The sequence below is a fragment of the Ornithorhynchus anatinus genome, chromosome 1, assembly GCF_004115215.2.
Source record: "Ornithorhynchus anatinus isolate Pmale09 chromosome 1, mOrnAna1.pri.v4, whole genome shotgun sequence".
Taxonomy (NCBI): domain Eukaryota; kingdom Metazoa; phylum Chordata; class Mammalia; order Monotremata; family Ornithorhynchidae; genus Ornithorhynchus; species Ornithorhynchus anatinus.
The window spans coordinates 72,576,340-72,715,645 of NC_041728.1; the positions used below are offsets into that span (position 1 = coordinate 72,576,340).

The 139,306-nt window shown below is 40.6% G+C and overlaps 1 protein-coding gene and 1 non-coding gene across 2 annotated transcripts; both read left to right on the forward strand.

The window, feature by feature from the left end:
• The first annotated feature begins 15,759 nt into the window (after nt 1-15,759).
• Nucleotides 15,760-118,381, forward strand: HCRTR2 (hypocretin receptor 2). The gene is made up of 8 exons (XM_029056465.2): nt 15,760-16,001; nt 89,830-90,008; nt 93,090-93,333; nt 97,794-97,909; nt 101,975-102,195; nt 110,743-110,864; nt 114,400-114,625; nt 117,553-118,381. The coding sequence occupies exons 1-8, from the start codon at nt 15,779-15,781 to the stop codon at nt 117,605-117,607; spliced, it is 1,386 nt and encodes a 461-aa protein (XP_028912298.1). The 5' UTR covers nt 15,760-15,778; the 3' UTR covers nt 117,608-118,381.
• Nucleotides 38,776-38,913, forward strand: LOC114815890. Its single transcript, XR_003763688.1, has one exon. It is a non-coding gene; the product is annotated as a small nucleolar RNA SNORA7 (small nucleolar RNA).
• Nucleotides 118,382-139,306: the final 20,925 nt, after the last annotated feature.

Consider the following 139,306-nt stretch of genomic DNA (forward strand, 5'->3'; position numbering starts at 1 on the left):
CCTATTAGGAGATGAAGTTGCTGATGTTCATATTGCAGTCATGTGATGAAGTTGCTGATGTTCATATTGCAGTCAATAAATTGTACATTCCAAGTGTTTAGTACAGTGCTCTGCACATAGTAAGTGCTCAAATACTATTGAATGAATGTGGTAATGGAGAGACAGTACCCATACTGTACCTATGAAAACAGTTAGGCACCACCTCTAACATTTGGGAAGAATATTGAGTGGACCAATAGCATTTATAGAACAACCTACTAGGTGATTGTGAGAGCACAATAGAACTAGCAGACCTGATTCCTCAAGGTACCTTCAATCTAATGGAAGACAGGTACTAAAATACAGTAAAGATTGGAAGCGGGGGAAAAAAAAGAATATAAAAATATGAATGTAAGTGCTATGGGTTGTTGTGAATGCTTAAGAGGCCCAAAAGTGTGAATGTGGGAGTTAGGTACTAAAATGCAAGGAGATTAGGTATAATATATTATGTTAAGTTTTTACTATGTGTCAGGCACTGTTCTAAGCACTGGAGCAGATACAAGATTGGATTCAGTCTCTGTCCCACACAGGGCTCAACACTCTTAATCCTGATTTTACAATTGAGGAAACTGAAGCCCAGAGACATTTAGTGACTTGTCCAATTTTTTTGAAAAAAATTTTTTTTTCTCTTTTTGGTAAAAAAAAATTTTTTTCATTTTTTGGAAGGTCATACAGCAGATAAGTAGCAAAGTCAACATTAGAACTTATGACCTTCTGACTTCCAGGCTTGTGCTCTATCCACTAGGCTAAGCTGATAATTAGGGAAAGGTCTCCTGGAGGATTTTGGACTTCATAAGGGCTTTAAAATCTAGACTGTAAGCTCACTATAGGCACAGACTGTCTAGCAACTCCGACATATTATATTCTCTCAAGACTTATTGCAGTGCTCTGCATATAGTAAGAGCTCAATAAACACCACTACTTAACAGATTGATTGGGGAGAGAGTACACAACCTAAGTGCAAATTGCCTATGGTATATTTGGTTGGATATTAGCCATCCTAGATGCCACTATCCAATCATCTTCCACTCAGTTTGAAGGGGTTGATTTATTACATCCTCCTGAACTCCTTCTTCAGGTTCCTGCATACAGGATCTGATTAACCTGGAGATCTTCCGATCTTCTTACATTCTGAAACCATAGAGGGACACAGAGTCTGAAAGAGAGATTGTTTCTGAAAAAAATCCCACTGTCATTTTCTGCAAGGCTTACAACGGTGTGTCCTGGCTCCCTTATGCAAGGCTCCTTTCTGCAAGGATGTGCCCACCATTGCTTCTCTTTCCTCCTCCAAGAGCATCACAATACTGTGTTCCAGCTTCTTGGAGTAGGGGAACCACAAAAGCTCTGTCCCGTTTCTTTGGGAAAGGTAAGATCCCCCCCCCCCCCCCCCCCCCGGGACATTCTCCTCCACAACTCTTGGCCACCAACCCACTGGTGACTGAGAAGAAGCAGAGGTGGGCTTCAAGAGGGGTGGTATTGGTGGAAGGGGACATTCATTCATTCATTCAATTGTATTTATTGAGTGCTTACCGTGCTTAGAGCACTATACTAAGTGCTTGGAAAGTACAATTAGGCAACAGAGAAAATCCCTACCCAATAATGGGCTCACAGTCTAGACAGAGAGGCAGCTGAGGGAGGGGGCACACCAGAATATCCCACCTCCCTCTTCCTGACCTCTGCCCATCTGTCACTAGACTGGCAACCAAAGCAGTTTAAACCACTTGGGAAATGGATGAGGAGTCAAGAAACTGTGGCAGTTTATCTACTTATCTTGAAGGATTTTACCACATAAATGGATGATAGTTCAAAATGACAGTCAGAGTTCATGGAACCAGCAGGAAAGATAGAATGAGACAATGAGTAAGCTAGCATGAGAGGAATGAAGAGAGTGAGCTGGGGTGCAATGGGAGAAGAAAGTGGATAAGTAATAATAGTAGTAATTATGGTATTTGTTAAGCACTTACCATGTGCCAGGAACTATACTAAGCACTGGGAATATTTGATTCAGAGGAGGATGGGCAACCACTGGAGGTTTTTGAGGAGTGGGGAGATGTGAACTGAATGCTTTGTTAGAAAAATTATCTGGGCAGCAGAGTGAACTAAGGACCTGAGTGGGAAGAGGTAGGGAAGTAATGATGAGACTGATCCAGTAGTCAAGGTGGGATATAAGAGCTTGGATCAGCATAGTAGCAGTTTGAATGGAGAGGAAAGGGTGAATCATAGTGAAATTGTGAAGTTAGTATTGACAGGACTTGGTGACAGACTATGTGGGTTGAATGAGGGGGCTGATTTGAGAACAATGCCAAGATTATTTCTAGCACTTAGTACAGTGTTCTGCACATAGTAAGCACTCAATAAATACAATTGAAAGAATTATGCATGCGTTGTGTGATAAGGATAGTGGTATTGTCTACAGTGGTAGGAAAGACAGGGAGTATGGTGTCTGGGTGGAAAGATGAGTTCTGTTTTAAACATTTTAAATTTGGGATGTCAGTAAGACATCCAAATAGAGATGCCTTGAAGGCAGGAGGAAATGCAAGACTGCAGAGGAGAGAGATCCAGGACTGGAGAGGTAGATTTGGAAATCATCTATGTAGATATCATAGTTGAAGCCATGGAATTGAATGAGATCTCCAAAGAAGAGAGTGAATGCGGATGGAGACCCAGAACTGAATTTTGAGGGACTCCCACTGTTAGGGGCTGGAAGGTAGAAGAAGAGACTGTAAAAGACATGGGAAGGATGGCCAGAGAGATAGGAGGCAAATCAGGAGAAGGCAGTATCAGTGAAGTCCAGATTAGATAATCTTTCCAAGACAAAGGGTGGTCGACAGTGTCAAAGCCAGCTGAGAAGTTGAGGATGATTAGGATGGAGTTGAGCTATTGGATTTATCAAGAGGTTTACTGGTGACCTTTGAGAGGGCAGTTTCCATCGAGTGAAGTGGGCAGAAGCCAGATCATAAGGTGTCAAGTAGAGAATTGGAGATGAGAAAGTGGAGGCAGTACAGGACATATAGTTATTTTTTGCAGTAGGGGAAATAGTTTTAACAAGCCATCCACACTCTCTCACTTGCCCCCTGTGAACAAGAGCCCATATTGCAAAATGACTGAGAGTAATGATGTATTTTCTGGGGTAGATACAAGTTATCAGGTTGTCCCACATAGGGCTCGCAATCTTAATCCCCATTTTACAGATGAGGTAACTGAGGCAAAGAGAAGTTAAGTGACTTGCCAAAGTCACACAGCTGACAGTGGCAGAGCCAGGATTAGAACCCGTGTTTAGAACTCTTATGTGAAATGACACCGTTGACAGTGAAGTTCACCAATGTATCGCTTGTCTGCTCTCTGATACTGGGCAAGCCACTTTACTTCTCTGTGCCTCAGTTGCCTCATTTGTAAAATGGGGACTAAGACTGTGAGTCCCATGCAGGACACGGACTGTGTCCAGCCTGATTTCCTTGTATTCACCACAGTGCTTAGTACAGTGCCTGGCACATTGTAAGCACTTAACAAATACCACAGTTATTACTATTATATGAGTGTGGTTTAAGAGCATAGGACAGTCAATATTAGACCATCGAAAAAATACACTTGTGTTGTTTTTCCAGAAGTGGTAGTAGATAGCATGGAGTCATCCACACTCTCTCATCTAGTTCCTTCATGAATAATTGCATTTAAATAACTGTTATTGATTGCAAGATGATTTTTCAAGAGAGTGCAATATGAGTCTGGGAACAACAAATCAGTGGTATTTACTGAGCACTTACCGTGTGCAGAGCCTGTACTATGCTGTGAAAGTATTTGCCCTAGCTGTCTTGGTAGAGAGCACAGAGTGTTGCCTGATTTGGAATATTCAGGATTCAGTATTGGTTGCACATGCCTCTTGAGAGTGTTGTCTAGTGGGGACTTTCCCCTACATTGTGGAGTCTGAGAGAGTTAGGATGATTATGACCCCCACCCTGGAGGCTGAGATGATCTCAGCCCCATAAATGTTCCCCCAGTCAGAGGAATACTGGGCCAGATCATCCTGTATTCACTTGTAGACTCAATATTTCCCCAAAACTCTGTACCTTCAGCTGCCTGGAGTTTCATTAGTCTGGATCCTGCGTAACCCAGAGATGTACCCCAAAGGGATATGTATCTTGGTTCTTAAAGGCCATCAGATGGCTAGGGTTGGATGGACAGAAAGGACACTGCCATCAACCTCAATGTCAGCTGAGCCTCAGTCCATATATAAATGGTGCCAGGAACCGCTGGGAACATGAGGAGAGAAATGCAGAGCATAGGGACAGCACTTAGGGAGATTGAGTTTTGATAGAAGCTTATCCTAGGGAAGGATAAAACAGATCTACTTATAGCCATATTGAAACTTTCTCGGAAAGTGAAATTAGCCCTTGAAGGTCCTGAGAGGTTATGGAGAGGAGTTTGCCAATGTGGAACATTTTTATAAAGATTTGGGTGACATAACTATTGTGCTCTTAACCTGAAGGTCAAGAATAATTTAAGAAAGTCAGTTAGAAAGTTACTGTGTCTCAGTGAGCCAAACCAAAGAAGAACTCAAGAAAGCTATCCTGAAACATGGCTCTCACTAACTTTCTTTAAAACAGAGGTCAGGGCACAGAAGTGCCTGAGAGTCAAGTGATTAGAAAAGGTGTTGCAGTGATAGTCCATCCATGAAGCCTGCTAATGTCCATGGCAAATCCTCCCAACCAGGGATGTCGGGGGCTATACTACTTCAGGGGGTGGGAATTGAGGGGAGAGGTGAAGAAGCTACAGCAGGAAGAGGTGGGGGGTTGGATCTGGAGAACTGGACTTTTGGACAGCCATCAATCAATGGTATAACTGAACAATTATATATCTGTGCAAAGCACTGTACTGACTGCTTCAGAGAGTACAATAGAGGAGCTTGTAAATCTAGTCAGAGAGGCATTAAAATAAATTACAGGTAGGGGAAGCAACAGAGGATAAAGATAGATACATTCTATGGAGATAAGGTGAGAATTAAAGTTCCTGGGGGTCAGAACTGAAGTGCATAAGTGATGCAGAAGTGAGGGAGAATAGGGTGGGGAAATGAGAGGTTACTCAGGAAAAGCTTCCTGGAGGAGCTTTTTCATATGGTTTTGAAGAAGGGGAGAGTGATGGTCTATTGGATATGAAGGGGAAGAAGTTCCAGCAAGTAGAGAGGGCATGAACAAGGAGTTGATGATGGGAGAGATGAGGTTGAGGCACAATAGGGAGGTTGGTGTTAGATGAGCAAAATGTGCAGGCTGGGTCCCAGCTGGAGAAAAGCAAAAATAGGTAGGAGGGAGAGAGCTGACTGTAAAGGTTATAGTGAGGACTTTCTGTTTGATGGGACACCTTTTGGAGGAATGGAGAGATATATGCATTTTTTTTTTAAAGAAGATGACTTATACAGCAGAATAAAGTATGGCTTGGGAGGGGAGAGGCTGGAGGAGAGGGAAGAAACTGAGGTTAGAAATCATGATGTCATGGACAGGAATGAGTACACTTCCAGACTTGTTTTTTGTCCTCATTCAAGTAAACAGGTAAAATAATGGTGCTCTATTTCAATGCTTATAGTTATAATAATGGTGGCATTTGTTAAGCGCTTACTATGTGTGAAGCACTGTTCTAAGCACTGGGTGTTGGGGGGAGGGGTGGCAATACAAGGTGATCAGGTTGTCCTACGTGGGGCTCAAAGTCCTAATCCCCATTTTACAGATGAGGTAACTGAGGAACAGAAAAGTTAAGTGATTTGCCCAAAGTCACACAGCTGACAAGTGGCGGAGCCAGGATTAGAACCCATGACCTCTGATTCCCAAGCCCGGGTTCTTTCCACTGAAGTATGCTGCTTCTCATATATAGTTATGCCTTTTAGTATCCAAAATAGATTCCCAAGCATCCATTACCAATCCACTCTTCCTGCAATGAAACAAATCAACAATTCTCATTTGGAGAGGGGGTGGTGTTACTTTCCTTCTTTCCACCAGTGCCTTTTGTGCACCATCCCATCTCCCCTCCCTCTTTTTCCCTTCCTTTGAAGTATTTATAATCCACCTCTGCCACCCACTCCAATTACTAGTCATGGTCATCTACCCCACCAGATCCTCTTTCAACTTTCTGAACCCTTTTGATCCTTTTCTCACATGCCTTCTCTTTTTTCCATCCCTACATTGATCCTTCAGGAATTTCATGTCCTGGAAGTCATTCCCATTGATCCTTCTGCTGCCCACTTGCTATCACTCCTCAACTCCACTGACCACTAGATCCACCCCACCTTACCCACTCACCAACTTTACACACATGCTATTTCACCCCCTCTTGTCTCTGCACAATCTCTACCTTTACAGACTCTGAAATCCCTCTATATGGCTGCAGCCTCCTCATCTTCCTTCTCTCCCTCTAAATCAGTTCTGTTTCCTCACAGACACCTCCAGTTTCTGACTTGCTCCAATTTTCTCAAGTCATCATGCCCCATTTAGTCTCCATACCAAACCACCTTCCCATGACACACAAATTGATGCCTTCAAAGCCACCCGCTATATTGAACTCTACTCACTCCCATCTTTATCTCTTCATCAATCTTGTACTACTAGCTCACAGCCCTGGATCAGTTCTACCGTACACTTCCTTTTTCTGTGCAGAAGATAATAATTATAATATTTATGGTATTTGTTAAGCATTTACTATGTGCCAAGCACTGGGATAGATACAAGATAATCAGGCTGTCCCACGAGGGGCCCACACTCTTAATCCCTGTTTTACAGAGGACATAACTGAGGCACAGAGAAGTTAAGTGGCTTTCCCAAGGTCACAGAGCAGACAAGGGGAGGAGCTGAGATTAGAACCCACATCCTCTGATTCCCAAACCCTTGCTCCTTCATTAAGCCACCCCACTCAAAGTGCTGCTGGCAGAATTCCAGATATCAGGCCAACCTTGTTCATCTATTTTCCATCTTCACCTGCTTTAACTCTGCCCTCTCCAGCAACATTATTTCTCCATCCCACATTAAGGGCTTAGTAAGCACTAAATAAATGCCATTGTTTGATCCTTATTGACTCTTTGTGCAGTGTCCTTGACAGTTGTTTCAGACATTTAACTCCCTCCTCAAACCCTTTCTCCCTCCCATCCACTAACTCTTGCTCCTAATGACCTTGTTAAGTACTTTACTGATACCCCCTTACACCCTCCCCAGACTGTTTCCCCGACCACCCATAAGACTGTAAACTCACTGTGCACAGGGAATGTGTCTGTTTATTGTTGTATTGTACTGTCCCAAGTGCTTAATAGAGTGCTTTGCACACAGTAAGCACTAGATAAATATGATTCAATGAATGCATAAATGAAAATCGAAACTACTGGGAAGCAGCATGACTTAGTGGATAGAGCATGGGCCTGGGAGTCAGAAGGACCTGGGCTCTAATCCTGGCTCCGCCACATGTCTGCTGTCACCTTGGGTAAGTCACTTAACTTCTCTGGGACTCAGTTACTACATCTGTAAAATGGGGATTGACTGTGAGCTCCATGTAGGACAGGGACTGAGCCCTACCTGATGAGGTTGTATCTACTCCAACACTTGGTAAAGTGCCTGGAACACAGTAAGCACTTAAACAATACCATTTTAAAATAAAGTGCTGAGGGTAGCCCCTGATTCATTCATTCAATCGTAGTTACTGAGAACTTACTGTGCAGAGCACTTTGACTAGGAAGCCCCCTGCCTCTGATCCCACTATTCCTTGGCCATCCAATATTTGAGTGGAATGACAACTTCAGACATTTTCTGCTGAGCCCTAGTGAAGATAACTAATTATTATTATTATTAGTATTATATCAATCAATGGTATTTATCAAATGTTTACTGCATGCAGAGCACTGCACTAAATGCTCAGGAGAGTACAATACAACAGAGTTGGTAGACATATTTCTTGTCCACAATGAGCTTAAGGACTAGAGGGGGAGACAGACATTAATAGAAATAAATAGTATTAAGTGTTTTCTATGTGCCAAGCACTGAAATAGATACAAGATATGAGGTCAGACACAGTCCCTGTCCCATATGGAGCTTATAGTCCAAGTAGAGGCTAGAACAGGTATAGTATTCCCATATTTGAGATGAGGAAACTAAGGCTCAGAGAAGTCAGTTGCCCAAGGTCACATAGCAGAGTAGTGGCAGAGATGTGATTAGAACTCAAGTCCTGTTCCTCCCAGGACCATGCTCTTTCCACTATGCCACATTGCTGGACATTTGTGTGATCAGTAATACAGTTGATAACTTATTCTGATTATCCTACATATATGATAATGCCTGTCTTTTCCCCAATAGAAAGTAAGCTCTTTATGTCTTATTAAACTCTCACATAATAAATGCAACACACTTAGTGGTATCAACAAATACCATTACTACTTCTATTTATCTATGTATATTAATGTTTGTCTCCCCTTTTAGATTGTGAGCTCGTTGTGGGCAAGGAATGTGTCTAATTATTATGTCGTACTCTCCCAAGGGCTTAGTTCAATGCTTTGCACACAGTAAGTGCTCAGTAAATATATTAAATGAATGAAGCTCTTTCAGTGGAAAGAGCATGGGCTTGGGAGTCAGATGTCATGGGTTCTAATCCCAGATCTGCCACTTGTCAGCTGTGTGACTTTGGGCAAGTCACTTAACTTCTCTATGCCTCAGTTACCTCATCTGTAAAATGGGGACTAAGACTGTGAGCCGCATGTGGGACAAACTGATTACCTTGTAACCCCTCCCAGCGCTTAGAACTGTGCTTGGCACATAGTAAGCATTTAACAAATGCCAATGAGCTGGCAAGTGAGATAACAGAAACCCATCAATACTAGCCTCTAAGGAAGAGGATATGCGGTAGTTAGTTATGACATTTTTCCAAGAGTTGATAGATCACCAAAGCCACACTCTAAGAGTAGAGTGTGATTTCTGTTTGGGAAAATAATGAGGACCATACATAGAATAAATGGGTATCTGGAGTGGAGCTAGGTCTGATCCTCCAGTTTGGGGCCCAAATGAGAAGTAAATCAGTGACTAGAGTGAGCCCAATATTAGATCCTAGCATTATTGTCAGAACTGTTCATATGGTAGGAAGCGTAAGAATCAGATTGGAATGAGATCACAACCTCACTCTCAGGTAGCCGAAAGCTCTGTGCTCCTGAAAAAAGGTGTCATTTGTGAAAATCTTTTAGTTCTTTCAGACTACCAGGACACCACTTTGTGCATGACAATAACATTTTTGAATGAAGCACTGATATCCAGAAAGAATTAAGGTACTCCCCCAAAGCCCAACATATAATAGGAGGTGGTTTTTATTCATAGAACAGTGATCCCCTGTCTTTAAATAATGTATTTTCTTTCAAGGAACAGACACTGTATTATAGCCAAACATCAATTCTCCAAATATTCTTGTAGGGCAAGTAGGGGGCAGATCTTACCCTTTTATATTGCAGTTAGATTAGAACAAAAGCAGATTCTACATTTTTCCCCTGATTCCATATTATTCAGTGTGTCTTTTTAAATACTAAAACAAGTACATGTAAGCAGAAATCTTCTGAAACTTGTATACCTGTTGGTTGTGCAAACACTTCCTTATATGTTTTCATCAACTGTCATGTGCTGAAAAACCCCCATAGAAATATAGTTTTGTTTTTTTAAAAAAATAATTTGAAATCCTTATAGTTCTCTGTGTCTATGGGAGTCTCTATTTTGGAAAACGTTTACTTTAGATGATTTTTTTTTTTCCTAAGCATTTTAATATCAATTAAATATAGCCATACAATATCACTATGAAATTGTCCCAAAATGATTTGGCTTAATTATCCTGTCTAAATGGCAATTTTCAGGATTGAGTTTACACATAATTCAATATAATCATAATTGTGGCATTTGATAAATACTTTTTAATGGCATTTATTAAGTGCTTACTATGTGCCAGGCACTGTTCTAAGAGCTGGGGGGTCTTGTCTTGTCATATGCTGTTTAGTCGTTTCCAAACCGTAGCAACACCACAGACACAGTTCTTTCAGAACACCCCGCTCTCCATTTGCAATTGTTCCAATAGTATATCCATAGAATTTTCTTGGTAAAAATACAGAAGTGGTTGACTATTACCACATTCCATGCAGTAAACCAGAGTCTCCACCCTCAACTCTTCTCCCATGCCACTGCTGCTCAGCATGGATGAGTTTTGATTTACAGCAGATTGCCTTCCACTAGTTAGCCACTGCTCAAGCTAGGGAAGGAATGGATATGCCTCTGCCTGACTTTCCCTTCTGTAGCCGAGACTGGTAGAGTACTGGAAACTCTCCAGATGCGACCCTGAGAGAGTAAGTACTGGGGTAGCTACAAAGTAATCAGGTTGGATACAACCTATGTCCCACATGGGGACTACAGCTTTAATCCCCATTTTACAGATGAGGTAACTGAAGCACACTCCCCTCAGGGTCACACCTAGAGAGTTTCCAGCACTCTACCAGTTTTGACTACAGGAGGGAGAATCGATCAGAGGCTTTTCCATTCCTAGCTTGGGCAGTGGCTAGTGAATGGAAGGCAATCTGCTTCAGGTCAAAATTCACCTGTGCTGGGCCGCAACAGCATGGGAGAGAGTCAAGGGCAGACTCTCAAGTTTACTGCGCAGGAGGCAATGGTAAACCACTTCCACATTTTTACCAAGAAAACTCTAAGAATACACTCCCAGAAAAATTGACGATGGAAGTGGGGAGTTCTGGAAGACATGTCCATGGCATCGCTATGGGTCGGAAATGACTCAACAGCCTAAGGCAAGACAAACTGAAGCACAGAGTAGTGACGTGGCTTGCCTAGGTCACACAGTAGAGAGGTGGTGGAGCCGGGATTAAAATCCAGGTCCTTCTGACTCCCAGGCCCATGCTCTATCCACTAGGTCATGCTCCTTCACCACTTCCATAAACATTCCCTATTTTCCAAGCACTATATTAAGCCCTGACGTTGATATAAGGCTGTTACTAAAAATGCATCTTTAGGTTTAGTAGTCAGTCACTCAATACATCCATAACCTATTCCACTAAAATCTTCTCACCTCTTGTAGAAGGCAAGTCACTGGGAAAAAAGTCAGTAAGCAGCAGAGATTAAAAATGAACTTTCAGGTTATCTCACCTATAATTTTCTAAAGTGGAAAAAATAGGAAGAGTATTTTATAATGTTAATTTTATGATAATTTGACTTTATTCAGAAACTAAACTGTGTATTATGGAGTAATGTGTTTATATCTGAGAAAAATCTAACAGCATTTACTGGCAAAACAGATTAAAATCATTAATTTTGGAGAACAAGGGTATAATTTATGAGAAATAGATATCACATTGATATGGACTCCAACTCTAATTCAGTTCTTCAGCCCCTGCCTCTAGGCAGAAGAACAATGAAATATATGGATTTTTTTTTAAATGGAAACAAAGTAGAGTTGATCCTTCCTGTAGTTGGTCAGGTTCAAATGAGCCAGATGTGGGGGAACTGCAATGGATTTCAAACCTATATTTTTATCCATCTGTCATCCCAGCCACATGAAGATCCTATGTAGATGTGATTGGTTTAGTATCATTTGCCAACAACATTAATTCAAAAAAATCACCTTCTCTCCCCTGAAATGTCTCACTTAATTACATCTAAATATGTCAGTTTTATAAAATGTATTTTTATTAGATTTCAAAATATACTATTCGGGATCTCAACTAATAGAATATCAACTATTCCAGTGACCCCTTGGATCTCTAGATTTTAAGCTCACTGTGGGCAGGAATGTATCTGTTTGTTGTTGTATTGTACTCCTCCAATCACTTAATAGAGTGCTCTGCATACAGTAAGCACTCATTAAATTAGATTGAATGAGTGAATTAATATAATGCTATAATTTCCTACTGGAGTCAAGACCTGAACTGCTATCACCAGATACGCAGGTAAATACTCTAAACCTTATTATAGTTCCAGACATCAGAGCCTTTATTGTCTTGAAGCATAACTTTCTGCCCTTTATCTGGTATGCATTTCCATTTCAAGTTAGTGTGACTCAGATAGGTGGAGAAATAGGCCAGCTAAAATCAAATTACATTCAAGAAGATTCCAAGAGTCAAGTTTTATCTGTTTTGAAGTTGTTATTCTACCTCTCTTTGGTGAACATAGATGCTAGTTGGATCTATACAAATTGTATTTTTTTAAGATACCCAGTTTTGTATTTAAATTGTTAATTTTCAGATTAGCAAACTTTAGCTCAGTATAATTTATGGCCACTTACTGACACCTTTTAAAAGTGTTTTTAATTTTCTAAAGTGATGGTTGATCACAGGTGGATCTTTGTTAGGAACTTCAACTGTTTGATCTGAAAAATGAGCAATCTACTTGAATTCAGTCTTTCAATAATTGTAAGCCGATGGAATGAGCTTCAAGAAAGAGGACTAAACATTTAGGGAAATAACTAGATATGAGCTAGTATAGGCTTTCCCAGTAATAGATGTAAGCACTTCATACTGTGGAGGTCTGTCATGTAAGGATGGTTTCTTGTTGAACTTCTTTGGTCAGTTTAATTTAGGGATGAAAAGAATGCCATCCTGAAGCTTGAGTGAAATGGCAAATATGATAAACAGCAAATGGACTCTCTTCATCTATATGTATGCATTCACAAAGCCTCGACCCTAATCTACCTCATGCCATCCCCAAGGGAAAGACAGAAGCAGCCACAGAATTAAGCTTCCAAAAACTTAAAACCTAGTTTTGGCTGTCACTGTGTCTGCTATTGGTGCTGCTGGATTCTGAGCAGTAAGGAGCTTAAAATTCTGCTCCTGCATCCACAGTATTGTGTCTACTTGTCCTAGACTCATGTTAGCATTTTATTGTTTCATCCTTCCTTATGTGTTTATCAGTTCCTTCTTCCCACATGTGATTTTAGATGATGAGTCACTTGAGGTGTAGGAACTATTTAATTCTTCCCCATGCATTTTTTCCCTAGTGTTAAGCATAGTGCTCTGCATAGAGTAAATGCTTAATAAGTAGAATTACCACTACTACTTCTGCCAAGTTGTCCTCTCCCTGCCTTTTAATAACAGCTAGGAATATGTGTCTTGTCCAAGATATATTTTCATAAAAGGAAAAGATATATTTTAATCAAAACAATAGAGAGTTGCCTATATAATTGAAGACATGATCAATGTTGACTGGTGGAAAAACATGTGTAATAAAGATAAATCTAGGATTATTACAATGAGAAAACAATCCCAGTTAGACCTTGAAAGATTTATTGACTTCTCATTTGTTCTTTATAATAATTTAATGAAATGTGATTTTTTTAGGCATAAAATACCAAAGGGGTCTGTTGCAATTACATTCAAGGTGAAATGCCATGAAATGGAACCTAACAGCCTTATTCCTTTGAGAAATGACAACACTCTCCCTTCATGTACGGATTATCATTGACAACAAGGGACTTCTAAAAATGAATGATTGTAGTGTTGCAGAGAAGTTGCGATGCCTCTTTTTTTGTTTTGTTTTTACAAATAGAGTATGAAAAAATCAGGGGAAGAAAGGCACTGCTGTCAACAAGAAAGGTTAGCAAATTTAAGATGGAAAGTATATTCCTTTTTCTTCACATTGCAGCAATGGCCATGCAATGTTGCTTAATGAATAAGGAAAGATCACAAGAGTAGACTGATAAATCAGAAAAATACTTGACCTGGGAGAGAGAGAGATATCAAACATTTAAAATTCTTCCCCAGTCACAACAGAATGGCAGTCACATTAGTCCAGACATAAACATTTCATTGAAGAGGTAAATCAACTTACTCTCTGAATTCTCCACCTAGAACTCTTTCTTATCCCGCTCAATCACCCTCAGCTCGTTCATCAATTAGCATGTTACAGTATTACAGACAATCTCTTAAGAATGGCACGGTACATTGTGGATGCATTTATGACCTCTAATGTCCTTCAAAGATTAAATTTTATGTGATATATGTTAGAGAATGCCTGCTGTAGTCAACCGTATTCCCCAACCTTAAAGTTGTCCTCCTTCCTTCCCCTCCTGCCCCAGCGAGCTGGGAGAAGAAAAAAAAAGCTACAGCAGCTAGCCAAGTGCTAAGTTAAGAAACCACAGTGTTTTTGAAAGAAAACTGTTCTTAGGTGGCCAGGTTTGAAGGACAGGACAAGGAAAGAGAAAACGATTGCAGCTCGAATGTGCAAGCTACAGCAACTACACCACAGTATACAAAGGGATGTCTACAAAGTAAAGCCCTCTTTACATTGTATATCACATTAAGAATCCTAGCAAACGCGTTAGACTTTAAACACGACTGGGACGGTGCTGGCCATACTATCCTCTCCCCCAAAGTATTTCCGTGCAAGTATTGCAGGTGTCCACGCTCGCTTCTGCAGGGACTGAAGAGGTGGAGGGGGAAGCGGTTTTTTGGAGAGGAGGAAGGAGGCAAAGGGGTTTTGCAGGAAGGGGGGGACGAGGAGGCTGAGATCCCAATGCTGGTGACGTCCCCCGCCGCCCTCCCCTCCCTCCTGTCTCACTCCCTCTCTTCTCCTCGTTCAGTGCCAGCTCTCTGGGCTCCCGTCAGGGACTGTGCTGCGCGCTGCGCTCTGCGGACCGAGTGCTGGAATGAGACGTCGCTGAGCCTGGGCGCTGCCCTCTGCTCTCCTCCAGCTCGGCGGCGCTCCGGGCCACTGCGGCCTCCGAGAGACCCTCACCCTCTCCACTCCTCCCTCTCTCGCCTTGGGCCCCTAAAAGCTCAGGAGAGCGGCGGGATAAGTTCCCCGGGACAAGTCTCTCTCTGGTGGCATTGGCTCCACAACTTTTGGCGTCATTTTCCTTCCCTTTCTCCCCCCTTTCCAGTGTCTCCCCTTCCATCCTCTCCTTTCCTCCCTAAATGCCCCCTTCCACTCTCTCCTCCTCTGCCTGAATCACCTCTTGCCAGTCCAGTCTTCCTACCTCCCCCCAAGTTTCTCCCCACTTTCCATTGTCTCCCCTCCCATCCTCTCCTTACCTCCCTGAATGCCCCCTTCTTCTCCTCCCTCCTCCTCTGCCTGAATCACCTCTTGCCAGTCCAGTCTCCCCTCCCGCCACCCCCGCCCAAGTTTCCCCCCCCTTTCCAGTGTCTCTCCTCCCATCCCCTCCTACTTCCCCAAATGCCCCCTTTTACTCTCTCCTTTGCCTGAATCACCTCTTGCCAGTCTCCCCTCCCGCCCCCCCCCTCAAGTATCCCCCCTTCCAGTGAGTGTCTCCCCTCCCATCTTCTCCTTACCTCCCTGAATACCCCCTTCCACTCCCTCCTCCTCTGCCTGAATCACCTCTTGCCAGTCCAGTCTCCCCTCCCGCCCACCAGAAGTTCCTCCTTCCCTTTCCAGTGTCTCCCCTCCTATCTTCTCCTGCCTCCCCGAATGCCCTCTTTTTCTCTCTCCTCCTCTGCCTGAATCACCTCTTGCCAGTCCAGTCTCCCCCCGCCCCCACCAAGTTTTCCCCCCTTCCAGTGTCTCCCCTCCCATCCTCTCCCTACCTCCCTGCACGCCCCCTTCTTCTCCTCCCTCCTCTGCCTGAATCAGCCTCTTGCCTGTGTCCCCCCTCCCTCTCCCTGAATCTCTCCCTCCCCACCCACCTAGCCACCCACCCACTCACCCACCCACCCAGCCACCCACCGCAGGTGCCCATGGCTCAGGCGGCACGGAGCTTGCAGTACTGAGAGGACCCGGATCCTGAGCCCGTGATGTCCAGCGCCAAACTCGAGGATTCCCCCCCTTGTAGGAACTGGTCATCGGGTCCGGAGCTGAATGAGACACAGGAGGCTTTCTTGAACCCTTCGGACTACGACGATGAGGAATTCCTGCGGTACCTGTGGAGGGAGTATTTGCACCCCAAGGAGTATGAATGGGTCCTGATTGCTGGCTACATCATCGTGTTCCTGGTCGCCCTCGTGGGCAACGTCCTGGGTGAGTAGGACCTGCTCCTGGGTGAGTAGGACCTGCCCCTGACTCCGGGCCAGGGGCAACAGGGCTGCACCCACACCCCTGGCTAGCCCAAGTCCGGCCCGGGATGGGGGAAATGGGCTTGGAGGGAGGATGGCAGCCTAAGGAGAAAAGTTTTCGATTTGTTGCCAACCCCAGAAGGATGCTCTCTGGGGGACGGGGGTCTTTTTCTGGTCCGGGGGTCTTTTTCTGGGTCCGGGACTGGGGAGTAGGGGAAACCCCCATCACAGTCCGCCTCCCACTCCACAAACCATTCAACCCAGCCCTGTAGTGTGAGGATGAGTGGGGTGAATGGCGAGTGCAATGGGAGGTTGGGGGGGGGGCGATATGCCCCGGGGCTAGGAGTATCTCCGGGCAAGGGGGACGGGGCCCAGGGAAGCTGCGGCTCGGAGGGTTTTCTACCAGGGGCAAAAGCTTTGGGGGCTCGCAAAGCTGCCCTCCACCCGCTGGACCCGGCCCCGCCTGCCCAGAGGAGCCTCCGACCAGCTGCAGCTGCAGCAAGCGAGCTGGGGCCAAGGAGGCAGGCCACCGGGCGACCAGGAGACCAGGGAGCTCCAGGGACTTGCACCCACGGGGTGACCCTGGAAAGGCAAGGGCTGTGCAGGAAGCGAGGGGGTGGAGGGAGAGCCCCGGGCGGGGCAGTTGGCCAAAAGTGACCACAAAACCATTATCAGAGAGTATTTCCTGATCTCTGGATTAGGCAGTGTGTGGAATATTAAGGGAGAGAGAGAGAGACAGCCCCCGCACTCTGAAGGATAAACAAAGATTGCTCTCTTGCGCTCCCCTCTCTCTCTTCCCCCTCCCATCTTTTTTTTTCTTTTGTTATTTCTCAATGGGGGTGGGTGGAGATGCTTTGCATTGGTGGAAACCCGTCCTGCTCCTTCCTCTCAGGGAGAGAGCAGCAGAGGAGATGACACAAGCAGGGATGTAATTTAGGCGGGGAAAGAAGCTTTGATGGAAGTGAAGCGCGAGACGGATCGAGTGAAATTATTGTCTCATGTTTGGAAATGGGAGAGCGGAAAAGATGAGCGTGGGGAGAGGGACGGGGAAAAATGAACCGTTGAACTATTCTTGATTTGGAAATGAGGAGGGGGGGGGGGGATGATGTGATGACTATTGGAAGGTTTCAAAATCCAGATCCAAGTTTAACCCTGCCCCCAGGTGGGCAGGTTGGGTGTTGAGGCGCTCACACGTGCTCTGGAAACAACACAGTAAAATTGACTGATTGCAAGGGACTGACAATTATTTAATGTTTGTCTTTTGGTAAGGCAGATAAAGATTCTTCTCCCCCGTTCCCCCGTTCCTCTTCTTCCCTTGGCACAGTCTATGCTCCTTGTAGACTACCTCCAGGCTAAATATTTTCCTCTTGTGAAATGATGCTGTGTAATGAATAACTCCTCAGAGAACATCTTTTGGTTCTACACCCACTCTTTTAGAGAACTCATTTGCTCTCATGGCTCCAACTACCATCTCTGTGCAGATGATTCCCAAATCTATGACTCCAGCTCTGATCTCTTCCCTTTTCTGTAGTCTTACATGTCCTCCTACCTTCATGTTATCTTTACCTGAATGCCCCACCGACCCCTCAAACTAAACATGTCCAAAACAGGACTTCTTATCTTCCCAATAAAACCCTGTCTCCACTGTAGACAGCACCACTCTTCTTCCTATTTCACAAGCATATAACCTTGGCATTGTCTTAGACTAATTTCTCTCTCATACAACCCCTGTATCAATATTTCTCCAAATCCTGTTGGCTTTACCTTCACAAAATTGCTAAAATCCACCCTTTCCTCCCCATCAAAACTGCTACTACATTGATCCAAGCAGACTTCACCCCTTTAATGCCAACCTACTCACTGTACCTCTCTCATCTATTTCACTGCAGACCTTCTCACCCACATCCTACCTTTGGCCTGAAATACCCTTTCTCTTCATCTCCGAAAGACTCTCCCCACCTTCAAAGGTGGGGAGTACTGAATACTCATCTCCTTCAAGAAGCCTTCCTTGACTAAGCCCTCATTTCTCTCTGCGTCACCCTGACTTGCTTCCTTTATTCACCCCTCTTTTAGTCCCAAAGCACTTATGCACAAATCCATAATTTATTAAGTTATATTATTGTCTGTCTCCCCCCTCTAGATTGTTAGCTCACTGTGGGCAGAGATTGTGTGTACTAACTCTATTATTTGTACTCTCCCAAGTGCTCCATGCAGTGCTCTACACAAAGTAAGTGCACAATAAGTTTGATTGATTAATCCTATCTTGCCTTGACTACTGCATCAACTTCCCTGCCTCCCTCTCTCTCCCCACTCCAGTCTATACTTCACTCTGCTGCTCAGATCATTTTCTACAAAAGCATTCAGTTCCACATAACTACTTCTCAAGAACCTCCTATGGTTGCTGATCTACCTCCAATACAAAAAGAAACTTCCTACAGTGGACTTTAAAGCCATCGATTCATTCATTCAATAGTATTTATTGAGCCCTTACTATGTGCAGAGCACTGTACTAAGTGCTTGGAATGTACAATTTGGCAACAGATAGAGACAGTCCCTGCCCAGTGACAGGCTCACAGTCTAAACGGGGGAGACAGACAGCAAAGCAAAACAGAACAAAAAAAAACAAGACTCAATCAGCTTGCCCCTTCCTTACTTACCTCTCATTTCCTACTACGGCCCAACCTGCACACTTTGCTCCTCTAGTACCAGTTTACTCACTGTGCCGTGATCTCATCTATCACACTACAGACCCCTTTCCCTCTGGCCTATGCACCCTCTCTCCCTTCTTCTTATATGGCAGACCACCACTCTCCCCATCTTCAAAGCCTTATTATGGTGGCCTCTTTTCCCCAGCTCCCTCTCTCTTCTGTCAGGCTATATGCTATGATCTGAACCCCTTGGGTATTTGGTATTCACCCACCCTCAGATCCACAGCACTAATGTACTTATCTATGAGTAATTGAGTAATGAGTAATGAGTAAATGATTTATTTATATTAATGTCTGGCTCCCCCTTTGTACTCTCTCAAGTGCTTAGTACAATGTTCTGCACACAGTAAGCGCTTAATGAATACTGTTGAGTTGATGGATTGTGGGGGCTAAATTCTCCCCAATATTTATCCAAATGCTCATAGTCCTGATCAGCGATGGGAGGGCAGGGGGAAACTTCATCTGTACTTACTGCCTATAAAGACTCATGCTGAAGTCGGGAGAGACTTGAGACTCTTACCTACACTTCGGCCCTCAAGCCCAGTGGTTGTGGGGATGTTGGTGACTGTGGGCATCCTGATTCCCAAACCAATATGGAGTAAGAGTGAGGAAAGCTGGATATCTGACAGGTGACCCCTTTGAGGCATAGGGCACAGACATCAGAGACTCCAAATAATTTCAAGGAAGTTGGTTCCCACTAGTCACTCGTACTTTTAGAACATGGTTGGGCCCGTTTCCCCACCCAAACATACCACCGAGTTCCAAAATAAAATGCAAAAAGCACCAGGAAGTGGAAAAATTAGACTGAGTTTTGTTGAGGAGAGACAGCCCCAGAAAAGAAAAGCTATTACAGGAATTTGAACCCTTTATTCACCCCACCCTTGGCCCCATACTACTTATGAACATATCTGTAATTTAATGACTGTCTCCCCATCTAGACCTTAAGCTCCTTGTGGGTAGGAATGATTCTACCAACTCTACTATATTGCACCTGCCCAAGGGCTTTGTACAATGATTTTCACATAGTAAGTGCTCAATAAGTACAATTCATCTATCTGAATTCATCCATTGCCTACTTTTAGCATTGCCTCTACTTTAGGGGAAATGTTGGGTTGGAAGGGAGGGTGTTAATGTATCCACTGATAATTCAGCCCACTAGGAAATATTTTCCACAGTTCATGAAAATGAACCTTTGTTGGGTACAGGTGAAAACAAACACATGTTGACAATACCACTCCCCCAATTCCTTTTCTCTCTGTCTCTGCTGTCCTTGTCAGGATTCCCTTTGATTTTTCTCCCTGATTTACTGCTCCCATACAATCCCTTTCCCTTTATTGTCCCATACCATACATATTTAATGAGACTGAATCTGCTCAATGGGACACCTTTCTGATTCTGGCTGTGAAGATGGACATGCTGTTCAGGAAGGTCAGGTTTTAGTTTCCAGAAGGAGGATCTTCCTAACTAACTCACAGTGAGTTGTAAAAGAGTGCTCTTCAGGCACCGTCCATTGCACAGTGCTGAAATGTCATTCCAATCTGAGATTTCAGAGAAGACCACATTAGAGTAAACCTTTTCCTCCTGAGGCAGCTACCTATCCTCCTCAAGGTTGGGGGAGCACAGAATCTCTTTATGGATAAACTGAAACCCATTTTTTTTTGCCTCAGTCTCTGAAAGTTGACAGGTTTAGTCTTGACATTTAAACAAATGAGCAGTGTCATTACTCACAGGCTAACTTCCTGCTCTTTGATGTCACTGTCAAATTTGCAAAATGGATTAGAGAGAATTGCTTTTTTTCCCCCTCTGGTATAAGTGATTTTATGCAGAGAATGGCAGGATGAGAAAGCATATCACTCATGTATTATACAGAGACATTAGCTCTGAAGGTGAAATACCCTGGTATAGGCAAAAGATTTAATCATCCTCCTTTTGGGCTCCATTGAATAATTTTGTTTCAAGGGATCCCTTTACTTGGCAAAACACAGCATTGTGGAACTCCTAAATATTCCTTCTGTAGAATCATAGAGGAGCAATGTGGTTAGAACACATGTCCAGGTCTCAGGAAAACATCTGACTTGCTATAAACTCTGTCCACTTAGATAGTCACTCTCTTTGAGCAAGTTTCACTGTCTCCATCTACAACCAGCTTTCCTTCTTTTCCATACCCTACAGAGGTGTTGTGACTGAGAAGGGAGCAGGAACATTTGTTTTGGCTACTCTATGCCACCCCTGGAATTAGAAATGAAGAGTGAGAAGCTGGATATGGAAGGGGCAGGAGAAAGGGAAAGGGAGGGGGTGGAGGGGAAGGCAAAATTGTGTTCAAGTCTGCTCTTTGAAGGGCTTTGTGAGTTACTCTGACAACACTCAACAATTAAATACAGTTAAAACTGTGGTGTTTAAGTGCTTATTATGTGAAAAAACACTGTAATAATTGATACTGACCTAATTCCTGTCCCAAATGGGACTCCAAATTTACAGGAGAGGCAGAACTATCATTTATCACATATCATTCAACTATCATTTTACAGGTGAGGAAACCGAGGCACAGAGCAGTGAAATGACTTGCCCAAAGTCACACAAAGTATGTGGCAGATCTGGGATTAGCACCTAGCTTTCCTAACTCCCAGGCCCATGCTCTTTCCACTAGACCACACTGTTTCTCAATAATTTGATCTCTGAATTGGAGTATGTAAGAGTAAATGTGAATATCTGCTCAGTGACCTAAGAAGGTGAACTCACTTGCCCCTTTCTAGAAGCAGTAGGGGGCAGAAGACCCGATGCTTTGGCCCACAATCCTAACCCTAGAGGGATCATCCAGGATATCACCAATTCTCTGGAAGTGATACCTTGTGTTCTAGACTTCCAGAAATAAGCAAATGAGGGTAAGAGCTGATTGGCTTATTGAGACGGTGAGCCCCACATGGGACAGAGACTGTGTCCAACCCAATTTGCTTGTATCCACCTCAGTGTTTAGTATAGTGCCTGCCACACAGTAAGCACTCTACCAATACCACGATTATTATTATTATTATTATTTTAGAGAATCCTCTGAAGCAAAATGGGTGCTACCACAGTCTTTTTTGGTAATCCATCTGACTCACTGGAAAACAAATGCCTGATGAATGAAGCAGGCTTATTATGTTCCTAAATGTTCTGTCTTTTAGATACAATTTAGGACTGAGGAAGCCCACACAAATGTGCCCAGTACCTTTTTGTATCATTTATTTCACAATTTTAGTTCCTAGATTCATGGTGCCCTATCCCCAACAAGTAAGAGCAATCATTTTATAAGAAATTCCTTCCGATTTCAGTGGCAAAGCTATTCTTAACTTAAACTGCCCAGGATTTAGTTTAGGGTTGTGCAGCCTTTGGGACTCTTGGAGTTATTCCAGAATGGCAATGTGTTAACTACGTATGATTTTAGAGGAGAAAAAAACCTCTTTTGATTCTCTGCTTTTGCCCATCAGTGCAAATAAGTTTTCTTTGCTTTGCTGTTGCATGAACCAGGTCCTCTGAAATTGTGGTATTTGTTAAGCTCTTATTATGTGCCAGGCACTGAACTAAACACTAGGGTGGATAGAAGCAAATCAGGTTGGACACAGTCCCTGTTCCAAAATGGGTCACAGTCTTAATCCCCATTTTACAGATGAGGTAACTGAGGCACAGAGAAGTTAAATGACTTCCCCAAAGTCACCTAGCAGACAAGTGGCAGAACCAGCATTAGAACCCAGGTCCTCCAACTCCCAGGCCCATGCTCTTTCCATAGGCCAGTAGAACATTTCTCATTTGGGCACCCCAGCAATGAGTACCACTCCCTGGAGAAGTACAGAATAGGAAGCACCCTAAAATAACTCACTTCATCCTAAGCACCTTAATTCCCATTCCCTCTAGGGAGGATCTGACACATGTCCACAGGTCCAGGTACTGAGAATATGCTGTCTACAAGTCTCCCTTTTAATTACTATGACCATTTACATATTCCCTCCCCCAACCATCTCACTCGCTCAAATCCTCTCTGACCTTCTATGGGCTGGGCTGCGAATTCATTCCCTCAGCTGATCATTATTTGCCCCTAACAGAGTCTGTTCCTCCTGGTGGGGCATATTGAGTCCTACCATCCTGGGTTTGCTGCCACCACACAACTGGGATCTAGGGTTTGAGTGCTGGTTGCAGGTGAGGCACCACCGAGTCTGATGTCCACTCACTCCAGACAGCAGAGGGTTAGAGTCCAGGTCTCTGCTTCTGGGGAGCTGAAGGGGAAGGAGGTACCTGGAGAGGGTTGGGCCTAACTCCACTCTATACTTGACTCTCAGTTGCACAAGGTGGGGAAAAAGGCTGTGAATGGGAGCTGGAACCAGGGCTCTGGTCGAGGAGGCATGGTAGAGGATGTTAGTCCTGTGGCAGAAGCACCCCAAACTTTCTGTGTGGTGTGTGCAGCTGGTGTCACTCCTATCTGTGTCCCAGACCTTGCAGAAAGCACCTCCCCTTCTCCTTTCCCACTCCTCTCACCCAAGCCCCTTACCACATACTAGGAAATTGGGAAACCTCCTACTCCTTCTCCTCCCCCTGATCTCACAGACACATTCGTGGCTAGAATCCTGGGCTCTGTCTGGCAGTGAGACCAGCACAGCTCAGGCTATGGCTGCCACCACCATTAACATCAACCAGAGTGTCACCCTGGCAATCAATCATATTTATTGAATGCTTACTGTGTACAGAGGTCTGTAGTAAGTGCTTGGAAGAGTTCAATGGTCAATTTTGCACAATATTGAGACAGTACAATATGACAGAGGTGGTAGACTCATTCCCTGCCCACAATGAGCTTACAGACTAGAGGGCAAACTCTGCCTGGGTAACAAGTATGAGCGGTGACTTACTAGGAGCAAGATGGAAGAATTGGCAGCTGTTCCTACCCACTGCCTTACCTTTCTCACCCCTTCTTTGGACACTGTCCCATGTGTACCTGCACAAGGAGGTATCCTTGAGTGGTGGATTTGTGACAGGAAGTGGGTAGGTCCATAGATATGTATCCTTCAACACCTTAGGTAATTGCTGCATGGAGAGTATAAGAGTGTTCCTTATAAATAGCAAAATGATTGGAATATTATTAATAACTTGCTCTGAACACTGTCATCTTTCTTTCAAACCTTTACTCTTCAATGGCAGAGGAGATTGTATAACTCAGTAGATGGGTTGACTGGAATCAAAACTGGAAGAAACCTTAAATATCCCCTTTGCACTCCTTGAACCCTGGTGGCAGTAATTCTAAACTCTGAGACTAGAAAGTGCAGGGAAACACATTTGGTAGCCTTTTCAGAAGATTGATAGAGTATTTTCCATCATTCATTTCTCTTATCCTAAATCTCTCATTATAATTAAAGCCCCTTTTCTTTTCTTTTAGATGGCCACTCACCTGTTGTACCCTTAAGTCTTTATATTAAATCATCAGGTACTTGAGAAATGGTTTAATTCTCAGCATTTTATGAATTAATTAATCTCAACTCTTTTACGATTTCTTCTTATGGTCTGTTTTACAACCATTAATTATATTAAATAATGTTTGTAATAATTGTGTTGCCCTCTCTGGATTCTTTCCATATAATTTTCAATATGAAACTCCCAAGTAGACCTTGATCTCCAAAAAAAGACTTGAGAGACTCATATTCAGAATATTTTTGGACTACCCATGCCAATGGCATGGAGCAGTGACTCAAATAATGCAAAATAGGGAGCAGTTCCAAATAATTTCTAGTATACTTTGGGATACATTTTGGATTGATGTTTGAATGTAATTCCATCCCCTCCTCTTCCCGCCCCCACCCCAGATAACAGAAATTAATCTCTCTAAAGATTTACAGGTGAATTTCACAATTACAAATCAACCAGATCCCTTTTCTAACCATTTCCCCTGTGTTCAGTTGTGTCCATTTTCCTGACAGAGGACAGGAGCAGTGTTTGCCTAGATCCTGGAAGTAATGGGACTCTGACCTCAGAGGAGGAATGAGAATGCAAAATCCCCAATCATTCAGGAGCTAAGCTGGGGTCCGATATCTGGATTTGGGGATACTTTTAGAATGGTTTACATCTCATAGATGGTATTAGGTCCTGCCTACCTATTTCATTCATTCATTCAATCATATTTATTGAGTGCTTACTTTGTATAGAGCACTATATTAAGTGCTTGGAAAGTACAATACAGCAAGAAAGAGAGACAATCTCTGCCCACAAGGAATGATTTCTGCCCATTTTGTTTTTGACTCTGGTCTCTTCTCCCATTCTTTACTTCTCGTCCTTAATTTTCCATTCTTTCTATTAATTTTCCCAGGGGTCTTCTTCCAGGGGTTGTTTGTCTTTCTAAAATAGACATTTCTTTCTCTAGACTATAGTTTGGACCAGCAGGGGGAGACATCAGATGGTTAGGTCTTATCCTTTGGGAGGGATCCATCAACCATTTTCCAATATATGTGGCCCCAGTACGGCTTTCCTTTTGAAAGGAGGATGGGTTTAGACTACATCTTTTCTCCCAATGGCAATCTCTATCCTTCCTGTGGTTCCCTTCCTACCTCTCCTCTCAGTGATTCTTTTGTTCACATTCTTTTCATTTTCCTTTTCCTGTTGTCCAATTCTTCTCAATACTTTCTCAGTAACTGTCCCTTTAGGTCTATCTCTTCAGTTTCTCACCCTGAGAAGTGGTTTGGCCTATTGGAAAGATCCTAGGCATGGGAATTAGGAGACCTAGATTCTAATCCTAGCTCTGCTACTTATCTGCTGTGTGACCCTGGACATGTCACTTAACTTCTCAGTGCTTCAGTTTCCTACCTGTAAAAACATGATTCACTATCTGTCCACCTTTGTACTTAGAATGTGAACTCCGTGTGGGACAGGGACTATGTCTCACCTGATTAACTTGTATTGATGCAAGTGCTTAGAATGTACAATTCGGCAATGATAGAGACAATCCCTGTTCATTGACGGGCTTACAGTCTAATTGGGGGAGACAGACAGACAAAAACAATAGCAGTAAACATAATCAAGGGGATGTACATCTCATTAACAAAGTAAATAGGGTAATCAAAATATATACAAATGAGCCATTGAGCACAGTGCTGAGGGGAGGGGAAGAGAGGGCGGAGGAGCAGAGGGAAAGGGGGGGAAAGAGGGCTTAGCTGAGGGGAGGTGAAGGGGGGCCAGAGAGGGAGCAGAGGGAAAAGGGGAAGTTCAGTCTGGGAAGGCCTCTTGGAGGAGGTGAGCTCTCAGTAGGACTTTGAAGAGGGGAAGAGAATTAGTTTGGCGGAGGTGAGGAGGGAGGGCATTCCAGGACAGCGGGAGGATGTGGCCCAGGGGTCGACGACGGGATAGGCGAGAATGGGGGACAGTGAGGAGGTGGGCGGCAGAGGAGCGGAGCCTATGGGTTGGGCAGTAGAAAGAGAGAAGGGAGGAGAGGTAGGAGGGGGCAAGATGATGGAGAGCCTTGAAGACTAGAGTGAGAAGTTGTTTTTTTGTGCGGAGGTTGATAGGCAACCACTGGAGGTTTTTAAGAAGGTGAGTGACATGCCCAGAGCATTTCTGCAGGAAGATGAGCTGGGCAGCAGATTGAAGAATAGACTGGAGTGGGGAGAGACAGGAGGAAGGGAGATCAGAGAGAAGGCTGACACAATAATCCAGCCAGGATATTATGAGAGCCTATACCAGTAAGATAGCCATTTGGGTGGAGAGGAAAGAGCAGATCTTGGCAATATTATAAAGGTGAGACCGGCAGGTCTTGGTGATGGATTGGATGTGTGGGGTGAATGAGAGCTGAGTCAAGGATGACACCAAGGTTATGGGCTTGAGAGCCAGGAAGGATGGTCGTACCATCCACAGTGATAGGGAAGTCAAGAAGAGGACAGGGGTTGGGAGGGAAGATAAGGAGCTCAGTTTTGGACATGTTGAGTTTTAGGTGGCAGACAGACATCCAGGTAGAGACGTCCTGGAGGCAGGAGGAGTTACGAGCCTGAAGGGAGGGAGAGAGGACAGGGGCAAAGATGTAGATTTGTGTGTCATCTGCATAGAGATGATAGTTGAAGCCGTGAGAGCGAATGAGTTCACCAAGGGAGTGAGTGTAGATGGAGAACAGAAGAGGGCCAAGAACTGACCCTTGAGGAACTCCTACAGTTAGAGGATGGGAGGGGGCGGAGGAGTCCACCAAGGAGACCGAGAATGAACGGCCAGAAAGATAAGAGGAGAACCAGGAGAGGACGGAGTCCATGAAGCCAAGGTGAGATAAGGTGTGGAGGAGAAGGGGATGGTCGACAGTGTCAAAGGCAGCTCAGAGGTCAAGGAGGATTAGAATAGAGTAGGAGCCATTGGATTTGGCAAGAAGGAGGTCATGGGTGACCTTTGAGAGAGTAGTCTTGGTAGAGTGGAGGGGACGGGAGCCAGATTGGAGGGGGTCCAGGAGAAAATTGGACTTAAGGAATTCCATCACTTAGTCTTGGCATAGAGTAATTAGTGTTTAACAAATACCATTATTAGTATTATTGTTAGTAGTAGTAATCTAATTGTGATTTTTGGGTGTAAAGGAAACTATAGAACCAGCATTTTGCGTGCCACGTCTTTCCCTAATTCCGGGTGCTTGCCTCAGTGTTGCCTTGATTTCTGTTTGAAGTGGGGTTCATTGAGCCTTAGGCAGAGATCTGAAGGACGGTATCAAGTGACTATTAGAATTGAGCCATGATGATTTTTCTTGACTACTTGAGGGAAAGCCGTCGAGACTTAATCCCCAGAGCAAGCTGTTTATAGAAGAAACCAGAACAGTCATGGGGCAAAAGAGGCAGAGCAGAATTGAGATTTGCTTTTCTTTTATGGTATTTGTCAAGTGCTTACTATGTTCCAGACACAGAACTAAGTACTGGGGTCCACTCTAATCCCATTGGACAGAGTTCCTCTCCCACCTCAGACTCACAATCTTAAACCTCATTTTACAGAGGAGGTAACTGAGGCTCAGAGAAGTTAAGTGACTTGCCCAAGGTCACACAGCAGACAAGTGATGGAGCCGGAATTAGAACCCAGGTCCTTCTGACTCCCAGGCCTGTGCTCTAGTCACTAGACAGTGCTGCTTTTTCTTGCCAACAGAGTAAACCTTGCCTGCAGCAGAAATCAGACTTTAAAGGAAAATCCCTGCTGGGCACTGATAAGAAGTATGGGGATAAAGTTCTTAATATAGTGCTTGTCTATCCCATTGGCAACTCATTGCCCATAAGCCCCCTGGGGTCTGAAACCCCCTGCACCCCCTTCATATCCAACAGCCTGTCACTCTTCTTACCTTCAAATCCTCTTAAAATCACACCTCCTGCAAGAGGCTTTCCCTGGCTAAGCCCTAATTTTCCCTATTTGTCCTCCCCTCTGTCAACTATGCACCTTCACTGTATACCCTTTAATCACTGTGATGCTCACCTTCAGCCATTCAATAGTATTTATTTATTGAGCGCTTACTATGTGCAGAGCACTGTACTAAGCGCTTGGGATGGACAAGTCGGCAACAGATAGAGACAGTCCCTGCCGTTTGACGGGCTTACAGTCTAATCGGGGGAGACGGACAGACAAGAAAAATGGCACTAAACAGCGTCAAGGGGAAGAATATCTCGTAAAAACAATGGCAAAGAAATAGAATCAAGGCGATGTACAATTCATTAACAAAAAAAATAGGGTAACGAAAATATATACAGTTGAGCGGACGAGTACAGTGCTGTGGGGATGGGAAGGGAGAGGTGGAGGAGCAGAGGGAAAAGGGGAAAATGAGGCTTTAGCTGCGGAGAGGTAAAGGGGGGATGGCAGAGGGAGTAGAGGGGGAAGAGGAGCTCAGTCTGGGAACGCCTCTAGGAGGAGGTGATTTTTAAGTAAGGTTTTGAAGAGGGAAAGAGAATCAGTTTGGCGGAGGTGAGGAGGGAGGGCGTTCCAGGACCGCGGGAGGACGTGACCCAGGGGTCGACGGCGGGATAGGCGAGACCGAGGGACGGCGAGGAGGTGGGCGGCAGAGGAGCGGAGCGTGCGGGGTGGGCGGTAGAAAGAGAGAAGGGAGGAGAGGTAGGAAGGGGCAAGGTGATGGAGAGCCTTGAAGCCTAGAGTGAGGAGTTTTTGTTTGGAGCGGAGGTCGATAGGCAACCACTGGAGTTGTTTAAGAAGGGGAGTGACATGCCCAGATCGTTTCTGCAGGAAGATGAGCCGGGCAGCGGAGTGAAGAATAGACCGGAGCGGGGCGAGAGAGGAGGAAGGGAGGTCAGAGAGAAGGCTGACACAGTAGTCTAGCCGGGATATAACGAGAGCCCGTAATAGTAAGGTAGCCGTTTGGGTGGAGAGGAAAGGGCGGATCTTGGCGATATTGTAGAGGTGAAACCGGCAGGTCTTGGTAACGGATAGGATGTGTGGGGTGAACGAGAGGGACGAGTCAAGGATGACACCGAGATTGCGGGCCTGCAGGACAGGAAGGATGGTCGTGCCATCCACGGTGATGGAGAAGTCTGGGAGCGGACCGGGCTTGGGAGGGAAGATGAGGAGCTCAGTCTTGCTCATGTTGAGTGGCGGGCCGACATCCAGGTGGAGACGTCCCGGAGGCAGGAGGAGATGCGAGCCCGAAGGGAGGGGGAGAGGACAGGGGCGGAGATGTAGATCTGCGTGTCATCTGCGTAGAGATGGTAGTCAAGGCCGTGAGAGCGGATGAGTTTACCGAGGGAGTGAGTGTAAGTGTAAGTGTAAGGAGTAAGTGTAAGAGTAAGTGTAAGTGTAAGGGAGTGTAAGGGAGTGAGTGTAAGTGAGTGAGTGAGTTCAGCCCCACAGTACTCACGTAATTATCCCTGTTGTTTATCGTTTTCCCTATCCCTAATCTATTTTAATGTCCATTTCTCCCTGTTGACTATAAACTCCATGTGAGCCATTACTGCATCCAAAGACTCTATTATACTGTACTTTCCCAAACACTTAGTTCAGTACTCTGCACATAGTAAGCACTTAGTGAAAACCATCGACTCTAGAGCATTTTAATACAAACCTGAAGAGTCAGAGTTTTATTTAAGTGAACTGTAGAAGACTTATTTTGGCTGCTTTTAGACTCCAATGAGGCGCTTTCCTCAGGAAAGAACAGTTGGGGCCCTGCTGCTGTATATCAGCAAATTTGAGCTAAAAATCTGGCCATTTTATGTTCCATATTATCCAAGACAGATATGAGATTAAAGACTACCACTGAGATTCAGTTGATAATTCAGCTGAGAAGTAGCATGGCCTAGTGGAAAGAGCAAGGGCCTGGGAGTCAGACATCTGGCCTGGGCCTGGCCTGGGAATCAGTTTTACATCTGGCTCCTCCACTTATTCTCTGTGACCTCGGGCAAATCACCTGACTTCTCATTGCCTCAGTTATCTCATCTGTAAAATGGAAAATAAGGTTTTGAACGCCATGGACTTGGTCCAACCTGATTACCTTGCATTTACCTGAGTACTTAGTACAGTGCCTGGAACATAGAAAGCTCTTAACAAGTACCAACAGCTAAACCCTCTTCTCCCTCCTTTCCCTCTGCTCCTCGGTTTCCCTCTGCTCCTCGGTTGCCCTCTGCCCCTCCCCCCTCCCGTCCCATCCCCTCAGCACTGTACTTGTCCACTCAACTGTATATATCTTCATTACCCTATTCATTAATGAGATGTACATCATCCTGATTCTATTTATTTGCTATTGTTTTAATGAGATGTTCTTCCCCTTGATTCTATTTATTGCCATTGATCTTGTCTGTCTCCCCCAATTAGACTGTAAGCCCATCAAAGGGCAGGGACTGTCTCTATATGTTACCGATTTGTACATTCCAAGCACTTAGTACAGTGCTCTGCACATAGTAAGCGTTGAATAAATACTATTGAATGAATGAAAGTACCATGAAAATAGAATAAAAATAAATGACCACGGCTGAAATGGATTCTCAAGCTAGACAAGATCAAAATCAGGATTTAATAAGTAACACACATTAGAAAACAGCACAATCAAAAATACTGAAATCAAGGATTTCCATTTAATCTTTAGAATGATCAGTTCAGGTTTGTCAGTACCGAGATGAAATATAATTGCCGGACAGCATGTGCTAGACTGTGAGGCTGCTTGAGAGCTTTGCTTAGGGAAAAGTCCGAGAAATAGGGTTTAGTCTGATGATGAACAAATTCATCCACAGTAATTTCCTTTTTCCCCCTCTCAGGATTGCAATGGCAGAGTTTCCAGTACTCTACTAGTTTTGGCTATGGGAGGGAGAGTCAAGCAGAGGCATAATCATTCCATTCCTAGCTTGGGCAGTGGCTAGCAAATGGAAATCAATCTACTACAAGTCAAAACTCACCTGTGCTGGGCAGCAGTGGCATGGGAGAGAGTTAAGGCTGGACACTCAAGTTTACTGTGCAGAAGGAGGTAATGGTAAACCTCTTCCATATTTTACCAAGAAAAGTCTAAGGATACACGACCAGAATGATTGCAGGTAGAAATGGGGCATTCTGGGAGAGGTGTCCATGACATTTCTATGGGTCTGAGATGATTTGACAGCACAAGACAGGACAAACTTCCTTTTTTACCCTAGGCATAGCTTAGGTAAAGAATAATAAATGTACTGTAACAAAAATTTCTTCTACTTGGATCCATCCTTTCATTCAATCAATCACATATTTTGAGTGCCTACTGCATGCAGAGCACTGTATTAAGACCTGGGGAGATTACAATATAACAATAGACACATTCCCTGCCCACAGTGAGCTTACAATCTAGAGGGGGAAACAGACATTAATATGAATAAATAAATTACAGATATGGACATAAGTGCTATGGGGCTGGGAGCAGATGGGCAGGAATGATAATAATAGTAATGGTATTTGTTAAGCGCTTAATATGTGCCAAGCACTGTTCTAAACACTGGTGTAGATACAAGGTAATTAGGTTGTCCTACATGGGGCTTACAGTCTTTATCTCCATTTTACAGATGAGGTAACTGAGGCACAGAGAAGTTAAGTGACTTGCCCAAAGTCACACAGCTGACAAGTGGCAGAGCTGGGATTAGAACCCATGACCTCTGACTCCTAAGCCTGTGCTCTCACACCACACGACCCAGAGAAAAGTGCCACCTATCCAAATTCCCTTCATGCTGCCATCAGAAAAACATGGCCTCCATCTCTCACACTATTGACTAGCTTCCTGATGAAGAGTTTGTCTTTCTGTCAGGTCCATAACCTTGCTACCTACTATCTTACACACCTTTTTTCTCCCATCATTTCCATTCACAATCCAATTAGTAATAACTAAAATACTCATTTTTACTTAATCATCCTTTGCGGTCCTCAAGACCTTTCTTACTGCATTTATATGTAGCTTCTCATCTGCTTACCTTTATCTGTGTACTTTGATTTTTCAACCATAAATGAACCATTCTACAATTGTTTCTACTGATAATCATGTTGTTTTTTTCTGGCCATTTCTCCAAACATTCAAGGTTATTTTGCATTTTATTGCCATCTTCAAAGAATTATAAGGAGCTGCCCAATTTAGAATCATATGAAAATTTAGAGATCCTATTTTTTTGTTATAATAAAAACAATAATTATGGTATTAGTTAAGTGCCTACTATGTGCCAAGCATTGTTCTAAGCACTCAGCCAATCCTTAAAAGTCATCTTGAATAATAATAATAGTTATAATAGTATTTGTTAGGTGCTAACTATATGCCAGCCACTGTACTAAGTGTTGGGGTGGTTACAAACAAATTGAGTTGGACACAGTCCCTGTCCCATAAGGGGCTCACAGTCTCAATCCCCATTTTTCAGATGAGGGAACTGAGGCACAGAGAAGTGAAGTGACTTGGCCAAGGTCACACAGCAGACAAGTGGCAGAGCCGGGATTAGAACACATGCTTTTCTGACTCCCAGGCCCATGCTCTATCCACTATGCCATGCTTTTTCCCAGGGCACCTTGAAGGGCACCTTGCCTGAAGTACCCAGGCTTGTAACATCATCAAAAACGTATAGTGACCAAAATCCGCAAGTTGAAACTGTAATGGTTCTGTTCCCATGATATTAGCATTTACCATAATGGAATTGAAAATTTAGGCCTTTCTAAAGGGAAAAAAAAGTAATAAGCACTAAATGCTAGCAGGTGCAAAAATTGCACGTCACATATTAGCAGGGAAATTGTACTGTTATTTAAAAGTCATTTAAAAACAGAATTAGTGTTAATGAAATCAGTCTGTCTTATGAGTTGAATATCTTAATTTTAGGGTTAGCTAAGAAACTAATTCTTGGCTTTATTATCAGAATCCAATAACTTTTGAAATTAAAAACATTGAGTTTTTCCATTTTATCTCCCAGAGTTGTTGTTTTTTAAATCTGAATTCTGTAACTAATGGGAACATTTGGTTATTTTGATGACAATTTAAACTTTCACGCAGAGTTAGCTCTGTTCAGTTACATTACCTATAATGCCCAGAGAAAATCTCAGAGGACTCATTTTCCATAAGGGTCCTCGGAAAAATGCAATCACACTGGCTAAACATGTTTAAAAGTTTTCAAAGGTCACATTACAGACAAAAACAAATATTATCAAGACAGAACTAAATTGGGGGAACTAAATTCCTCTTTAAAGCTATTTCAGTATTGCATTGAAAGCCCTCTCTTCCTGGAACAGAAGCGCAGACACACGATGGAAATTTAATCCCTTGAATTCCTAGTTTGGAGGGGTTTTAATGACAATTCCTTGAGACATTTCTCTCCCTGAATGCAAATGTTGAACATTCTACATTACCCTTTTGTACTCCTTGTTTCAGAAAAAATATTACTACTGTACTCTAAAGGCACTACCTTCAACCCTGAGGCTCCATTTTTACTCGTTAAAACTATTTTTCTTTCGGTCAATAGTTAACACTTAATTATCTCAGTGACAAATTATAGCATTGCTTCCACCCTTCTCATGTGTTCTCTGTCTTTTGGACTCTGCCTGCATTATTGCATTACCAGTTTGGTGCATTTCCAGTTTTCCACATTTTTATTAAAATCATTGGGAGTTTAAAGACCACAGTGTAGCATAGAGACAATTATACTATATAATATCTTTTTCCCAAATTTTCTATGTACTTTCCTTCCCCTTCAATGCCTTTTGAAATCCATGTATAGTACATTTGCGATGCCACCATGTTAGAACCAAGATTTTTATCACTGCATTGTTAGAAATGGGATCAGAGGGGCACCAACTTTAATAATTTATTGCTTCAACTCAGAATGGATTCAATGAATCATCCACTTCTGTAGGGACCCAATTTTCTTATAAATAACTTCTTGAAGACAATCTGTCTTTTAAGTATCTAAAATGATTTCTGCCAATCTGTAGAGAGAAGAAAATGGTTTCTGAAAACAATTATGTCATTGTCCCAGTCATTTGGGGATGACTTGTCTGCTATCTCATCAGTCAATCAGTAATATTTATTGAGCTCTCACTCTGTGCCAAACACTGTAATAAGTGCTTGTGAGAGCACAATACAGTTAGTAGACATCCCTGCCTTTGAGGGATTTACAATCTTTCAGGGAAAATTTTCTTTTTCATGCAGTAGGTAAGATGAATCATTAAGTGGTATATATTGAGAGTTTACTGGGTGCACAGCTCTGTACTAAGCACTTGGGAGATTGAGATTGAGAGTATAATATGCCAGAGTTGGTGAACATACTCCCTCCCCACAAGGAGCTTACAGTCTAGAGGGGGAGACAGATATTAATAAACTAAACTACAGATATATAAGTGTTGTGGGCTTAAGGTGGGGTTGACTACCAAGTGCTTAAAGGAGACAGGTCCAAGTGCATAAATGATAAAGAAGGGAGAAAGAGTAGGGGAAGTGAGGGAAGGCCTTTTCTCCCTCCTACTTAGATTGTGAGCACCAAGTGGAATAAGGACTATGTCAGACCTGATTAGCTTTTACCTATTTATCCTAGAGCTTAGAACAGTGCTATGTACATGGCAAGTAATTAATAAATATGATGATGATAATGTGATTTTAATAAGGCTCTGAAGTGGGGAGAATGGTCTGTCATATATGGAGGTGGAAGGGGGAGTACCAAGTCAGAGAGAGGATATGAACAAGGAAGAGTTTTGGTGGTGGTATAGATAAACTCAAGGTACAGGAAGTGCCATTAGAAGAGCAGAGTATTCAGACTGGGTTGTAGTATTAGACTGTGAGCCCATTGTGGGCAGGGGTTGTCTCTATTTGTTGCTGAATTGTACTTCCAAGCACTTAGTACAGTGCTCTGCACCCAGTAGTGCTCAATAAATACTACTGAATGAATGAATGAAAATAAGTCGGAGTAAAACAAAGAGAAACAGAGCTGATTGAGAGCTTTGAAGCCAATGGTAAGGAGTATGTTAGATAAAGAGGTTATTAGGCAACCACTGGAGGTTCTCAAGGAGTGGGGAGAAGTGGACTGAACTTTTTTTTTTTAAGACATGTGATCCAGGCAGCCAAGTTAGGTTTGGACTGGAGTAGGGAGAAATAGGAGACAGAGAGGTCAACATGGAGGCATATGCAGATGTCAAGGGAGTGTATGATACTAACTACACATGGATCAGCATAGTAGCAGTTTTTGATTGAGAAGAAAGGACAGATTTTTACAGTGTGAAGGTAAAACAAAAAATTTGGTGGGATTGAATATGTGGGTGGCATGAGCGAGATAAGTCAAGGATAAAGCCAAGGTTACAGGCTTATGAGATGATAGGAAAGTGGACAGAGAAGAGAAAGAAAACAGAAAAGTAACTGCCCTAGTGGAATGAGCATAGGCCTGGGAGTCAGAAGGTCATGGGTTTTATTCCTAGCTCCACCACTTGTCTGCTGTGTGACCTTGTCTGCTGTGTGAAGACTGAGCTCCTCTTCCCCCTCTACTCCCTCTGCCATCCCCCCTTTACCTCTCCGCAGCTAAAGCCTCATTTTCCCCTTTTCCCTCTGCTCCTCCACCTCTCCCTTCCCATCCCCACAGCACTGTACTCGTCCGCTCAACTGTATATATTTTCGTTACCCTATTTATTTTGTTAATGAATTGTACATCGCCTTGATTCTATTTAGTTGCCATTGTTTTTAAGAGATGCTCTTCCCCTTGACGCTGTTTAGTGCCATTGTTCTTGTCTGTCCGTCTCCCCCGATTAGACTGTAAGCCCGTCAAACGACAGGGACTGTCTCTATCTGTTGCCGACTTGTTCATCCCAAGTGCTTAGTACAGTGCTCTGCACATAGTAAGCGCTCAATAAATACTATTGAATGAATGAATGAATGAACCTTGGCAAAGTCACTTCACTTCTCTGGGCCTCAGTTACCTCATCTATAAAATGGGGATTGAGACTGTGAGATCCATGTGGGATAGGGACTATGTCCAACTCAATTTGCTTGTAATCTATTTATTGCCATTGTTCTTGTCTGTCTGTCTCCCCCGATTAGACTGTTGGGCAGGGACTGTCTCTATCTGTTACCGATTTGTACATTCCAAGCACTTAGTACAGTGCTCTGCACATAGTAAGCACTCAATAAATACTATTGAATGAATGAATGAACACTTTAGTACAGTGGCTGGCATTTAGTAAGCATCTAACAAATACCATCATCATCATCATCATTATTATTGTTATTTAAGGTGCCCTATAGGGATTGGCTGATAACATAAAAAAATGAATAACCCCTAAATTTTCATATGATTCTAAATTGGGCAACTCCTTATAATTCTTATAATTCAGGAACTGTGTCCAACCCGATTTACTTGTATTCATTCATCAATCATATTTATTGAGTGCTTACTATATGGAAAGCACTGTACTAACAGCTTGGAAAGTACAATACAGCAGTAGAGAGACAATCTCTGACGACAACGAGCTCACAGTCTTGAAGTGGGGAGACAGATATCAAAAGAAGTAAACAGGCATCAATATAAATAGAATTATAGATGTATACATATATACATGAGTGTTGTGGGGACGGGGGAAGTGGAAAGGAGGTGAGTCGAGGTGATGCAGAAGGGGCTGAGGAAAAGGGGGCTTAGTCTGGGAAGGCCTCTTGAAGGAGGTGCACATTCAGTAGGGTTTTGAATAATAATAATGATAATAATAATGTTGGTATTTGTTAAGCGCTTACTATGTGCCGAGCACTGATCTAAGCACTGGGGTAGATACAGGGTAATCAGGTTGCCCCACGTGAGGCTCACAGTCTTAATCCCCATTTTACAGAGGGAACTGAGGCACTGAGAATTTAAGTGACTTGCCCATAGCCATACAGCTGACGGATGGCGGAGCCGGAATTAGAACCCACGTCCTCTGACTCCAAAGCCTGTGTCTTTCCACTGAGCCACGCTGCTTCTCTGAGGTGGAAGAGTGATTGTTTGGCCATTTTGAGGAGTGAGGACGTTCCAGGCCAGAGGTCTAGAGGTCTAGGTCCAGTCTTTCAGTGAGTTTCAAGCATCCCACTTGGCCTTGCCCTTGAAGTTCAGCCTGCAAGGGTGCTCTGTGCTTATGTCTCCAACGGTGACTTGCTTGAAGTGAATGTAGATAAATATCAATTCTTGGCTGAGTTTTCAGCTCTTTCACCTCTTTAGCAACTTGGTCAAAGGCAGCCTGAGACATCCTGGCAATATGATGGTACGGGACCAGAACTGGAACCAGGATGGAGCTGTAATGGGCGAAAAAGGTCAGGAAAGTGAACGCCAAGGCCGGACCCATGGGACCTCCCCCTTGCTCTGCCGCCAGGACATGTGCTTAGTACAATCCCGGGCCCATAGTAAACACTTAACAAATGCCATTATCATTATTATTATTACTAGTTAAATTTTCTTTGCCTCAGCTACCTCATCTGTAAAATGGGGATTCAGAGGGTGACCCCCATGTTGGACAAGGATTGCGTCCAACCTGATTATCTTGTTTGTACCCCAGTACTTAGTACATTGTACCCCAGTACTTAGTACAGTGCCTGACACAAAGTAAAGGCCTAACAAATACCATTTTAAAAAAGTAGGGAGGATAATGGTGTTGTTTACAGTGATGGGAATGTCAGTGGGAGGACATGGTTTGGGTGAGAAGATGTGGAATTCTATTTTGAACATATTTACTTTGAGGTGACATGTAAACTTTAAATGAAAAATTTTACTAAAAACACACTGTTTCATGTAGGAGCTCAAGAATGATTACCAAAGATAATGGGCTTTATTCTGAATTTAAAAGGATCTAGATATTTAAAGATCCAAAACTTTTCATTCACAAAAATTCAACTGCATTCAAATCACTGTGTCCTGGTTTCACAATAGTAGTAAACTTAGTCAAATGTCCCAGTGGTGTCCTAGTTAAAATAAATGTGTTAAAAAAAAATTACCTATGATAGCAAACATCTACAACCTTTCAACAATTTCACAGCCTTGACTCACCCTTGTTAATCCAGTACAATTGTTTACTTAGCATCCAATAATCTATTAATATTATAGTCGAGGATTATTTTGAAGCTTCTACTCGAGTTCTAGGTATTTGAGATCTGGGCAGCTAGTTAAACATGGCTGTTGATATCACCAAAGTGGATGGATGTTTATCCTTACCAGAGGATAAACCTAATGTTAGAAACATCACCTGCAAAAACAAAAAAAGTGAATTAGAGAAGCAGCATGGCCTAGTGAAAAGAGAATAGACCTTGGACTCAGAGGATTAGATTCAAATTCTGGCTCTGCTACTTTTTTGTTACATGACCTTGAGTAAGTCATTTCTTTGTGCCTCAGTTCTTTAACTGCAAATGCTATTCAATACTTGTTCTCCTTCCTACTTAGGCTGTGAGCCCCATGGATCTACCCTAGCATTTAGTACAGTGCTTGACACATAATAATCACTGAATAAATAATAATATATTATGGTACTTGTTAAGTGCTTACTTTGTGCTAAGTGCTGTTTTAAGCACTGGGGTAGATACAATTTAATCAGGTTGAACATGGTCCCTGTCCCACATGGGGCTCACTCTTATTCCTGGTATCACAGGTAACTGAGGCACCCCCCTCTGAGTCACACCTGGAGAGTTTCCAGTACTCTACCAGTCTCAAATACAGGAGGAAGAGTCAAGCAGAGAGATATCCATTCCATTCCTAGTTTGGGCAGTGGCTAGTGAGTGGAAGGCAATCTGTCACAAGTCAAAATTCCTCTGTGCTGGGCAATAGCAGCAGACATGGGAGAGAGTCGAGGGTGGAGAGTCAAGTTTACTGTTTGAAAGGAGGCAATGGTAAACAACTTCTATATTTTTATCAAGAAAACTCTATGGTACACTATCAGAACGATTGCAGCTGGAGGTGGGGTATTCTGGGAGAGGTGTTTTCATAGTATCTACAGCATAAGACAAGACAAATGAGGCACAGAGGTGTGAAGTGACCTAACGGAGGTCACCTAGCAGACAAATGGCAGAGCTGGGATTAGAACACAGGTCCTTCTAACTTCCAGGTTTGTGCTTTATCCCCAAGCCATGCTGCTTCTCTACCAGCTACCATGGTGGCTTGGACAGCTATACATTTTCTTCCTTGCTTGTGTTTGAACTTCCCCAGAGCTCAAGCAGAAAAATGTCTATGAACAAAGGAAACAACTAAGATCATTATCTGGGTAAGGCAAGGTAGTTAGGGAAAAATTAGGTGGTGGGGGTAGGGGTCTGAATTGCTTCAGAATTACCTGACAAATTGATACAATTACCTATTTCAATTGGGTTGACCAATTGAATTGGTTTAATATAATGGCCAATGTCAGAGAGAAGCATGGCATCATGAAAGCTGGGTGGTTGAAGCTCTCTCCCTTATTCTCAGCTGCAACCTGATTCCACTCACTTCACTCTATAGAACTGGTCTTCTCTATGGTCACCAATGAACTCCTTCTTGCCAAATCAAATAGCTTCTATGCTATCCTAATCCTTCTTGACCTCTCAGCTGTCTTTGACAATGTGGACCACCCCTTCTCTTGCTCTCTCTTTTTTTTTATTGTATTTCTCAAGTGCTTACTAGGTAGATTCAAGCTACTCAGGTTGGAAACAAACCATGTTCCACACGAGGTTCACAGTCTTAATCCCCATTTTATATATGAGATAACTGAGTAGAAACAGATTAATTGATTTGGCCAAGATCACCTAGCAGAAAAGTGGAAGGGCCAGGATTAGTACCCTGGAAACATTATCTAACCTTGGCTTCACTGACACTGTCCTATCTCTCTGGCCACTCCTTCTCAGTTGTGTTTACAGGCTCCTCCCACTGGGGGATCCCTCAAGGTTCAATTCTAGCTCCCCTTCCAATCCCTATCTACACTCACTTAGAGAATGTATTTGCTTCAACTACAATCTCTATGTGGATTTTTCCCAAATCAACTCTCCAGTCCTGACCTCTATCCTTCTCTGCTGTCTGGCATTTCCTTCCTACCCCTCAGGGAATTGCTACTTTGATGCCTTACTAACTCCTGAAACTTAGCGTGTTCAAAACAGAACTCCCACACAAAACCTGTTCTCCCCTAGATTTTCTCATTACTGGAGATATCATCATCCTCTCTGTTTTTCCAGCATGTAACCTTAGCATTATACTCAAACTCATTTCTCTCATTCAACCAGCACCTTCAGACAGTCAGTCACCAAACGCTGTGTGTTTTACCTTCATAACCTCTAGAATCTGCCCCATCCTTTCCACCCAAACAACTACCAAGATGATCCAAACATTTATCTTTCCCCTTGGCCCTTGATTTCTGCATTAGTTTCTTTGTTGTTCTCCCTGTCTCCTGTCTCTCCTTTCTCGAGATCATACTTCACTCTGCCACCTAAATCATTTTACTAAAAAAAAATTTGGTCTATTACTCCCCACTCCTCAAAAACCTCAAATACATGTCCACACACATCCACAACAAATAAACAATTTGATTCAAGGGAGTCAATTAACTTTCCCCTTCTACCTTACCTAGTTGATAATAATAATAATGATTATGGTATTTAAGTGCTTACTATATGCCAAGCACTATTCTAAAGTGTTGGGGTAGATACAAGGTAATCAGGTTAGCCCACGTGGGACTCACAGTCTTAATCCCAGTTTTACAGATGAGGTAACTGAGGCACAAAGATGTTAAGTGGCTTGCCCAAGGTCACACCGCAGACAAGTGGTGGAGCTGGGATTAGAAACAATTTCCTTTGACTCCTATACCCATGCTCTTTCCACTAAGCCACGCTGCTTCTCTAGCTGAACTCCTACTACAACCTAACCTGTATACCTCACTCCTCTAATGCCAACTTTTCTCACAGGTGCTTAGTTCAGTACTCTGCACACAATAAGAGCTCAATAAATACAACTCATTAAATGAATAACTTGCTAACTTTCTGCACCTCTAGCTCCTCTGTCTCCCAACCACTTGCAGGCATCCCCACTTCTGGCCTGTAACTCCCTTCTCTTTCATATCTCTTAGATCACAGCTCTCCCAACCTTCACAACACCAACATTGATCTATCAATGGTATTTACTGAGCACATACTTTATGTAAACCACAGTAGTAAGTCCTTGTGAGAGTATATTGCAAAAGAGGTGGTATAGAGCTAACAGACCTGAGGGGAAGACAGAAATTAAAATGAATTACATGTGAATAAGTATATAATTTCTGTGGGACTAGAGGAGAGTAAGTATAAAAGTACTTGAGAAGAACAGACCCAAGTGCATAGACAGCCAGAAGGGATGGCTTAGACAGAGAAGCAAGAGCTTAGACAATGAAGTTCTCACATCTTCAAGAGGCCTAACCCCTCAACAGCCTTGTTCATCTTCCCTTCTGCTTTACCTAAGTAATTGGATTTGTATACCTTAAACACTTGATATTCATTCTTCCCCCAGTGCCACTGCACTGTTGTACATATTCTTATCATATCCCATTTCCCCTATCCATAATTTTTTAAATTTCTGTCTCCCGCTCTAGATTATAGACACCTTGTGGTGAGGGAATGTGTCTACCAATTCTATTCTATTGTACTCTGCCAAGCACTTGGTACAGTGTTCTGCACATAAAATAAGTTAATAAGTTCTATTAATTGATTCATAGGAAAGTGTTAAATTCTCACTCCTAATCCAGTGAGAGGCCATTGTGATTGAAGGCCTTCACTGTCGACTGAGGATTCATCTTGTCCAGCCCTCTCTGCCACCTTACTTAAATACCATATAACCTTTATCAAAGTGACCGATGTACCATATAATATATGATATAATATAACCCACTTGAAACTCCAACATTGAAATCCTAGCTAGTCTATGTACAAAGTAATAATGCTCCAGCAGTTTCACTGGGCTGCAGAGATAATGTTTCTCCTGGTAACTCATGCAGCTGCAGAGGGTAGTGACTGAAAGCTGACTAGACAGAGGCAGGAAGAGCTGTGGTCTGGCAGTTCTGAAGGAACAAGGGTGTGAGGAAAGGGTCAGAGGCAGGGAGGGACACAAATGAGGCACAATGAAAAGTTTGGTTTAGGAGGAACCAAGATTATGATGTGGGAGAAGAGTGGCTGAGTAGGAGAGATGGAATGTGCTGTTGGAGTACTTTAAAGCCTTGATGTGGAGTGGAATGGTAACCATGAAATGCTCTTGAGGATGGGAGAATGACAAAGATGGAGAATGATAAGAGTAGAATGACATTTTACAAATGGTCTCTCTGAAGCAGAGTGAATTATGAACTGGAGAGGAGAGAAGCTGGAGGCAGTGAGATGAATGAGGAGAAGGATACATAATCTAGTCAGGATATGATGACCTCCCTCGAACAGGGTGGTAGCTATTTGGAAGAAAAGAAGAGGGAAGATGCAGGAAATGAGACGGCAGAAAAGTCCACAGGATTTAGCAATAGACCGAATGTAAGCGTAGAAAGAGAACAAGGAGCTAAGGATAATAACAAGGATTCAGGCTTCCAGACAGGGAGGATGATAGTGTTAACTCTGATAGAAATGCTAGGTTGGGGCCTGGGTTTGGGAGACAAGTTGAAGAGTTCAGTTTAGACATATTGATCTTATAAACCCAGTGAGACATGAGTGGAGATGGCCAATATCCCCTCTCATCACCAAATATACCCATCCTATCTAATGTGGTATGTGGAACAGCAAAAGACAACTTTTGGCTTACAAATCAAAGAAAGACTTATACATAATATAGTATTATGCCTGCTGTGAATGCTCAATAAAAGCTCAATGACTCACTGACATCATCTTTATGAGGTTATGCACTTTAAATCTATGTTCTATTATAATTAACACAGCAAGGTGTTAGGTAAATATCAGATTCTCTAGAGCTTGATTCAAGTGATTTCCCCAGTGAACAGTTCAACATGCTACTAGTCTTATGGAATAGCAAAGAGTGTTAGGGAGACAAAGACCTGCAAGGGATGCTAGTGAAGTCAGACCCATTAGGGTGAGTCTCTGTCTAGTCATTTGCTTCTTCCCCTTCCCCTCCCCCATCCATGATTTCTTTGGGCCATTCTCCCTGGACACCTCTAATACTTCCTCTGCTACCGTTCCTGAAGTTCCACTGCTCCCTGCCTACTCTAGGTTGACACAACCTTTGAGTAATTTCTAATTTGTAGTTTCATCCTTCAGCCCTATTTCTAGTCATTTTGTTCTTTGCACAAACAGTCACAAGAAGTTTGGGCAGTTAAATGTTGCAGCGTCAGTGTGTTTTTCATCTGAGGATCTCAAAGTATTAGAAAAGAGCGGCCTGGCCATTGTATTTAAAGCAGCAGCTGACTTTTTTCTGAAAGTAACCTTACTCCCTGCTGGGGGCAGGAGAATAATCTTCAAACTTGCTTGCCTCCTCCTTGCCAAGCTCTACATCCAGAATAGAAGAACGTTGGGGAGAAACTGAGGAAGTGATTTTTGAAAAACATCTTCAAAATATAGGACATTTCAGATTCTAAGAAACTGAATTTTGCTTTGGAAGAGCTTATTAATTTTCCCTATTTTAATTAGATTATATTTAAAAAATCTTTGACCTTGGGCACTGAAATGGCCTTTCTCTTTTAAACTCCTTTCATTGTTTGTCCCTCAGACCATTTTCCAAGCTTGTTTAATGTCATCCAGAATGAATGATGAAAAATCAGTTGTTTCATGTAAAGAACTAGAGAATTGCTGTGAAAATTGAAGCAGTATTTCACAATGGGGGAGCATTATGAGAGGATTGTTCAGTGACAGAGACAGTGGAGTTAATAAATTAGATTTAAGGTCATTGGCAATTTAGCATTATCACAGAATCAGGGTTAAGACCACCTGAAACTGTAAATATGTCCGAATAGGTTATAGAAAGGAACATCACAAAGGGAAAATATTGGCACTGGAGTTTATTTTAGGATTTGAATATCCTTGAAGACAAGGGTTTAGGTCAAAAGCTCATTTCATTGATGCATTTTTCACTGAAACCAATCCAAGCCTCTGCATTGAAGCAGTGGGAAATCACAGAATCATTGCAAAAGAGGACCCCTAGAGATCATGAAGTCCATTTCACTGCCTGAAGGCAGTTTGTCATGTCTCATTCTAAGTAGGTGAGGACTTACTCTGTTGTTTAATGTGTTTATAGATGGCCTATATTTTGCTACAGAAGAATATGTGCTATCTCAATATCTTGCAAGACTTACAAGCACTGAGCCACTGCAAATCTACTCCAAAGTGGAAACAATTTTGAAAAAGCTTAATTCAGCTTTGAAAGTCACAAGATTCTTACCCATCTCCCTCACTTTCTTATGTTCCTTCTTCAAATGCATTTCCTGAGGCTAGCTCTTAACTATAGCAAGGGTGATTGCCCTCTCTAATTACATTTAGCAATTGAGTTGCTGGATTTTTTTTTACTTTCCACTTTTACAGTCTAACTATGATTTTGGATTTGTGTTGGCAGTGAGTTAGAGAGTCATTCTATTAAGTGTTTGGGGTTGTGCACCGCTTGACTCCAGTCCTCATGCTTAGTTTGCATTTCAGATCGTGATCATTTCCCTACCGGTGCTGGCAGACTAGAGTTCAGTCATGATTTTAATATGTAACCAAATTAGGGAAGGTAACTGGATAGTAGCCAAAAGAGAACCAAGACTGGCAGACAAAAAGACGAAGACTCACACAGGGCAGACAAAGGACTGGTTTTGATTTGGATCCTTAAGTAAGGAAAATGGGACCTTAGGCTAGATAGTGACCTGGCTAGTGCCTGAGGGAACCATGCATGGCAGAACTTTTGGGGATCCAGGACTAGCCAATCTGCCAGAGGCCTGGTGCCCTGGAAGGCTTTAGTTCCTGGATTAAGGTTCTGCATTCCTATTTTCACTAAATCACCACCAGTACTGCTCCACCCCAGGACCCCCAAGGTGGAGCTTATTGGCCCTAGGCAAACTTAATACCCTGGTTTCAAGGCTGAAGTATTGTGTTGAATATGAACTTTGTCAACTTACCTTATTTTACCTTGATATGTTTAATCCTGCACACAGTAAATGCTCAGTAAGTATCACTGATTGATTTATCATCACTGCCCCTATTGCATCATCATCATCATTATTTATCACTGCCCCTATTGCAAACCTCCAAGTCCTATGTTTAGATTTTCAGATCCCTGATAGCCAGGAATACAATCTTGATTATCCTTTACTTTAATATTCCCCAGTGCTTAGTACAGTGCTTTGTACACAGTAAGCATTAAATGACTAGCAAATACCGTGGAATGAAGGAAAAAATGAAAATTAGTCTGGCATCCCTAACCAGGCCTGACCTCTGGTCAGATATATTTTTAAATTTTAATTTTCTCTAATATTTCCTCAAGCTAGTATCCTTATTCACGCTTTAGTATGTCATTTCCTTATTTTCAAAAGAAATAAATGGTAAGCTTCTCAGGGGAAGAGACTGTCTTCTGTTTTTGGCATGCTCTAGTAAACTTAGTACAGTACTCTACATAGTAGGTGTCCAATAAATACTAATGATACGGATTCCTAATTGATCCTACTGATTTGACAAGTATAGTCATTCCCAGAGTTATAGAAATGCCTTAATTCTCTTTTCAGCAGCAAATCACTTAACCTGTGGTTTATCCCTGGCCTTTGCTTTTCTTTTTCATCTCCGCTGATGCTCTCCTCCATACACCTCACTGTTCAATAGACCTGTATACTGCAGGTTCAGCAAGGGAAGGGGGCACATGTAAACTCAAATCCCTCCATTTTGCTATATGTGAGTAAAAGGGGAGGAGAGTGAGATAATTGGCTACAGGCAGTTATTGGATTGTGCATTCATGTAATTGATCCAAATCAATCAGTTGTATTTATTGAGTGCTTACATGCAAAGCACTCTACTAAGCATTGGGAGAGTAAAATACAACAGAATTAGCAGACATGTTCCCTGACCATCCCGAGCTTACAGTCTAGATTGAGATACAGACATTAATGTGAATAAATAATTTATAACATATCATTTATAAATATGTACATAATTACTATGGGATTTGGGGTCGGATGAATATCAAGTGGCCAAAGTTCATAGATTGAAGTGCATACAATACCCTGGCCAGGAGTAAAACTCGTTTTTATTGAAGAAAGGTAGATAGCATTTTTGGAAGTCTCTATGTCACATAAAATAAGAGAACTTTCAATTTTAGGCTCAATACCTTCATTAATAACTACAAGACCAAAATTGTTATCCTCAGAAGACCTAATGTTTACAAGTTCATCTATTTTTAAATTTTAATAGGAGGAAATAGTGGAATTGTTTTTCTGTGTTGCTTAGCTACAAAATATGTGATTTCCTTTTACAAAAGGACAAAGATTAAGTTTTATGCAAGAAAGTAAAGAAATTGTAGTGATTTTTTTAATATCATGGTACATATTTTTGAGAACATTTTTGGCCACTAAATGGAATTTTAAAAAGGATTCTCAGCAAATCATTGAAATTGCTTACAAGTGTGTAAAATGGAAAGAATGAACACTAAAATTCAAAGCTAAATTCATCATAAACATCTTGATTATCATCATTATCATTTCAATTGTATATAGGATAATGCTAACTGCAGTATTTGTTAAGTGCTTGTCAAGCATTGTTACAAGCACTGAGATAAATACAAGATAACCAGAATGGATGCAGTCTCTGTCCCACATGGGACTCACAATCTAATTGAGAGGGAGAACAGACATTGATACCCTGTTTTATAGATGATCTAACTAGTACTAGTACTAGTAATTGTATCTAGAGCAGGCAGGTTGTAAAAATAGAAGTAAAAAAATAATTTGAGCCAATCAAAGAGTTAATGCCCTTGTTTTCAGTCTAAGAAACAGAAAGTTGGGAACTGATGACTTTTGTTTCATTTTAGCCCAGTTGGCATGGAGAATGCTCAATTAAACTTGTCAAAATGAAAGAAAGATCCATAGAATAATTTATGTGCACCTTGAGGGCAGGCATCGTGTTTACCACCTATATTGTACTATAACAATAAAAAAAAACAATAACTGTGGTACTTAGGTACATACTATGTTTCAAACACTGTACTAAGTGCTGCAGTAGATACAAAATAATCAGGTTCCACATGGGGCTCACAGTCTAAGTAGGAGAGAGAACAATTATTAAATCCCCATTTTGCTGATGAGAAAGCATCAGCTTGTTGCTGATGCAGTTGTTGCAGATGCTGATGCAGCTGCAACAGCTGTTGCAGTTGGAGAAGCAGCGTGGCTCAGTGGAAAGAGCATGGGCTTTGGAGTCAGGGCTCATGAGTTCAAATCCCAGCTCTGCCACTTGTCGGCTGTGTGACTGTGGGCAAGTCACTTAACTTCTCTGGGCCTCAGTTCCCTCATCTGTAAAATGGGGATCAAGACTGTGAGCCCCACGTGGGACAACCTGATTCCCCTATGTCTACCCCAGCGCTTAGAACAGTGCTCGGCACATAGTAAGCGCTTAACAAATACCAACATTATTATTATTATTGATGAGGGAACTAAGGCAAAGAGAAGTTAAGTGACTTGCCCAAAGTCACCCAGCAGGTATGGCAGATCTGGGATTAGAACCTGGGTCCTCTGACTCCTAGGTCCATGTTCTTTCCACCAGGTCACACTGCTTTTATATTGTCTATTTTAGCTCCTGGTAATCACATTCCAGATAATGAAATGTATTACTATTTTTCTTGGATGACAACTGCAGTTGAAGTTCGTTCCGCTTTTTTTAATTAGCAGAAAAACTCCAGGAGCTGAAATAAATATCATTTTTCAAGAATTTTCTTTATCGTGCATTGAAAGGGAAACACCAATCTCTCAACGGGTAGTATTTATAGTATTTTTGTTGTATGCAGAGTGCTATAGTGAGAAGACATAATCCTTACCTTTAAGAAATTTAGAGTTCAACAACAAGTAACAGAATCTCAACAAGACCCATGTGAAAGGGATAATCACATGCAGTTTCATAAAGAGAGTAAGAAGAATACATGAAGAGAAAACCTAATGAGAAGAAACTAGGAAAAAGGGAATGAAGGTAGTGTGGAAATCATCAAACCCCTAACAATCATTGAAATAATTAGATGTGAGGGAACAACGAAATTAGGGATAGATGTGAAAGGAAGGAAACCAAAAATTAGGTGAGGGCTGGATTGGCTTATTTTGAGGTATATTAAAAGATAGGGTAAGGAGAATGCTGACCACTATTCTCTACTACAACTGAGTTGTATATAAGTACTTGAGCAGCAGAGGAAATGGGATAGAACATAGAGTGTAGTTCTGGAATCCCATGATTAAGTGATCTGCAAATGATTGAACATTGAACTTGTTTCTATATTTTCAAAGATTTTCCACAGAAGCAGATTTTAGCTAACATCTAAGAGATGTTCGGGCCAGAGAGTCAGAAGGCCTGGATTCTAAGCCCAGTTCTTCCACTTGTCCACTAGGTGACCTTGGCCAAATCACTTAACTTCTCTGTGCCTCAGTTTCCTCAACTGCAAAATGAGGGTTCAACAGCTGGTCTCCCTCCTACTAAGACTATGAACTCCATGTCTTAGTAGGCATTAATTACCTTGTATCTACTCCAGTTCTTAGTTCAGTGCTTGGCACATAGTAGGCACTTAACAAATATAATCATTAATATCATTTTCAACAATGATTAAAAAAATACAATTATTATCTTTGAAAACACTCAGTCTCATGGGCATTAATTGGAACTCTAGCACTGTTGAGGTGGGCTAGTTGGACAGTTGAAGACTCTTTTCTAATTACTTATGTTCTACCCCTTACCCATGAAAGAGCTATAGCTAAACTTCATATCAAACCCATTCCTTCACACATTTTCAAAACATTTGCCCCTTCCTCCTTCCCTTCCTGACTGCTATCTTCAACGATTCCTTCATTATTTCATTCATATTTATTGAGTGCTTACAGTGTGCAGAGCACTGTACTAAGCACTTGGAAAGTACAATTCAGCAACAGAGAGACAATCCCTTCCCAGAACATGCTCACAGTCTAGAAGGGGGGAGACAGACATAAAAACAAGTAGAGGCCCTACTCCCTCCCTGCGCTCTACCCCCTTCCCCTCCCCACAGCATTTTGCATACTTGTATGTATTATTTATTTTATTAATGATGTGTATATAGCTATGATTTTATTTATCTTGATGGTATTGATGCCTGACTACTTGTTTTATTTTGTTGTCTTTATCCCCCTTTTAGACGGTGAGCCCGTTGTTGGGCAGGTATTGTCTCTGTTGCCAAATTGTACAGTCCAAGTGCTTAGTACAATGCTTTGCACACAGTAAGCGCTCAATAAATATGATTGAATGAATTATTGAATAGCATCAATATAAATGAATAGAATTATAGACACATACATACCTATCAAGACAGAGGCATTAATATAAATAGAATTATAGACATGTACATATATACAACAAATGCTGTGGGGTGGGGAAGGGAGTAGAGCAAAGAGAATGAGTCGGTGGAATGGAGAAGGTGGGCTGAAGAACGTGGCGGGGGGGGCTTTGTCTGGGAAGGCCTCCTGGAGGAGGTGAGCCTTCAATAGGGCTTTGAAGGGGGTGGGGGGCGGGGGAGTTCACTCTCCATTGGCTTCTATCCCACTGTTTTCAAACATGCTCATGTATTACATTTTCTAAGAAAACCATGACCTCACAGCTCTCTCCAGTTATCTCCTCAAATTCATCCTACCGTTCTTCTCCAAATTTCTTGGGTGAGCTGTCTGCATACATAGCCTCCAATTTGTCTCCTCTAATTCTTTCCTTGACCTACCCAATATGTTTTCTACCATGAGAAGCAGCATGGTGTAGTGGATAGAGCACGGGCCTGGAAGTCAGAAGAACCTGGGATAGAGCATGGGCCTGGGTCAGAAGAACCTGGGTTCTAATCCTGATTCCATCACATGTCTGCTAGGGGACCTTGGGCAAGTCACTTAACTTCTCTGGGCTTCAGTTACCTCATGTTAAATGGCGATTAAAAGCGTGAGCCCCATGCGGGTCAGGGACTGTGTCTGACCTAATTAGCTTTTATCTACCCAAAAACTTAGAATAGTGTTTGGTTTATAGTAAGTCCTTAACAAGTGCCATTATTATTATTATTGTTAATAATAATAATAATAATAATAATAATAGTTATTATTGTCCCCTTCATTCCATGGAATCTGACCTTTCAAAGATCACCAATGATCTCCTTCTTGGCAAATCCAACATCCTCTACTCCATTTTACTCCTCCTTGACTTTTCAGCTGCCTTTGACACAGTGGAACACCCTTTTCTCCTGAAAACATTATCCAACCTTGGCTTCACCATAAATATCCTTTCCTGGTTCTCCTCCTATCTTTCTGGCCATTCATTTTTGTTGTTGTTTGTTAGCAGCATGGCTCAGTGGAAACAGCAATGGCTTGGGAGTCAGAGGTCATGGGTTTGAATCCTGACTCTGCCACTTGTCAGCTGTTTGACTGTGGGCAAGTCACTTAACTTCTCTGTACCTCAGTTCCCTCATCTATAAAATGGGGATTAAGAGTGTGAGCCTCATGTGGGACAACCTGATTACCCTGTATCTATCCCAGTGCTTAGAACAGTGTTTGGGACATAGTAAGCACTTAACAAATACCAACTTTATTATTATTACCAACATTATTATTGTTTATGGTATTTGTTAAACACATTATTTCTCAAACACTTTTCTAAGCACTGAGGTAGATTAAGCGTTTGGGTTTCAGACTGTAAGCCTAATGAGGGACATGGACTGTGTCCAACCTGATTAGCAGTATCCAATCCAGTGCTGAGTACAGTACCTGGCACAGGTACAGGGTAAGCACTTAACAAATTCCATTAAACAAAGGTAGATATGATATAATCAGGTTGGGTACAGTCCCTGTCTCATATAGGTTCACAGTCTAAATTGTATGGAGGAGGATTTAATCTCCATTTTACAGATGAGGTAACTGAGGCACAGAGAAGTTAAGTGATTTGCTCAAGGTCACATGGTAGACAAATTGTTGAGCCGGGATTAGAACCCAGGACTTCTGACTCCCAGGTAGTGTGGCTTCACCACATGTCTGCTATGTGACCTTGGGCTAGTCACTTCACTTCTCTGAGATACAGTTACCTCATCTGTAAAATGGGGATTAAGGGTGTGAGCCCTATGTGGGACAGGGACTGTGTCCAACCTGTTACCTTATGTCAGCCCCAGTGCTTAGAACAATGCTTGGCACACTTTAAGCACTTAACAAGTACCGTACTCCATATTTCACTCCGCTGCCAGATCATTTGTCTATAAATTGTTCAGTCCATGCTTTTTTCCACTCCTCAAGTATCTCCAGTGCTTTCCCAGCCATATCCACATCAAATAGAAACTCCTTACCATTAACTTTAAAGCACTCAATTACTTTCTCCGTCCTATCTTACCTCACTGATTAATTACTACAATCCAGGATACTCACTTTGATCTTCTAATGCCAATTTACTCACTTTACTTTGATCTCATCTATCTCACAATCGATCCCTTGCACATGCCTGGCCTAGAAGTCTCTCCATCACTCTACCTTCAAAATCTTATTAAAATCACATGTGCTCCAGGAACCCTTCCTAGATGAAGCCCTCATTTCCCTTTCCTCTTCTCCCTTCTGTATTGCCTTTGCACTTGGATCTGTAGAAGCAGCGTGGCTCAGTGGAAAGGGCATGGGCTTTGGAGTCAGAGGTCATGGGTTCGAATCCCAGCTCTGCCACTTGTCAGCTGTGTGACTGTGAGCAAGTCACTTAATTTCTCTGTGCCTCAGTTACCTCACCTGTAAAATGGGGATTAAGACTGTGAGCCCCACGTGGGACAACCTGATTCCCTTGTGTCTACTCCAGCACTTAGAACAGTGCTCTGCACATAGTAAGCGCTTAACAAATACCAGCATTATTATTATTATCTGTAGCTTTTAAGCAAGTTACATTTATTCCATATAACTATGTACATATTCATAATCTCATATCTGTCTCCCTCTCTAGACTGAAACCTCCTTGTGGGCAGGGAACATGTACCTGTTCTGTGATATAGTACTCTCCCAAGTGCTCAGTTCAGTACTCTGCCTTCAGCAAGTACCTGTAAATATGATTGACTGATTTTTCCCGATCAGGGAAATAATGCTTGAAGCCTAAATAAGAACTCACAGCCATTTATTTTTAGGGACATAAGCTCCTTGTGGCCTGGGAATGAATCTACCAACTCAGTGCATTACATTGTCCCAAGTATGCAGTGCAGTGTTGTGCATGCAGTTGGCCCTCAATAAATATGACTGATTGAAGGATAAGTTGTACACAAACAGCCCTGCTGTTGGTTCAGCCAATAAACTGAACACTGCTCTAGGAATCGGGCGACCTGGGTTCTGGCCCCAGTTGTGTCAGTAGCTTATTAAAGTGGATGAAGAAAGGAACAGGCAATTTTCAAGTTGCTGCACCCCTGCCTACTTGCTCTTCGCATTCCATGCCTCAGTAGGTACATGACTGAGTGGAATGAGTCACTAGCACTATAATCAATTCCTCTGTCCAAATTCTTGGTCCTTAAGTCTCTTGCCTGAAGGTCATCTATCATTTCAAGACCAGCACTAGGAAATCAGTGATAGGATGTAGATGGGCAAGGAAAAACAAGGAGAAGATGCCTGATTTGCCAGGTCTTTGGCGATCGGCTACCAATCCTGTATACAACCAGGCCTACTAGCCGTGGTCCTGCTCTCTAGTCTTCACAAACTCAAATTAGAATTATCCAGCCAAATTGTACTAAGTTATGACCACAAAAAAATACCCATGATAAATCCTCCTTCATTAGAATGAAAACAATGTCATAAAGGATTTGACCATGGAAATAGTTTAATTCCTTTTTTTTCTCACTAGCTTACATTTTGCCAGTTTTAGACCAGTCATACTTTACCAATATCAACACTGACAAAGGGAAGGGAGAATAGATCAATTAAGTGGATGTCATGCTAACTGGGAAGTTGGACATGAAATGACCCTTACAGGAAGCAGGGGAAAGGACTACATGATCTTTCAAGTTCCCTCCCAACCTTTTGATCCTAAGATTATCAAGAAGCTAGAAGAAAAGGGGTCTCTCAAATGATAGGAGCTGAGACCAGGATGGTAGTAGTGTCGACTAAAGAGTGGAAGGAAGCAGGGAGAAGAAGAGGAGCAGAAGTCTTGGAACAGAAAATGGTAGCATTTCTTCCTCAGTCATTTTTCTCAAGCCTTACTGCTACTTCCAAAACTTCCCGTGATTGGCTCTTTCTGACCTCTCTGCTGCTTGACATTGATAAATTAGAAAGTCCTGACATGCACAGAAGTTTCTGATGATATTATAACATTAATATAATGGATCATACAAATCACAAGTTTGTTGTATTTAAAACTACTGAAGTTACATTATATAAATGCTGGTGTTTTTAATATAAAATGTGATTATTAGGGATGCATTTGTGTACATTTGTCACTTTCAAAGGAAAACTTGTTTGAATGTCTCTATGATGCCTGGGCATATTGTAGAAAATGAAGGACAAACAAAATGTACAAATTGTCCTTCTTTTTTGCTAAGATTCTTTGATTTGTTTTGCTAAGGATAAAAAGGACACTATCAAAAATGATTCTTCATAGGAACACATGACATAATGATGCCTTTTTGGAACTTACATAGAATCAAGAAAGCTAATGAAGTCTATTTTGTCTTAGAAAGTGAATTTAGCATCCCACACATCAGGTGAATTCTACACAATCACAATTATTATGGATTGACATGGCAGGAAGCCATTTGGTCTAGCTTTTTGCCTCTAGACAGATGAATTTCTAAACAACCCAAGATCAATGGTTATCTTTTTTTTAATAGTCATCTTCAGAGACAGTGAGTCCAAAACTTCTTCATCAGCTTTTTCTAATGGCTAACTACTGTTACTGGCTAGAAGTTCTCTTTCCTAGTAATTTATATCTATTTCCTCTTTTTCAGTCTTCTGTAATCACTCAGAATAGGGTCAAAATTCTGCTCATAAACATGCTTTGAATAAGTCTAATCTCCTTTTCACTTCTTTCTCTTGTGTTAAACAACCACATTTCCTTTCATCTTCCTCATGGGTCCTCTTTTGCATGCCTTTTGTTATGCTTTTCTAGTCCATTTCCAGTTTCTCCATATGTTTTGTTTTTAAGTGTAAGAACTTTGCCCTTCTATTATGTTGTTTAGATATTTGGAATTCAGTAGTATTTCCTGGCACAGCTTTCCATCAAATGAAAGTAAAGATGCTTTTCTTCATTCACCACATTAGCCTTTTCACATTTTTTGCCTTTTCTCACTGGTAAAGAAGTCATTAACCCAGAAGCCACCCTTAGCAATTATGTATTTATACTCTCCCTCGGGAGTTATGTATATATGCATTTCCAGTCGCCTATTCAATTATTCTGATTTTTCACCTTGATATTCCCACTGGTACTTATTTTATCCATATTCATCCTTCTGCTCCTACTATTTTTAAATAGCTTTTGCCTATCTCACCCATTAGATTGTAAACATCTTGAGGATACAGAGTATGTGTTTGGTTTCTGTTGCACTCTTACAAAATTTCAGCACAGAAATCTATACATGGTAGTGGCCCGATCAACATAATTACTTGATTGATTAAGGGATCTGAGCACTGCTGCGTCTCCGATAAATGTTTTCCTAATCAGTCAATCCATCAGTTACATTTATCGAGTGCTTTATTTATGAAGAGCACTGTACTAAGCACTTGAGAGAGTACAATGTAGTAAATAGACACAGTCTCTACCCTCAGGAATTTACTATCTAGTGGAAATTAGTTCTCCCAATCTTATAGAACAAGTAAGTAGACATGATATCCTTATTATCTTTTTCTGTTGAGTTTGTACATTATTGTTGGCAAATAATTCTTCATGCTTTCTATAATGTCTAAACTCTTGTACTGTGAGTCTTGTGTAAATGAGAAGCATTATGGCATAGTGGATAAAGCCAGGGCCTGGGAGTCAGAAGGTCATGGTTCTAATTCCAACTTTACCACTTGCCTGCTCTTTGACCTTGCGCAAGTCACTTTGTGTCTCTGTGCCTTAGTTACCTCATCTTTACAGATTTTCAGATCCTCATTTTAAAGTGAGGATTGAGACTGGGAGCCTCATGTGGGACAGGGATTGTAACCAACACGATTTGCTTGTATCCATCCTGGGGCTTAGTACAATAACGTGAAATGATTTTGATGTAAATCCTAAATAGCTCCCAGAGTCACTTTAGAAGTTTCCACACCCATTGATAGCTTCTTCTGAGGTCTAAAGTCCTCCAATTCTTCCTTTTCTGCATTAGGAAGGATTTGAAAGATCCTGTCTAGTGAACCCCGATCAGTTCTATCACCCCCTATCTTCACCCCAGGCATTTGGAGACTAACTTATCACCACCATCTTGGAGTTAGCTACAGGAAGCCCACAGAGGGGTCCCCCCCGCAAAGTCTTGCCTCTAAATGGCTAAGGACCTTAGAGAAGCAGCATGGCTCAGTGGAAAGAGCCCGGGCTTTGGATTCAGAGGTCATGGGTTCGAATTCCGACTGTGCCCCTTGTCAGTTGTGTGACTGTGGGCACGTCACTTCACTTCTCTGTGCCTCAGTTTCCTCATCTGTAAAATGGGGATGAAGACTGTGAGCCTCACGTGGGACAACCTGGTTACCCTGTATCTTCGTGCTCTACACGAAGTAAGCACTTAACAAATACCAACATTTTTTAAAATTTTTCCCCAACTATCCATCACACTACCTCAATTCTTCTCTCTGATTAGCTCAGTTCCAAGTTAACACCGTATAAAGCATTAGCATCTGCTTAGTTGGACTTCCCTCAGGAGGAGGGGCACTTAGTTCATTGATTCGGAGCTATGTATGAAACACTGTTCTAAATCTTGGGTAAGTAAAGTTAATTAGGTTGGACACAGACCCTGTTCCACATGAGGCTCACTGAATTAGTAGGAGGAAGAACAGGTATTTAATCACCATTTTACAGTTGAGGAAACTGAGGCACAGCAAAGTTAAGTGAATTTCCCAAGTTCAGACAGAAAGCAATCAACAAATCTGGGATTAGAACCCAGGTCCTCTGACTCCCAGGCCCTAGCTTTTTCCACTAGGCCTTGCTGCTTCCATAAATTAATGCAGTAGAATTTCCATAATGCAGTACAGTGAAATTAATTTAAAACATCCTGAAGACATAACAACAAATTCAAGAATTTGCAATGAATGTCACTTATATCATCTAAAATTATCTAAAATTAGTATCTTAAAATAATCTATTCCTTAGTCCATTAATTTCCACTGAAAACAATGGTCAATTTAAACCTAAGGTTCTTCAAGAACCAAACTACCATCTTAGAGCAGAAATACTGTACCTATAAATAGATCACACTGCTACTGATTTTACATTTTGTCTAACTGGTACTTATTTCTTTACACTCCATTTTTTGTTTATTTATGAAAACAAGTCCAAAACAGTTGGTAATTTTTAAGGGATTTTAAAGACTGAATTGGCAATTTATCTGAGAGGTCCCTTTCCTACAGAGTAGCATAGCTCTTGAGAGCAGAGGGAAAATAGTTTGTGGGTCAATTAGATCAAAGGGAATTGGTGTAAGGTTAATAGCCAACAACTTTGTTTGTGTAGTTTGAGGCAATTTCTAAGTGGAACAACAACTGGCAGTAATTGCAAATATAAACAGGATGAGGGAACTTGAAATGGGAAAAGAACTCTTAGTTGTAATCCAACCTGGGAATTTCCTTGATCTCAGCAGAGTGACAAAGTTAATATTTCATTTATGTTTATTTGATGAAATTGAGCATATGAACAGAGAATAAAGTGGAGAAAAGATTCAGACGTATCACAGAGAAAACAGCTCTGGAGGATATGCCAGAATAATAAGAACTAAACAGCAGAAGAACACTGGAAATGAGTGGAGTAGGGGAGAGTATTAGTGACTACCCAGGGTGTATTATGCTGGAGTGAAAAGTGACACAGTTTGGAATGGCAGCAAACCAAAGGGAGCCTAATCAGCTTGATTAATGCCTAGCAATGCATAAATACTGGAAAGCTTCAAGAACAAGACTCTTGACATTGACAGAAGATTTCCCAAATTTCTTAAGAAATTTGCAATGCAATTTATCCACAGGATTGCACCTTTATCTTCAGAAACAGTTCTCATTAGAACCATCTCTTAAACCAAAGAGCACATGCTGGGAAAGTAAAAGGTGGCCCTACATTGCTTGTAGAAAATGTGACTTAAAAAGAGTGGGAATTAGATGCCAAGTCAATGCAAGCCTCAATTCCATGCAAGTTTTTCAGGAAGAAGGGGTAATGTTTCGATATTGTTTTTGTTTTAGTGTCTAGCACAGTCCTGTGGATGGGGGGAGTTAGATGTTTAGCACATGGTTACTTGGTTGGGGTGATGGTTATATGAGGAGTGAACACGAGATTTAGGAACAGAACTCGTGGAACAGTGGAATAATTTTTCCATCAGTAGTGACCCCAGGTCCCATTTAGTCAGTCTGTTCAGTAATAAAAATAATGATGGAGTTGTTAAGCGTTTACTATGTCATTCAATTCAATAGTATTATTGAGCGCTTACTATGTGCAGAGCACTGTACTATGTGCCAAGCTCTGCTCTAAATGCTGGGCTGGATACATAGTAATCAAGGTTGTCCCATGTGGGGCTCACAGTTTTATATCCCCATTTTTACAGATTAAGTAACTGAGGCACAGAGAAATGAAGTGACTTGCCCAAGTCACCACAGCAGACACTAGTAGAGCCAGAATTAGAATAACTAGAACCCACAACCTACTGCACCTCCCAAGCCTGTGCTCCATTCCACTAAGCCAGGCTGCTAGTTTCCCCATGGCCATAGCTAAACACCAGTTGGAATTTATAGCAGAGCAGTATACATAATAATAGGAGGTCTGAACCAATTATCTGCTACTGTAGGTTTTATTCCAACCCCTTCTAGTTGTGGGAGGGATATCACAGGCAATAATAATAATAATTGGGAATTAAGTGCTTACCATGTACCAGGTACATGTACTAAGAGTCCCAGAGGATGGATAGATCAACAAAGGCTAGTCGACCAAAACATAAATCTGGAATTGTTGGCCTGGAAAGTCTGAGTCCATCAGGAAGACTGGTTTGGGATTAGGCAGGGATAATTGTTCACCAATGTTGGGGCATTCTGAACAGCTGATGGTGTTGGTAAGGACAGCCTTATATCTTTTCCCAGTCTAAGGATTGACCTCCTTTGCCTTCCCCGGCTCCCAGCCACACACTTTGGATTATATATCACAATGGCTTTCTTGTGCTTTTCTGCAGTGCAATTCATCACCCCTGTAAATATATGCCCAAGGTAAGTCTATTGAGTATTATCATGTCTTAAGAAACCTTCCAAATGAGCAGTGTTTTCTTCAAGTATTAAGGACAATATTATGCACTGTTACTAGCAAGCTGACCATTTATCACAGATCTTCAGCTCTCCTTCAGACCACTAATAAACTTTGGTTTAACATTTAGAATTCTTCTCCAATCTCCAAAATGCCAATTCGCTGGACAGTGGTAACCCACCACATCCACAAATCATAAACCAAGAAGCAAAGTATTTTGGGGATTCCTATTAGATCAGTTTTTAAATTTTTCAGATTTGAATTTCTTTCTAGATGCTGATTCACCATCCTTGAATGTTTGACCTTTGAAATCAAGCCAGTGTCATGATTTTGTTGGCTAACTGTTTTTCTTCTGAATTATCCACAACGTGATGGGGGTGTAGGATTTTAGAACTGAAAGGTTCTGAAAGCACGGAATGCACTGTGCTAAGACACTGGGGCAGCATTCACCCTACCTAAGAATACCTAATTTGTTTAGGAAGAGAAGAGGAATTCTGGTAATTTATCCCTGAAATCCTCATTTAAATGTGTGACTCATCAAGCCCCCTCACTGATGACTCTAGTGAATTCTATGCCTCTATACACATATGCCATTTGAAGACTCCAGACAGAGTTGTTTAGGGCTTTTATCTACACCATCTATTGATTTGATTGTGAGTCATACAGCTAAAATCCCACTTAATACTTTAAGCTGGTGGCGATGATTGTTCCTGTTGTATGTTGTGGGGTCTTTCAGACTTCCAGATTACAGCTGTAATGAAATGCGATCACAATGAATTTCAGGAAATACAGTAAAAGCAAATATGTGCTATGAAGAACATTATATGCATCATTAAATGAGGATGTTAAATATAGATTTTTTTTTAAAAAAGCTAGAATCCAGACTGGCCATTTCAGTCGTTCTCAAACTTTTATGTATTAAATTAGAATGATCTGAATGACCTTCCTCAACAATGACTGCAGAGTCTAGTTAAACAAAATGCAGGAGTGGAATTCCAAAGTAATTCAAATTCCAAGTTGGTCATTAATTCTGTCAGTGTCTGTGTCATCAATTGTAAAATGAGGTTGATAATCCTTAGATTAGAAAGGTTTTCTTGTCTCCCCCTTTTGGATTGAAAGCATCCCAAGGACAGGGTTAGGATCTTCTACTTCTGTGCTCACCAAAGTGAGAGACATTTCACAACTAGTGATCCAAAAACATGATGTATTGACCAGACTCTCCTCTGCCTCCCATTCTGGCATCAGTTACCTTGGGCCTGTTTGGTAATTATCAGGAAAAAGGAGCAGGGTCTGGCAATAAGGTTTTGAGGAGGAAGGACCGAAAAGCCTAAAATTCATGTTGGTCATGGCAATAAAGTTATGAGTCTTTAGGGTTCTGTGGTTGAACTCCTCAGGGAAGACTAGGCCTGTCACAGCGTCAAGACTTCCAGTGGTAAATTTAAATTAGGAGTCAAGTTTGTCCTGTACTAAATCACAGTTAAAATGGAAATTTCTACTGGAAAGTTCAATTCAGAAAAATACTACTTGTGGGAAAAAATAGTCATTGGATGAAATTAAGGCATAGACTCTGCTTTTTTATTAGATTATAAGTTTTTAATTGCTCATATGCCTTTTTCAGAGTCTATATATTTTGCACGTTAGTTTTCCTACTTAGATTGTTGGTAGAGGACAACACATTGATGGCAGTAGGGACATAAAACAGTACTAATAACATATTGATTATAGGTGAAGAGGGTTTGTAACTGCAAGATTTTTGGGGTTGCCTTTAGGCTCCCAAATGTTAGGTTGGATACTCTCAGCTCTTATAGACCTAGTATGTACTGGCTGGGTTTATCGAGCAGCTGGCTTCTAAAGAGTGAAGTCCCAGTTCTTGAGGTCTTTAAAGCTGATAAATCTTCAAAGCCAAATTAGTCTATATTGCATAGGCATAGACTCAGTCATTGCCCAAGGGCTTGCTTAATGGGTGTCCAGATGATTGGAATTGTGCTTCATGTGAGAGACGACCCTTTATCAAATGTATCAAGCAAATTTTACGTATGTATATCTTAAACAGTTATATTGTGATGTAGTACTATCTTGTTTAAGAAAGATCTCATGTTCTTGCCTTTATTATTTCTCATTTGCAACATCCCACTTAAATATTTCTTCAGCCAATTTTCCTTATCATTTGCCCTTGTAGCTGTCATTTAGCTAAGCTCTATGGTGTTCTTCTACTCCATTTTGATGAATCACATATACTCAGTTTTTGTCTTCTCACTAAGTTAACAGCATCTTTCCAGTATGGATGGATTAAATATGGTATTGCAATTTCATTAGTGTTTTCAGCAGGAATTTCTAACACCCTGATTCAAGATATATTAAGTTCCTCTTATGCTGCTACGATTAGACTTACTGTTTGTCTTTGCCAAAATCATTTTTCATTTTTTCTTCATCAACACCTTTATATTAAAATGTTATTCCTTCCCCTCCCTGTATTATCTTGATTTTCTAACTTGATACTGATTTTGTCATTTACTCATATTTCTACCTATCTGGGTTCATTTGTGCTGTTTGTAGCATTTGACTTCTGTAACATTTGCAACACCTCCCAATTTAGCATCAACTGTAGATTTAATTTTCTGCTTATTCCCTCTTTTGGATCATAAATAAAGATGAAGAACTCCTCAATGACAGCTCATTTGATGTAAATATCAAATAAGAGGTTCTCCTGATGAACATTGTTAACCCATTTTTAAAATATTTCCCTTTTTAAATCTATTAAAATGGGAAATTGCTCTTTATCAATCATCAATTAATGCTATTTATTGAGCACTTGATGGGTACAGAGCACTCCATTAAATACTTGGGGAAAGTGCAATAGAGCTGGTAGAAACAATTGCTGTCCACAGGGAGCTTACCATCTAACGAGGGAGACAGATATTAAAATAAATGACAGGTAGGGGATATAGTTGAGTTAAAGATATTTACTTAAGTGCTGTGGGGCTGAGTAAGTATCAACGTGCTTAATCCAGGCAGTAGTAGCAAGCTACTAGTAACATTCAGCAGCATAATAATAGAGGAAGAGCCATTTGCTTTAGAAATGGTGGTCTTATAAACTCATTATCTATCTCTCAGATGCACAGTTGTCTTTTCGATTTGAAAAAGATACTAATGATAATGAAACTCATGTGTCTGTGGGGGGTGGGGGGTTTGAAAAGGCCAAAATGGGACCCATTGTTCCTGCCACATCAAGTCCATAAAATACTATCTGTTATTGTGTTGTTATGTTTAATGTTTGCAATGCGTGGTGCTGTTTACTCTTTTGCATCCTTTTCTCTTGTTCCTTAATCCCTTAGCTAGCAATCATTACAAAGACAGTTTGGTATGCTTATTGTTCAGATGTGGGATGCTCTGTGCCTATTTAGTTATGAGGAGTCCCAATTTTAAAGTCACCCCAACAAGACTTCTTGACATCACTTTAATTTTGAAACTATTTAGGCAAATACACTTGAGTATTTTAAAGCAAAAGAATATCAAGATCTCTTATAACTCACCTTTCCGCAACCCCTAACTTCCATCATACCTTCTTTCTTCCTATATTCAGCTGGATGAAAAGGCTCTCTGGTTTCATTGTGTTGGTGATTCAGTAAAATGGACTATTACTGTTTTTTCTGATTATGCAATGTTGGAATTTTACCATTATGGAGATCAGGATATTATGTAGTCCAGTCTCTGACCTTTAAAAGAAATCTGAATGGGTGATTGTAAAACTCCAAAATATCATTTAGAGAGGTAAGACGTGTAATGCTTCAGAATTCATAAACATGCATAGCTACAAATTGCTGGAACATGATTAGGCAGGTATTTTTTTAATTAGGTCTCTCACTCCATATATTTTGGGAGAGAAAGGGCTGACTGGTAATTCACATGTTAGAAATTTTAAAAAGAGGTCAATTGAGGGGAGGGCTAGGCCTTGGAATACATGGGGAATGATACCTAGGGATATATTAAGGATGAAGAATTCAAGATAACATAATAACACCTCCTCCAAAAGGCCTTCCTCAACTAAGCTGCCATTTCCCCTACTTCCTCCCCTTCCTGTTTCATCCTTGCACTTGGAATCAATTTTTCCCTCTAGACTGTAAGGTCCTTGTAGTCAAGGAACATGTCAAAAAACTCGGTTGTATTGTAGTCTCCCAAGGACTTACTTAGTAGAGTGATCTTCACAAAATAAGCTCTCAGTAAATATGACTGATTGATGAACTGATAGATTGGTATTTGTTAAACACCAACTCTGTTCCAAGGGCTGGGATAGATACAATATAAGCAGACTGGACACAGGCCCTGGTCTATGAGGGGCTCACAGTCTTAAAATCAGTGTGAACAGGTTTTAATCCCTACTTTACAAATGAGAAAACTGAAGCACAGAGGAGGAGACAAGTGATGGAATGAGGATTGGAACGGGGTCTTCAGATCAATCAATCATGTTTACTAAGCACTTACTATGTGCAGAGCATTCATTCATTCAATTCAATAGTATTTATTGAGCACTTACTATGTGCAGAGCACTGTACTAAGCGCTTGGAATGAACAAGTCAGCAACAGATAGAGATAGTCCCTGCCGTTTGATGGGCTTACAGTCTAATCGGGGGAGACGAACAGACAAGAACAATGGCAATAAATAGAGTCAAGGGGAAGAACATCTCGTAAAAACAATGGCAACTAAATAGAATCAAGAATAGAATACAGAGCACTGTATTAAGCACTTGCAAGAGTATAATGCAACAAGATTAATGGACATATTCCCTGCCCATAAGACACTTACAGTCTAGAAATGAGTTTACGGTCTAGAGAAGTCTAGAGGTGTCTCCTCTCAGGCCTGAATTCTTCCTCCTAGATTATGCTAATTCTCATAACTAATGACTCGAAAAAAGGACTAACCCTGCAGATATCTTTCCAGAATAAGGGATAGTCTGGGTGACTATAGAGATGATTAGTACGTTAGGATCTGGGATTAAGGAGATAGAGATGCTGATATTGATGAAAGAGGGTATTAGTCTCAGAAGATATTGAACTGGCAAGAGGAACAGCTGCAGAGAGATGAATTTTAGCAATTCAGTAAGGAAGGCCTGTAAACCAGGGAGTAATGTGAATGATGATATGAACAGGATTAAATAAGTCAAGCAGGGTGAGAGCAGAGACAATTCTGTTAGTCTTGGTCTTAGGGATGCTATTAGCAGTGTACCTGTAAAAACCTGGAGAAAAAGTGAAAGGCAGGAAAGCATGCATTTTCTCACAGAACTCAGAGAGTCGAAGTTGGAGAAATCGTTTTGAAAATCTCACTGAAATGTTTCAGTTTACAAGGCTTTCTGTTTTAAGCTGTCATTTGACCACAAGTCTGTAGGAAACCATGGGAGGCAATGCAGTCCAGCAGATCTGGTCATCTCAGATAGTAGTTCCCCCTGTAATGTCCTCCAGAATCTAACAATCCTCTCACTGTCAAATGTATTTCTGATGCTTAATCCAGTTCCCTCCACTGACATTTCAATTGGCTTTTTTCTTGCTTGCAGCAATGGCTAACCATCAAACAGTCAATAGTTCTTCGTGTATTTGAAGACCATTGAGACCTTTTAGCCCTCTCTTTTCCCAGCTTAATAATTCAACTTCCCTTACTCAAATATCCAACTTCCAATTCTCATCCTTTTTGGTTGTGCTTCTCTCACCCATCCTTGTGCTCCCCACATCTCTCATATTGTGCAGCACTGGATTCAGTGATCTGAGCCTTTACATCTGAGGCTTCTTCAATGCAGTATGGACAACTTGAGAGTCCACTAAGAGCTCTAGATCTTTTTCTGTCATTCTCAAAGAGGGAATTTTTTTTATCCAAGTACAGAACAATAATAAGTATATTACTATCATTATTATTATTATCCTCAAAATGGAAAGTTTTTCTTATCCAAGTATTTTCCCCTTTACCACCTTGACTTAACTGCGATTCCCCATACCCTGTCTTGTCACTCATCAGCAATGGCAAGACTGAATAGAGGTGAGTATGGCAGCAGTAGTAATGGTGGAGTGCAGGATGATGGCACATTCAGTACATACTTCCAGTTGCCTAGTGGCAGTCAACACCAATTATAAGAGAGTGAAACTCTCTTGGTTCAGGACAGAGTCAACTGCTGCACTTCCTGCATCTTTTCCCTGCTAGAAGCCTTCACGTGGAATATATTTTTTAGGTAAATGGAGAAATCTGAGTCTAAGATCTTGGACTACTGGGAGCGATTCTGTCTACCTCACAGAAATATTGAAAGGATTAACTGGGTCATTTAAAATGTGTGATTGCCATGAACCCAGTAAATATAAATGAATTGGGATATAAGTTATGTAGAAATTCTGATTTAAAAGGCAAAACTTCTTTGGGGCTATTTTATTGGAATGAATGTATCCAAAAGTTAAAAACAAACAAAAAAACCTCACATGTTAACTTGGACTGAATCTTTATCTCCATGAAAAGCAGGGAATCCTAATTTCTCTTAGAGTTTCAGGGAAAAAAAAATCTACTTCCCCCTTACGCTGCTTCAATTTTTTGTTTTACCTTGTTCAGGAGGAACTATTTTTTTTCTTTTTTGCATTCAGCCAGGACCCCAAGACAAAGAGACAGTTTTGTCTTTCGCATGAAAATACTTGACTTAGGCTTGTACAATTTAGGGAGAATATTTTTGCAGATGACTGAATAATATGCCCTAACTCTGCCGTACTCTCCACCTTCAGAGTCCTGAAATCTCCCATCCTCTGGGAAGCCTTCCCTGATTAATTCAGAACTACCTGGTTGTGTATTTTGTTTCTTTCCTTCACATCTATGTATATTGTTTACTTCTACACAGTCAAAACTCAGATTTTAATGATAGTGTTTGTTAAGCCCTTACTATGGTTTGAGCACTGTTCTAAATGCTGGGGTAGATACAAACCAATCATATTGGACACAGTCCCTGTGCCACATGGACTCACAGTCTTAATCCCCATTTTACAGATGAAGTAACTGAGACCTAGAGAAGTGAAGTGACTTGCCTGAAGTCACACAGCAGACAAGTGGCAGAGCCAGGGTTAGAACCCAGGTCCTTCTGACTCCCAGACCCATGCTCTAACCACTAGGCCATGCTGCTTCCCTTTCATACTGATATCTGTGCTATATCCTTCTTAGTTCTCCTCCTACTCCCACTTGTGGTGAATCATTTCTGACTCCCATGTTAGATCGCAGGTTCCTTGAGGGGAGAGCAAGGAATGTGTGTACTGCTTTTATTGTATTTTTCCAAGTGGTTAGTGCTGTAACTCAGTAAGGGCTCAGTACATACCACTGATTTTGATTGTCTGAACTGCAACCTGGAATTTCCAAAATGATGCATGGAGTCTCACATGCTGTCTTTCATATAGCTTGTTCACCTTCCTTAAACTGTTTTTGCCAAGTTAGTTTGTAGCTGAGAGGTTTAAAACTAAAAGTTACTAAAAGTAAAACAGTCCATTCTTCAATTATAGTAGGTGGTGAAAAGCAATGCATAGATCATAGTTTAATGAACACTGATGAATGTCTGCATTTTCCATATATAATTCAACTCTGAACCTGAGCTGTTATTACCAAAGAAAGTCAAGGATTTACGACAATTATGAATGACTACTTCATTTGTCTCTATTAGGATTAAAGATTTCTGTGGAACAAACTTCCTGTTCAGAGGCTGAGAGAATCAAGAGCACACAAGCTGTGAACATAGTGGCTTAAGATAGTTTCCAAAACTAAATGCCATTTAGATGGAAACTCCTCAAGTGTAGGGATAATGTCTTCTATTTCTGCATATTTTCCAAATGCCTAGTATTGACTACTACACACAGTAGGTGGTCAAGAAAAGATGTTTATGAGGATGGGCAGAGAAAGGAAGTCAGAGCATGTCAAATTGAGGCCTGAAAATATAATAATAAATGATTATGGTATTTGTAAAACTTTTACTATGTGCCAAACATTGTTCTAAGTGCTGGTGTAGATACAAGTTAATCCAGTTTGACACAATCCCTGTCCCACATGGGGATCACACTCTTATCCCCATTTTCCAGAAGAGGTAACTGAGGCACAGAGAAGTTAAGTGGCTTGCCCAAGGTCACACAGCAGGCGTAGAAATATAGATTTTTTTAAAAAAAATCTGAAATCCTTGAAGGTCTCTGTCAATGGGAGTCTCCAGTTTGGGAAATGTTTGCTTCAGATGATCCTTTTTTCCTAAGCATTTTAATATCAGTTATTAAATATAGTCATACCATGTTCCTATACAGTCATCCAAAAAAATGGTTTGTCTTTATTATCCATTCCAAGTGGCAATCTTCAGATAGCTGTCACATGTAATTCAACAACAGGGCCAGTTTTAATCATAATTGTGGTATTTGATAAACATTTTTTAATGGTATTCGTTAAGAACTTACTATATGCCAGGTACTGTTCTAAGTGCTGGGGTAGATATAAAATAATCAGGTTGGACACAGTCCAATCCTCTTACAGATGAGGTAAGTGAGTCACAAAGAAGTTAAATGACTTGCCCTAGTTCATCCAACAGACATGGAGGATCCAGGATTAGAGCCTAGATCCTTCTGATTCCCAGGCCCATGCTCTATCCACTACCCTGTGCTGCTTCTTATATCTCAGAAATCCATTGAGATATACCCCTCAGAATGTACACAACCTTAAATGATCCATCATATACACTCCTACAATAGTGGCTTTCAATGCTGACCTGGGGGAACTTCTCTTCCTCCTTCCTCCGTTAGCCCCACGCAGGTCTCTACAGTGTTAACTCCAGCCCACTTTCTGCTCCATCTGAGCTGACTCTCCCCACCCATGCAGTCAAGACATCATAAAGGAGTTGGTGGTGGATACACTGTGGCCATGACCCACCCAGGTCTCTCCCTTTTCTGGTCTTTTTCTCTGTTCCATTCTCTGTGTCCCTGCGTCTTGGTACAATCTAATGTAGCCTCCTCTGAGGTAGATAGTCCTAACCACCACCTTGTGTATAACAATGACTTTCCTGGTACTTTTCTGCCTGCCCTCCGATCTTGTCCCCCATTTCCCTTGTGCCACCTACACTCCTTAAGTCCTATGTGCATGGCTCAGTGGAAAGAGCCTGGGCTTCGGAGTCAGAGGTCATGGGTTCGACTCCCGGCTCTGGCACTTGTCAGCTCTGTGACTGTGGGCAAGTCACTTAATTTCTCTGTGCCTCAGTTACCTCATCTATAAAATGGGGATTGACTGTGAGCCTCACGTGGGCCAACCTGATTATCCTGTATCTACCCCAGCACTTAGAACAGTGCTCAGCACATAGTAAGCACTTAACAAATACCAACATTATCATTATTATGTGGGATAGGGTCTGCATCCAATCTGCATGTACTTTACCCCAGCAAGTAGTACAGTGCTTGGCACATAGTAAATGCTTAACAAATACTACTAATTTATTATGATGATGGTAGTAATGATGATGAAATCCCTATTTTACAGCTCCAGTGCTGCTGGACTCTGTAGGGGATCTTGCTGCTCCTACTGCCGCCACCCTGATGGCCCCAGCCACTTCAGTACCCAGGAGCCCTCACATTCAGGGCTTGCAAAACTGGAGGGATGGGGCTGAATGGGGATAGAATTGGGGGAGACAAGGTGGCAGTGAAGGAGATGATGGGGGAAAAGTTTCAAGATTCTCCTCTTACACACTTTCCTCCATTTTGCCTCAGTCCTCCCAGTTTTTCTCCTTTCTCCTCCCCTATCACCACCACCTTTGTCCTCCCATCTCATTCTGATCAAGTCCTCCATCTCCAGACTTTGCAAGTGTAGGAGGTGTGTACCAACAGCTGTGGAAGCAGCCAGGTAGGTGGTGGTAGAAGGAGCAGTGAGATCCATTGCCCCACTCTCTTTTCCACCCGTTAGAGAAGCAGCGTGGCACAGTGGAAAGAGCACGGGCTTTGGAGTCAGGGCTCATGAGTTCGAATCCCAGCTCTGCCACTTGTCAGCTGTGTGACTGTGGGCAAGTCACTTAACTTCTCTGTGTCTCAGTTCCCTCATCTGTAAAATGGGGATTAAGACTGTGAGCCCCACGTGGGACAACCTGATTCCCCTGTGTTTACCCCAGCGCTTAGAACAGTGCTCTGCACATAGTAAGCGCTCAACAAATACCAACATTATTACTGCATCACCCCGTGCATTTAGTCCCATCCTCTAAACATTTTAGTGCTTTCCCCACCCTCATCCACAGCACTTATTTACATAACCTCATACTTGATTTCTTCTCCTACATGTAATTTATTTCAATGTTTGTCTCACTCATTAGACTGTAAGCTCTGTGAAGGCAGAGATTATGTCTCCTGACTTATTGGGTACTTACTCTGTGCGGAGCACTTTGCTGAGCATTTGGGAGAGTATAATATAGCTATAGCTTAGCAAATACAAATGCCTTAGCAAAGTGCCCTGACCAAAGTACTTAATAAATACCAGCACTGGAACTTTTATTGATATGAATTAATACACAAAGATATAACTGTAGATATAATACATATTATTTTATACACACGCACACACATATATATATCTACATTTGAGAGTGCTTTGGTCACATGAGAAAGGCACATATCCTGGCAAATTCCCCAAAGTAGAAACCCAAGCAGCAATCACTTTGAGAGTTGTACTGGTAGTAGACCATTTACTGAGCATCCATTTGTTGCAATGGATGTACTTGGGAAATACAAACAGTGACACATTCCAAGCCCATAGTGATCTTGCACTGTAACAGGAGAACAAAGATTAAAAATACTTATAAAAGGGAGTGATTTCCACCTTGCAGCTGTGGAACTTTTGATGCATCTCCAGCTAAATTTCTGACTGCATCTCTCATTTTCATGTCTTTTGTCACTCTGCCACTGTCCACATTAAAAAAAAAAATTGGCATCTATAGTATGGCCATTGAATTAATGCTGACATAATGAACATGTCTCAGAACTTCTAACTTTTAACAACCTCACTAGATTCAAAATGGAGAAATCGTAGAATCTTGCAATAGTTTGTCTGGAAGTGGTACTATTCTGCACTCAGTATATCCATCACATATATTTTTCTGAGTGTAAACCATTAGACTCAGTGATTACCATTAGATCCCGAATGTTTGACCAGGTGAACATGGCACATTCACGCCCATTTTAGCGGTTTAGAGGTTATTCATTCTTTCAGACCAAAAATAGATAAGCACATAGTCCTTTATCTTCCATAAATAGGACAGAGTACTCTTATTTAGGAATATTGGTTTGGGTATATTTATGCCTAGCAACTATGATAAATGATTCATGATTGTTAAATGCATTTTGATCATATTTTACCAGGAAACACCATCTTGGAACAGTAGGCTTAGAAAGGACAACACAAGGTCTTCTAATTGAGCTATATGCCTCCAGACAGTCCTATTTTTTTTTTTATTCAGAAGGGCAATTACCTTTTTCCCTTGGTAATTCCCTACAGAATTGAACAACCCCATATTATGTCTACCCTGAATCCCTTCTCCTGCACTTTGAAATTTATTCTTACTGTTCTGTATTCAATGGAGATGGATAGCAGCAGCTTTAACAATTACAATATGCTGGAAGAGCCCCTTTTAGCATTCTTAATTTTTATTTTCAGGCTACATAATTCCACTCCATTATTTCTTTAGAGATTTATTATAGTGAACCAGAAGAAAAAAATATATAATTTTCCTTGCTTCATGTTTGTCCACCTGTGTGCAAAAAATTACTCCGAGAATGAAGCCCATGTAACAGTTGGGAGTAGGAGTATCAATGACAAGCTGGTTTCACCCTTTCATGCATAAGATTGTTCTCACTCACTGAATGGGGCTCCACAGCTTAACATCTTTGAATTGGTCAGTAGTCATTTTCAGCCAAGTGACTCGAATATCTCCCTTATAGGTTATCTATGCATTATAACTATTTGGTTTAGCATTTGGACCAAAGTACTCAGAGGAAATGAGACACACTATATGCCCAACATAATTTTGTAATCTCAATAGCTTTTACCCCATCTTTATTTTGCACACTTTTCGGAAGTCTATGTAGACAAACAGTAAGGAAGGGGGCAAAAATGATTTGAATCCAACAATACCTTTGTAAGCATAGCCTGACTGAATGCTCCTGCTCTAAACAAAGTGAACCAAGTTTTACTGTGCCAAATCAGAGTAAAAGTTTAACAGCTCATTTGGGAGAGAAAACAGATGCAAAGAGACAATTATAGACCATCATGGAAAGTGCTGTTGTGCAAGTTCTCTACCCTCTCAATGAAGGCACTTGCTTCTAGTCAGCTCTAAAATTAGTAATGTTGAGTCTGATTTTCCCTTCTGCCTTCCCCTTCCAACAACCACCACTGCCAAGCTTCTTAAGAGTAGAAGAGATCAAGTTCTGTTTATGAAGCGATGTCTACTTAGTCTTAAATAAGGCCGGGAGATGACCAAAACCTTTGCATATGCACAATGCAAGGATTTTTAACCTTCCATCTGTAAGCAGGGTATGTACACAAATAGCAGCGGAAAGGAGCCAGGGTGATCCTTGGCCATCGCTGCTACTCTCACTTACAACATTGACTGCATTGTTCTTTAAGCCACTATTGAGCAGAACAGGTGGAAGAGAGACACCCCAGACATCTGAGCAATAGAGAGTCACGGACAATATCAGTAATGAAAGTATCATTAGGAGCTTAGGGGTGGGACAAATGGAAGACACACAGAGCCCTATTTTTTAAATCAAATAGAATCTAACTCAATGCTAAAAAATGACTTTCCTACACTATTGTAGACTTTGTTCTTTTTAAACTTGTAATAGGATAGAGTGAAATTAAAGTTGAAAATTTGAATTTGCTCATTGGTCATCATTAATCAAAATTAAGCCTCTTAGGGGGCACCAAATTACCCTTTTGCCTATCCTCAGTGCCAGCACTGTGAATATTGACCAGTTTCATCTATTGACTCCTACTTGAATGTAACAGATAAAGTTCAATTTTGAAACATTTGCACACAAACCATTCGTAAGCAGGAATAATGAATACTTAGCAGTTTGTGTGAAATCATACTGGTATAATCATATGCTTTGTGAATTTTTAGAAACTGAAAATCATTTATTTCCATAGTACTAGTGTAATGCATCTCCAAAAATTGTTTTTTATTCAAATTCATAAATTCTAACTTAGGTGCTAAGTAGTTTTAGTATGTTCAATCATGTTAGCTAAAAGGTCATTCTACTGTTGTTTTCAGTCTTCCTCTAACATGCTGTCAGACCCTACCCTATTTTCATGATTTATTTTCACCCCAAAATGGCAAAAATTTAAGTAACTGCTGTAGATGCTGCATTTTGCCTAGAAGTGGGTTCACCATATTCATTGAGTGTTGTCTACAGACAACTGCCCTAAAAACTGTGAGGAATTACAAAGAAGAAACAGGATGTGGTCCCTGCCTTCCAGTTTATAATAGAATGGGGGAGATAAAGATATCCAAACATAAAACCCAACCAATAAAGGCACAGATATGAAAGACATAAAGTTCTAATAGAAGCAAGTGTCCCAAATTACAAAGGCATGCCTAAGAGCTAAAGAATAGCTGGAATGATGGAAGTGAGTCAGTTAGAGTTAATCTGTATATATAGTAGATATGAAGGTGGAGGTGAAGCTGCATATCTAGTAGATAGAACACAGGATTGAGAGTCAGGAGAGCTGGGTTCTAAATCTGGCTCCACCTCTTGCCTGCTGTGTGACCTTGGGCAAGTCAATTGACTTATCTCTGCCTCATACTAAAAGATGGGGATAAGATATCTGTTCTCTCTCCCCCTCAGACTGTGTGTCCCATGTAGGTCAGGGACTATGTCTGAGCTGTTCAAATTGTATCCACCCAGTGTATCCTCCCCAGTTCATATAACATGTTGATGCTTTCCTCGTGGGGCAAATCTTCAAATATACACTCATTCTAACATTCTGTGATGAGTCTCCAGGACACTTGGAGATGACTCTGATTCAGTATGGCACATCTACTTTTAGTCGGTCAGGTTGGAATTTCCAGTACCACTTCAAGATCTGCCAGAAAGGTAGCATTGCCTAGTGGATAGAACACATGTCTGGGAGGCAGAAGACCTGGAGTATAATCTTGATTCTTCCACCCTCCTGCTGTGTGTCCTTGAGCAAGACCCTTACATTTTTGTGCTTTAGTTTCCTCAATTGTAAAATGGGGTTAAATATCTATTCTCCCTCCTCGTTTGACTGTGAACCTCATGTGGGGTGGGGATGAGGTTTGACCTGATTATCTTCTATCTTCCCCAGTGCTTAGTACAGTGTTTGAAGCACTAAACAAATATTATTACTACATTATTATTATTAGCTCCTTTCTCTCCCTAGAATGCCAAACCAACCTGTATTGGGTCTATACAGGTCACTGTTCAACTTAGAAAAACAAATGAGGCGATCAGTAGAATATAGTTCAAATTATATTACTAAATGCAATTTAGTGGCTTGGAGCAAGAGTAGATATTGAGTAGAAGACTTGAGAACGATTTGCAGTTGAAGCAGCTTGAAACAATATGACGCTTTGGGTGGGATGGGGAGGTCAGCCAAAGGCCCAGATGGTAGCCTGGGTTTGGTAACAATTTTAAGCAGGGGTAAATGTGGATTTGTTGTTTAAGTCAGGCATAGAATCAGGTCGGGAAGGTGAAATCTTAAGACCAGTAGAGGCTGGACTTATTTTTGGCACAGTAGGTAGGTTAGGAAGAATCGTCAGGGTTTAGGAAGATCTGGGACTTCAAAAACTCAAGATGGATGGCTTGAGTGCTGTAGATGATTTCAATCAATCAATCATCAATCAAACACATTAGCAGTGTACAAGGACTTGGAAAAGTACAATATAACAGATTTGGTAGAACAGTTGCCTGCCCACAGTGAACTTGTGATATAGAGAGGGAGACAGACATTAATATAAAGAAATAACAGATATATACATAAGTGCTGTGGGGCTGAGGGAGTGTTGGGAGGGTGAATAAATACAAGGACAACAACTGCAGTAGGGAGTGGGAGAAGAATAAATAAGGTTTTAGTCAGGGAAGGCTTCTTGGGGGAGAAGTACATTCAAAAAGCCTTTAAAGGTGGGGCCAGTGATCATCTGAAAAGCAGTGTGACTTTATGGAGAAAGCATGGGCTTGGGAGTCAGAGGACATGGGTTCTAATCCCAGCCCTGCCACTTGTCTGCTATGTGACCTTGGGCAATTTACTTAACTTCTCTGTGCCTCAGTGACCTCATCTGTAAAATGGGGATTAGGACTGTGAGCCCCATGTGGGACACCCTGATTACCTTGTATCTTCCCCAGTGCTTAGAACAGTGCTTGGCACATAATGCTTAACAAATACTATTATAATATTATAATTATCTGTCAGATATGGAGTGTGCAGGGATTGTCTCTATTGATATATTGTACTTTCCCAAGCATTTAGTACAGTGCTCTGCATATAAGTGCTCAATTAATATAGTGCTCAATAAATACGATTGAATGAATATGAAGAGGGAACACATACAGGACACAAGCATTGATGAGAGTGAGAGGTCAGCAGTGAAATAGATGAGATCAAGGTACAATGAGTAGGTTGGCATTACAGGAGTAAAGACTGTGAGATAGGTTCTAGTAGAAAAGAAGCAAGGAGAGGGCAAGGTGATTGAGTGCTTTAAATCCAGTGAAAAGGAGTTTCTGTTTGATGTGGAGGTGGATGGGAAACCACTGGAGGTTCTTGAGGAGTGGCAAAACATGGACTGAACACTTTTGTAGAAACAGGATTCAAGCAGCAGATTGAAGTAGGGACTGGAATGGGGAGAGAGAGGAGGCAGGACGGTCAGGACTCAGGATTCAATTTATCATCCCTCCTGGGATATGTGTGGGCCAGGTGGGAGTGTTTGAGACTCTTCTTTTCCATAAGGGGATTCACTCTCAAAGTAATCAAGAGTCCAGTCAACAACCCCTAGAAAAAGACCCTGTTTTTTTCTTTAATAAATGCTAGGAGTTAACCACTGTTTTAGGGATTTAACCTCAGGAATTTGACCTAGACTGTTATGACTCATTCTTTGAAAGCTGGTAAACACCTTTTGGGCTGTCTTTGCTCCTTAGAATAAGCCATAATGTTGGCTTTCTCTTTGACCTGACCCATGTCATCCATTCCCACAACTTTTGTCTCCAGTCATAGACTAAGATCATCATTAAAATCAGTCTTCTTCCTGTCTCTTCTATTTATTTTTCTCTGATCATTTACTTCTATAATTGCTCCTTTTGCATATTTGACTGCCTCAGAGAAGCAGCATGGCTCAAGGGAAAGAGCACGGACCTTGGAGTCAGAGATCATGGGTTCAAATCCAGACTCTGTCATTTGTCAGCTGTGTGACTTTGGGCAAGTCACTTCACTTCTCTGTGCCTCAGTTACCTCATCTGTAAAATGGGGATTAAGACTGTGAGCCCCATGTGGGACAACCTGATTCCCTTGTCTCTACCCCAGTGCTTAAAACAGTGCTCAGCACATAGTAAGCGCTTAACAAATACCAACATCATCATCATTGGATAAGTTTTTCCTGTAATGTTCCCAGGAGAGGGCAGAAAGCTTATTTGCAGCACTATAAAGCGAGGACTCTGGCATTTATCAGTAACTCCTGTTGATGCAGCAGGCAGAGAGGAGTTGTAATGAGGTCACTAGACCTGGCTTTCCCAGGGCTGAGCTGCTCACTAAAAATTTATGTGTCCACTGAATTATTATTCAGCTTTTGCATGCTAATTTATACCTCTGTATTTGCACACCCACACTGTCACTTTTCTCAGACATGACTCAAGGAATCTTCCACCTGCTAATGAAATCTACCCTCTCCACCTGAGCCTTTGACCCCAGGCCTTCTCACTTTCTAAAATTGCTTCTCGCCATCCTCCCCTCCCCCAGCCCCCCCCCCCCCCACTCAACTGCCATCTTCAAATGCTTAACTCTCTGGTGGATCCTTCTTTGTCTTGAAGCAAACCCATATCTTCTATCCTAACAAAACAAAAAAAGCAAGAATAACCCTCTGCATCCAACTGCATACTCATCTTCCTTATCTCATTCCAGCAACTTGAATTGGTTGAAACTGTTGCTGTGTCCACCTCCAGTCCACCAATTGCCTTTCTGACCTTCTACCAACTAGTTTCTACCCCGTCACTATACTGAGAGTGGTGTCTCCAAGGTTAGCAATGACTGCTTTTGTACCAACTCTAAATGACTCCTATTTAAATCTACTCAGCATCTTGGCTGCCTTTGACACTATTAACCACTACCCATCAATCATTATTATCCACTTTTCACTAGTCATTAATCAAAAAGTTATAATTATTGACTGTTTACTCTGAGTAGAACACTTGGGAGAGTATAATATAACAGAGTTGATAGACCTGTTCCCTGCCTAAAATGAGTTTACAGTCCAGAGGGGCAAGTTTGGTGGGATATGATGAATGCTTGGACCAGCATGGCAGCAATTTGAATGAAGTGGAAGGGGTATATTCTAGAGATGGTGTGAAGGTAGAACCAATAGCATTTGGTGATAGACTGGGTGTACATGTTGAATGAGAGATGACTATGGCCTTGTGAGACAGGAAGGATGGTGGTGTCTCCAGTGATGGGAAAGTTGTGTGGGAGGGAGAGTGTTTGGGTGGGAAGAGTTCTGTTTTGGACATGTTAATTTGAGGGGTAATAGGACATCCAAGTAGAGATGTAGATCCTGAAGAGGGATGAAATGCGAAACAGCAGAGAAGGAGAGCAGCTGGGGCTGGAGAAGTAGATTTGGAAACTATCTACATAGAGATGGTAGTTGAAGCTATGGGAGCAAATGAGAGGATCCTTCTCTATCTGCCACCTCAACTAAAATGGATGCTGTTTTAAGTCCCATCCTCTTCACTCTTTTGGAGAATTTATCTACTCCCATTGTTTCAACTACTGCATCTATGTGGATGCCTACCAAATTTACCTTGATAGCTCTGACCTCACTCCTTCTCAAGTATCTCACATCTCCTCCTGGTTTTCAGGGCATCTCTACATGGATATCCTTCTGGCACCAGATGCTCAAACTGAATGTTTTATATTTCCTCTCAAATCCCTTCCTCCACCTAATTTTTCCATCACTGTCAGAAAAGGTGATTGTAACGTCCCAGTTTGAATACTGTATCAGCCTCCTCACTGATCTATCTGCCTCCTGTCTCTATCCTCTATAGTCCATATTTCAAGAGACTGCCCAGATCATTTTTTTAATGTAATTCCACATATATATTCCTCCTTCTCAAAAACTTCAAATGGTATTCAAATACCATGGTATTCATTCTTATCCACATGAAACAGAAATCCCTTGTCTTTAAAGCACTCAATCAGCTCTCCCACTTAATTATCTACTCTCATCCCACAACACCTCATTTTGCATTTTCATTCCTTTTATTAAGCTACCCTCTCTGCCCTGTTCTCATCTCTCCTGATTCATGTTGTTGCTCACACCCCTCCCCCATCTGAAACTCTCTCTTCAAATTCAACAACCACAGTTCTCCCCATTTTCAAAGCCCTTTTAAAATCACATCTCCTCCTCATGGCCTTCCCCCATTAATTTATATTTTCCATTTCTTATATCTCTTCTGTTGCTTCTTCAGATCTTCTGCATCACCTAATCATTTAAGCACTCTTGACCTCCTGTAGCAATGTTGTTCATATTGCACGTGCTTCACTATGTACGCAGTAACTTATGAACATATCCTCTTTTCTCTCATCCTGCTGTGCGTAATACTGTCTGCATCATCAGCTAGATTGTAAGCTCTCCTAATGTGTCTATCTGTGGCAAGCAGTAGCAGAAAGAGTATGGGCCTAGAGCAACTGGGTTATAATCCCAGCTCTGCTGAGTGAACGTGGGCAAGTCACAACTTTTCTCCATCTCAGTTCCTCATCATTAAAATGGGGATTCAATACCCATTCTCCCTCCTACTTAAAACGTGACCCCCCTGTGGGACTGGGACTGTGTCCGACCCAATTATCTTTCATCTATCCCAGTGCTTGGCACATAGTAAATGCATAACAAATACCACTATTATCATTATTATTGTTATTAGTATTATTACTCTCTAGTACTCTCACAACTCAATACTGTTCTCTGCATACAGTAGACACTCAAAAAATAATGTTGATTAATTTATGGATTTGTTCTACTTTCTAATATGTCTTTGTTCTTTCTTTGCTCCCCCTATTTGTAAAATGATTTTGTCTGCCTCTCTCCCTCAGTAATATCACTAGCTTCTGTAGGGCAGGAAACATAAGTATCATTCATGTGATACTTCCAACAAGTGCTTAGTACAGTGTTTTCTATTCAGTGACCACTGGATAAATACCATTTTTTTTAATGAACTACCTCTCTTGCCTGGGCTGAATTTCTCAGTAATCTATTTCACTGCCCACATCACAATGCTTTCCCACCAAACTTTCATTTATGGGGCACAGATACTAGTTATCCCCTTTTTTGTAAGTCCCTTAAAATTTGTCCAGAGTCCATCCTAGTCCAATTAGCCCCCTGACACCCTGGCCTAGCCCTCATAGGGCTAGGCTAAGATTCCCACAGTATTTATCATCTGTATTGTGATCATATGGAGTTCTACCTTCCCACTGCACAGCAAGACTAATGCCCAAAGGCAGACAGTTTCTGAAACTTGATTTGTCAGAAAAAAAAGCTGCAATTCTAATTGTTTTTCAATTAGATTGAAGGGGATCATCTAGTGCCTATGGCATTCAATCAAGAGGCTAAGATCCTGCGTTCCATTCCTGGAATTATCACCGACTTACTCTGTGACCATGGCAACTTGTTGAACTTCTTTTGTCCTCAATTTCCATGGCTATGACATGGGGAAACGGCTTGCCAGCTGCCTACCTCATAAATGTATTTTGAAGATCCACATAGGGAAAGCTCTTTGTATTCCTCTGTAGAAAGGTTTTATACACTTTCTCAACTCTCTCTCTTTCTTATATATATATTTTAGATAAAATTGTCACCCATTCATAATTCCTGCAGCTACAAGGGCATTGATTCTTTTCTCTCCTAGCCTTTGGAGTGACTGGAATATTCTCTGAGCACACACATCTGATGTGAATCTGATCACATTCTGTTGCCAAATTGTTGCTTTACAGATTATTACTACCAGACTGCAGAATGCTAACTGGTCCTCAACATTTTGACCATCCTTTTTAACTGTCACTTACATCAGAGGGATGATGTAGCTGAGCATACCCTAGAAGACAGCATTCGTGTTGTAATCCTATGATTTCAGTTTTCTTTAAGTTCCTTACATTCTTGAAGTGTAGTTTCCCGTAATCTTGATCTAGTATCTTTCATGATCTGGTTCTGCTTTGTTAAGTTGCATAGCTGATGCAAAATAGCAGTGCCATACTACTAATGATCACAAAATTGTTTGAACTTTTCAAATGAATCAGTGATTTCCTAGGTAAAAACAAAGCAATAAGGTCATATATTCTTTCAAATATTCTCCTAAACTTACTATTTCTTTTGAATGCTCTTTATCCTCTTCCTGCCCTAATATATATGGTTGATGAAATTGTTAGATGATACAGACACAAAAAATAACTTTCAGTCTTTGCGAATTATTGCTCTGTTTGGTCACTGGATTAGACATTTCCCATGGGAGACATCTCTTAGCCTCTTTCTGTTTGAAAGCTTCTTCCTTGACCTTAAGTCCTTCTCTACTTATGATGACTCCCTTTACTCGCTGAGATCTCATCTAGCTTTAAACAGTGGCCAAAATGAGAATCAGCTTCTCCCATCCAAGTCTGTTAATTAATATCACAGCTATTTTTATCAAAACAGTTCTCCTTAGTAATGTCATGGTAATCAATTTCATAGACTTTCACTGACACTTTGTGGCAAATATATGAACTGCAGACATCATGACTCATCATCATAGTCAAAATAGTTGTTTTAAATATTGATGAAACTAGCCCTTAAGCAGATCTGAAAATAGGTGACTAAAAAATTGATCCTTGCAAATGTCTGTAGTAAGCTGGTTACCTTACAACTTTTTTTATGGCATTTGTTAAGCACCTACTATGTGCTAGGCAATGTACTAAGCACTAGGGTAGATAAAAATTAATCAGGTTGGACACAGCCCATGTCACTTGTGGGGTTCACATCTTAAACCCCATTTTACAGATGAGGGAACTAAGGCACACAGACACACACACAGCAGACAAAGGCAGAGTCAGGTCCATTTAACTCCCAGACCCATGCTCTATCCACTAGGCCATGCTTCTCACTTACTGCAGTAAGTTGTTTGAGTGCTTACTCTGTGCAGAGCACTGTACTAACCACTTGGAGATGTACAGTATAAAGAGTTGGTAGACAGTGTCCTATCCACTAGACCAAAATGCTTGTCCTAAGCTTGATGAGGAGTGGAGACTCTTCTTTACAGATAGTCCAGTTTATCAGTATGTTTAAAATTTTGAATGGATTTTAAAGATATATTTAATGTGTTGAACTCAAAATTTTTCACAAAGAATTGAAAAATGAAATTTCGTAGTGTGTGATCATTTGTGTTATAATACAGTAATTATGTTCTTGGAGAAGCTCATGTTTTTGGAAAACTGTGTTCTAGTAACCATGAATTCAATGGGGATTCATGGACTAAGAGGGAGGGTATATAGAATAATGATACCACTGTGAATGACATTTTTTAACACAAATTCCTAAATTATTGTGTCCACCATTAGTAGAATGTTTTGTACTCTTACCGTTCATTTTGTTTTAATGCAGTCAATACTGCAAAGTTTCTAAAATACAAAGAAACACAAAATATAGTACAGTAAGGCTAAGACAGAGGCTTGAAAGAGTAGCAGCATCATACCTTGAATGATGCCATGCACAGGAACACAATCACTTCTTACTACACTGAATCACTTGTGCCAAGTGGTAAATTGTGTTTTACCCAGAATAGACTGGTTTATAGGCAGAATGTTCCCTAATACTTCTGTTATGTTATATCCAAACTGTATAATGAATATAGATGGACTATAGAAGAATTCATTATATTACATGCATCTAATATTCTGCTTTGAGTATTGAAATCATTCAATTTTTTGCTATCCACTTCACTGATACTCAGCATTTAAGGAAGCATGGTACCAGCACTTATAAATCTATTGATAATAGCCCTGAATAATTATAACTTTCTGAAAATTAGCAGTGCTCATCGAATTCTATAATACAAGGAAGATTCTAGGGCAAAATAAATGGGGAGGAAAAGAACAAAATTGGAGAAAAAGGAAGATGTAGTTCAGAAAATGAACATTTAGTTAAATCAAAGGTGCAAAAGTAGAGAGAAAAACAGTTTTAGGGAATAAAAACTCAAATGATAAAGATAGAAAAATTAACTACAAGGAGAAAAGCACAGGATAAGAAGAAGTAGCCAGAGGACAGACACAAGACAACAGAAATTAGGATGTGAATGGAAATGGAAGAAATGAGGAGAGAAAGCAGCATAGAAACAACTGGCATTTGGAAAGCAGCCTTGAGCCAGAAATATAAAGAATGGAAGGAGGGAGAAAGTAGTGGGTAGAAGTCAGAGAAAGTGGTGACAAAATGACAAGAGGGCTTAAGAAGGGAGGTGGGAGGCAGTCAGTCAACCAATCATATTTATTTACTGATGGTATTTAAGTGCTTACTATGTGCCAGAGCCAGTCACTGTACTAAGCCCCGGGTAATATACAAGGTAATCAGGATGGACACAGTCCCTGTCCTTCATGGGGCTCACGATCTTTATCCCCACTTTATAAATGAGATAACTGAGATCCAGAGAAGTTGAGTGACTTGTTCAAGGTCAGACAGAAGACAAGTAGTGGACCTAGGATTAGGACTCAGGTCCTTCTGACTCCTGTGCTCTGTCTACTAGGCCAAGCTGCTTGTTACTTATTGCAGTAAGATGCTTGAAAGCTTACTCTGGGAAGAGTATTGTACTAAGCACTTGGGAGAATACAATATAACAGAGTTGGTATATACACTTCCTAGTATAGGACAACATATACAATGGAAAAAGAGAGTATAAGAGTAGGTTAAGGAAACTGGATGGCTGTTGTGACCCTGGATGGATTTTAATGAGCCTTATTTTTAAAAATATTATTATTATTATTATGGTACTTGTTAAGCACTTACTATGTGCTAAGCACTGTTCTAAGTGCTGGGATAGATACAGGTTAATCAAGTTGGACACAGTCCCTCTCCCACATGGGACTTATGCTCTTAATCCCCATTTTACAGATGAGGTAACTGAGGCCCAGAGAAGTTAAGTGATTTGCCCAAGGTCACACAGCAGGCTTGGAACATAGCTCCTTCTAATTCCTAGTCTCATCCTCAATCCACTAAGCCATGCTACTTCTCAAGAACTTATGGTTCTAGTGAAATGTCCTGCATGAGATGATTGGTTTAATTATTCCAATATAACCAAAGTATTTAATTTAGTGTGAAATTGATCCTTCCTGGCTATGTTGATGCATTCTCATGGTCTTGAATTTCCTGTTTTCTGATTGCTTACTTGTTTTCTAAACAAGATGGCCAAAGGGAAAGGGTAGTAGGAATCAGTGGTTCATGAAGATATTCCTATGGGGCTGTAAATACTACTTAGTAACCTAAAATTATAGATTTGCCTTTAAAGATGATAGTTAAAACTTGGATCTATGTATGTTCTAGGAGATACTGGCTCATAATATCAAATTATTGAGCTAAATAACAGTATTTGGTGTCAGTTCAGAGACGGTCAAATTATACAGATGAAAAAGAAAAGAGGTGACTTCTCATTGTCCTAATAGAGAATTCCATGCAAACTAGAATCCCATAAAACTGAAGGCATGTCTTTTGAAATAATTTTTCACCAAAGTAAACTGTAAAACATGAGTGGAAAGCAATATCCAATCAATCAATCAATCATATTTATTGAGTGCTTACTGTGTGCAGAGTACTATAAATGCTTGGGAGAGTACAACATGAGTTGGTAAGCCCAATCCCTGCGAACAATAAGCTGACAGTCTACAGGGGAGACAGACATTAATATAAATAAATTATGGATATGTTCATAAGTACTGTGAGGCTGAGGGAAGGATGCGAGCATGATGAAGAAGGGTGTGGAAGAAGTGGATATGAAGGCTTAGTTGGGGAAGGCCTCTTGGGGAGAGTGATCGTCTGTTGGATGTGAACAGGGAGGGTATTCCACACCAGAATTTGGAGGCTGGTAAGAGGTTGGCACTTAGATACATGAGACTGAGGTACAGTGAGTAGGTTGGCATTAGAAGAGTGAAGTGTTGGGCTGGGTTGTAGGAAATCAGTGAGGTAAAGTAGGATGGGCAAGGTGATTGAGTGCTTTAATCACTGGGGATTCTTGAGGAGTGGGAAAACATGGACTGAACATTTTCTAGAAAAATGATCCTGCCAATAGAGTGAAGTAAGGACTGGAGTGGGAAAAGACAAGAGGTGGGGATGTCAGGCAGCTGATTCAGTAATCAAAGTGGGATAGGATACATCCTTACATTAAAGAAGTAGTAGTTTGGATGGAGAGGATAGAGTGGATTTTAGTGATGCTGTGAAGACTGAACTGACAGGATTTGGTGACAGATGGAATATGTGGGTTGAATGAAAGAAATGAGTCAATTATAATGCCAAGGTTGCAGGTATGTGAAACAGGGAAGATAGTGGTGTTTACAGTGAGGTGGTTAGGGGAGGACAGTGCTTGGGTGGGAAGATGAGTTCATTTTGAGCTAATAATAATAATGATGACATTTGTTAAGCATTTACTATGTGCAAAGCACTGTTATAATAAGCACTGGGGAGGTTACAAGGTGATCAGATTGTCCCACGTGGGGCTCACAGTCTTAATGCCCATTTTACAGATGAGGGAACTGAGGCACAAAGAAGTTAAGTGACTTGCCTAAAGTCACATAGCTGATAAGCGACAGAGCCGAGGTTAGAACCCATGATCACTTTGAGGTGTTGGTAGGACATCCAAGTGTAGATGTTTTCAAGGCAGGAGGAAGTGTAAGACTGCAGAGAAGGAGAGAGATCAGGGATGGAGATGTAGATTTGGGAATCATCCATTTGAAGATGGTAGCTGAAGCCATAGAAGCAAATAAGTTTTCTAAGGGAGAGGGTATAGACAGAAGGGGACTCAGAACTGAGCCTTGAGGTACTCCCACAGTGAGGGGGTGGGAGGCAGAGGAATAGCCCATGAAATAGACTGAGAATGAGTGGCCAGAGAGATAGGAGGAGAAGCAGAGTGGACAGGGTCAGTGAAGCCAAAGTTGGGTAATGTTTCCAGGAGAAGGTAGTGGTCAACAATGTCAAAGGCAACCAAGCGGTCGAGGAGGATCAGGATGGAGTAGAGGCCATTGAATGTGGCAAGGAGATAACTGGTGATGTTGGAGAGGGCAGTTTCTGTGGAGTTAAGGAAGTGGAAGTCAGATTGGAGGGTGTCAAGGAGATAATTGAAGGAGAGGAACTTGAGACAATGGGTATAGACAATTTGCTTAAGGAGTTTGGAGAGGAATGGTAGGAGAGAGATGGGTGATAAAAGGAGGGGGATGGATGATAACCAGAGGGAGCTGTGGGGTCAAGGGAGTGGTGGTTCTTTTTAAGATAGAGAAAACACAGGCATGTTTGAATGCAATGGAGATAAAGCCATTAGAAAGTGAACAGCTGCAAATGGCAGCCAGGAAGGGAATAAGGAAGCTACAAAGAGCTGTGGTTGCAGGTGCAGGTGGAGTCAGTGTGTTTGAGAGAAGGTAGGAGAAAATAGCCTCCTGAGAAACGGCTGGGAAAGATGGGAGACTTGAAGAAAGGCAGGAGCAGGGGAGAGTTTAAGATCACAACTAATGGTTTCAGTTTTCTCACTGAAATAGGTTTCTATGTCATTAGGGGCAAAAGATGGGTGAGGCAAGGAGACACGGTGTTTAAGGAGGGAGTTAAATGTCTGAAACAACTGGTGATGGCAGTGGGCATAGGAGTCAATAAAGATAGAGAAATAACATTGCTCCAGCAAAGGAGAAGGCAGAGTTAAAGCAGGCAAGGAGGAAGCTGAGGTGGATGAGGTTGGCCTCTCTGGATTTCTGCCAGCAGCACTCTGCAGCTTGTGTGTAGGAACATATCCATTAACCAGTTTTTTTTACACGAATATGTGCTTTTTGACCCAGTCTATTTGAATCAATTTTTTTGAATGACCTAAATGGACCTTGAGGTCCCCCAATCTTTTATTAGATCACCCCCAGGAACCTGAATAGGTGCAGTTTCCAAAAGGACCTTCCAACTGGTTCTTTGGATTTCAAGTTCCCTTTTCCCTAGTTGTACTTTTTCCTGGCAGTGAGGGGAACCTGAATCCCTAACTTCTCCCCAGTTTTCCTCTCTGCCAAGACTACACAACAAGGGAAAACACTGCCTTTGCAATGTTTCAGTCCATGGCCTCATTAAGGATTAACCCAACATGATTTGCATTATTGTGAGGCTTTACTAAGGCCAATTCTTAGCACATAAGAGAGTATGATTTCCCACCTTCTTGAGGAGGTCCAACTATTAGAAAGACATAAGACAAGAGGCTCACAGTCTCTTGGATCAAATTTGGAAGCTGAAAGAATTTCCCCAAAGTCATGAAATTTTGCTTATTTTAGCCATTTAGGGAGCTGTGCAGGTTGTCATTTGTTGACAGAGAACAAAAAACTGGGTTTTGAATAATGATAAGAGAATACTGACCTCATCTCTGGCAAATTGCCTGTCACGTACTGGTTGGAGAAAACCACCATGAGTAGCCTAACATTCAAGGACGAAAGACCCCGTTCAGTTTTTATTAAACTTACTGCTGCAATCTCAGACCAGTGTGAAATCACTTATATTAAATTTTCAGATTTCCCATTATTTTTCCAGTAGGAATATGATGTAAGGTAACAGACATATCCCCTATCTTAAAAAATAACCTCCCTTGGCCTCACAGCTCCTTCCAATTATCACCCAACTTCAGTACTACCATTCCTTTCCAATGCCTTGAGAAAGTTGTCTATACTTGCTGCCTCCACTTCCTCTCCTCCAGTTCTCTCCTTGACATGCCCAAAACCCTTCTGTAGAAAGATAATCCGGGCAGCATAGTGAAGTATGGACTGAAGTGGGGAGAGACAGGATGTTGGGAGGTCAGAAAGGAGACTGATGTAGTAATCCAGTTGGGATAGGATGAGTGACTGTACTAACATGATAGCAGTTTGGATGAAAAGCAAAGGGTGGATTTTGGCGACGTCATGACTGTGAGACTGGCAGGTTTTGGTGAAGAATTAGATATGTGGGGTGAATGAGAGAGTGGAGTCAAGGATCACACCAAGATTGCAGGCTTGTGAGATGGGAAGGATGGTTGTGCTATCCACAGTGATGGGAAAGTCAGGGAGAGGATTGGTTTGGGAGGGAAGATAAGGAGCTCTGTCTTGGACATGTTGAGTTTTAGGTGGCAGGAGGATAACCAAACAGAGATGTTCTGAAGGCAGAAGGAGATGTTCGCCTAGAGGGAGGGAGAGAGATCAGGGAAGGGATTTGGATGTCATCCACATAGAGATGATATTTGTTAAGCACTTAGTAAGTGTGAGGTACTGTGATAATAATAATAATAATGGTATTTGTTAAGTGCTTACTAGGTGCCAAGCACTGTTCTAAACTCTGGGTTAGATACAAGGTAGTTTAGATTGTCCCATGTAGGATTTACAGTCTTAATCCCCATTTTACAGATAAGGTAACTGAGGCACAGATAAGTTAAGTGACTTGCCCAATGCCACACAGCAGACAAGTGGTGGAACTGGAATTATAACCCACATCTTCGGACTCCTAAGCCCAGGCTCCTGCCAGTAAGCCACTAGGCCATGCTGCTTCTGTACTATGCCCTGGAGTGAATACAAGTAAATTGGGTTGGACAGTCCCTCTACCATGTAGGGCTCACAGTCTCAATATTAAATGTCTGTGTGCCCCTCTGAACTGTAAGCTTCTTGTTGGAAGGCATCATGATTACCAATTCAGTTTATCATATTCACTCAGGTATTTAGTATAGTGCACTGCACACATAAGCACTGAAGAAATGTCACTGATTGATTAATGGATTCCAATAATTGGCATCTAGATTAACATGGAAAACACCTCACAGACAGAAAATAGATGTCATTAGCTTCACTCAAGTGGATGCTAAAATCCATCATATGGCTTTTAACATGGAGAACACCTTACAAACAGCAAATAGATGTCATTAGCTTCACTCAAGTGGCTGGTAAAATCCATCATATAACTTTGGCCCATCAGCTACATTGTATAAAGTCATTTCCCCTTGTCAATACTTATGCTTTATTTTGACTGCCCAGATGACAGGCTGGATGTGGTAATGGGATGGTACATAGTGAAAATACAGGCCACATCTTTTAACTCAGTAATCCATTAATACAGCTATGCTGGTGCAGGTAATTACATAATGTGGAGCTCTTTTTATTTTGCCTCATCTTTTACCTGGAAGCTGCCCTATATAAACAATAAACAGATGGCCAAAGCTCTTTCAGTATCTAAAGGTATTTTAAAACTTCACTCAGTTCTTCAGGGTGGGAAAATGGTAAAAGGAAACACTATTATAAAATACAGTAAGGTTGAAGAAATTTTGACAGAGATGAGATGGCTTAGTAGAGGGAGCATGGGTCTGGGAATCAGAAGGACCTGGATTCTACTGGGTTCTAATCCTGGCTTTGTTGTGTGATCTTGGGCTAGTCACTTCAGTTCTCTGTGTCTCACTTACCTCATCTGTAAAGTGAGGAATAAGATTGGGAGCCCCATGTGGGATAGAGACTGTGTCCGACCTCCTGATTTGCTTGTGTTGCCTTGAGTGCTCCTGGCACATAGCAAGTGCTTAACAAATACTAACATTATTATTCTTATTAAGAGGGGGTGTGCAGAAGCAAAGGCAGCATGGCATCATGGATAGAGCATGGGCCTTGTTGTCAGGAGTTTTATTCCTAGCTCTGCCACTTTTGTCTGCTTTTGACATTGGGTCTCAGTTGTCATCTGTAAAATGGGGATTAAGACTGTGAGCCCCATGGGGGAGATGGTTTGTGTCCACCCTGATTGGCTTGTATTTACCCCAGAACTTGGTACAGTGTCTGGCACATAGTAAGTACTTAACCAATACCATAAAAAAACTCATTTGTAATGTACTCTCTCCAGCACTTAGTCCAGTGTTCTGCACCCAGCAAGCACTCAATAAATATGACTGACTGATCTACTCTGTAAATTCACTGTGAGCAGGGAATGTGTCTTCCCACTCTGTTGGAATGCACTCTCCCAAGCACTTAATACAGTGCTCTATAAAATACCATTGATTGATTTATTAATGACCCTTTGTTTCTCTCTGTACTCTGACCTTTAAATTTCAAGTTATATCATGTTCCTTCAAGAGAAGGATTTCTCAAAGAAGTCTGGGGATCAATATGGCCTAATGGGATATCAAGAGACCCAGGTTCTGGCTGTGGTTGAACCATTTGCCCACTGTGTGATCTTAGGCAAGTCGCTTAACTTTTCTGTGCCTTAGTTTCCTCATTTGTAAAATGGGGGTAAAATCCCTGTTCTTCCTCCTTCTTAGACTGGGTGCTTTATATAGGACAAGGACTGTGTCTGACCCAATTACCTTGAACTATACTGACTTTGCCTTTCAAAATTTGGTTCAAAATGATAAGTGGATTAAGGTTGATAGTATTTATGAAAAAGGTAATGTACAATAATCTATGAAAAAAGAACATTCCATTGGGTACATTTATTCTCTTGATTATCTAGTGATTTTGTTGGTGGATATACCAACCATATGTGACTGCACTTCGTAAACCATGGTATTAGAGAGTTTGTCCTATTCACAAAACATAAAAATCCACAATCTTTCTGGAATAAGCAGTGGAGTAACATGATTAAAATGGGAACTAATTTCATTGTTGCTATCTTAATCAGTCACCTGAAGTTAATTGGCTCTGAAGAGATCAAAATTATTCTTTCCTTTAGTAAATTCCCAAGGAGTGAAACAATTCAATTTAAAACAGACCTACACATATTGATTGATACAGAAAAGAGATGAAAACAACTTGCTGCCTTGTCTTTCAAATGACTGTGTTTCTACAGAGCAGGAACATTAATTGCTTCTTCAGAGCTTCCTCATCACTAAATGCTTTGTTCACTGAGCCAAGGGATTCCTAAAATGATTGTCGCAGCAGTTTAGGGTGGTTCCATGGCCCCGAGCCCAGCAACTTCCCTCTTTCTAAGTCCAGGGTAACCCAAGCCCAGCACTGTTGAACTTTAAAAGGCTGACTGTCCACTTAACAGAGGGTGCAGTGTTGCAGAGGGGCCTGGGGTTGCTGAGCCCTGAGAAGAAACCAATCAAAAAGAGGCTTCAGCCGAGATTCATTACAGAAGCAGCATGACCTGATTGTTAGAGCATGGGTCTGTGAGTTAGGATGACCTGGGTTCTAATTCTGACTCTGCCATGTAACTGCTGTGTGACCTTGGGCAAGTCACTTCACTTCTCTATGCCTCAGTTACCTCATCTGTAAAATGAAGATTAAGACTGTGAGCACTATATGGGACAGGGACTGTGTCCAACCCAGTTACCGTGTATCTACCCCAGGTCTTAATACAGTGTCTGGCACATAGTAAGCACTTAAATATGACGTTATTATTATTAACATCATTGACTTGCAGAGTTTTACATGTACCCTTAATGGTAATGGGGAGATGGAGGGCAGAGAGGGGGTTGATTTAAAGGGTTCAAATCCCTGAATATCAGAAGCCGTTGATGCAAATTGGCACCCTGAACTGCTTAGGCCCTTTTACCCTGCCTGTCTGGAGCAGTGTTGGAAATTGTAAAATGTTACTATAAGCATCCAGGAAGCAGATCTTCTCTCAGGATTTCCTTCCATTGGCCCATCCTGTGGTGGCTCTACTTTTAAATGTACAGCAGTCCTTACTTCTGCCCTCAAACAACTGCGAGAAGTGTTGTCACCTAGGACAGGAGGTGCAGTTGGAGGAATCATTTAGGAATCACTCACTAGTCCTTCTTTTTTCCAAAATCAGTTTGTGTTGCAGTGTGGAAGAACCATCATATGAGGACAGTCACCAACTACTTCATCGTAAACCTCTCCCTGGCTGACGTTCTTGTGACCATCACGTGTCTTCCAGCTACTCTAGTGGTCGATATTACGGAAACCTGGTTCTTTGGAGAGTCTCTCTGCAAAGTGATTCCCTATCTGCAGGTATTAACCATGGTTTGTTTGCAACTGTTGCAGTCCAGAAGAGCAATTTATCAGGCATTCGTTTTAAATTGGGGTGTTCAGGTTCAGACCTAATTATCAGAGGGGTTGATGCAATTTTAAGAAATAAAATGGAAAATATGTTTTTAAAATGGGCAATAATTCACTTGATGGTGTTGGGAGGGAAATATTTAAAATAAACAATAGACCATAGAAGAGGTCATGATGTTTCGTATTTTATTAAACACTTCTTTAGCTTAAATCCACACCTTCCCCTGTTCCATAAATGTCAACAGGTACAAATTGGCAGGACCCCAAAAAAGAGTCAAATTGCAAAGGAGATGATCTTTTATCATCTGTAATGCAAGTGTTTTTAAGGTTCTTTCTGTTAGTCATGTATTAGCTGCCAAGAGGGAAAGAGATTTATTTTTTAAGGAAGCAGTTAAGTTCAAAAGCAACCTGACAACTAGAATTTACAGCTAGCAATGGTGACTGGAAGAGAGCAGAGCATGAATGTTACATGGACTATTCCATGTCCCTAACTTTGTTTGGTAAATTACTTAAATCGACAGAAGTTGAAACATTTGGATGGTGTTCAGAGGTGGCCTCGGGTGGAATGGGTTTCAGAATTTCGGTATTTGGACAAGTTCCACTTCAGGGCCTTTCCAGAGGTAGGTTTGCCTGATGACTCAGATTGCAAACTTCAGAAGTATCTCCTATAACTGAAGGAGCTAAACATTTCTCCTGAGATAATAGTTATATTTTTTCTCCTATGGAACAGCATCTTGACCATCTTCTTCCTTAACCTCTCTCCATTTCGTTCTCATATATGGCCCAGCAGACAGAATTGACAAACAACACCAGCCAAGTTAGATGAAAAAGGGGGGAATGAAAGAGATATGGAGAAATGAGAATCACCAGGACACTGATAATATTATTACTTCAGCTCCTCCCATTTTTATTTTTTTCTTTATCACTACTTTTGATTTTTTTCTTTTTTCCTGGAGGCAACTTCTATAGAGTGAAAAACTCCCAAAAGCTAGCTAAAAAGCAATGGCAACTAGCCTATATAATACCTCCATGGCAAGACACACCTTGCCTCCCAATTGCCATCAGGCTGGTCTAATTCTGGCTGAAGGTGTGGGTGTGGTCATCTACCTTTGGGCCTTCTCCAGTAGACCTGAGATGTACTGATGATTTGCGCTCACTTGATAATGGGCTTTGAGGGAGAGGAAGAAGGGGTGACAACTTTTGAAAGATTCAAGAGCCAGAGTTAATGGGCACCAGACCATCCCATGTCAACTCTGATTGAATTAAGATCCAGTGCCCTGAATGGGAGATGGTCTACTAGTCCTAAGGGAGTTTTAGCCTGGACTGGTTCTCTGTATCTTCTTTCATCTGGACCCAGTCTCCTGGTATATTGAGGTATTTGGCTTTTTCTCATAAGAACATAAGGAATACCATTACTTAGAGTAACATCCAACCAGGACTGTATTCTCTCTCTAACAGTACAAAACAAAATTTGGAGGAAATATGTGATGGATGTTCATGATCCGGAATAAGCGCTTAGTACAAGGCTTGGTACATAGTATGCATTTAATAAGTACCATAATTATTATCTACTGAAGATAGAATGAATGTAAAACTACAAGTCTTCCCTAGCCACCTGCAGCAATCTTGGAGTTTCAGGTTCAAGGTATACAGAGTAGATTTAAGACTTAAATACATCCCTTATAAAAAAGGAATTAACGTAAATCAGGAGGGATCAACTATGAATAACTGTTGTAAGAAGGAAAATGGAAATGTTTAAGAAGTGAACTATGTAAAGAGTTGAATTAACATTTGGAGAGTGCAGTACTTCTAAATATAATATGAATTGCTGACTTCAGGAAAATTTGGTCAAAGGGCTAATTGATGGAGATGGAACCGAGATGGCCAGCATCAACTGCCAGAAAACTACATTTCCCATAGGCCACAGGGTGTATATTTCCAGAATCCCTATGGTTCAGGAGAGGAACTCTTTTACTTCCTTCCTCCTCCTGGTTACTTTGATACCCTCTGAGAAGCCCTGCTCAGTAACTTGTACCAAATGACAATATAAGCATTAAAGAGCTCTTTTTTTTGAACATTTCTGGAAGTTTTCTTATGTGTTTTTGGTAGTTTGGAATATATCCTATACCTGTGAGAAAGAAGCAGCACGGCCTGGGTGATATAGAGCATGGGCCTGGGAGTCAGAAGGGCCTGGGTTCTAATCCGAGCTCCGCCACTTCTTTGCGAGTCACTTAATTTCTCTATGCCTCAGTTACCTCATCAGTAAAATGGGGATTAAGACTGTGAGTCCCATGTGGGACAGGGACTGTATCCAACCTGGTTAGTTTGTATCTACCCCAGTGCTTAGTACAGTTTCTAGCACATAGTAAATGCTTAACACATGCCACACAAAACAACACAATCTGTGAAATGTAAGTATTTGGGCCTAGTTTACTCTGCTGCCCATCTACCTACCTTAACATAAGGCTGAGCCATAGTTTTGTTTAAAGTGTTTACTGCTTAGTGCTACCAAAAATTATATTTTGGTACCTTAACCCCTCACCCTGGTAAACTCATTTTCACTAAACACCACGTGGTTAGTAATTGCCATCTTGTGCCTTGGAATCTGGGTCCAAGACATTTTAAAGAACTCAGAGTCCAATAGTAACTGAACCTGAAATGGGAATGAAATTTCCACTTGATTATTGAATGGAATAAAATAAATGCCACTGTGTTTTCCCTGAGCAAGTTGGAGACTTCTATGAATCGCAGAATTGTGATTATGAGACTATGATTTTCTCTTTCGATACAAAAAAAGTCAGCAAGACAAAATGAACATATCTTTCAACAAAAAATGTTATGCTGAGTTTGTTTGAGAAAAAGACATAAAAATCTTGTGCAGATAAATACAACATGAAAATTGCTTCAAGAATCCTTGCTTAGCAATTCTAACTCATTAAACATCAATAGTGAATAGTTTTCTTAAGAAGTTTAAAATATGAGCAGTCAAAACATTAAACAATGAATTGATCTGATCTTCTTTCCTTCTCTTAGACTGTGTCCGTATCAGTGTCTGTGCTAACACTCAGCTGTATTGCCTTGGATCGATGGTATGCAATTTGTCACCCTTTGATGTTTAAAAGCACTGCCAAACGGGCCAGGAACAGCATCATAATTATCTGGATTGTATCCTGTATCATAATGATTCCTCAGGCTATTGTCATGGAATGCAGCACTGTGTTGCCAGGATTAGCCAATAAAACCACTCTATTTACAGTGTGTGATGAGCGATGGGGTGGTAAGTATGATATAAATATCACCCTTGTGATCAGTACAAGACAGAGTACAGTGAGATTGGAATTAGGATATTAGTAATTACAATCAGATGGCTATGCCTCTAAATAGTAGTTTTCTTTATGTGGCTGCTTAAAACACAATGGTGTCCATGAACCACGAAGTCCAAGAAATCACATTTTCTTCTTCTTCTGAAATTGCCGAGCGAAAATTTGTTAAAAATTGCTAACTTTTATATTTTTCATCCAGGTAATGAAGTGGTTTTTCTAGTTCTTAATTGTGTTTTTCCTAATGTGTTGAAATTATTCAGTGGCCATTATAAAGAAGAATGATAATTACCCATATGTACATATCCTATATCCTTACCCACCCATTTAGCCCCAAATTTGCCATCTCTTTCAAAAATAGAATACTGCCTTTGAGAGTTGCCACAGGACTTTATTTTATCTAATTCTTTACTGTGAATTTTTAAAAAGTCTTACCAAATAAAAGGCAAAACACCTCTTGTAAAAGATTCTGCTTATTAATCATCATTTTCTTTATCCTCATTGCCTTAGACTTACCTTGGTTCAAGCAAATAGTAGTAATCCCCATTTGAAAATCAATTGTGAAAATTAGGTAATCCCACATTGCATGAAATTGTGTAAGAAGTCATATTGCCAACATCTACAATATGTTAAATCATCCTTGACCAGCAAGGGTGACTAGTCATTCATTTTCAGTTTTACTATTATTATTATAGGAATCAGACTGACTTTAAAGGAAGGCAATTATTGTGAAATGCACAAGAATCCATATGCAAGCTGTAAAAGACATTTAGAGAAGCTCTGTTTGATAATGATTTTATAATGGCCCATAATTGTTTTAGCTGCATATGAAGGCCAGAATTAAAATAACATAAAGTTGAATGGGCCTTCCACAAAGTCAAATTCAATAACCATTATAAAATTGTGAAGGCAAATAATACTAAATTTGCTTACAAGGAATGTTTAAAAATAGTTATTTTATCTTATTTTATTTTGCTTATTTGAGTTTATTTAGGAATTGTGAACATCAAAGTATTAGTTCCATACAATACCAGATTGTTTTGGGGAGGAAGTCACCCTCAGTAGAAGTTGAACACTTTCAGACCACTGGTATATATCATTACATCACTGAAACAGTACAGAGTATTATATGGTTCACTGGGGATCTGAAAATGTTAAACCATCCACTCCTCCAAAGGATGTCATCTACCTTCAAGGTACATTATTCACTGAAGATTTTCTCCTGATATATAGTGAAAGAAGAAACATCACTTTTTGTGTTTCATACAAAAGGTCAGAGAGAAGGTGAAAGAGTTTAATAAATTCTATTAAGGCTTTGATAAATTTCTCAACTTTCAGGAGAGTCTCCAAACTTTGCTCTAAGGACTCTTAATGTTTCTGTAAGATGATCATGTATCCCAGTTACCCAGGACAATCCTGAATTTGGTTAAAGAGCCCAGGGGAATTAAAAAAATATATACATCTTAGAATTGGCACTATCCCAGCCTTACTAGCTGTGATACCTGTTACCTGTTCTTGTTCACTTTAAATCAGGGTTGGAGCATGCTCAGTTCATGTGGAGTATAGGGTATGGATGTCACTTAATCAGGCAGTGGTATTTACTGAATACCTAAAGCAGGCAGAGCACCATACTAAGTGCTTTAGAGAATCCAAAATGTTGAAGGACATGATCCCTGCCTACAGGGATTTTACAACCTCACTCAGTAGACAGACTCTTAAACAATTGAACCCTTTAATTTCCCCCATCCCCCACCACTCCAACTACTCTTACTGTTTCTGAAATGGACGGGGAAGGTGTTCTAGCTTGAGGTGCTTTCTCAGTATCCTCATTTTCAACAAAAATTTGATCAACTAAAGTTTCCATCTGTCTTCAATAAGTACATATTGAAAAGCTGTGTCAATGCTTACAATATGGTATTTGTTTGACAATAACTATCTTGGAATAACTCATTTGGGCCATTTACCATTACCAAAAGGTCATTTCCTGTTTATAAATCCAAGACTCAATTGTCCCCCTAAGTGCCATTTTTTTTGTATTTCTAACAAGCACATTATTTGGCTTAGGCCTTTCATTTGTTTCAAATCCAGAACTACAAGGAACATATGCTATTTAATCAGAAGGTTTGTAGGCTTCATTGTTTTCAATACTGACAGTTCACCCAATAGACATTTAAGCAGACAAGAAATAATTGAAAGATTTGTGAAGTAAATGACCTGGTACCCAAAAATATAGCTTCAGCAAAACAATTGTCTTTTAGAACCCCCGTCAAATGAAATCTAAAAGGGAGTTTGCCTTAAAATTCACAGTTTTAAAACTTCAGTGGAAAATTCCTGCTCTCACTGTGACCAAATTTAAACATTCAGTAAGTACTTTGATGAGCCTTGTGGCCAATATCTTCCCAGAAAGCCAATTTTTGGAGACTGAATCTTAATGTGAGCCTTTCTCATTATAACAACCCCTCCTTCATAGATTACATTTAAAGAGTCCCATTCTCACACTTCTAATTATTTTGAAACATGTTGCTTTTCTTTTACACATAATAATGCTGAACTGCATTACAATATTGTGGTCCATGACAGTATTGTATCTGGAAAATCTAGCTTCCAACCTTTCCTCCTTTTGTCTTTGGGGCTCTGTAAGTGTCTGGGTTTTAAAGTTTCTATTTTATGTGAGGAGCAAATGTGTGACCTTCTTCAAAAACACATAAAAGTTCAAAGCCATTCAGGTGCCTGGTAGTGCTAGGTCACCCTGGAGTTACTTTGAAATGGACCCACCAAATGTTTTTCTGGCTGCAAGTCTTCAAAGCGAAATGCTCTTTTTCTTCTTCCAATCTGACCTGCTTGACTTAGACAGCTCCCTGTGGAACAGGGCTTCTTTACAGGATAAACTTGAAAGGGGCCTGACACCCAGCAGGGAAATGATGAGCTTGGCGGTTGCCATCTCTGTCAGAGAGAAAAAAGAAAATATGTGGCTGTTCCCTAAAACTCTATAAGGAGCAAATGCTTACTGCTAGTCCTTGTCATAAACTTCTGTTAGAAAAACGTCCAGGCTCAGGAGCCCCAAGGTGCCAGATTGAGAATAAACCCCAAACCATTTAAAAGATCAAAGAAAATGTATGTCTCATATTTAATTTTGTTTTTAATGATGTAACAGGAAAATAAGGTTATCATCATCTAAAGCCAACAAGGTGGTAGATTTTTACAGAAACGTTAGAGCACAATATAAGTGAAATGATATTAGTTTTGAGATTTTATTGACCAATGAATTCCCTATCAACAGTCAGATACACTATCTATGCCTGGTGTTCCTTGTTTCTGTATGCACTGAGGTGATCAATCCTTGCAGTGTGTCCTGTCACTAATACAACAATAAAGAAATCATTTTATATATCAGCTTAGGCATTAGGAATGTATGACAACTTCTGAATAAAGATTAAGGTGATAATAATAATAATAATAATGTTGGTATTTGTTAAGCGCTTACTATGTGCCGAGCACTGTTCTAAGCGCTGGGGTAGACATAGGGGAATCAGGTTGTCCCACGTGGGGCTCACAGTCTTAATCCCCATTTTACAGATGAGGGAACTGAGGCACAGAGAAGTTAAGTGACTTGCCCACAGTCACACAGCCGACAAGTGGCAGAGCTGGGATTCGAACTCATGAGCCCTGACTCCAAAGCCCATGCTCTTTCCACTGAGCCTCGCTGCTTCTCTGATACCCCTATTGATGAAACATATTGAACAATAGAAGAAAGGCGGAAAATGTGCAGGCTAATCCTGCAGTCTCCCTCCACACTCAATCAGTAGCTGTGATAAATACATAAATAATCCTATAATGAGACCTGCTTGTCTCTTGGAGGGTGCGGGGGTGGTGGTGGTGAGGTAAGTCACTGGAGGGAGTAAGATTCTGAGACAACACCAGTCTGCTTCAGGACTTCTGGGCAACAGCCCATTTGGCCAGAAGCTAGGGCAGCTGGGGCCTCTTGGCCAGATATCCATTGGCCCAACCAGATAGGTTCACTCCCTTGGTTCACTTTGTTCATTCCTGGGTTCTGTTGCCCAAGGAGTTATCTATGTATTCATGCCAGCCTCCATCTGTTGAAGGAATACGCTCAGGGTCTAGACCAATTCCCCAGAGGCTCCCATTTGAGGTCCAGGAAGGTTCGAGGAGGCATGGAAGCTCCAGAACTGCCTCTCAAGGCAGGCCGAGGGACTACTGTGGCATCTGAGGTCAGTCCCCAGAAAGTACATAGCAAATTTTATGTCAGTCCATGCAACAGATTAAAAGGGCTAAAAAATATTTTCCAGAATGCCAGAATGCCTTTATTCCAACATTGGCATAAATAACATTTAAAAGTCAGTGTGTTTGCTTGCCTAAAAACAAACAACACATGTTTAAGTATTTTTTTTTATTCCAGGTGAAATTTATCCCAAAATGTATCATATATGCTTTTTTCTGGTGACATATATGGCCCCGCTGTGTCTTATGATATTGGCATATTTGCAAATATTCCGAAAACTCTGGTGCCGTCAGGTAAGTCACTTTAATCCATTTGTATTTTGTTTGTTCAAACAGGGTGACAAATGGAATCTTCTCAAAAAGACAGATTAGTCAATGCAGAAGCGTATAGATATTGAGATAGGACTAGAGAAGGGTTTTTCTGAAGGATTTTGGACAATAGTTTTGGGAATTTAATGAGCATCTACTGGGATCAAAGTTAAGAAAAAAATTCTATACATATACATACACACACCCAAATGCACCATAGATTATGATGATCATTAACCAAGTTTAGCCCTTGCTGGTGAACAGTCATTTGGGTGAATGTTTCTCATCCATTTTGAAAACTGGTGCCAGGCAGCAGACAATTTGAAATCCTCCATAGCAATAGTCTCCATAAGTACAGGCTCTCCATACCTTTGATCAATTGAAAATACCACTTATTTTCCTCTTTCTTGGCTCTCAACACCCAATACTGACTACAGGATCTTATAGATACTTGGCTTTCCAATTTCTTAATCCCCATTTGTTCCTTATTCACCAAGTGAATTACAAGTGTTCAAAAGCCAGCTTCAAGTTTGAGAAATAAAACTAACTCAAAATACATGTGCATTGTTTTGATAATATTTCTTGGCTAGTGCCCCTTATGTGATTCTGAAGTCTTACAGATGGGAAAGAAATTGGAATTCAAGGTGAATTGTCTGGGATGTAAAATCCCGTAATGCACAACAGATTGGAGTGGAAAACACCAGGTTCTGAGAGCCTGATTTAGTAGCAACTGACATCCAATTGAATGGGTGGGTCAAATTTGCAAAAGCAAGTGTCCATTCCCAACTGTTAATCCCTCTAAACAAATTCACATAGCATCATATGTGGCACATGTGTGCCAGTGAATAGATGACTTGAGCCATTTGTTTCCAGACCATTGGAATATCATGCAGAAAATCTGCTCCCCTAATTCACTGAACTTCTTTGCAGGTCATTTAACATGGCCACATCTGGGTCTTTCATAACACTGGAGCAGAATTAGAATAATTAGGCCAAAGCTTTGACACTCTATATTCTAAAAGGGCAGACTCAAAGCAATCTGTTTTTTTCACAACATGCCTCAAAATATCGCCTCTTCCCCAATCTGAAGAAAATCCTTGCAATTGTAGAATTAAGTTCAGTGATCTGCACAGTGTAATACAGTATGAGATGTTATTGTTCTTGAATGCTATCTAGCATGTGAAGTGGTATGACTTTTTTATTTGTTACATATTTCCCAGTTGCCATGTAAAATGCTATGTTCACAATGAGCACTCAGTAAATGTTGCTGATAATGATCTTCGGAAGTCTCACTGACCATTTTTGTGTAGCAGGACAGAAGGCTAGATTCTGTGACAATTTTATTCAGTGTATGACATGTATTCCAAATTAAGTTTGCATTCTGCAGATGTGTGTGTGTTTGGGTCATTGTAGGACTGTGTCTATTTGCAAGTGCTGTGCAAATGAGTTAGGTTGAGGATCTTTCCATAATTCAAATTATTAATATTGACTTATTAATGGATTTTTTTAGTCTGTCTCCCCATTAAAGTATAAAATGGGCAAGAAATGTGTCACTTTATACTGCATTTCCCAAATGCTTAGTAAGTATACTGCTCCTAGTGGATGCTAAATGCTACTTTACCACTATTATATTATCACTACTACTTCAGCTACTAGAAAACAACCTCATCAGAGCTCTGCAGTGATCTACCCTGTAGATGGCTTCAACTGACCCTTAGTGTGGTTTATTATACAATCTCTAATATAAGGTGTCATGCACACTTCAGTCCCTTATACCAACCCCGTGCCTTTTATTCCCAAATTCTGTCCCCTCTTCTTTTTTCTGTGGTTCACCTAATCCAATTCTATTTGATTTCCCAGACCCAAAACCCAAATTTTCCCATCACAACTTTCTGAAACTGCTCTCCTGTCTGCCTTTCAGAGCCAAAGGAAGGTCCATTTCCCTAACCATGTTCACTATCGCCCTGGGCGTGGCTTAGTGGAAAGAGCATGTGTTTGGGAGTTAGAGGATGTGGGTTCTAATCCCTGCTCTGCCACTTGCCTGCGGTGTGAACTTGGGCAAGTCACTTCTCTGTGCCTTAGTTATCTCATCTGTAAAATGGGGATTAAGATTGTAAGCCCCACTTGGGACAACCTGATTACCCTGTATCTACTCCAGTGCTTAGAAGTGTGCTTGGCACAGAGTAAGCGCTTAACAAATACCAATATTATTATTATTATTATTATTATTATTACAGAGCCTACACTATTCCCATTACCTCCTCTTCCTTCTCCTCTCCCATCACCTTGTGACTACCCTGTCCAATTATATCCTTCCCTTTTGGGCACTTTCTGACAGAGGTCCACTTAAGTAGCAAAAGTGAAAAGCAACTATATCCCTGAGGACTCAAAGAAATGAGGGAGAGGAACATCTTCAAGCCATAGCAGTGCACAATGAGTTTCTTTAAAATATCAAAGATTGCTTAAGTATACAATGTGATATGCATATAGAGAGCCCAACCTAAAAGTGTACAGTACCATAAACACACTTATGAATTGAGACATTCAGGCAGACATAGTTTCATATATTTGTATTAGTTGAAAAATGATTCAGATATAGCAAGACCTGGAAGAAAAGCAAGTAGTGAAGCAGCTTTTTGCTTAAGGGCTAAATTCTACTCTTAGATCTGCTCAGCAGATTTCAACTTCTATTTCCCACAGCACTCCAGCAATAGAAATTCTATTGATATGAATAAAAAGAACATAATATTAACTCTAGCTCAGATATGTGTACATCAAAGGTTGAATTTTGTCCTCAAATTAAAGGTTATCCACCAGTCAGGGGTATCGGTTGTTATACAGGCCATGCATAGTTTTCACAAAGTATTCAAGCCAGTTGCTCCAGAGAGCCTGTTTCAAGGTTCAGGTAACAGCAAGAAAAAGGAGCAGTCAAGTAAACTTTATTAGAGTGAATGGCCTTGTATTTGTGACATGTTTTCTTCATCGTTCTCTCCTTTCCCCCAACCCTCCCTCACCTCTTGTCCTCCCCAATTTGTCTAGGCTTAATTATAGGGTTCGGCAGCTAAGCTTTCTAATGTCATTAATAAGCACGTATTGCACTTAGACTTATTCCTTGGTACTATCAAATAACTTTGAAAAGTTATGAAAAAACAAAAGTTTTATAAGTTGTTGTGACCAAAGCTAGTTATTTCAATTGTTAGACTAGACAGCATTCTTCATATGATTACTGGTATTGTGCAGAACTATAACTAGTTCTCTAAGCCATTTGGTAACAGTAAATTCAAAGCAATAGAGAAAGGCCTGATTGAATAATTTTATGCTAGTTCTCTGAAGGTGTGGGTTGGGCAAAATTGCATATAGGGAAATGCAAGCTCCTAAGGAGAGCAACTTCAGATGTTGACACTGAAGTAACAGCTCTACTTTTGGCAGCAGAGGGCAGTGTTGACTCATGGAAAAAATGCTTTCTGGTTACTTTTGTGATGCAGAGTCTATGCTTGAGTACAGAAGATGAAATAGAACAATATAGCATTAGAAAATCTATGACAGGATGTACCCTGCATCCAATTTTATTGAAATAGGAATCTTGAAATGATTTCTTGAACTTCTAGTAGTTATCCCTTATCTAAGAGCATATGGATCTTCATCAATGGAAACGGTTCACATCCTGGTTTTGAGTTCTGAATCGCATGTTTTCATCATTCACTATTATTCATTAAGTCGTCCATCTGCAAGATGTTCTTATTTTTTGGTGTCAAGTGTCAATTATTAGCATCAGTGATACTAAGCACCCGCAGTGGGCAGAGCACCTAAACAGGTATGTAGGAGCACACTATCAATGAGAAAGACATGGTCCCTCTTTTCAAAGAGTTGGTATTAATTAAATGTACAATGATCTTTCTCTGAAAGGTGGATTTTGAGCTCCTACAATGTCCTGCCAATAGTGTAGCACCTCAAAATCCAGCCTGTGGAATTCAGAAACCTATCTATGCTGGAACAGAAATACTCATTTCCACAAAACAGACAGACTAAAAATTCCTCTTGTTTTTCTAGATCCCTGGCACCTCATCAGTAGTTCAGCGTAAATGGAAGGCTCTACAGTCTTCGGGGCAGCCTCGAGGCCCAGGACAACAGACCAAGTCAAGGATTAGTGCTGTGGCAGCTGAAATAAAACAGATTAGAGCTAGAAGGAAAACAGCCCGGATGCTGATGGTCGTTCTCCTGGTGTTTGCCATTTGCTATCTCCCCATTAGTATCCTCAATATGTTAAAAAGGTAAAGCTTATCAATAATTTTGTAACTAAATAATGAAGAATCCTTCATGTTTAACATAGTTACAGAAATGCATCTTTGGAAGTTCCAAATTGTGTGCTTGATAATTTGGGAACAATGAAACTTCCAGTGTATTGTTTGCAGAGTGCAAACAAACTAACATTATAACTTGCTTCTTAGTGAGCTTTGAGGGACATGCTCATGTCTATGCATTTCTTCTGCTATACGGTGAACATAAAGCAGATGTAATCCAAACCTTTCCAAGCAAATTGTTAAGACAGAGGAAAAAAGGACCTATAAGCAAACTCATTTACAGCTTTGGAATTTTTTGGGGGGGGGTTGGGGAGGGATTGGAGTAAATGTTGGGTTTTTTGAACTTTGGTTTAGAAGATTATAAAGCAGAGATCAAGATAGCATTGGTACCCAGAGGAGATAAGAGCAGTACGTTGGCCTTTTAATTAAGTTCCTGAGTGAATTGGTGAGCACTTAAAATAAGCAAACAAACTAGGGTTTGAGTAGTATTTGAAAAAGAAAAATAAGAGGAGAAAGAAATCTCCATTTCTTCTTGCTGACAATACATCTAGAAGGAATTTCTATGAAAATCATTACAGGATTTTAAAGTGAGGAAAGTCATATTATTTCTCACTTCTTTTGCAGAACATCTCTTTTATTAAGCAGAAAACTGGCAGGCAAAATGATATGCAGATGGATAGGCAGGGGCACCCGCAGCTGTACCTGAACTTGCTGGCCAGCCACCTTTGTAGGGAATTACCATAACTATTGCTCAGAGTGCTCCCAAGGCAATAATAATCCTGTTTACAGTATGTTCCAAGCTAGAGATGGAGTGGCTGGCCTCGCTTTTCCTTGCCTCTGGGTCAATATCAGAACCTCCACAGCTGGGGGCCCCGGCGAGCATGTCAACTTTGGCTAGCGTCACCCAGACAAAGGTGGTGTGACCATCTGCAAGTTCTTTAGCACTTTGGCCCTAAAATCGTTCTTGCTTTTGATTGATTTCTAGCTTGTTCGTTGAAGGGGGAGGAGAATAGGGGAAGGAGGAGAAGAGGAAAATGACTGTTTGTTGCTAAGGAGAGTCGAAGTTTGGGGTGCACTGTGCATGCCCACAAAGTGGTACAATGGAACTTGGGGGTGTGGGCTGCCTCCATGTCTTTTCCTGGGGTTGGTTTTAGATGGCACTGGGCTGTTGCTATGGGTATGTGAGGCTACAGCAAGCATTGATTGACAGGAGATAGGGAGTTGCTCATCACAGCAGAGTAGCTGCCATTGACTGCTCCTAGGGATCTGACTTTCCACAATTGTTCAGAGTTGCCACTCATCACTATCATAATAATAATTATGAACTGTCATATGTTTGCTTTGTGTCTAACACTGCTCTGTGCTTTGGGGAATGGTACTAGGACTTTAAGTCAGACGTGGCCCTGGCCCTCAAGACATCTCACAATCAAAAATACAAGGGAGGGATGGCTAGACATGTAGGGAAAGAAATAAATCAGCAAATTCAGTGAAAAAACAACACTTCAGTAACAACCACAACCAAAAAATCAGCAGCCAGTTGCTGCTGCTGGGATTGTTTACCATTCCATTTTGGCTAACCTTCTAATGGTTGTTATCAATCAATAAATTGCTCAAACATATTAATTGAGCAGTTACTGGGTGTAGAGCACTATACTTGGGAGAGTATAGTATAACAAGTTTGACAAACTCATTCACTGCCCAAAGGAGATTACAATCTAGAGGGGGGAGGCAGATACAATAAAATGAATTATATATATATATATATACACACACACACACACATATATATGTGCATAGGTGCTGTGGGCATGAGGATGGGGTGAATAAAGGGTACAGATCCAAGTGCAATGGCAAAGCAGAAGGGAGAGGGGGTAGGGAAAATGAGGGCTTAGTTTTGAAAACATTTCAATAAGGCTTTGAAAGTGGGGAAAGTGAACATCTGTCAGGTATGAAGGGAAAGGGGGTTCCAGACCAAAGATAGGACATGGGCAAGAGGTTTTTTGTTTTTTACAGCTTAATGGAAAGAACATGGGCTTGGGAGTCAGAAGGTTGTGGATTCTAATCCCAACCCTGCCATTTGTCAGGTGTGTGACTTTGGTAAAGTCACTTAACTTCTCTGTGCCTCAGTTACCTCATCTATAAAATGGAGATTAAGACTGTGAGCTCCACATGGGACAACCTGGTAACCTTGTATGTATGCCAGCACAAAGAACAGTGGCACATAGTAAGCGCTTAACAAATACCATCATTATTATTATTACTAAGTGATGAGTTTAGACTGTGAGCCCATCATTGGGCAGGGATTGTCTCTATCTATTGTCAAATTGTACATTCCAAGTGCTTAGTACAGTGCTATGCAAATTGTAAGCACTCAATAAATACTACTGAATGAATGAATGAATGCAATCAGGTTGGACATGGTTCATATCCCACTTGGGGCTCACAAGTCTTATCCCCATTTTACAGATGAGGTAACAGAGCCAAGTGGCTGAGCCAGCCTGCTGGCACCCAAGCCTGTGCTTTAGAAACTAGAAACACTGCTTCTCTAGGTTGGTGGTGAAACAGATGAGATTGAGGTATAATGGGTACGTTATTGTTAGAGGAGTGAAGTGAGCATGCTGAGTTGTAGTATGAAATGAATGAGGTAAGACAGGATGGGGCAAGGTGACTGAGTGTTTTAAAGCAATCCCTGAAGGTTTTTGAGGCTTGGGGAAACATGGACTGATTTCTTTTGTAATGATCCAGGCAGCAGAGTGAAGAACTGGAGTAGGAGAGACAGGAGGCAGGGAGGTCAGTAAGAAGGCTGATGCAGTAGTCAAGGTGCGATAGGATAGGTGCATGGATCAACATGGTAGCAATTTGGATAGAAAGGGGCAGATTTTAATGATGCTGTGAAGCAAGAATCAACAGGGTAAAGGAAATACCATGTTTATGGAGTTGTGAGACTGGGAGGTCAGTGTTGTCTATAGTGAAAGTTCTCTTTCAGAAATTATTAAGTTTGAGGTGTCAGTGGGACAATTAACTAGAGATGTCCTGAAGGTAGGAGGGAATACAATACTGTAGAGGAGGAGAGAGATCAAGGCTGGAAATGTAGATTTGGCAACCATCTGCATAGAGTGGTGGTTGAAACTGTGGGAGTGAATGAGTTCTCCACAGGAGAGGTTGTAGATGGAGAATAGATGAGGATCCAGAACTGAGCCTTGAGGGATTCCCACAGTTAGGGTGATGGGGGACAGAGGAGGAACCTGCGAAATAGATTGAGAAGGAGCAGCCAGAGCAGTAGGCGAAGCAGGAGAGGGCAGTGTCAGTGAAGTCAAGGTTAGATAATGTTTCCAGGAAAAAAGGATGGTCAATAGTGTTGAAGGAAGCTAAGATGTCAAAGAAGATTAGATGGAGTAGGGTCCATTGGATTTATAAAAACGTTCATTGGTGACCTTTGAGAAGGCAGTGTCCATGGAGTGAAAGGGGCAGAAGCCAGAGTGGAGGAGGTCAGTGACACAGAAAAGACCTTAGTTGAACACGTTTGGATCAGGCACAATTTTGTTCATTCAATCATTCAATCATATTTATTGAGCACTTACTGTGTGCAGAGCAATGTACTAAGTGCTTGGGAAGTACAATTCAGAAACAGGGACAATCCCTGCGCACAATGGGCTCACTGTCTAGAAGGGGGAAGGCTGACGTCAAAACAAGTAAACAGGCATCAGTAGCACCATTATAAATAAATTGAATTATAGATATATGTACATCATTAATAAAAATAAATAGAATTATAAGTATGTACATATATACACAAGTGCTGTGGGGTGGGGAGGGGGGTAGAACAAAGGGAGTGAGTTGGAGCGATGGGGAGGGAGAGCAGAGGAAAAGGGGGGCTTAGTCTGGGAAGGTCTCCTGAGGAGGTGAGCTTTCAGTAGGGCTTTGAAGGGGGAAAATGTGCTAGTGGTGGATTTGAGGGAGGAGGGCATTTCAGGCCAGAGGTAGGAAGTGGGCCAGGCGACGATGGCTGGACAGGTGAGAATGAGGCACAGTGAGAAGGTTAGTATGAGAGGATCAGATTGTGCAGGCTGGGATGTAGAACGAGAGAAGGGAAGGGAGGTAAGAGGGGGCAAGGTGATGGAGAGCTTTGAAGCCAATAGTGAGGAGTTTATGCTTGATACGCAAGTTGATAGGCAACCACTGGAGATTTTTGAGGAGAGAGATGACATTCCTAGAATGGTTCTGTAAAAAGATAATATGGGCAGCAGAGTGAAGTATAGACTGAAGTGGCGAGACCCAGGAAGTTGGGAGATCAGAAAGGATGCTGATGCAGTAATCCAGATGTGATGTGTTTGGTAGTCATAAGTCAGTGCACTATCTCTTACTTTAAAATAATTTGGAGGGATTTTTGTCTTTGGTAATAGTTCCATAACCAAGTAACCTACTGAACCCATTCAGGCTGCAGTCTCTAAATAGAAATGAAGTATTTATTCAGTTTGACCACTCATCCTTTTCATCAGGAAATGTCACTGACTCAGATTGCTCCACCATTTTATAGCTTGTACTTCATAAGAGATGTAACAGTTGCTGTTTTAATGAAATTAATCTGTTCTTTATGGATGCCACTCATCCCAACAGGTGTTGTATAATACCATCTTTTTGGTGAGGGTGCTCCAGAATAGAAACATTCTGTATTCTCCTTTTCCAGGCAAAATATGTATAAGATTTTTTTTGAATCACATCCAAAAACTAACATTACAAAGACTTTGGAATACAAACTGTTACAATTTTCAGTTCAATACCTTCTAATCAATCAATGATGTTCATTGTTTACTGTGTGCACCTCACTGATCTAAACACTTAGGAAAGTACAATATAGTTGGTAGAACAGTCCTTGCCCTCAAATAATTTACAGTTCCATTATACATCCATCCTAATTTTGGAATTAGAAAGAAATTATTTTAAGAACATTCACCAAGAAGCATGGTCTACTATAGAGAGAACAGACCTGGGAGTCAGAGGACCTGGGTTCTAATCCCAGCTCTGCCACATGTCTGCTGTGTGATTTTTGGACCAGTCATTTAGCATCTCTGCACCTCATTTACCTCATCTGTAAAATGGAAATTTAAACTGTGAGCCCTTTATGGGACAGGGATTGTGTCCAACACAATTATCTGTATCTACCCCAGTACTTAGTACAGTTCCAGGCATATAGTAAGTACCTACTGAAAACCATAAAAAAATTCACCAGAAACTGTTCAACTTTCAATTCTGCACTTGAAATGGGTTTACATTCAATTTCCTTTCTGATCAAGTGGGAGTCAGACAAGGTACACCTACTTCACTAATCTCTTCATATGTGTGTATGTATTTGATAATGAAGTGTCAGTGGTGAGATTCTCTCTATGCAGTAGACCACCCATCCCTAGAATCACAAACAACTGGGATATCCTCCTCTTGTCACCCTTTTCCTTTTTGTATGAAAGCAAGTTGAATGAAATACCCAGTTAATCCATCTTCCATTAATAGTCCCGTAGTTTTCTTCTTATGACCTAACTTTTCCCTTATATCCTGCTTATGACCTCTAATCCCATTTAATATGAGCTTAAGATTTGTCACAAATCTATGAATCATATTTATTGAGAGCTTTCTGTGTGCAGAGCACTGTGCAAAGTGCTTGGGAGAATGCATTACAACATAGTTGGTAGACACATTCCCTGCCTGCAATGAGTTTAATCTAGAGAAAATGTGCACATGTGCATCACAGAGAGAAACAGGGAGAGAATAAGAATCACTTTCAGGACTGTGAGTAGTCATGGAGAAGAGCAGGAAAGTGTTTTAGGCTTGGTGGGGATTACCTGACCTGTGGTCTAAAGAAAATATGTGGAAAAGGAGGGCTAGAGGAACATTGGTAAAAGAGGATAGAGGAGAGAAGGAAAAACCTGGGCTTTTTCTCAGTGTACAATTAGTTCTTCCTCTTTTTCTTATTTTTCTCCTTTTAATGCTTCCATTAATTTGATTTGTCTTGCCTCATGAAAATTAGAATTGTTTTTCTCCTTTTCAAAATGTTTTTCATCATTCGGATCCTTTTCTCTCATGCACAGTTCTATGTCCCATGCCTAGTAAAGCCTCCTTATGTCCACCCAGTCAGATTTACCAATTCCTTTTGTAACCATTAACCATCAATTCTTCTATGGGATCTAGTATAGTGACTAATAACTGATCACCTATATGAGATGGAAACTTAATTCAATTCCAGCTCCCTCTCCCCATGCCTATTCCCTCCTTGTTTCTTCCCCTCATTTACATTACAGAATCCCAGTTGCTCTAGCAGTTTCTGGAATTCCTTGGTGCTTTGATAAACATGCCATTCAGCCAATCCAAATTTTAAGGAGGAGAAAGCCAGAATACATAAAGGCTATGTACATGATCAAATCATACGTTAGACTGGATTTTGCCTCCAGTGTACTGCATATTCCAGGACAGCATGGAAGGAGGACAATGAAGGAAGCAGAATTCAATAACAAATGAGAAGAAATGGTATTTTCTGACTTTTAGTTCTATGTTTTATTACTTAAGTTGCATCCCTGGGACTTAGAGTGTCCACCTATTGGGCTTTTACTTCATTCATACCTGCCAATCAGGATGAAATGATTTTCATCTCATCTGCTAGTCCTGCAGTCTGGTCTAGAGCAGGTTAATTTCTCTGAGCTTTGCTTCCTTTCTGTAAAATCTGTGTTATAAAATTTAAAATCAGTATTATAAAACTCACTTTTCCTTCAGAGATATATTTTGAGTTTAAAACGTAAGGATCGACGCCTCCTTCCCAAGTCTTTATCAGCAAATATGAGGGAGTGCATGACATAGAGAACCTTCCAATATTTGAAGACTGGCATTTGTAGCAACAATTAGGGAAGGCACGACAGCATTCAGAGCCATGGAAAAGCTTCTGGACCCTGTGGCATATCTGCTGAGATGTCCAAGTATGGAGGGTCCTCTTCTGAGGGCTCTTACACAGGCTCTTCCTTGACAGCTGGGCCACTGAGGAAATGTTACAAGCTAACAAACATGGACACATCTTCAAGAAGAAAGGCAAAAGCAATTACTGAGGTACCTCACTGTTCACCACTGTTGGCGTAATCCTAGTCAAAGAACCCTTGGGTCAGCGCCCAAAGAATATCATCTTCTAAAGTACCCACCATCACAGTGTAGCTTCAGATCAAATAGTGCCACAGAAGACATGATCTCTGCTTTGTTTTAGATATAAGAAATATGTGGAGAAGAACAGTGCCAAGCTTCTTCATGATTTTCATAGACCTGAAGAAAGCATTTGGTGGCAATCCTTAGATCTGGGGCCTGGCAATAGCTTAGCATATTTGGCTTCCCTGGAAAGTGCCTCAAGGTTCTAAAATGACTTCATGTTGGCATGGCTGGCTGGGGTCACAGCCGAGGGTGTCCTGTCTGTTCCATTTACCATTACCAAAGGAGCTCCATAGTTAGCCCTGTCCTGTTCAATTCAGTCTGTGCAGCTATGCTAGAAAGTGCAACAAGAGATATAAATATAGGAGTTACAGTGTGTTTCCTCTCCTTTTGGAAAATCTTTCAACTCAGTGTACAGTATCCAAAGACCTAGAGACAGATAATTTCTGTTTGCAGAACACTGTGCCCTAGGGACACACTCAAGAAGACACATTAATATTTGTAAATCACTTCGCCAAAATAGCCAAGTGCTTCAAGCACATCGTAGGTCTAAAGGAAACATAGATGAGGTATCAGTCTGTCCCAAGGTAACCCTACACCCATTTAAAAATGTATTTTGAAAACCAAGAGCTAAATATGACAGGATTTGGTTACTTAGGTAGCACACTCCCCAGTGATGTGCTGATGGATAAGGAAGCAGAAAGCTGAATCAAGCTAGTTCATTCTTATGGAGACTGTAAGGAACATCTGCTTTTAACGATAAATTTCTCCATCAGGGGTGTTTCCTTCTAAATGCAAAAGACAACTCTCTCTCTAGATGAATGATGTGAAAATGCTCTAGAAGAAACAGAAGTGCTGATCAAATTCAAGGTATCATGCCTCTTACAAAGATCACAATAAGATATGCCACATAAAATGGTGTTTTACAATACAGTACATGCTGGGAGATAGAGAATTCCATTTAATTCATGTGGTTTAAGTAGTCACCTACAACAAGGGTAAGTGATGGTCTTATCAGGTATAGCAAATAAGTAAAGCTTGGGGTGCACCTAAGGACTCTTTGGGGGGAGGGAGAGAGTTGAATAAGTTTCTTCAAGATCCCATTCCTGCTGCCAAACCCTTGTCTCATACCCCCTGCCCTCCAACCCCAGGTTTTGGGTGGGGCTCAATTCAAGGTCATTAGAGACAAGGAAGGTAGTGGAAAATCTAGCATCTACTCAGAATTGCTCCAAGGATCTAGTTTACTGTGGCTTTTTCACTTTTGGGCTCCCTAATCTAAAGATTTTTTTTGGTCTGTATTATTGAGATTTTATGACATGGCTATTTTCCTCCTTACAGAGTGTTTGGAATGTTTACACATATTGAAGACAGAGAGACTGTATATGCCTGGTTTACATTTTCACACTGGCTCGTTTATGCCAACAGCGCTGCAAATCCTATTATTTATAACTTTCTCAGTGGTGAGTTTTCAAATGATTAATCTATGAAATCAAAGTTTCATCCAACACGTTGTGAGCAATGAACCAGAGGTTTGAGTTTCTCCCAGAAGCTGAAATCCAGGAGGACCAGTCTAGCCCTCCTTGGCAGATGTGTCTGCGCCAGCTGCCAAGTTGAGCTTTCAGAGATCGACTCTGTCCCACCTTCCATCACTAAGGGAAGGGGCTTGGGGTTGCAACAGAGGTGGGGTCTGGTGACTATTAAGCCCCTTTCATCCTTGGAAAGTATAGGCTACTGGACAAATGCCTAGATGTGTAAGCTGAATCTGAATACAGCACAATTGCAACCTTGGTCAAGCTGTCCAGCTTGGCCTTACTCATTTAAATTTCCTGTCCCATCCAAAGTAGCCAGTGTTCATGTAGTATCCAGCACTTGACAGGACTCCACCAAACAAGAGTAAAACAACAGGGGGATAATAAAACATCTTCCTATAAAATAAGATACAGAGCACATTGAAGTTAAGGTAGATCTGGCTTTGGTGTTTCATGTTAATAATTTGAATTGTGGCCACTTGGCTCTGCAACTTTCCCAGACACTAAAGCAGTGTCATGGCTAGGGAAGGAGGTGTTCCTTGCAGGAGGTGGAGGCAAGGGAAAGTGGGACTTTGGGCACCCAGGACTTTATGGGATATGTAGTTCTAGTAATGCCATCTAGCAAATGGACTGTGCTTTCAGGACTATTGGGGACCACTGAAGGAATTGAAGCCTCTGCCATGTTTCCCCCAAGCATGGGTTGGCTAGAGCTTCTTTTCCACCAGTGGTATGGAGGTAAAATGTGGCCCAATGGTACAACCCTGCATTTCTTGGCTAAAGCAAACCATGAGGGGAAAGTTTACAGCACTGGTAGCAGAAGCATGCCTGTCAAGGGACATCCCTTGAGCACGGGCTTTGGAGTCAGAGGTCATGAGTTCGAATCCCAGCTCTGCCACTTGTCAGCTGTGTGACTGTGGGCAAGTCACTTCACTTCTCTGTGCCTCAGTTACCTCATCTGGAAAATGTGGATTGACTGTGAACCCCACATGGGACATCCTGATTCCCTCTGTCTACCCCAGTGCTTAGAACAGTGCTCGGCACATAGTAAGCGCTTAAATACCAAAATTATTATTATTATTATCCCTGTGATAGTCAATAAATACTTATGGTTGGCAGAAAGGCAAATATATCTTGAATTGCTGCTGAATAATATTTCATATCCATTGCTCGATATTAACTGCTTCCTTTCCTAGTTAAATAACACAAAGGGAAAATGTTCCATAGCTTTTTCTTCCTTCCATGTGTGTCTTTCCAGATCACCATATAAAGGCAGGCCTTAAACTCTGCTGTTGAACTTCTAACTACAGTGTTAACTATAAATTTTAATAATAATAACTGTGGTATTTGTTGGGTGCTTAATATGTGCTAGACAATGTACTAAGCACTGGGATGTGGATGCAAGCAAATTGGATTGGACACAATCCCTGACTGCGTGGGGCTCACAGTCTCAATCCCCATTATACAGATGTGGTAACTGAAGCACAGAAAAATGAAGTGACTTGCCCAGGGTCACACAGCAGACAAGTGGCAAATTTTGGGATTGTCCATTATGCCTCAGGAAGGGTCAGTATGAGGTTCCAGTTCTTCCAGAGCATTCAGAAATCCAAGGAGACATTATTACTCTGGTATTAGAGAGGCCCTTCTTCATAGTGTTCTCATCCAATACTTTGAGGGATGTTTCCAAGGCCCCTAAATACAGGACTCATAAATTTGAATTCTAACACAGAGCCAATTTGCAAATAATGGGGGTTGTGTACTTATATTTTTTTAAACAAGAGCCCAACCTTTTTTACTTTGGAAACTAAAACTTTTTTTCAAATATTAGTCCTTTACTGTCATTCTCAGGCTCTTGGAAACATTATATTGATCTAATTATGCTATGAATTCAAAGAAAAATTATTTTAGCAGTACTGCAGCCAAGAAAATAAGCCTATAACTTTTGAAGCTTATCCCAGCATATGCAAGTACAGCACAGAGACATAAATCACAGTGTTTTCTTGAAGACTGATTGTTTTTTCTCCATTTATGCCTTTTTTTCAAGGTCCTTGGGTACTTTTTACTCCGGTCACTTTCAGGACTTGGAAAAGCCAGGACATGGCAAAAGAGGAGACTGAAAACAACCAAGTTTTTTTTTTTTTTGGCTTTTGAGGCTTGAAGTTCTTTGCAAATTTAGGTGGAATGTCTGGAAAATGTTTGATGCTGGGGTATGAACAATACCACCCATTTACCTCTTTAAGATCCTAAGACCTTTTCATCATTTGGATAGCATAATTTCATTCCCCTTTAAAATATAGCTGGTCAAAGGGCAGAATGTGAGTTCTCTTTGTTAGCTGTGACTTCTATCATATTGGAGTGTGTGGTTTTATTAGAAGGTATAACTTTGGCTTTTGCTATAGACTTCACTCTGTGAGAAGGGAGAACTCCCCCAACTGCTACCTTTCCTAATGTCTACATTTGACAATGGGAAAATAGTTACAACTTTTGTAGCACCTTTTGATGACTCTACTCCTGAATGTCTTTTTGATGGTATCCTTTCCCTTTCCAGTTTCTGAGGAGGCTGTTGGTCAGCCGGGATTTTCATTCTTGATACATTCAATTGTGCCGGAATTCATGTTTTCAGTAAACATTCTAGCTTGACTATTACTAGGGAAATAGGGAATGTTTGTAGAAAACAAAGGCTATTTGAGTACAATGCAGCACTGTTTTAGATGATATTAGATGAATCACTTTGTGCTTACATAAAAATTATAATGCAGGTTTTCCTAAGAGTAGGGTGTTGAAAGACTACAACCCTCAGGTTATATGACATGTGGTTGTACTGCCCTCTGATTTCCTGCTCCTTTCACTCCAAGGCATCCTGTCTCTCATAGCCCTGGTCCATGTCTTTCAGCTTAGCACCACTCTTTACTCTCTCAATAATGGAAAAACCGCACATAAATCTTAATTCTATCCTCTTAGAAACTTTGCTTATCTCCTTAGAGGGAGGATGAAGCAGTGCTATTTCCTCTCCCTATGCAACATTTGTGCTTTCTACCTTTCTAATCCACTTCTTTTTCTTTGTTTTGTTCCTCTTCCTGATCAACCAAGTACCCGATTTGACCTTTCCTGCTATTTTCCCAGTGCTGTCACTGATGATTTCAAAATGACTTTGGTGAAGTGGCCAAAAATCAGTTCCAAGAGTGATAAGTTGAATGCGTCTCAAACAGATAAGGGAATTGAAAATACACTTTGACTTAATTGATCTGGATAGTTCTGGTCTCCTCTACCACTTAAGACTCCTTTCTATACCTTGTACTTCTCTTTCTTTCAAGGTTTTAGTGAACTTAGTTTCCTTTTCTGTTTTCATACCTGCCACTCTGTGCCTTATTTTATCTTAGATTCAGGTTAGTGCTTTAGATTTATATATGTATGATTTGCTAAAACCTATTTACACATAAATCCTTTGTCTTTTTTTCTGGATTTCCAGGAAAATTTCGAGAGGAATTTAAGGCTGCATTTTCTTGTTGCTGCCTTGGAGTTAACCCTCGTCAGGATGATCGGCTCACCCGTGGACGTACAAGCACAGAGAGCAGGAAATCCTTGACCACCCAGATCAGCAACTTTGAGAATGTTTCAAAACTTTCAGAGCACGTGGTACTCACCAGCATAAGCACACTCCCAGCAGCAAATGGAAGTGGACCACTTCAGAACTGGTAGAATCTCTATTCTTTTTTCCAGGAAAACATAAAATCATTGCTCCCTATGTAAATTGAAGTATAATCATTTATCCTAAACTACCCCAAAAGAAAATAAGATGGATTGTCTAAAATGAAATGATTTTCATCTTGCCGAGAGCAAGGTTGTTTACTAGTATTATTTCAGGGTACAAAAACATTTCCAAATTTTTTTTTTAAATTCATAATAAGATTTTAAAGTTATTTTGTACTACAATATTTTCTTTTTGTAGGGCATTAGTAAATGTTCATTGTAATATAAACTGAGTAGTTCATTTGACTAAGGTATTCAGGAAAAATCCATATTCTGGGATATTTACATTTTTTCTCAAAGGTCAGAGGCAGCTTATTAAAAAGTGGAACTATATCAACTAGATTAGGACATATGGTCAGATCAATCTCATCTTATGGGTATTTTATTCCCTGAAGCACAATAGGTTTGAAAGGTAAAAATATACTATTACCATTATACAGTTAGGGCATTAAGTAATGGGACACTGAACAGGAAAGATTTCAAAGATGCTTTTCAAATTCGTAGACAGTTATATCCTAACAAAAGCTCATCAGTAAATAAGATGCTGACTATAGAAAAGCCCTTAATTTTGAAAATGAAAATTACGCTTTGAGACATAAACTGGTATAAATTATTAAGACACCTTCATGTCTTATCATTATAGTTTTATGGAAGCTCCTTTACTTATCATAGGAGGTTTCTTATTTGAAGACAAGAGTGAAAGATGATAGAGCAAACAATAATGAATAATCATCTCTCAGGAAAAATCCCTACTTTCCTACCTGAAAAGTTCCAGACTTATTATCTTCCAGGCCAGAGCCTGAGCAGGATGGGTTTTGTAAGATTTTTCAATCAATTGTTGATGGATATTGCCCAAAACGATAGCTGGAGAACCTCTGAAAGCAGTTTGGAGAGAGAGGGGGAGGTAATTCCTTAAAATTTCACCACTCTCCATTGATCTTGTGCTGGCTAATGTGCCTTTTTTCTGCCTTCTCCCTTTCTTGTTGACTGTTGAGTGTTATGATGAAACATAACCGTGTGATTTTCACCTTCCTCATTAATCAAGGTATCGGAATGTCATTCTGATGTATTCCAAGAAGAATAAACAACACTTGATCCCAGGTGGAATACATTGTCCAAAACCTCTTGTGCTTCAGGAATTTCTGTCTTCAAAATAATCCTGACTCTAAAATATAGTTTCTAACCAGGACTGTGTTTCAAAGAGAAGGGGAAAGTATGTTCAAAACCTAATAATAATAATAACCTAAGAGGTTATTCAAAAGGGGTTCTGTATTGCAACAAAATATGCTTCTAATCTTATGTTTTTGTAAAAGATGATTTTATAATTGTCTGGTTTCTGTTTCCCCTTCCAGACAGTCATGCATATTTGATTCTATTGAAATGAATGTTATGAAACACATCAAAATCAAGTAATAAAGACTTCAAATATTTTAAAACACATAGTTCTTCATTAAAATATCCCAGCACCAACAATAATTTTTGAATGTGCAATTTACACCTTGGGTTGGGTCCTAATAGCAGATCAACAATTTTTGTGTGAAATTAGAACTAGTGGAATTGCAAATAGTTATCTGTTTTGGGCCTTTACAGTATACTCAAGGACCTATCCCAAATCAATCAGTGCTATTTACTGAGCGATTACTATGTGTAGGCAACTGTACTAAGCTCTTGAGAGAGTACAAACAGAGGTGGTAGGCACATTCCCGGTCCACCTAAGCTTAAAATGTATTCCAATACTAAATCTTCTCTGCTTGCAGAAAGCTGCTTGTCTTCCAAAAACACGATCTCCATTAAGGTTTGTAGTCATTTAACTTTCCCTATGAGAATTTGGGCATAAAATGGATCTTTATACCAAAAATTCTCTAAGATCAAACATTTTCCATATTGTAGATACTAATAAGTAAAACCTCCTCCCTCCCTGTACAGCTGGTGGAGGAATAAGTTGTTGTGGATAGGAAACTTGTCTACCAAATCTGTTATACTATATTTTCCCATGCTCTTAGTACAGTGCTCTGCACACAGTAAATGCTCAATAAATATGCTTAAATGAGTAAAAAGAACAAACCCATTTCTACCCTGGTACTGTAATTCATGACAGCGAGGGGTGTATACCTGCAACTGATCAGGGTCAGAACAAGCATTGAGTGTCAACATTATGTCCACTCTATCAATATAATAATAATTAGTAACAGTTCTGGTATTTGTTTAGCATTTACTAAGTGCCAAGCAATTTGTTAAGCTGTGGGGTAGATACAAAGTAATCAGGTAGGACACAGGGATACAGTACTCATTTTACAGATGATGAAATGGAGGCATAGAGAAGTTAAATGACTTGCCCAGTGTCATACAGCAGGCAAGTGGAAAAGCCAGAACTAGAACACAGGCCACATTCTTTCCTTTAGACCACACTGTTTCTCTAACATGGCTACTATTCTTCCTCACCTCCACCAGAATCTCCCTCACACACATCTGAGAGACACGTTAAGGAAATTCATTCCGTCGTATTTATTGAGCACTTACTGTGTGCAGAGCACTGTACTAAGTGCTTTGAATGTACAATTCAACAAAAGACAGAGATGATCCCTGACCAACAATGGGCTCACAGTCTAAAAGAAATGTGGAGTGGGCAACTGCCTTCTAGGCAAAAAGCCTCTGTTCAAGAGCATTTTGCCTGTAGTAACTTATGAAGATTCATCATAGAGCCGTCAGAGGCAGGTTAAGGAGACGAGGGCTCAAGATTCATTCATTCATTGACCCAGAAGTGTCAGAGTCCTTGATACCTATTCTGTCAAATATGCTGGAGCATTAAATAATCAAATTACTTTCATTCCAGAGGGTGTTTATTTATGAAATAAAGTCTCTTACTACACAGGTATCTACAACAAGGGCCACCACCATCACTGCTGTCAACCTGGTTGGAAGTCTGAGAGGAAAGGCTGAGGACTGGGTGACAATGGAGTCTCTTCTTACTCAGAAACAAGTCTAAAAGATTGGTGCCACACTGAAATGGAGATTGAAGAAGACTGGGTTACCATCTTCGTTGGGAGATCTGGAAGGCTTAAGGCCAAACTATCTCTCTCACCTATCACAGTTTTCACTTACTCTGAGTGTTGCTGAAGGAGATTTTCTGAGGATGATTCTGTCTGGCAGAGGGGAGAATTTGCACAAAATAATCTGAGATGGAACTGGTTATCACAGTACAGACTCTCAAATTTTGGATTAAGGAATTTTTCCAAGATAGCTGAACTTGGTATGATGATCCTTTGGGACATGGGGGAAGAAAACAGGTGTCCAGAATCCCTGCCAATCTTTTGGAACAAAATGGCCAACTACTTACCTCATTATGTGCTAATGACACAGAGTGAGAAAATACCTTAGAAAAAGGAACTTGTTAGTACAAGTTGTATTTCAGAATGTGTGTGCAACATCACTTTTTATCTATTTCAAAAGATTCTGTGTAATATCAGTAGGAAAGACAGTGAATTTTGCCAAGTTTAGACTCCATCTGAACTCTCCCTAACTTGAAACCTTTGCTATTTGAATTCATTTTTTCTTGGCAAATGGCGACTTCCTGTTTCAGAGGAAAATAATTTTAAAAGTCCCAAAGGCTCAGATGGCTCCTTGGACATCAAATAACACTTACAAAACAGTTTGATAAATGTAGAAGATTCAGACATGCAGATTAAAGTTATCATGGAATATATTCTGGTTTACAAATTAAGGTGAAAAATGATCACAAATGTAGACAAAATATGCTTAAACCTGGAATACTGTCTGAAAAGAAATGATTTGTAGATTATGAACCCAACCTGTGGCTGGGATTCTTATTCTTTCCAACATAGTGTAAAGAGAGAAAAGTGGTTACTTTTACTAAGGTCAAAGTTTCAAAGAATATAGAGGATGAGTAAACTCAGGTATTTGGGTGGTTGTATGAAGGAATCCCCAGAAAATAGTCACAGTTTATGTGAGCATTCAAAACCTTTGTAAGTGGCATTCATAGTGCTGGGATGTGCCCTTTATAGCTTCAGGGAAGGGATACTACTGTGGACCTACAGTAGGTACCCAATAAATATGCTGATTAACTCCTTGTCACATACTCTGCCAGGGCTGGAAGGGAGGAGGAGAGGAAGGAGAAAAAAGTAATATTCATCACTGACCATGATGGTTTGAATTCATAACTCAGTACAATGTAAGCAGGCAAGTTAACTTCAAGGAGAGAGAGAGAGGGAAGGGAGGAAATAAAGAGGGATGAAAGGTACGAAAGAGGAAAGGAGAGTAGGAGAAGGAGAGAGTGTGTTAGTTAATAGCAGATGGAAAGGCTTAGAGAAATATCTGAAGGATCAAGAAAGCCATAAAGGGAGATTTCATGGGGTGAGAAGACTATGAAAGGGTCCTTTGAGGGGGTCAAGGGCAACAAAAAGAGGCTCTGAGAGGCCAGATGAGTCTGCAGAGGAGAGTATGCATGGACAGAGAGAACTAGTACCCAAAGCGGAGATAGGTCACAATGTCCCTAAATCCGGCACTAAGCAGGACCCCATAGTATAATGGCAGTCAGCTTTAATCATGAGGCTGCTGGCCCTGTACTGATGCTGATTAAGCCACATGCCATTCTTGGGCCAGGCTTGCTGAGAATGGGGTTCCTGTGGGCAGAGAAGGCAATAACTGGGAAAAAGCTAAACAGAAATGGAAAACAGAGAGAGGGAATACAGACAGAAAAAGAGGAGACAGCTAAAATCTAAGTTCCCCACAATTTTTTATGGGTTTTCCAGGATCAAATCAATAATGGAAATATATTCCTCAACAGCTTGCACTTCTTACTAGTTTTGACATTTTAGGAATTCTTTCAACTTAAATCATTTTTTCATGTTTACTTTTCTGTTGTTTCCAATAATCATATTTCATCTAAAAAGACTTCCATTAAGGTTCTCAGTTTTCAAGCATTTAATGTTTTCCCACCACAATTGATAACTTGGAAAAATACCCTGAGTTCATAATATCATCCAATGTCACTTGTTTAACCAGTTTTACATTTCAAGTTATTTAAACCTAATCTCACATCCTTTAAGGAAAATTTATATTGAAAATAAGTGATTGAATTCATTTTGCTCTTGCGAACTCTTAACAGCCCTAACATAAGCTAAAAGAAATAGTGGAATTCTACAATCACATTGCCAAGTGCACTTAATTGTTACATGGAAAATATTATTGTTGATTAGATTATAATATTCATTCATAATTAAAGTCAAATCTGTTTAGCTGATAGGGGAATTAGGCCCTCTGGCTCAGTACTTAATTGCAAAGTGCAATTTTTCTTCATTCCTATTACAAAATATGAAATACATGATGTAGTAGGGGTCTTTCATCTTTTAAGGAAGGAAATTCTGATAATGAAGAGCAGTGATAAATTCAGGAGAGGAGACATGACCAGAAATCATGCAGCAAAAAAACGCCAGGATGCATATCAAATATTGAGAGAACAATGAGACAACTGCTCTGCTGATAAACCTAAAGATTACTGAATTGGAATCTACCTTTCTTCTTACTAAAAATAGTCTTTCTGTGTTTATCTAATGCACTGTACCTAATTGACCATCATCCCACTGAAGAGAAACTTGGCTTAATTTAAAATGCTAACTTAACTAGTAACAATTCCTTCTTTATGTAGTATACAAGATTTTTGAAGCACTTTTTGTCCCTATATCAAAAGTTCCCCAGATTTTGACAAATTTACTTTTCATCCTAAATTATCTTTCTTACCTTTTGTAACAACATGTTCAACAATTAATCTATAATTGTGCAAAGCATAAAATTGCAAGGCTAAAGGGAGTCGGAGAAATCTGACCTACATGGAGGAAGAACGTATCAATAACTAGTGATTTTAGTCATTTTGATTTACAATCATTTAATCAATCAATAAATAAATCACTGGCATTTATTGAGCACTTACTGGGTGCAGAGCGCTATATTAAGCACTTGGAGAGTATAATATGAGTTGATAGATACAATCCCTGCCCAAAATGAGTTTATAGTCCAGAGGGAGTTTACAGACCTCCTAGAATTACAACTGTAATTCTAATTGATTAATTCTCTCACTTTTTTGGCAGAGACTATCCTATTCGCTAATTCCTAGTTCATGAGCAGGGATGGAGTCAACATGCACCCAAATTCTTAAACCTCATCCATAAATGAAAACTATTTTTCTAGCTGAAGCAACCCCAAGGCCCATATCCATTACTCTAGGTACTTTCCTTCACAATTATGATCTTGTCAATCTCTGATAGGTTTTATCCTCTAGCCTATTTAGTTTTTAATGTCTCAAGACCTAGTTACAACATCTGTGGGAAAAAGAAGAAAACTGAGAAGAAATGGTAATCTCATCATTTTCTTCGGAGCCCAAACTCAAGTGTTTTAAAAGGAGAAATTTTGAGTCACTGGAAAAATTATATCTAGCCTGAGAAAAAGTGGATAGGAGAAAGAAAAATTACATTACAGGTATAGGACATATTGAGATATGCTACCTTTAATAAAAGTGCATAACATTCTGGTGCTCATACTGACAAGGGAATTGTATGAATCTCTGTCAATTTGTAATTAGCAATAAAACCCAGGGGAGGCCAATTTTGTTCTCATAAGAGAATCACAAGCATATAATGGATTTCAAAAGTTAGACATTTTAATCCTTGCAAGACTACAGGCAGGACTACCTTATTTTACCCTGACCAATGGTAAACAAAGTGCCTCTAAACAAAGGCACTCTGCAATCCATTCCAGAATTTCATACATGAAGGGGGAAGTTGTAATTGAGCTTTGCTGGCACATACTGTTTTTCATATTCTTCAACATGAACTTGTTTTTACTTGACATTGGCAAACAAGCAGGGATAATGGAACAAATGTATTGCAAACAAGAGGGATGGTAATAACATTCAAGTGATACATGGATAAGTAACTTCCCCTCCAGTGAAATGAGCATATCTATCCACACCACAGTTTCTTGGTGCTCATTAGGGCAGACACTATAAACAGGCTTGACTCTAAATGACTCTAGAGTAAGACATGGTCAGAATAATGGATTCGGGTTCCAGTGCCATAGGGCAAAAGAAAAAAAAAGTTTAATCCCTAAACCCAATGTTTCTTAAAGGTCTACATCCTTTTCCACCTCATCCAAAGGGAATTGGGAGCTGTGAAAATTGTGCTAATTCACTACTGGACTGAAATTGGTATTTATGGGTTCTCCTGATTGACTCCTGGTACCCCATTATTGAAACCAACTGCAGCTTTACAATTGATTGCAGGCTATTGTCAATTGACAAGCAGATGACTTTCCCTATGGGGCTCTTGGACTGAAATGTCCATAGCTGCATGATAAAATAGCCAAATTTGGGATTAAGGCATTAGAAGCGTCTGATTTATGGCAAAGACCATGACAGAGTGGTTAAAGTGTAGAAGCAGAAGACAGAGTACAGGATTGTTAGCCAGAAGACCTGGGTCTAATCCTGGCTCTGACACTTTCCTGCTGTGTGAACTTAGGTAAATCACTTTAATTATTGGTGTCTCAGTTTCCTTTGCTATAAAATGGGAATTAAATACCAGTTCTTCCTTTCTTTCAGACTGTGAACTCTGTGTGAAAAAGGAACTCTGCTCGATTTGATTATCTTGTATCTACTCCAGTGTTTAGAACATAGAAAGCACTTAAATACCACAATTATCATTAGTGATGTCTAACTCAGAGAAGGAACCAACTTTATTGACATTATGAAACAAATGCTTGTCTCCCCCTTCATGCACCCTTCATTCCAGGTGCACCAGATCAGTTTACCAGTGACTGGCCAGAACCTGGAGAACATCTTAATGCATATTACACATTCGGGGACAATGATTTATCATGGCATAGCGGATAGAGTATGGCCCTGGGTGTCAGAAGGTCGTGTGCTCTAATTCCGACTCTGCCACTTGTCTGTTCTGTGACCTTGGGCAATTCTTCACTTCTCAGTGCCTCAGTTACCTCATCTGTAAAATGGGGTTTGAGACTGAGACCCAAGTGGGACAGGGACTGTGTCTAACCCAATTTGCTTGTATCCACCCCAACACTTAGTACAGGGCCTGGCACATAGTAAGAACTTAATAAATACCATCGTTATTATTATTATTTATGGGAATAAGGAGATTAGGAGACTCCTTGAAGTCTCTCATTTCATAAATCCATCCTCACCCAATGCTAACATAGGAACATGAGATTTCTGACACTCAAAGAGTTGATCAGGAACTAAAAACATTGAAATAGAACTTCAAATGTCACTCCAAGTTGCTCTCATAACTCCCTTGACAAAAGGCCAAGTCTGAACTCCCCCTGAGCCAAGATCCAAACTGGATCTTCAAACATTTCTTTAGCTCTTCATTACTGAAAAAAGAAAACAGATTGTACTATTATGCTTCCAGGAATCATTTGTAGGTTGACTTGCCAACTAGTATCTAGGAAATATTGGTGTACTGCATGTTGGATAATTAAAGGAAAATAAAACAACTCTGCCTCTGAATTCAGTTCAGGCATATAAGGCAGAATCATTCAGAAATCACCATGCAGATAAGTATTTATGCTGCTGTGTGTTTTTTTTCAGTACCACAAAATACTAACTACCCTTCAACCAAAGTGCCCCAAATTAAGAGTAGGGGACTCGTAATCAAGAGTGTCAGGAGTCAGTGTGACTCTCCAATCCAATATACATCACTGGAAATTCCCCATAAAAGACTCATTAATCATGCTTGTATGGCATCTACCTTAGCAGAGTACAGTATTTGACACATAGTAAGAACTTTAAAGTGTTATTATTATTATCATCATTGTCATTATCATCATCAATCCCCCTAAAATCCTTTTGAAAGTCTTTCTCAGGTGTTCATGAAACAACTTCTCTGCTTTCTTGTTTCCAATGCCCGGACTCCTCTGGCCCTGCAGTACTCTATAAGTTCTGTACCAGCTTGAAGTCATCTAAGGTTGCTATAATCTACTAACAGCTATGCCTCCTCAAGAATTCATTAGGCTGGGTTCTCCAGTTGCCTGCTTTGCTAGTGAAGATTCTAAGTGTGACCTCAAAACAAGAAATTGTGCTTTAGCCTCCCTCTTCCCCTTGCTTCCTTAGACTCCTAAAATCATACAAAATATCATATTGTGATGTAGCAGTGGATCTTTAGGTTGAGTATATGCTTTACCATAGGCACATCAAAGATCCCTTGGTAGAAAAGTTTAACATCCACCTCCATAAATTTAAAATTGTTGTTTCTCCATTTTATCCAGTTCAGCCTATGGTCTCTCAAACTTCTGGCTCTTGAGTATTAGTGCTTCTGGTACCACTTTGAGCAGGCCATGTGCTACTAATGGGTTTCCCGGGCCTAGGCCTGAAGCCTACACCATCTGCTCTGGTACTAGGAAGCTCAGTTTGACAGGCCTTTTGTCAGCAATGAAGATGGAAGTGGAAGCAACCGTGACATCATAATGATTGTAAACACAGAAGCAGTGCTCTTCTCTTTCTACTCTCTGAATATTTGGTCTCTTGGGGGAACATTGTGGTATTCTAGGAACTGGGTATGACTTTGGTATAGAACACGCAAAATCATGATCAAGAGCATCTTGAACTTTACATTATTTGAAATGCAGAAAAGGTGCTACAGACCCATCAAATGTACCCGTAGAATAGCCCTCTAATAACAATGGTGATATGAACTTGAAAACTCATGTTTTCCTCAGTAGTTTCCCTGGGCATACATGAAAGTCTGGAAGATAAACAGGACCTTTTTAATGGATATTCTATATAGTTGACCATATAGTTCACACAAAATCAATGGTTTTTGATATCTATTAAGAGACCAAAAAGCTCCCAGGGCCATCATCATGCTATCGAAGGCATCATTATCAGTGAGAACTCACAGAGTGTATGACTCTAGGTGTGTAACATGGTATAGCCTGAGAACCCTGCCCTTAAAGTTTTAAAATCTCCATGAGAAATAAGATGGATGAGCATACAGTTAAAAATGTATATAGACAAGGCAGGATTTGGTGAAGGAGCACTAAGCTGGGAATTCTAGAATCTGTTTCCAGATTTGCCCTATAGATTGTTGTGTAACCTCAGGAAAGCAACTTAATCCCTTTGGGCCTCAGTTTCCTCTTCTGAAAAATGGGGCAATTTATAGCTGCCTTGTCAAAATTCTCAAGAATATAACAATGAGATTATAGGGTTTAAAAGATTTTTTTTTTAAGATTAACAAAACTCTAGGCATAACTACAGTGATAAATCATCTCACTAATGAACTGTAGAGAATGAGATTAAACAGAACATAAAGAGAGCTGGAATTCCTTCTCAATAATGTTTGGCACAAAAAACATCTTAAGGATATGGTTCTTGATCTCATGAAGTGTATGACAATTACTCAAGCCTACAATTTGTTGTCAAATTACTAGATTTGGGATTTGAACAAGCTAAAATACGGTAGGTGTATTTTTTTCATAACTCTTTAAAGAAAAAATGTGACTTTGGCATATGTCTAATGTATATTTTGTAGATTATTATAAATATTGTTTAATAAAAATTATGACTATACATATGTAAGTTATGAACCTTTGAATAATGTGTTTTCATCAAGCATGATATTTTTAAAATTTTACTATGCAACACTGAAATTGTTATATAGACCCATGGTAAACACCATCAGAATAAATTATTTATTTACTTGCAGAGATGCAACTTTTTAAGAAATAAAATTTTTACCAAAAATGATCAGCTAAATAATGTCCTCCCATATAGCTGTTTGCTGGGAATATCAATGACATTTTTGAAGTAGATACTAACTAGATAGAAGCTGAAATGCCAAAACCATTAATCCTTTTTTAATGGTATTTGTTAAGTACTTACTATGTCACAAGCACTATGCTAAGTACTGGAGTAGATGCAAGATATTCAGGCTAAACACAGTCCAGACTCTACATAGGGCTTCACAGTCTTAATCTTCATTTTAACGATGACATAAGAGGGGCCAGGTGAAGTTAAGTGATTTGCCCAAGGTCATTAGAACCCTCTTTCCACTAAGCCACTTAGATATTTATCCAGATGATCAAATCCAGAAGATGTGTTAGAAAGGACAATATCATAGGAGCTTCAAAGAAATAGAACAGCTGTAATAAAATTATTTGAACTTCCACACGTAATAAATGTTTGGGTTTCTGCTATAGATGCTATAGGACTGCCCTATAATAACACCCAACAATTCCTTTTGACACAAAACATTTGCTAGTCCAGTCCATTCCCTTTTAATTATATACCCATACTTTTACTGATTGCCCTAACCCAGTATTGGCAACTAAGAGAAATAGGTTGACGTGAAGCTTTACTCCAGGGATTCTCTCTCAAACTAACAATCAATCATATTTATTGAGCATTGACTATATAAAGAGCACTGTACTAAATGCTTGGGAAAATGTCACAGAGTTGGTAGATATGCCTTATGTCCATGATGAACTTAAGTCTAGAGAGGGAAACAAACATTAATATAAATAAATAAATTGTGGAAATATATGTAAGTGCTGTGGGGCTGAGGGGGGGTGAAAAAAGGGTGCGAGGTCAAGTGCAAGGGCAACACACAAAGGAGTGGGAGAGGACGAAATGAGGAAGGCCGCTTGGAGGAGATATGCCTTCAATAAGGTTTTGGAGGTGGGGAGAGCAATTATCTGTAGGATGTGAAGAGGCAAGGCATGTAAGTCAGAGGCAGGATGTGGGCAAGGGGTCAGCAGTGAGATAGATTAGATTGAGGTACAGTGAGTAGGTTGGCATTAGAGTAGCAAAATGTGTGGGCTTGGTTGTAGTAGGAAATCAGGAAGGTAAGGTAGGAGGGGAGCAAGATGAATGCTTATTATGAAAGTTGATGGTAAGGAGTTTCTCTTTGATGTGGAGGTGAATGGACAACTACTGGAGGTTCTGGAGGAGGAGGAAAATAGGAACTGAAGATTTATGGAGAAAAATAATCCAGGCAGCAGAGTGAAGTACAGACTAAAATGAGGAGAGAGAAGAGGCTCTGAAGTCAGCTAGCGAGATAGGGTAAGTGCTTGGATTAATGTGGCAGCAGTTTGGATGACAAGGAAAGGTTGGATTTAGTGATGTTGTGAAAGTTGAACCTACAGGATTTAGTGATAGACTGAATATGTGGGTTGAATGACAGAGATGAGTCGAGGATGACTCCACGGTTATGGGCTTTTAATAATAATGTTGGTATTTGTTAAGCGCTTACTATGTGCCGAGCACTGTTCTAAGCGCTGGGGTAGACACAGGGGAATCAGGTTGTCCCACGTGGGGCTCACAGTCTTAATCCTCATTTTACAGATGAGGGAACTGAGGCACAGAGAAGTGAAGTGACTTGCCCACAGTCACACAGCTGCCAAGGGGCAGAGCCGGGGTTCAAACCCATGACCTCTGACTCCAAAGCCCGTGCTCTTTCCAGTGAGCCACGCTGCTTCTCATGCTTTTGAGACAGGAAGGATGATAGTGGTGTATGCCATGACAAAACTGCAAAGGGGAGGACAGCATTTTTGTTAAAACCAAAAACAAAAAACAAAACAAAAAAAAAACCACTCATAAAATGAATAGAAAGGAGAAAATTTAGTCCACTGTGATTTAATGGGATAGAAGGAGGAAAGGATGTGGTGAAATTTCCTCCCATTAGCCATTCACTAAACTTTGAGACATGAAGTCTGAGCCAGTTGGCAAGCCAACTCACCTTCTTCTCCTTTGGAAGCACTACCCAACTTAGTCAAGTTCCTTTAGAACTTGGAAAAAAGCCAATCCCTAGGGGATGTTGAAGAGCTTCTTGGCAGAATGCAATCCACAACGAACAAGAGAAGATGTGAAGCACTAACCACTATTACACAGAAAGCAAAAGGATGCAATCTTCTGGATTTATTATTCAACAGGGAAGAAAGACATTGCAGATCTTTAAGGAACAGAGGTTAACTATGAACATACATCTTCCTCCTATTCTTCTCCTGAGAACATCTCTTAAACTTAAGTATTCATGCCCAAGAGGCTCTCTACTCTGGTGTCATTTTGGCTCCTCTTTGTTTTTGAGTGCCCACATTCAATCTTTCTAAATCCTGTTAGTCTTTCCTTCATGATAATTCCCAGACCCACCTCGTCATCTCCATCCAAATCACCATTTCACTCTGGTCTAATCCTCATTACTAATCAGGTGGAATGTCACATTGGCTTTCTTACTGGTCCAGACTCCCTTCTCTAAGTCTAAGCATTGAATTAAAGGCTCCCTACCAGAAAATGGGAAATGCAGACAAAAACTCTACCTTTGAAACACAATGTCATTAATTTCACAGCCTAGCTTGTACCATGGACCCTAGCTCCAGCATAATTTACTGATTGACAGCAATTTCAGGATTGTTCACATTTTCAGCCCTTCTCCTACCCCTTTTAGCTTCTGGGGCTCTCAGGGCCAGCTGGGTCCATGATAGGAGGAGAGAACAGACGCGTTAGCAATTGTTAGACTATGAAGGCAAACTCAAGTGTTCTACAGCAGGGCTTCAATCCAATGACCTGCTGCATGAAGATGAAGAAAACACGAAACCTCTCTGTGCCTTTATTTCTTTATCTTTAAAGATAAAATGTCAACTCTCCCTATTTCACATATTGTGAGGCCCATGAGGGACAAGAACTGTGTCTGATCTGCTTATCTTGCTCTTTCTACTCAAGCATCCTGCTTCTCAAAGTCTTAACTGAGTGAAAGTTATTCCAAGTGAGATGGCTGAAACTTTGTAACAGTCTGTCACAGTCAACCTCCCAAATTGATTATATTATATTCCACCACTTAGCATTGCACTGAGCACAAAATGATAATTGATAATCATTATATTTTAAATAAAATTATTATATTTAAGAACTTACTATGTGCCAAGAACTATAAGAAGCATGGGAGAGATACAAGATAATCAGGTTGAACACAGTCTCTGTCACACACCCATCAATCAATCGATGGTATTTATTGAGTGCTGACTGTATGCAGAGCACTGTACTAAGTGCTTGGGAGAGAACAGTACAAAAGAGTTGGTGGACATGTTCCCTGCCCACCATGAGCTTACAGTCTAGAAGACATGGGGCTCATAGCCTAAGTATTCATTGATTATAGCTAAATAACTGGGATGAACAATAAAAGTTAAATTAGAAAAACAAAACAGGCTCAGGGTCCAGTTAGGAAAAAATGTTACTCTAGGTTAATATTGTATAAGCAGTATTTGGATGGGGGAAACAACCATTCTTATGGGCAGGAAACTTGTCTACCAACTCTGTAGTATTGTGCTCATCATTGTGCTCAGTATTTTTTTGTTTGCTTGGTTGGTTGGTTCTTTTTTTTTAATGGTATATGTAAAGTCCTTACTATGTGCCAAGCACTGTACCAAGTGCTGGGGTGGATACAAGATAATCAGGTTGGACACAGGCCTTGTCCCGCAGGTAGCTCGCAGTCTGAATCCCCACTTTTACAGACAAGTTAGCCAAAGCACAGAGAAGTTACGTGACTTGCTCAAGGTTACACAGCAGACAAGTGGTGGAGCTGGGATCAGAGCCCAGGTCCTTCTGACTTCAGACCCATCCTCTATCCACTAGGTCATGTTGCTTCTCTGTGCTCTGAACACAGTAAATACCACTTATTAATTGTGACTTCTTACCTGGAAATATCATGTAAGAGCCTATCTCTTTGTTTTCATCAAAATCTTATCTATAGTCACCCAATAGCACACCCATAAGTGAAAATAATTCCTGCCAAAATGTACTGGAAAAGAAGAAAATGCAATTTTGAATAGGAATTATAAGTTCTATCACTGTCTTTCGTATTTGCTCTGTAAAATAGGAAAATTGCCTCCCTAAATAATAAATTGTCAAATAACCCAGTTTTTGTAAAAAATATCATCTGAGTTTAGCATCATGTGCACAGTGAAGTACACAGAAAGCCATAAGCTAACAGAGTTAGAGCAATTTTCTTATTTGTCTTTCTAATGAATATGACACAGGTAGGCGCTCATGTGGAGTCTGACTCACCATCGTCATTATCATTATCAGATACTGACCGAGGTGGCACTGTGCAATTGGCATCAATCAGCAGAAATGAGAAAGGCCTTCCTGTTGGTTTGCTTTAAAGTTCAACCCTTCTCTTTCCTCCCTTTCAACATATTCAAGTATCACAGATATTCTTTCTAAATTCCAGGACTATGGCCTAAGTTGAACTGGTCCTGCACTACCAATGCTAGGTTAGGCTGGACAGATTGCAAGGGCAATTGATTGGGAGACTAATTTTTTTTTTTCTGGATTAGTCTGTTGCAAATCCTCTGACGGAGTGAATGACTTTCACTCTATAAAGACTCTGAGAAGCAGCATGGTTGAGTAGAAAGAGCAAGGGCTGGGGAGTCAGGACAGCTGAGTTCTAAACCCAACTCTTTTTATTGTCTGCTGTATGATCTTGGGCAACTCTATTTCTCTGTGCTGCAGTTGCTTCATATACAAATGGTAATTAAATATCTGCTCTTTCTCCCGCTTAGGCCATGAGCCCCATGTGGGTCAGGGACTGTGTCAGCCTTCTAGACTGTGAGCCCACTGTGGGCAGGGATTGTCTCTATTTGTCGCTGAATTGTACTTTCCAAGAGCTTAGTACAGTGCTCTGCACACAGTAAGCACTAAGCAGCGTGGCTCAGTGGAAAGAGCACGGGCTTTGGAGTCAGGGCTCATGAGTTCGAATCCCAGCTCTGCCACTTGTCGACTGTGTGACTGTGGACAAGTCACTTAACTTCTCTGTGCCTCAGTTCCCTCATCTGTAAAATGGGGATTAAGACTGTGAGCCCCACGTGGGACAACCTGATTCCCCTATGTCTACCCCAGTGCTTAGAACAGTGCTTGGCACAGAGTAAGCGCTTAACAAATACCAACATTATTATTAATATGAGTGAATGAATGATGGAATGATCTGACTGCACTCTATCTTCCCCAGTAGTTAGAATAGTGCTTGACACATAGTAAGATTTCAACAAGTGCCAAAAGTATAATTATTTCACTATTTCTTAACATTCTAGTCTCCATCCTGACCCAAGCTATGCTCTCCCTAATCAGAACTTGCCCCAACCTGACAAAAAAATGTAATGTTCAAGTCTACATAACCAAAACCCATTTCTAAAAGGATTTCATTGCACGGGGGGATAAAAGTTACAAAAGAGGTGTGTTCCCTTGAAATCAACACCACAGTTTCGGCAAATCACTCGTAAGGAGAAAATATAGAGTTCCAACACTCCCTAAGGGAATACACCCAAGCATGCACCTACAGACCTTGAAATTATTTAATATGGTATACAAGAAGTGAAACTGGATAATAGTATGGTGAAATCAGTTGCTTTTTTCATCTTTCTCTGTATCCTTACCTGAACTATCTCTGCCCCACTAAATCCAATCCCGGTTTTGAACAGAATGCTCTTCTCCTCTCAGCTTTCTTTCTCAAATCTACAGTAGGCTAAGTGGGACCTAAGCATACTTAGTAGTTTGGGGCATGTTTTGACTGAATGAAAAACGTTTTTGTCCTGTCTGGCACTGCAGCTATGAAGACTGTGTGTAACTAAATTTCTAAGAAAACATGAATAGAAACCCTTTTCTTAAGAACTCTGTTAGTAAAAAGGCTATGGTTTTTTTGTTTGTTTGTTTTTAATACAGCATTTGTCAGAGAGAGATATTATGAAGGGAAAAAAACAAAAACATAAACAGGAAGATTCAAACAGGAAAGTTCACAGCCCTGTCAGGATTGCTAAATTACAGGTGACGTTAAGGCAGGCTACCCAATCAACTTGCCCGCAGGCTGCTAGGAGCTGTTCAGCTCGACTAGGTTCTGAAATCCCATTTCGGGCAGCACCTTTATCCAGGCACGGGGTTTCACCTGCAGTTCTTCCAACTGACTAATCTTAGACCTCCCATGATGTCATTCCTAGTTTTCACAGGTAGGTGCATCTGGTTTTGTTGTTGTTGTTGTTGTTGTTACTGTTCTTCATTTTAATCCCACATTCTTTGAAATGTAGACCCTTTTCTATTACATGCAACTCCACTTAGGCATCGAACATCTCAAATATCTCTTGTCTGTCAATGGTCATCTTTATTCATTCTGTCAAAAGATATTGCAGATCATGAGGAACTATTCGGTTTCCAACCACTCAGGGATCTGCATCTTATTCTTTTGATTTTCAGCTTTCATACCAAGTTCCTCATTTCAAAAAGGCTACTATAGGCATTTTGATTTTTCATAAAATGATGTGACTTTTTTGAGGCATCTCATTATGCATTCAGATAACTTTAAAAAATGAGAATTGGGCTCGTGTTTAAGAAACTAGAAAGTTCTGCCTTTATTATTTGATTATGCCATAGTTAGTTTCAACTTCAAAGAAAACTCACAGTTTTGCATTACTAGGTATTTACAACTTGCCAACTGAAGGCAGAGAAATAGAGACTGTTTTCCACTTCAGGTGAAGCTTGTTTTTCTAAAACAATCAATTCATGATTTCCTTTGATAATTTCAAATGACTCTAAGCTTTCTTCTTGGTGAGATAATGATAATAATAATAATGTTGCTATTTGTTAAGCACTTATTATGTGCTGAGTACTGTTCCAAGCACTGGGGTAATCAGCACATGAGGCTCACAGTCTTAATCCCCATTTTAGAGATTAGGTAACAGATACAGAGAAGTTAAGTGACTTGTCCAAAATCACCTAGCTAACAGGTGGCAGAGCCGGGATTACAACCCATGACCTCTGACTCCTAAGCCCGTGCTCTTTACACTGAGCCTGATTCACTCTCAGTCACCAATACCAGAAAACACAATTGTATAAAATGTCTAGTTCTATTCAATTTATTCCATAAAGCCTTACCTGGGTTGATCTTGAGAAAATTATTTCAAGTCGAAAGTCCTTGAATTAGTTTGACAGAAGTTATTATATTCTGAAGACTTTCTGGGAGTAAATATTAAAAAACATTATTTAAAGCACCAGTGAAGTATTATGAATTGACAATACTCCGGAAAACCAGCCCACTCCAGGGAAAATGACAAATCAAATATTTTCCTCAATCAGTGATTCCCCCAGCTGGAAGCTGCCACTGAATTCTGCCAAGTGATCCTTATAACATCATGTAAATCAATCCAGAAATAAATTGCCACATCAAAGGTCCTATCTTGTTAGACAGATTATTTGGCCACTACGACACTAAACTCCTCAATCTCATCAAAAAGTTAGAGAACAAAAAGTGTATATAATGTCTGAATTCTTGAGAAAATTCATCAACAATTTCTATGGGTTACACTTTACATCAAATAGCAACAATGAGGCGCTCAAATACAGATAGTCGAACAGCACCGAAGTCATGGTAATAACAATTCAATAATTCTGTCATAGGCATAAGAATATAGCCAAGTAGTTATATGGTGAGTTGAAATAGGGTGGTAGCTACCTGGGATGGGAGAAGGAGAAATCTGACGTTAAATACATTCATTCATTCAATCTTATTTATTGAGCACTTAGTGTGAGCAGAGCACTGGTATTAAATGCATGGGAAAGTACAATACAGCAGTAAAGAGAGACAATCTCTCCCCAAAATGAGCTCACAGTCTAGAGGCCGGGAGAGAGATGTTAGTAGAAATAAACAGACATCAATATAAATAAATAAAATTACAGATGCATACATAAGTGCTGTGGAGTGGGGAGATAGGGTAAGTGCAAAGGGAGCAAGTCAGGGTGACACATAAGGGAGTGGGAGATGAGGAAAAGTGGGGCTTAGTCTGGGAAAGCCTCTTGGAAGAGATTTGCCTTCAGTAAGGCTTTGAACGTGCAGAGAGTAATTGACTAACTAATTTGAGGAGGAAGGGTGTTTGAGGCCAAAGATAGGATGTGGGCTAGGGGTTAGTGGCCAGTCAGGTGAGATGGAGACATAGTGAGAAGGTAAGCACCAAAGGAGCCAAGTATGTGGGCCGAGTTGTAGAAGGAGAGAAGTGTGGTAAAATGGGAGGGGGAAAGGTAATGGAGTGCCAATGGTGAGGAGCTTTTGTTTGATACAAAGGTGGATAGACAACCAATGGAGATTTTTAAGGAGGTGTATGACAAGCACTGAACGTTTCTGTAGAAAGATAATCTGTGCAGTGGAGTGAAATATGGAGTGGAGTGAGGAGGTTAGGTCATCAGAAAGGAGGCTGAAGGGATAGGATGAGTGATTATGCTAACATGGTAGCAGCTTGGATTTGTGAGGAAAGGGAAAAAATCAGGTGACAATGTTAGACATTTGTAAGATAGCATGCAGACAAGTTAGAACAGGATGCCATTACTTCAAAATCATCATGAATTTAAGTAACAGAATTGAAAACAACATCAGGTTCTGTAACAGCCTAACAAGAGAGGCACTTACATGTGCTGGTCTCTTACCAGTGCAGTGAAATAGACATGGAGAAGACATCATCAAGTTGAAATCAAATCAACTGTGTGTTGTGTGTCTGTAAACTCATAAGTAGAAGTTCCTTATTTTCAGTATGGATCATTTCTGGTTTCAGCTGGTATTTAATTAAGTTTTCCCAGGGAACTTTCAGGAAAACTCTTTAGGTTGTCCTGCAGTCTGTCTAGCTCTGCATTTAGTTGAATAGTCTCTACACCTATTACCATGTATATACATAGATACAATGACATATACACATATGAAATTGAAGAAGCTTATTCCAAAAATTCTATGAGGAACAGCATGACCTAAGTGGAAGACTGCGGGCTTGGAAGTCAGAGGTTGTGAGTTCTAATCCCAGCTCTGCCACTTGTCTGCTGTGTGACCTCGCGCAAGTCACTTCACTTCTTTGTGCCTCAGTTGCCTCATCTGTAACATGGGGATTGAGACTGTGAGCCCCTCTTGGGACAATCTGATTATCTTGTAGTCACCCCAGTGCTTAGAACAGTGCTTGGCACATATAAGTGCTTAACAAATACCATAATTATTATTAAAGTTATTGTTCAACTCAGTAAATATTCTTCAGAAGAAGTGTTGGTTTTTACTCTAGTTGACTATTGATAATTCACCCATTAAGAAGACATCTTGGAATTTATGTACCCTATCAGATCAAATGCAGAAAAGCTATAAATCATAGTAATACTCATGACAAATTTTAAATTCATATTTCTTCTAGTTAGTCGGAATAAAAAAAAGCAACAAAAGAATCAGAAATTAGATAATGAACAGTTATATTTTGTTTTCTCTGCCTCTTTATGTTTTTAATTTACAAAACCATTAGCCTAACATTCTTTCCTTCTCTTTTATTGCTAACCCCATAGACTATAATATGTCTTTCCTTTGAGGATATGGCAGAAAGCAGAGTAAGATTATTCCCTGTGGATGAAATAACGTTTTTCTAAACAGAATTCAGCTCTCTTTTCCCACCTTCTTCATTTTTCTCTTCTAACCCTTCATCTTCTCAGCTTAATCTACTTTAAGTACTTTAGGATATTTTAATTTGACTATGGTTTTCCCCAAAACATTGGTAGCATATTTTTGGGGGGACGTTTAAAAGTAAGTGTGTGTCGGAGAATTCTGTTTGGACATCGAACTATGAAATCTCCTCAAATATAACCTTAAAGGTGAAGTCATTTCACTTCTTCATGCTTCAGTTGTCTCATCTGTAAAGTGGGGATGATGTCCTAATCCCTATTACTAAGAGTCCTCTGTGGGACAGGGACTTTGTCCAGCCAGATTAATTTGTATCTACCCCAGTGCTTGGCACATAGTAAGCACTTAACAAGTACCATATTTAGTATTCCCTCAAGACTGTAACTCATTGTGGGAAAGGAACAAGTCTACCAACTCTGTTATATTGTATTCTCCCAAGTGTTTAGTACATGCTTTGCACATAGTAAGAGCTCAATATATATGATAGATTATACTGTGATGAGCTATTTTTTTTTTTACCATTCCTGCATTGCAGTCACTCATTTTGGGTTTTTTTAAAATGGTATTTGTTAAACATCACTATGAGCTAGGCAACTTTACTAAGCACTGTAATAGATACAAACTAATCAGATTGGACACAGTCCCTGCCTCACAGGGGGCTCACACTATTAATTCCCATTTTACAGTTAAGGTAATAGTCACAGAGAAGTTGAGTGACTTACCCAAGATCACACAGCACACAGGTCGCAGAGCAGGAATTAGGACCCAGCCCCTTTGGACTCCCAAGCCCACACTCTATCCAGTATGCTTGCACATCTTTAAATTTCTTGCTCAAAAGTATGTAATAGGAGTAGGTAAGGATTATTCTCTCTCTGATATAATATTTCTTTAAGGTATTTATTTTTTGGCATTCTTGGAGACTATGAAGTACCAAGTAGTCAAATATTCCAGATAACCAAGAATCAGGGTTTCCTGTGGTTGGGCTGGGAGGGGAGGGAGCAGTGTGGCCTACTAGAAAGAACAAGGGTAAGGGAGTCAAAAAGAGCCTGAGCCCTAATCCCAATTCTGCCACTTGTCTGCTGTGTTACTTGGGGCAAGTTACTTAGCTTCTCATTCTCAGTTATTTGATCCGTAAATTGGGACTGTGAGCCACTTGTGGGACATGGACTGTGTACAATATGATTAGCTTGTACCTACCCCAGCACTTAGTACAGGGTCTGGCACATAGAAAGTGCTTAACAAATACTATAAAAAAGGGGGTTTTCTGGGAAATCATGCAGAGGGTTCAAATATAGGCCACTCAGATGTCTCAGAGAGGTCTGCCAGGGTGGAAGAAAGATGTCAGTTAATTACATTATCATTACAGCAAGCCCCACTAAAACTCAAGAAACTTTGTATAATCATCCAGTCTCTGGGAAGTCTCTCTTAAGCCCTAGGAAAATATTTGACTCAATATCATGGTGAAGCCAAACTCAAACAGTCAGGTATTGAGCAGGACTGTTGACTTATGATATTAAGAGATAATATCACTGCTGAAGCAAGAAGTTAGAGGGAAAATACTGTTTGTCAATCATATTTGTATAAGGGGAAATTGGATAATATAATCAGATGTGTACAGTCGGGAGCCCATAGGTTGACAATGTGCTGAAGATACTTCTAATCAGATCAGAAGAGATTTCATGCAAATGTCTGGCAAATCAAATATCCTCTGGAAAGGATTCAAATTCTGTAACTACCTCCTCAACAAGGAATCAATCAACAAAGCTGGTCATGAATAGAGACTCTCCAAAGGGCTACCTAAGAAAGCTCTCTGCTTGACAATGTGCTGGATAATAAAACTTTTATTAAAATTTTAGAAAACAAGAGGACCTCATGAATCATTTTTGATGTTGGAGAATATAGAAAACTTGAATGCTCAATGAACTAAAGCTTGTATGGTAAATCTGAAGGGAGGCAGCCCTCTAGTTCAAAGATCCTGGATCATTTGTTCTGATTTTCCAAGTAGACTGTCTCTTCTAGTCCCTGGGGGCATCTCGAGTTTGTGATCAATAGAATTCCAAACACTTTCTATCATGGAAAGGATCTACAGAGAATATTCATACTACAAACTGTAAGCAGTGGAAGGAACACGGGACTAGGAGTAAGGAGACCTGGGTTCTAATACTAAAACTCTCCAATGACCTACTATGTGACCAAGAGGAAGTTTCCTACCTCTGGGGATATCTGTTTTTCTTGCCTCTTACCAAGTGATCTCCATGTGGGACTGAGTAAGCGCTCAATAAATACTATTGAATAAATGAATGAATGAACAGAGACTGTGTTTATCTGATTAGGTTTTCTCTGTCCTAGCCTAGACCAGGGCTTTACTTAGAGTAGGCACTTCGTAAATACTATAAGAAACAAACTACAGAAAATATTCCCTTCCCACCCTGAAGCACAAATAAGTCTATTGTGGAAACCTTTAATTCTTCTTCAGGACCAAACTACCATGTTAGGTCCAGAGAACCCACCTCCTACTCACAGGAAATAACCCTTTTCTTCAAGGGGCAGAGGGAACCCACTTCAACTAGTCCAGTGGAATTTTTTTTTAAGCACTCACTATTACCTCCACATCAAGCAGAAACTTCTTACTATTGGCTTTAAAGCACTTTAATGCACCTTTCTTCCTCCTACTTCAACTCACTATTCTCCTACTATAACCCAGTCCACTTATTTCAATCCTCCAATGCTAAACTTCTCACTGTACCTCAATCCCATCTATCACACCACTGATTTCTCACCCACATCTTGCCTCTGACTTGGAAGGCCCTTCTTCATATCTTGCAGACAATTACCCTCCCTAACTTCACAGCCTTATTTAAGGCACATCTCCTCTAAGAGGCCTTTCTGAAGACCTCTTTTCCTTCCATGGATGCCTGCATCACTTGACTTGCTCCCTTTATTCATCCCCCCCTCCCAGCCCCATGGCATTTATGTACCTACCTATAATTTTATTTATTGATATTAAAGTCTGTTTCCTTCTCTAGACTGTATGATTATTGTGGGTGGGGAAAATGTCTTTTATATTGTTATAATCTACTCTCCCAAGTGCTTAGTACAGTGCCCTGCACACAGTAAGCCCTCAAAAAATATTATTGACTGATTGACTTTGTGCCAGGCTTCTCCCTTAAACGAATTTGCTGTGGGTAGACAATTGCATAGACTTCCTCACTGGTCTCAAAGCCTCTCCCCACTCTAACCAGTGAATCAGTTTCCTGAAGAATCACTAAGACAACATTTCTCCTTTTTTCATGATATTTATTAAGGGCTTACTCTACACGAAGTGCTGGGGTATATATACACTAATCAGGTTAGACACTGTCCATGTCTCACATGGAGCTTACAGTCTTAATCCCCATTTTACCAATAAGGTAACCAAGGCACAGAGAAATTAAGAGACTTGCCTAAGGTCACACAGTAGATAAGTGGCAGAGATGGCATTAGAACCCAGATTCTTCTGACTCCCAGGCCCATGCTCTATCCAATTGACCAGGCTGTTTCTCCTCTCCTCAAAAACTGTCCACTGTCTCCCTGTCTGTTATCCACATAACAAATAAAATCTTCTCACAGTCAGTCTCAGGGCTCTCCAACTCCTGTTCCACTTTACCTCTCTTCTAATTCTCCCATTACTCCCCAACTCACTTCCTTTGTCCCTCACAAGCCAACATACTAGCTGTACCTTTCTTTAAACTCTCCCACCTCCACCCCCCTCTCTCACACTGTTCCCTCCACACAAAGAGACCAAAGCCTTCACCACATTCAAATTCCTCCTAAAATCCCACCTTTCCCAACACATTTTCCCCAATTTAATTTCCCAGTATCCCTGTTCATATCGCTTCAGCAAATTCTAGCACTTAAAAATTATACTTACAAAGTCCCCACCACACTCATGTGTATGTTGTTATATTATACTCTCTCAAGTGCTTAGTACAGCGTGCCTCAGTGGAAAGACCCCGGGCTTGGGAGTCAGAGGTCATGGGTTCAAATCCCAGCTCTGCCACTTGTCAGCTGTGTGACTTTGGGCAAATCACTTAACTTCTCTGTGCCGCAGTTACCTCATCTGTAAAATGGGGATTAAGACTGTGAGCCTCACGTGGGACAACCTGA

What these genes read in the sequence shown, in the direction of transcription:
- HCRTR2 (XM_029056465.2), top strand. Translation starts at nt 15,779, where the DNA reads ATGTCCAGCGCCAAACTCGAGGATTCCCCCCCTTGTAGGAACTGGTCA. An exon ending in AAGTGATTCCCTATCTGCAG is followed by an intron (nt 90,009 to 93,089) that starts GTATTAACCATG and finishes TCCTTCTCTTAG; the next exon opens with ACTGTGTCCGTATCAGTGTC. An exon ending in GAAAACTCTGGTGCCGTCAG is followed by an intron (nt 97,910 to 101,974) that starts GTAAGTCACTTT and finishes TTGTTTTTCTAG; the next exon opens with ATCCCTGGCACCTCATCAGT.